We start from the raw sequence: 144,179 nt of genomic DNA, 5'->3' as shown, positions 1-144,179 counted from the left end.
GAGCTCTGTGTTGATTTTTTAAATCTATTCCTTCTCCTTCTGCTGCTGCTGCTGCAGCAATTTTGGATAAGTGACTTGCCCAGGGTCACACAGCTAGGAAGTATTAAGTATCTGAGGCCATATTTGAACTCAGGTCTTTCTGACTTCAGGGCTGGTGCTCTATCCACTGTGCCATCTAGCTGCCCCTCATTTTTCTTTTTTTAAAAAAATATTATTTGTTATATGGGATGACTAGGAAGCAGAGGGAAACTTGAAAATTTGTGATTTAAAAGAGCAAAAGACAGTGACCTTATTTAAAATATACATATATCCTTACAAGCAAGTCAATTACCAAATCCTGATGATGCTGCCCCTAGAGTGCCTCTTCCCCTCTCGACCACTTTCAGTCCTCATTACCACTTGCCCAGAATATTGCCATAACTGATTCTCTCATAGCTCTTCTACAGTCACATTCATGCTCCTCCAATTTGTACCTCATCCTTCCTGAGGGAAGGAGTAACATTAAAACTATAAAGAGAATCCCAAAGAAGGATATTCCAATATTGTTACTTGTAACCTATGGTCCAACCAGTATTCTTTATGTATAGATTTGGTCATTTCACTTTTTTCACTCAAAGCTCTTCAGGGTATTCTGATTGCCTTTCAAGTTAAATTCTAATTTCTTTGGCTGGCATTCAAAACTCTTTTCAGTTTGATGTTGTGATTTTTTTTAGCTTTATCTTACATTCTGTCCTGCCATGAATTCTACATTCTAGTCAAGTTCAAGTCACCTCTCAGTGAGATAAACCTTGGATTCTTTTGCTGCCTTTGTTCATGTTGATCCCTATGCCCCTTTTCACATGTGAAATTCTTGCCCATCCTTACTTTCTCCTTCATACCCCACAAAAGACTTTGTTTGTATGTCTTCATATGCACTTATTACATAATATTGGATGTCATTTACATAAGATTGTATTTTATCCTCACCTAGACTATAAGCTCAATGAATGAAATTATATCTAAATATGTTTTTCTACTAAACAAAGCTTTCTATGAACATTTAATAAACATCCGTTAAATTGAACTGATTGATACCCTCAACTTTTAAAAATTATGATTTGTCTAGAGCTGAGGAAGAAAAATGGGGAAGAGAAGGCCCAAAGAGACAGGTATTCTTGGAGCAGCAATGTTGGGTTTATAGTAGAGAGAGAGGTGATTCTCTGAGGTTGTAGTCTGGTCTTATCATTGCTGTTGTTGTTGTTCATCCTTCATTCTAAAAGAGGACCATCCTTGGGGTGATGTCTGGACTTGCTCATGAAATGGATTTAATTGAGGCAGAGTTGGGCAGATGGGCAAAGTCATCAGTGTCATTCTCTCTTCCAGAGTCATTAAAGTCCAGTAGTGAGTCAAAAACCAAGACAACTGGGGATAGACCTGGATGCAGTGAATGACCTTGGTCTTTCTGGAGTCAGGTCTTAGAAGTAGGAGCCCCCTGCTTTTCTGCTCTCAAAGTGGGAAATATTGATTACATATGTAAAGGGAAGCAGTGAGAAATAAGACTGGGGAAGGTAAGGTTTAATCCTTTGATCCTGTAGACAAAGGGGAGCCATGGAAGGTTTCTGAATAGAATGGTGTCATCAAAGGTAGGCTCCAGGAAGAAAGTTACCCTTTCAGTATGGATTGCAAGAAACCAGAAGTAGGTAGAATAATGGATCTGGACATAACTAAAGTCCAAGGGAGAAAAGATGAAAGCCTGAACTCGAGCAGATCTAGGAGTAGCATCTGGGAGAAATGTGGTGAAGTTACAAACAATAGAACTTGATGACTGACTATGGGGAAGAATGACAATTGGTGTTGTAGCTACGTGAAACACAGATGTCCTGCAAGAATATCAGATCTAGAAAGAATCTTAGAGATCTTCTTGTCCAAGGACTTCAATGAAACTTTAAATAATTTCAAAGCAGTAATGCAAAAGATATATATAATGCAGAAAACATTGAACTCCAAGTCAAGAGGGCTGAGTTCAAGTCTTGACTCTGGTTCTTTCTATGTGACCTTAACCAAATTCCTTAAACTTTCTGGGCCTTTCCTCTTCCTCTGAAAAATGGAAATAATTCTTCTACTACCTACTTACAGGATTTTTATGAGAAAAAAAAAAAACACATGCTTTGTACACATGGACATGGGAGCCATTGGCATTTTGTTGATGCTACAGAGCACTGAACATGGAGTCGGAAAGATCTGATTTCAAATCCAGCTTCAGAACCAGCTGGGTCGATATACACAAATCCTACAACTAAGATCAGGAGTTGTATTTATTAGAATTTTAAAAAGTAGACTGTAATCATTGATTTCAAAGTCAAACAGAGAAATATATTGTATATGTCACCCATAGTAATATTGTTTTAGATGCATGTTTATGCAAATATATATAAATACATCTGTATATATATATATGCATTTCCATGTATGTATGTATGTGTGTGTGTATATATATATTATATATATATATATATATATATATAGAGAGAGAGAGAGAGAGAGAGAGAGAGAGAGAGAGAGAGAGAGATGTATTGTGGGGGTGAAAAATACACACATATATATGTGTATGTGTGTGCTTAACTGTAGGCTTCTTGGAAGAGATGGGGGGGATGAAATGGGGGAAAAAAGAATTAAAGTAAAAAGTACACAGCAGAGGACAAAAGAATAACCTACAAGAAAGCAAAAATGGACAATTGTGAATAAAATGTCTTCTGTTTTATATTCATATATATTTTCTATTATTTTATATATATTTATATTATTTTGATATATATGTAAATATATAAATACACACACACATATATATATAATGGAAATTTATTGTTACATATTTTGAATCCTCTTGGATGTTCTGCTGGCACATGACAATGGTTTGGTTTTTTTTTTTCCTTTGTCTTTCTTTTTCTATTTTGTTTTTTCTTATTTCATATTTACTTTTAAATAAATAAATATTTTTAAAAATTAGCTGTATCATCCCAAGCAAGTCACCTAACCTGTCTTAGTCTCCCCATCTGTAAAACAGAAATAACTGTAAGAATTGTTGTGAGGTGATTTTCTTTTCTTTCTTTCTTTCTTTCTTTCTTTCTTTCTTTCTTTCTTTCTTTCTTTCTTTCTTCTTTCTTTCTTTCTTTCTTTCTTTCTTTCTTTCTTTCTTTCTTTCTTTTCTTTTTCTTTTCTTTTCTTTTCTTTTTTTTTTTTTGCTGAGGCAATTGGGATTAAGTGACTTTCCCAGGTTCACAAAACTGGGAAGTGTTAAGTGTCGGAGGATAGATTTGAATTTAGGTCTCCTTGATTTCAAGGCTGCTGCTCTATCTACTGTGCCACCTAGCTGCCCTGCCCCATGAGGTGATTTTCTAATGCACTCTGCAAACCTCAAAGAGCTATAGTTATTATATTATTTAATACTTATTTGTTTATTAACGAATATTATTAATAACTATTATTATAGGACATTATATAATTAAGTTTTAAAAGATGGAAATTTAGTTGGTAGGTATGCTTATCCCCTGTAGGCCAGAGTAAGTAAAGACTTCATGGAAGAGGCCGGTGATGGAAACAGATGGTGAAAAACTTGTGTGATTCTGGGTAAGATACTAATCTCTCAAGTTCTCCTGTTTTCACCTGTAAAATAATTTTGATCTGGGAGGGGTCTTAAAGGTCATGTAGTTCAACTCTTATTGGCCAAGAGAGGCTACACAAGACACACAGCAAGTTAGTAGAGCCCTATATGTGCAATTATATGACCCTAAGGCCTCTTCCACTTGTACATCTATGATCCTGGAAACTCTGTGAACTAGCTTTAACTTGTTTTTGTTATTATTAAAAAAAAAAAAATACAAAAGCACGCCCATTAGTCTCACTCAGGTTCCTCAAATCCTAAGCAGAAACAAATTCTTAGATTTCAGAGGGACCTCAGATTGACACGAGACCCGCAGAATTCACCTTGGGGGAAGGGATGGCAGAATGGGGGTGATGAGGAGGCGAGGCTCCCCTTGATCTTGAGCTACTCCGGACCTTTTTGACCTCTGTCCCCAGTCCCACCCGCCCTCACCCAGACTCCCTCTTGCTGCCGAATGATTCCCAAACGCGCTCTCTGCGCCAGCTGGACCTCGCTCCAGGACTGTGATAGAGCGCTGTTGCGCAAAGAGTTCCTGAGAAGCGGCCACCAACAACTAGTTAGTTTAAAATTAACTTCCTCTTTGCACAGGCCGCTCAGCCTGGAGTCCGCCCCGCCCCAAAAGGCTGGGCCCCAGTTCTTGGAATTGAGCCTCTTCGTGGGAAGAAACATGAGAGAAGGAGAACAATTTCCCTGGAAAACCAATCTCTGGGAGAAGGGAGATAGAGAGGTCTGATATTAAACGTCCGCTCTGTTCCCTGGAAAACCAATCTCTATGAAAAGGGAAATGGGGGCACCGGTAGTAAATATCCAGTTCCCTGGAAAACCAATCTCTGGGAGAAGGGAGATAGGGAGGTCGATATTAAACGAACGCTCTGTTCTCTGGAAAACCGATCTCTGGGAGAAGGGAAATGGGGGCACTGATATTAAACATCCAGTTCCCTGGAAAACCAATCTCCGGAAAAAGCGAGGTGGGGAGGGCCTATATTAAAGGTCCAATTCCCTGGAAAACAATCTCTGGGGGAAGGGAAGTGGGGAGGTCTGATATTAAACGTCTTCATTTATTTAGCTCTCAACTCCTGAGAATCCCCGTCCCAAAGAAGCTCTGGAGTTCGGTGTTTTCCTCGCCGCTCCGCCCCCGCCCAGGTCTCTTGGGAACTCGCCTTTATTTTCCTGGAGAAATTGGCTCATGGACCCAGGAAGTGCCTGCTTGGGCTGAGATCCGGCATTTCCAAGAGTTTAGCGCTTTAGTACACTCCCACCCTCCACCCCCTCAAATCAAATGAGAAAAACTTCCCATTTCTCTTTGTTTCCTGATACTTTCCTATTCAGAACCACTCATCCTTAAGATGAACCACACCATCAGCTAATGTGCTGGTGTTAGTAGGCTAGGGAAAACCACAGATAAGGTCATGATGAGGACTTAGAGCTCGTTCTGGGACTAAGGTTAGGGCACATTCTGGGACTGGGAGAACAGAGAGAATCTCAGCACACTGAACTGAAATCAAGCATGTGATTTAAGCATCATTTTAATGTGCTAACACTATCTCAGACATATGAAGATCCATTTCTCATAGACCTCATAGACCTTTATAGACCCCCAGAGATCCTTTAATCCTTCTCCAGCTTCCTTTAACAATTCCCTCTCCCAGGATGATTTTCCTATATCTAACTTTAAAACTTTGTTCAGCTCATGACTGAAGCTTTTGTTTTCTTCTCTAGTTTAGGAGACAACAAAGTAATCATTTTTCAAAGGTTCTTTTCAACTCAGGTTCTTTACCCTCATTAGTTCTTGTTAACTGGGGAAAAGACATGAACCAAACCAAGGAGACTCAAAACAGAAAATGAAAATTGTAGATCAATAGCCCTAATGAATATCAACATAAAACTTATAAATAAAATATTAACAGAGGTTGGACTTATCCAAAATGTAGGATTGATTAAATATTGGGGAAACTATAAATGTATTGTAAATGCAAGAGAATGCCAAAGAAATATACCATCCCACACAGATATAACTTTAAGAAGTTTTATTGTTATTCCAAAGGAAGAAGAAGGTCTCGAGTGTGCTACCTTGATGCTCATAGTTGGAATGAAGAATAAGGAAGTAGAAAACTTAACCCTAACAATACTATTCCAATAAGAGGCTGAAATGGACCAAATCATTTTTTTCTCCAGTTGATATGATCAGTGGATAGAGCATTTGTTCCTGGAGTCAGAAAGACCTTAGTTCAAATCGAGCCTCAGACACTTACTAGCTGTGTGATTTAGGACAAGTCATGTAACCTCCATTTATTTGTCTCTGTTTCCTGAAATGTAAAATCGAGATCATAATAGCCCCTACCTCTCAGGGTTATTGAGAGGATCAAAAACACTTAAAGGCACAGGGTCTGGCCTATAGTAGGTGAAAAATATGGTATTATTAGACCATATTAATAACAAGACCAAAATTATGCTTATATCAAATTATTTAGAAAAAAATCATTTAGGTGTATTTTCACACCTGTATTTGTTTTAAAAACATTTTAAAGCATAATAATAAATGTACTCCTTAAAATGGAAAGTATTTTCTATCTAAAACCAACAGTCAGTTTTAAATATAATAGAAATAAACTAGAACCCTTTCCAGTGATACAGTGCTGGAAATGCTCATAATAAGACAAAAGAAAATTGAGGGAATAAGCAAAAGACAAAGAGAAGATAGACTATTGGGAGGGGGGGTAAATAATTTGATTTATTTATAAAACACTAGAAAGATCTTAAGAGAAGGAAGGAATTTGTGACCAAAAAAGAATTAGACAACATTTTGAAAGGCAAAATCGACAACTTTGATTGTATTAAATTAAAAAGGGTTTGCATAAACAAAACCAACAGAAAGAAGATTAAAAGGGAAGTACAAAGCTGAGAAAAACTCTTTATAGCCAGTGTTTATAATAAAGGCCTCATTTCTAAAATATATAAAGCATTCTGTCAAAATTATAAGACTACAAGTCATTCCCCAATTGATAAATGGCCAAAGGATACCAACAGACAATTTTCAAATGATGAAATTAAAGCCATTTATAGTTTCGTGAAAAAATGTTCTAAATTACTATTGATTAGAGAAATGCAAATTAAAACAACTCTGAGGTACCACCTTACACTATCAGGTTGTTAAGATGACAGGAAAAGATAACGATAAATGTTGGAGGAGATGTGGAAAAACTGGGATACTAATGCATTGTTGGTGAAATTGTGAAATAATCCAACCATTCTGTAGAGCAGTTTGGAACTATGCCCAAAGAACTATAAAACTGTGCATACCCTTTGACCCAGGAGTACTATTACTGGGTTTGCCTTCTTAGGAAATTTTAAAGGAAGGAAAAGGATTCACAAGTGCAAAAGTGTTTGTGGCAGCTCTTTTTGTGGTAGCAAAGGTTTGGAAAATGAGTGGATGCCCATCAGTTGGGGAATAGCTGAACAAGTTGTGGTGTATGAAGGTAATGGAATGTTAATGTTCTATAAAAAATGATAAACAAGCTGATTTTAGAAAGCCTGGAAAGATTTACCTGAACTGTTGCTGAGCAAAACAAGCAAAACTAGGACAAGGTACACAACAAGCAAGAATGTGCCATGATCAACTATGAAAGACTTAATTCTTCTCAATGGTTCTGTGATCCAAAGCAATCCCAATAGACTTTGGACAGAAAATGCTACCTGCATCCAGAAAAAGAACAAAGGAGACTGAACACAAATCAATACATGCTATATTCACTTCTTTTTTTGTTTTTTTTTTTTAATCTCTCCCATGGTTTTTCCTTTTTACTCTGATTTTTCTCTCCCAACATGATTCATAAAGTAATGTGTATTAAAAATAAATAAATTTACTGGAAAAAAAGGAAACACTAGAAGTTCAACTCCAGCAAATTGCAGAGTATAAAATAAATCCACATAAATCTTTAGCATTCCTGTATATTGCCAACAAAACCCAGCAGGAAGAGATAGAAAAAAATTTCATTTCAGATAAGTACAGAATATATAAAGTACTTGAATGTTTACCTATGAAAATATACCCAGGAAATATATAACAATGAAAACTTTTATGAAAATAAGAAAGACCTAAATAATCAGAAAATATTAATTGTTCATAGGTGAACTAAGCCCAGCAAATAAAAATGACATTACTTAAGTTACTTTACTTATTCCAGAGAACTGATAATAAAGTTTATAAAGAAGTAATAGACTCAATGTGTAGAATGACAAATACACTTTTGGACAGGGCCAATGCAAGAATTTGGGGATGGGAATTGACTATGCATATTTGTTACAAGAATTTGGGGAGGTTTATTCTTTTTCTTGTGTATTTGTGCATATGTATGCATGTAGGGAATGGCAAGGAGGTAAAATAAGGACTTATGTGGAAAAATAAATAAATTTTTAAAAAAGAGTTTAATTTAAATGAATCTCTCCAAAAAGGAAAGAAAGGCAGGCCCCAATATCCTCAGCAGATACCAGGAACCAGTGTGGGTTTCCATTTACCCACAGCTAGCTTTATTCCTGGGAAGGAGGGGAAACAAAAGGATGTGAAATCTTAGGAAATGGAAAGAGGAGGAAGGAAGAGAAGAAAAGGCAGAGATCATGTTACTCCTTAGAATACTCTTTAAGGAGAATAATTGCATTACATAAAACTTCAGAGCTGGAAAGGCCACAGCAGCAACTTCTAAGAAAAATGGTTGTCAACCCAGGATAGGAAGTAAAATTCAGGAAGTAGTGGTGGTGCCCCAGTCCAGGCTAAGAATTATTACAATATTGGAGGCTGTTAGCTCTTTTATTATAAAGTCTAGCAAGACCTCTTCGGGGCATCCTTTCAGGCATCTGGATTGGACTGATCCCATCCCTCAGTACCATCAAGAGTACCATGCAGAATAAGCCGGCCATCTCCCACTTAAAATGGGCCCTTTGGCAAGATGCTGGGATTGGGAAGAGAAATACTTTCAGAGGCAAATTGTCTCTGGTTTGGGACGGGTGTGTGCTAAAGAATAAGGCCTTGACTGACTGTATAATCTATATTTAGAATAGGATCTATCATATTACCATAGCAGTCACTCTGGACAAATTTCTTCCTCTTTCTGGGCCTCATTTTCTCATCTGTTTAAAAAAAAAAAAGTGGCTGGATTAGATTATCTCTAATATCCCCTCCAGCTCTGACATTCTATGATTCTGAGTAGAGCAGTCAGATCATTAAATTTGATAGAGATAGTACAGATGACTGACGCCAGTCTGAGATTTAGGAAATGGAGTCTTAGATCAGTCTCTGCACTAACACACTATTATGACTTTGGATCTCAAGTCACTGAGACCCATTCTGGATCTCAAGTCACTGAGACCCATTCTGGATCTCACTTTCCCAATAACTAAAAGAAAAATGAGTCACTGGCATCCCTAAAATGTCCTCTGGCTCTAAAATTCTATGAACAGAGACCTCCTAGGAATTTGGAGTCCTCTCTGCCCTGAGCCAATTTTCAAACTATCATGAGAAGTGGTAGTATGACCACAGATGAGTTATTTTTTCTCTCTAAGCCTCAGTATCTTTTTTCATGCATCAGAATGAGACTAATTATCTCCCTGCTTATGGCACAGACTAAAGAGTAAAGGAGAAAAAGCATCTAAAAGATCTTTCAAAATGCTACAGATTCAAGATGGGGAAAACAATCTGAGGAGATAGCTTGGGCCAACTTAATTCATAGGCTTCTCACCTTTGCTCTTGTACTCCAGAGTATTTGAAGAGGTTGTCTTGCCAACAATCCTAATCTTGGAGTCAAGAATCATAAGCGTGAAATTGGCTAGCTGTGTGACCTTGAATAGGTCATTTTACTTTTACAGATCTCAGTTCCTTCCTTTAATAATTTGGGAACAGGTATCATTACCTGCTTCACAGGATTGTTGAGAAGTTAGACAACTTAAAAAAGCATCTTAAGAAAGGTGAAGACCTCAAAGATAAAAGGAGATTATTAAAGTGATACTCCCAGATACAGAAATGGATTTAAAAAAAAAATCTTTTAGGAGAGAAAGCCTGTATATATTTTGCTTCTCTCCACACCCTGATAGAGAAGAATTGAGCCACACCCATCATCATGGGGTTAACATCCTGTGCCAATGAATGATTTCAGACAAAACTTGAAGCTATTAAAACTTGTAAAACAGGTTGATCTGAATGCCACTCTAGAGGTTTCTGGGTCCCTGGATGGGGAAGGGAATTATCATTTGTTAAATGCCTACTATCTAGAGCTAAGTATTTTTTTTAAAACAAATATCTCATTTGATCCTCACAAAACTCGGGGGAGGTAGATGCTAATCTTATCCCTATTATATTGTTGAGGAAACTGAGGAAAACAAAGTTTAAAGGGCTTGTCTAAGCTATCACAACTAGTAAGTGTTTGAAACTGGATTTAAATGTCAAGTTCAGTGTATTCTCCACTGTTCCACCTGCCTCTTAGATATCAATAGTCAAAGACCATCAGAATTAGAAAAGCCCATACATAGAACATTGAATGGTAGAGTTGGTCCGAGAGATCATAATACTCAATCTCATCATTTTACAGAGGAGAGTACAGTGATTTAAGACTTCTAAATTTCATTAGAGATCCCTCTGTAGTTCTCATCTCTAAAATGAAAGGTTTGAATGGGTGATATTTAAGATCCCTTCCAGTTCCAGGTTACTTCTAGCTCTGAATTCTAGGAATTCAATGATAGCCTTGGGGAAAGATATTGAAGAGACTGGAAGATTTCAGGGAGATGGTAATTTGGTATGAAAAGAAGCATTCACTACTATGAAAATGAAGAACATTATGTGGGCCAGTAGGTGCCTTCCTGACTAAACAAGAATGTGATGGAATGCTATTGTGCTATAAGAGAATAATGAAGGCGATAGTTTCAGAGAGATTTGGGGACACTAGTATGAACTAGTATGAAGTAGTGAACAGAGTGAAATTGGTAGACTCAGAACAATGAATGCAATAATTATTATAAAGAGAAATATATTTGAAAGACTTAAGAATTCTAATCAAGATAAAGACCATTTATAATTCCAAGGAACTTGTAATGAAACATAATATCAATCTTCTTAAGGAGAGGTGATAGAATCAGGGTACAGATTGAAATAGATTTTTTTTTACGTGGCCAATGTTTTGCTTGACTATACATTATATTGCAAGATGGGTCTTGTTTTTTCTTTCCTTAATGAGTATGAAGGGGAAGTAGAAGGGAGTGAATGTAGATCGTTATGAAAATAAAATAAAGGATTTTTTTTATTATAAAACAAAACAACAACAACAACAACAACAACCAGGGAGCAGCTTGACATTGCCATTGCGTACTAAGTGCCTCGGTACTGGTGAAGATGAAGAGGAGCAGTTTCCTCTATTGAATAGAGGGGTTACCCAAAAATACCTGCCAACCATTATATATGAAGGATCACAAAACCACAAGACCTCTCAGTAGTCACACTGTGACTAGGGGAAGGATGGTGAACAATGGCTGGAAGCAGGACCATGGGTTGATAACAGAATGGGGTCTGCAGCATTTGTAGGATGGAGTGGAATAATTTTTTGATTTAAATGTTTTCTCTCACCATTGTTCTCGCATTTATTACTTTATGAATTTACTTCCTTCATCTGTGCCCTCATCTCACCCTATCTAAATTGCAACAGCCCAATGCTCTTTAATTGCCCAATCTAATAGGTTTTTCTCAAACGTCATCCTCTTTGAGTTCTCTGCAGCATTTGGCACTGGACGTTCTCTCCTCTCTAGGTTTTCATGACTCCACTCTCTTAGTTCTCTCAAACCTATTGAACCACTCCTCTCAGTCTCCTTTGCTGGGACTCCATCCATGCCATATCTACTAACTGTGGACACACCCCACAACTCTATCCTAGATCCTCTTCTATTTCCAGTCTAATTTATATACTTGGTGATCCCATCAGCTCCCACAGATTCAATATTCTTATCTATACAGATTATTTTCAGTCTATACATCTAGCCCTATTCTTCCTTGAAAAGTCCAGTGTCATATCAGCTATCTACGGGACATTTTGAACTGAGTATCCCTAAGTTTTAAACTATAACATTTCAAAACTATGTATAAACTCCTTTTCCATTTAAAGCTCTTTAGAACCTAGGATCTCTCCCAACTTCTTACATATTATTCCCCTCCATGCACTCTGTGGTCCAGCCATCCTAGCTGTTGCTGGTCCTCACAAATGCCTTTGTGTTAGCTATGATCCTCCTGCGTGGAATGTTCTCCCTCTTCATCTCTGCCTCTTAGAATCCCTGGCTCCCCTCAAGATAGGTCAGTCTCCACCTTTTGCAGAAGATCTGTCTCCCTTGGCTTCAGGCCTTCTCTATGTTACCTTTTATTTATCTACTATATATGTTTATATACTACCCTGGTCCATAGAAAGTCTATAGGAAAAATGACTTATGGGGGACTTCTTTTCATCTCTCCCCTTCTAATTTATGCTAAGCCTCTCTACCAGTTATCTTCCTAATGAATAGGTCACTTCTCAAAACCCTTCATAGCTATTACCTATAGAAAAAAAAATCCATATTCCTCATTATGACTTTTTAGGATCCTCTCTGCCAGAAAATTTTAACAATCACTAGTTCTTTTTACTTCCCCTATATTATTGCTAAATTGGATGACTCCCTATTCTGGAAACATTTCCTGCTTCACACCTTTCTTCATGTTGTCTATTCTTTGAGTTCTCTTCCATCTCTGTGGGTTGAAATCATATTCACCCTTTAAGCTCAGATCAGATGCCACTCCCTCAAGCAAGATTAAATGGCCTCAAGCAGAACATTTAGTTTTTATTTCTTTTGGCCCTCTTCCTACCCACTTCTCCTTGTAATTTCATGTGAAATTTATTCCCTTTACCAAATCATGATGTGTCTAAAGATTTTATATCTGAAAAATATCTTTTCTCTACAGCTCAGGACTCTACACAGAATTCTAAAGCTAGACAAAGCCTCAGATTAGCTGATATGAGAATAACCCCTAGACATCTAGACTTGGCAAGTATATAGTTTATGCTTGAATAACTCCCACAGTGGGGAACTCATTACCTTACAAAAGCAGCCCACTCCATTACTGGATAGCTTTATTAGAAATGGATCCTTATATTCAGTGGAAATCTGCCTCCCTAAAACTCTTACCCTTTGATCCATGTCTTGCCCTTCACAGAGGAAAAGTTTGTTGTCAGTTCCACATGAAACTCTTCAGACATTTGAAGATAGAGACCATGCCTTCTTTCATCAAGTTAAATATTTCCAGGTCTTCTAAATGATCCTGATGTGGCTTGGTTTTTAGTCCCCAGCCCCCCTTCCCCAATTTGGGTTGGAGTAGAAAAAGAGACCACTACAATAATGATTTTATTATAATAATTATTATTTTAAAAAGTTTCTTTGTAAATCAGATTTACAATTCTCTCTGTGTGACTAAGTTAAATCATCTTCCCAGGGTCCCTAAGGAAAGGGAAATGAGGTTACAGTCACAGATGAACTATTCAAATATATGCACCCCCTGTTGCATACCTGCCCCCCACCCCATCCCACCCCCTAAAAGCCCCTGCCCCTTGAGCGACCTGTTTATTAATGTGCAAGAAGACAGCTTGCCATTGCAACCTCAGGGGCCTTGGGAAAGGACCAGAGCACTCATGGGAATGTGCACAATTTCTTCTGAGATTCAGGTGGGAGGGCCGGAATGGAAGGGGGGTCCTCAGCCTTAACTGAATTCAGATCTGTGGAGGTAAGGGCCTTCTAACCCTGTGAAGATAAGGGTTTCCTTTCCCTGTGGGGAAGACACCTTCCAGAGGGCTAGGGAGGCAGGGAGCTGGTGCTCAAGGTCAGGGAGGAGCTTCATCTACTGGCACTGATTTGGTTAGACAGACTTCATTTAAGAAAAAGACTTTGCCACATCAGAGAAAACAGGTAAAAATTAGATCTCTGGGACACTTTAGAGACCTCTAAGATCCGTGAATCAGGTACCTAAAACAGGCTGAGACCAGCTTGCTGAATCTAGGCCCTGCTCTGGTATTATTGAACCACAAACAAACAGAAAGAATAAATAAATAAATACTCAAAACCAGTTGGGTCCCTTTTGGCCTCAGGCCAAGAGACCTCTCCATCTCTTTCCTGTGGCCTCCCCTTCTTCCCTCTCTCCCAGACTTTACTGACGAGTGTTGAGAGCCCCGGGATGCCAGGATTTGGCAATTCCCATGGACGGAGAAGGGTGGATGGCAAGGGAGGAAGGAATTTCCGCTGCCTCTTTTCCGATGAGAAATGTTCATTGGCAAGCTCGACCAGTCAGGTAGTGTTCGCTGGGGGTGGGGCTGGCGACGGGGTGAGTGGCAAGCAGGCTTGACTGCCTGCCTCCGGAGAAGGCCGGGCCTAGGTGGTAAGGCTCTCCATTCTGGCCTGTTGCCCAGCGCAGAGAAGCAGCCAAGGCCCCATGGTTCAGGTAGTTGGCACGTAGATGACGGAGTCAGAGGGGTACCCCAGTCCGGCTTTGGGATGGTCCCACATCCTGGCACAGCAGGAGAGGGTGATGATACCCTCGAGATCTCCCCATTATGGTCAGGAAACCAGAAGCAGGAGCCCAGTCCCATGGCCCTGGTCTGGCCCCCAGGAACTTCAGGCTTTCTTCCTGCTCTCGGGTCCCCAGGTCTGTAGACACAGACCAAGCACCTTGCTCCCCACAAGGATGGGTAGGAAGTAGGGGAGGAGGAAAGGGAAGGGGCACTCCCAATCCCCAAAAGGTAGTTACCATAATCCACACCTGTTGGATTTGTGAGGTCTGTGTCTTGTGAGATAGTTTCTGTAGAAGGACAAATGAGGAGGTCGCTTCCTGTTCTTCCCGGGTCTGCCAAGAGAACTGGGCCGCAGGCTCTGTCTCAGAGCTGGAAAGGATACTGCCTGAGATAGTCCCCTATCCGCTTAGGCAGAGGCAGCTGGTCAACCTCAGCAGTGAGCTTGTTGATGGTGAGCCGACACAGGTGCTGCAGGCTCGGGGCACTGTTCTTTCGCACAAAGGGCTGAATGAGTTTCAGGTGGACAGCTGCCATGGCGGCTGTGCTGGGAACCATGTCCTTGTGGCTGGGCAGGAGGGAGGCAGGGGATGGGTACGGGGTATCGTTCTTGCCATCAGCCGTGCAGGAGGTGACATAATGCTGGATGAGGCTGACCACATCCGGGAAGGCCAAAATCCGCGGCTTGGACAGACAGTTCGAGTCCAGCCGGAATTTGCTGTCGGCATACTCTATGCGAACGTTGGTGGGACCCCGGTTGGTCTTGACGGAGAGTGTGAACAGATAGCTGGGGTGGGTGCTGTCCCGTACCAGGAAGGTGCCCTCGGGCATCTTCTGAAGGTGCTGTTTGGCTTCCCCGGCTGTGAGAGATCCCCAGTACCAACCTGATGGCCGAGAACAGAGGGAGCCCGTGTTACTGTTAATTTTAAGTGCTGCTGGTTTCATCACCCACCCACCCAAGGAAGCAGCAGATTCCAGTCTCACTTCACAAGGAAGGGAAAAAGGGGGCATTGTGGTCATTGTTAAGAGCTCACATGTCCTTTTAAATTTACAAAGTGTTTTTACTACAACAGCCTGTGATCATTCCCAGAGCAGAGACATTTGGAATATTTTGGATATTTCTAGTGCAATATATGGAAAGACAAAGGACTCCTCCCTGGATATTCTCTTTCCCCAAAGACCACTGGAGCCTGGGAACACATCACCTGCTGGTGCCTTGGAGATCCCTGAGGGGAGGAAAGTTTCAATACCTCACAGGAGTCTCCCTAGACAGGAACTATTTCATTCTCCTCCTCTCTGTCTACATCTCTAGTTCCAGGAAAACCTCTTCCCTGACTGAGCTCTCAGTAAATGAGTGCCTGACATTCATATCTCTACGAAGGGGACACTCACCGGATTCCCGCAGGTAAGTGAATGTCTTGGCAATACATAATAAGTCTTCCTCAGGGTCACGAACTTGATGCAACTCATTCTCCATCAGGGGAGGGGCTTCTTCCTCCTCTTGGAAGGAGTTCACAGACAGGGGCTGCATGACTGGCTCTGGTAATTCAGTTAGCCCGGTTACTGTCAACCTGCCGATCTTCTCTTCTTCCAATAAAGGATGGGGTCTGCAAGGAAGGATGCCCTATTTGTGAATGGAAGGCCCCAAGGACTGCCCCTCTGGCCCCTTCCCATTTATTCCCTAATTTCCCTCCACACCTTTTATTCTCCTCTCATCACTAACCACATGCCCAACCTCTATCATATATATGCTCATCTATACTTTTGTCATCCATCACATCATCTTCATATGATCCCTTGTTCCTCTCATGCCCGTAAGGCTAAGAATCCAAGCATACCATATAGGGTTTATGGTATCCATGACTCCCTGTCGCCCCCATCCCTGAACACACACACATATATTTCCCTTCAGAGAAACCCATAGCCTTTGGCAGCTAACAACTATGTTAATACAAAACCCTTAGCATGTATTATTTCATTTGAGCCTCAAAACCTTGTGAGATAGGTACTACAAGTATTATTTTATCCATTGAACTGATGAGTAAACTGAGATTCAGACAGATTAAGTGCCTTGCACGGTGTTACAAAGTTAGTAAATGTCAGAAACAGAACCCAACACTATCTGCCATATCAGGGTATTTTTTTTTTTAATATATAAAACTATACCTGTCCTGACTTCCTCACAGGGGTATTGGGAAAATGGACTAAGACAATGTTATGAATATGCTTTTCAAAAGAAATGCTTTCCAAATGTTCAAAATCAACTTCAGAACAGTTCTAGGTCTCAAGGAAGAAGCCCTGGCAACCAAAAAGAGAAATGTGAGTAGCCCTTGCTGTAAGACTGAGCTCAGATGACCAAGTCCTATTAGAAATCACCTCAATGCCTCTTCTATGCTGGGTCTAGGGCCTGTACCTTCTCCACAGGACAGTCCTGAGCTAATTGGCTCAGTGGGAAACTGGATACGTGGCTAGCCTGCTTGCCTCAGTCTCAGTTCTCATTGTGGAAATGAGAACAAAAATGAAATTCAATACAATTGGATGGGAAAGGAGGGAGGAAGATGAAGGAGGCATTTCAATGTCCCAGAAAGAACACTGATTTGGCAGCTTTAAATAATCAATGCAATGACCCAATCATATTTTCAGAGAACCAGTGAGGAAACATGCTACCCTTGATGATGGACTCAAGATGCAGAATGAGGTATACAGTTTGGACATGACCCATGTGGAAATTTGTTCTGCTTGACTATGCATATGACAAGGGTTTTCTTTTTCCTTTTTTTTCTTCTCTTCAGTTTAAGGAGATGGGATGGATGAGGGGGAAACAATGCTTATTTAAGATAGAAGGAATAAGTGTTTAAATAGCACTTACTATGTGCCGGCACTTTTACAAATGTCATCTTATTGGATCTTCACAACAGCCCTGGGAGGAACATGCTACATTATCCTATTTTAGAGTTAAGGAAACTGAGGAATAGGAAAGTTGATCTGCACAACTAGTAGGTATCTAAGGTCAGAGTTGATTTCCTAACTCCAAGACCAGTGCTCTATCCACTGTGCCATCAGCTGTCTCTGACTACAAAATTAATTAAGTTTTGAAAAGATCATTAGTTTGGGAGTCAAGAAGCCTGGGTTCTATTCTTGGCATTGTCACTGTTTTTCTGTGACATTAGACAAATCCCTCTGTGGGCTTCAATATCTCTATCTGCTAAATAAGAGTTCTGGAATAGACTTCTAAAAATCCTTCAGTTCTGACTATGCAGGATCCTTTGAGGAAGGGGAAAGAGTAAATTCACAGCTCACATTTCTATAGCTTTTTAAGCTTTGTAATGTGCTCTCTTTCTCTCTCCCTCCTTCCTTCCTTTCTTCCTCTCTTCTTCCTCCCTCCTTTCATCTCTATCTCTCTCTCTCTCTCTCTCTCTCTCTCTCTCCCCCTCTCTCTTTTCTATCTTTCCCTCCCTTCCTCCTCTCCTCCTTCCATTACTCCCCCCCTTTTCTCTCTCCCCCTCTCCTCCTTCCTTCCTTCTTTCCCTCCCTCCCTCTCTCTCTCTGTCAATTTTACATAAACAACTTTGGCCCAAAAAGTTCAAGCCATTTGCTTGTAATTACACAGCATGTATCTGAAATAGGATTTGAATCCAGGTCTTTCCTGATTCCAACTGTTTCTCATATTCCATATTGGCTATCCAGCAAAGATGAAGCATTTGGAAAGAGAATGAAAGAACAGAAGAACAGAAAGGATAAGTATGAGAAGAAACCCTGGAATTCTGAGGGATAGCTTTACATGGGCCTATGGATTAAGCCCCAAAAGACGGGCTTTCTGGAAATTATCTTAAAGAAGGCCCTTAGAGAAGGGCTTAACTACCCTTTTCCTCACTAATCCCCCTCCCTATAATGCTGTGGGGACACAGAGAGAGTGCACACAGATATAGAGAAATATATATTGGTGTGTCTAAATTTTCTCCTGTTATTCCTATTATTTGGGCTTTGGGGTAGGGGCTGCCTCTCCCCTATCCCTCTGGCCTGCTGCTTACCACATATTCTCCAAGAAGCTGACATTCTAACAGGGGAAGGTCTTAGAGAGAAACACCTACCTATAGGAATATCCATGCGAATGTCCAGACATTTCACTCCATCATGGGACCTACTGGGCATTTCTATAGGCTCCCATTATATATAGTCATGTATTTGCCCTGGAGTGTTAGGGATCTGCACATGTGAATATCTGTAAGTATGCTTGTACATGCACATATGTGCAACCAAGTGCCTACATGATACATTTAGCAATGTTGTCTTGCTGACTGAGATAGGCCCTGGCTGGTGATATAGCCTTGTATAATGGGGAAAATATTAGTTTGGAAGTGGAAGGTTTCCTACCTTGGGCACTTAGTACTGATGACACCTTGGGCAAACGCCTCCTTCCCTCTGAGTTTTGGTTCTTTCCCTCTTCTATATAAAATGTCGGGGTTAGACTAGAAGATCTCTAAGGGACTAGCTCTAGCTTTAAGTCCTGTGATCTTTGCAAAGCTGCAAATTGATGCTTTTGAGCTTAATGATGGGATGTCCGGCCATGTGCTTGGCTCCTGCCAAGAAATGGGACTGGGCTTGGGAAAGTTGGGGGCGGGGGAAGGAAGGACTAGAAGAATTTGTCATTGCTACAGTTCAAAGGTGGGCAGATATAGTTGAGAATGCGTAGGGGAGAGGGAAAAAGCAGGAAAATGAACAACTGGTTCCTCTCCAATGCAGCTCAGGAAGCTAGAGAGCAGGACAAGGAGCTCAAAGAAGATCTCAAAGCTCGAAGGGAGCCAGTCTACCAGCCTAGCCTAGAGTCAATCAATGCCTCCTGCCAAGCATGAAACATGGAACAAAGTACAAGAAGTCTGAGGCCCAGCATGCCAAGCAAACTACCTAGAGGCCAAGGAAGTCTAGGGGAGAAGAAAAGAGGCCTAGATTATACACTGGGGCTGGGCTAGGTTTAGGGATGGGTCTTTCTCAGAAGAATGGGAAGAAGGGTCAGGGGGTCTAATAAGTAAAGAAAAGCAGGGGACATTAAGATCTGAGAAAATGGTCTAAAATCTCTGCTGTCTACCATCAGAGTCACCTGGCTATCTCTGATGTTCAGAAGTGGTAAGGACAAAGGGAGAGGGAAAAAGAGAAAAAGAGGGGAAGGGAAAGCAAGAGGGGAAAAGAAAGGAAAGAAGAAAAGAAAAATAATAGGTGAAAGGAAAAGGAAGGAGAAAGAAGAGAGAGAACAAAAGAAGATAGGAAGGAGGGGGAAAGTGAGGGAAGAAAATGAAAATGAAAAGAAGGGAGAGAGGAAAGTATGGAAACAGAAGGAAAATCCCTTCCTCTATCTTTCCATTTTTTTCTTTTCCTACTTTTTAAGGGACTTAGAAAAGTTTTGAAGAGATAGCATGCAATAATCCCCCAAACTCAAGCCATCACTGCTTTCCTTGGACTTCTGTTGAACTCTTTCCCTGGCCCATAGCCCCAAGAAGGAGAGGGCAGTACAATAGGAAGGATAGTCTTTAAGATGATGGGATGAAGAAAGAGACCTGAGCATCAGAAACCAGGTAACAAGCAAACCAATAATTAAGTCTGGAGGGTTTGGTTTTACAGTCTCCAAAATTACTCTTCTTTCAGTTAGTCCAGAATTTAAAAATAATAATTTTAAAAAATTCCTGGAGGGGGCAGAGCAAGTGAGCAAAGGAGGGGAAACAGAGTTTAGGAAAAGTCTAAGAAAGTCTTTGCTTTGGGTAATAGGAAATATGAAATGATTTTTTTTTCCTTTCTAGAGAAGAGACTTTCTTTTCCTTTTTCTGGGATCATTTTGACTAATTACCCCCCAAAAAGAAAAGAGTTAAGATGTGTGTTTCTCAAGGACGACCTGAGAATGCCCAGATGGTCAACAGCTGGAAAGGATCTTTAAAAGCATCTAGCTCTATTCCCTTCTCTAGGACAGAATCTAGGACAGATGGGGAAACCAAGGCTCAAACTCTTGCCTGTTCAGTCAGTGAGAACTATGGGGTCTTGACGGCTCGATTAGACCGGGCATCTTTCACTATCTTCCCCCCACCCCCACCCCTGCACTAAGGACAAGAGCTTTCCAATCAGACTAGGTACATCCCAGCTATTAAGAAATGAGGGAAGAGAGTTCTGAAGGGCCCAAGAAACAGGAGAGACTTATGCATGTCCCATCTCTTCTGAGGTAGGACTTTCCTAAGCGTCCTTCAAAAATACCTGGCATAGTTTTTTTTTTGTTTGTTTTTTGTTTTTTTTTTTGTTTTTTACTGTTTTCCCTCTTCCTTTCCCTCTTCGTCTCGGCCTTTCTCTGAAATCTGCCTCCCTTAAGTCCTAGAAAAGTCTGTACCACTGCATGCCTTGGGAGCTGACAGCTTTTATTTGTTATCCATGCCTTCCCCACCTCTGCTCTCCGCAATCATCCCGGCTGGGCGCAAGATCCTTGGGGGCAAACAGCCCCTCAGACCAGTCTGAATTTGCTGGATGACCCTAGAAGGAGCCTGCAAACCTACCTACACAGTCCCGAGTGCTGACAAACGTGGGGGGCCGGGGCTGGTAGGGAGATGGATAAAGGCAGACGAGAATGGCGGGTGCACACACAAACTGGACTGGGAGGGCTTTGGGGTGCGAGTGTCTCTTACCCGTGGATGCAGAAGATCATGTCCCGTCGGACTTCAGGGAGGCCAGTCGCGGTCTCCCCCTTGTCCTTTCTCTCGCTCCTTCTTCTGTCCTGATCCGGAGCGAGGGATGTATGGAAAGAGGCTGTTCCTTCCGCGCTCGGGGAACGACCCGGTTAACTGTTAGCTCAGTCCGCGGGCTCAGTCAGTCTAACTTCAGCCAAGCGTTCGCAAGGGGTTCGGGGAGGAGCTCGGGGCTCGCCCGGGCTTCTGGTTCTGTGGTCTCCTCCCTAAAGCCGGCTCTAGGAAAAGGTCCAGGGCGCTAAGAATTCCCGCAGCCAGCCGCGAGAAGCTGAGAAAAATCGTCAGGTTTCCCTTCTCGGTCCAAGAGAACTCAGGCGTCCGATCCAGGCCAGAGGCTCAACACCGCCAGCCAGGCAGACAGTCCAGGACAGAGAAGGCGAGAGGGTTCCCGAGCCCAGGAGACACGACCAGTGTCTAGGCGGCCACTCGCTGTAATGAGCTGGAGGGGAAGGAAAGAGAATGAGTGGGGGCGGGGGGAGAGGCGAAGAAGGGGGAGGAAGGGGGAGGGGGAAACGCACCACTGACTAATCTTTTGTTTGCCTCTTTTAATCTATTCCAGGAAGCGGTGGATTCCGGGAATTATATTGTATTCACATCACTGTTCCGACCGATAGAAAAAAAAAGAGAGAGAAAGACAGACACGGAGAGAGAGAGATACTTTGTTGTATAAATAGAGTCCCTGTGGACAGGGAGGCCCAAGAGCGCAGGCTGTCGAGCGATGTCCCTGGGGACTAGGGCCCCATAGTGAGGAGCGTGCTCCGCAGTGTACCTGGCTGAGCGAGCTCGGGTCCGAGAGGAGACGAGAGAAGGAATGAGGCAAGGAGAATGGCAAGGAGAGAAACAACGGGGCAGATCTATTCCTCAGGACCCAGGGGCTAAAGCAAAGGGAGCACTTCAGGCTGAGCTCAGGGATGGGCTGCCAGTCCTTGGCCCGCAGTTAACCAGCGTCGGTGAAAGGAAATACCTTTGATAGATTTCCAAGAACTTTCCAGGAAAACAGGGCTGGGCTAAGGAGGCCACCCAATGGGAGCGCAGAGAGGCTGGCCCAGCCGAGGAAGCCCAGCCAATGGCAGCACCCTGAGGCTGGCTGTGCGCCCGGGAGTTGGGTTCCCCCCACCCTTCGGGCCCCGGAGAGATGGGGCGGGAGGGAAAGACGAAGAGAAAGTGAAGGAGGGAGAAGAGCCAAAGGGGAAAAAGGATAGAAAGTAAGAGGAGAGGAGAGGAGAGAAAGGGACAAAGAAAACAGAGGGAGGGGTAGTAGAGAGGGAGAGGAAAAGAGTGAAAAAGGTAGAGCTGAGGACTGAGGGGTAGGTCTAGGATTGGCTCAAACTTGCCTAATGGTACTGATTTGTTCTGACAACCCTCGTTTGTCGGTGGGTAGATCATCTCTCCGCTACATGTTTCCTTCTTTCCACTTCTCATATCATCCCTGTGCTGGGGTACCCAGTTAAGCACCATCAATCCTTGTTGAGTTCGGAGAAAGCAAATTCACTGCTATAAACGCGGCGGAATGAAATGGGAGAGACCACTTTGGTAAACTCGACAGGAAGAGTCCTATCACTGAAGCCAAAACCAAGTAGAAAAGAGTTTTCCATAGCTTGCGACTCAACTCCTCAGTACGGAAAACTGAGATTGTTTAACTGGGAACACAACGGGAGCAATGAGGAATACATAGACTTGTCTAGTCTTTCCCAGAGCTAAAAGGGAGAGGGAGATCCCCAATGTGTTGAGGTTGTTCCTCGGTGATCCAGCTTTCTGGAGTAATGAGTGCACAGTCAGACCAGGATTCCTTTGCTGAAGACTGGGTCCAAAGTAAAGGATTCCTCCTTTTCCTTCTCCTCAACTCTTTTCTCCCCACTGAACTCAGTTCATTTTAAAGCACAAATTGATTTAAGGTCTTTGTCCAATAGATTCCAGCTATTTTGCCAGCGACAGACAAACACCATTGCACTTGCAGAAAGAATTGTATACAACGTCATATTTATATACAATGTGCCTTGACTATCCCTATTGTTTTCATTCAGTATCTCATAGGGTAGGAATCCCCAGGAGACTGCCTGATGGAGAAGTTAAAGCACACTGTATTGGGAGTAAAAATTTAATACCACATTTCCCTTCCCATGGACCTTAATATCCTCGTCTGTAAATAAAAAGGGTTGGATGAACCATTTCCTAAAATCTCTTCTAACTCTAAATGCTGTTACCCTATTTGATGGGTGAAGAAAATAAAACTGAGAGCATGTGCAACTTACCCAAATTCACATTACAGCGCAACCATCCAGTAAGCAGCTGGTGGCACAGCAGAGACAGGGCGGCCCTGGAGGGAGAATTGAATTCAAATTTGACCTCAGACACATACTAGCTGGGTGATCTACGGCAAGTGTGCATCAGTTTCTTCATTTATAAAATGGAGGTAATAGCACCTTCCTCCCAGGAGTGTTGTGAAGATTAAAGGTGATTAAAGGTCCTAAAGCACAATGATTGGTACATAATAGGAGCTGTATAAATGCTTATTCCTGTCTCCCCTCCCCTAGTACCTCAAGTCAGTTCAAGGGAAGATCCTCCAGAAGTCATATATTCCATTGGCTAATAGGAAAGGATGAGTTCAGGAAAGACTGTCTTGCTCAAAGTCACAAACAGAATAAGTAACTCAATTGAATTAGAACCACAGCCAGTGCCTGAAAAGCCAACATTTTTCCATTGCATCATGCATACTATCTAGGTGGTATAGTGGATAGAGCCCCAGATCTTGAATCAGTAAAACCTGAATTCAAATCTGGCCTTGGACACTTACTAAACTGTGTGACTCTGGGAAGGTCATTTAACCCTGTTTGCCTCAGTTTTCTCATCTGTAAAATGAACCAAAGGAAAAGGCAAACCACTGTGGTATTTTTACTAAGAAAACCTCAAATAGTGTCATAAAGAGCTGGACAACTGAAATGACCAACATCTACAATGTGTTATGTATTGTATATGTATATGTATAAAGAAACAAGTGAAATAGTCTCCACTTTTCAAGGAGCTTTCCTTATGAAGTGGAGGCAACATATCAAGGGAACATATATATAGATAAATACCAAATATATGCAAACCAAATACAAGATTGTTTCCCCTCTCTTCCCTTTGGCTCCAATCTCCATTGGTTCCTTCTATGCAGCTTATTTTTTAAGTCCACATTTCCCTTTCCTTTAAAAAAACCCCAAAAACAAAAAAAATCTTGCTCTATCTTAACCATAACTGGCTAATCATCTTATGCAGAGTATTCCAAAAGTTTTCATGCAACTTCAAGCTATTAAAGTTTTTTCATGACTAAACTCATTGAGAAAAACCATTTATAATTTACACTGTCCCTATTTTTTTTCACTTTTTTCTAAAATCTTTGCAGTTTGTCTTCCAGCTTTATTATTCAATGGAAACTGTCCATTCCAAAGTTACTGATTTCTTCATTTCTAGTTCAAAGTCCCTTGTCTCAGCCTTCATCCTTCTTGACTTCTATTCTCTCTTCTTGGGTACACCATCTTCTCCAGGCTTTCCTTTGCTGGTTTTTAATCCATGGTATATTTACTGGTTGCATCAATCAAGGTTTTAATCTGACCTCCCTTTCATTTTTGATCGTTACTATTTCATTTGATGATTTCATCACCTATGGGTTCAATGATAATCTTTAAGAAGATGATTCCCAGATCTGCTTATACAGCCTGTATATCTTCCCCTATTTACATCATTGTTTGCCTATTGGACATCTCCAGTTGTATGTATCTCAACCTCAACATGTCCAAAACATAATTCATTACTTTTCTCTATCTGTCCTCCCACCCAACTTAATGTCAATGGCAATTCCTCTATCACCATCCTCTAAGTTGAACCCTTTGCCAAATCTTGTTTTCACCTTCACATCTCTTATACATATGTCATCATCTCTTGCCTTATCACATCAAAAACATCTTTCCCCACTCTAAATCATCCTCCACTCAACTGCTAAGATGTTTTTTTCTAAAGTATAAAGACAATTTTCCCCAAGTATAGATATGACCATATGTCACTTCCCATTCACTGAGCTTCAATGGCTACTTATTACCTCAAGCATAAATAAAGTGAATAAAATGTTCTGTTTGGAATTTGAAACCCTTTATAACCTCACCACTTCCTAACTTTCCAGTCTTCTTAACACTTTATTCTTTTCTACAAACTTTATACTCCAATGACACTGCCCTTCTTGAAACTCCTCACATACTCCAGCTACTCTTTCCACGCTTTTGCAATTGTTGTTTTCCAGACCTAGAAAGCTCTCCTCATTTTCCACTCTTGATTTTCCTGGCTTCCTCCAAAACTCAGTTCAAATTCTGTCTTCTGCAGAAGACTTTTTCTTGTTCCTCCCAGGATTTAGTGTCTTTCTTTCGAAGAGGGAAACTTTTTATATTTTGTAGATACTAAAATTTTCCCATATTTTCTTCCTCATTAGAATGTAAGCTCTTTATTTTGTTTTATTTTACTTTTTTTTGGTATCCTTAGCACTTATATAATACCTGGCATGTGGTAAATACTTAATGTATGCTTATTGACTGATTAAAGTAATTAAGGGGCAAATGAGAAAAATGAGGGTCATAGGAAATAGGAAAGGCCACTTGAACCTGGGTTTCTTAACTCTACTATAATGCTTTTTAATGCCTCTTATCTCCTACCTCTGTCCCTCCCTCCCCCCCCCAATTCCCATTCAAGTCATTTCTCCTTTGAATGGGCTCTATGGATAGGGGCAATTTTCTGTGGCCTATGCTAGTCCAAAAAGAAGAGAACCAATCCTTGTCTTCTGAAGTTTTGAGTCTAAGTCGGGATATGATGGAGAAACAGTCACAATGTTTTGGGGACAGCCCTTGACTGGAAATCAAGAGACTTGGACTTAGGCTCTATGGTTCCTTAATCCTCTATATTCTATTTTTTATTTGGGCTCCAGGGCTCTTTGTGGGCTACTTTCTCTTTTTTCCCATCCCCCAGGATTTGAGGAAAATTAATTCCTAAATGAGAAATGGACCCTGCCCTTGGCCTCCTTGGTGGAGGAGAGGGGAAAAAACAGTTGTTTCAAAAAGCACTTATTAAGCACTCACCATATTCCTAAATACAGAACTAAATGCTGAATATACAAAGAAAGACAAAAGAGCTCAAGGAGTTGATATTTTAATTGGGGAGACAATATACAATTATATATACACATGATCTTTTGTTTTCAGTCATGTCTGAGTCTTTGGGACCCTCTTTTGGGGTTTTCTTGGCAAAGATATTTGCCATTTCCTTCTCCAGCTCATTTTACAAATGAAGCCAACAGGTTGAAGTGACTTGCCCAGGGTCACACAATTAGTAAGTTTTAAGGAGAGATTAAAACTTATGAAGATGAGTCTTCCTGATTCCAAGTGCAGAGCTTTATCCTTTACCTAGTGGCCCCCGTGCATGATATATCCGGTATAAATTTAAGATCTTAAGTCTTGGGGAGAATAGGGAAAGGTCTCCAAGGTAATATTTGACTTGAATCTTGAAGCTAAGAGACAGATGTAAAAAGAAAATGTATGTCTTTGGGGTATAGAAGACAGCCATTGCAAAGGCATTGGAGATAGGAATGGCAAATAGTCCAGTAATTGTTGAATTAAAGTTTGTAGAATGGGATAAAATATAAAAAGGGGGCGGGGGTAAGAACGACTTTAAATGCCCCCAAAAGCATTTATTTAATCTTGGAGGTAATAGGTAGCCAGTGGAAATTATTAAGGAGGGAGGGTGGTTTAGTATAAGATCCATACTGAAAGGATTTCAGTTTAGCAGGTGAATGGTGGCTGGGCTGGAGTGGAGAGATCCTTGAGGAGGGGAGCTAGTTAGAAGGCTATTACAATATCAAGGCAAGAAGTAATGAGAGCTTGTACTAAGGTGGGAATAGTATAAGTGAGGAGAAGAGGATGTATATAAGAGATGTGGACATAGAAATGAGATTTGACAGTGACTTCAACATGTGGGATGGGTAAAATTGAGGAGTCTAGGATGACACTGAAATTTTGGCCCTGAGTGAAGGGGAGGATGGTTGTGTCCTACACAGAAAAAAAAAAGTTGGACAGAGGGTAGTGTTTGATGAGAAGGATAAAGAGTTCTGTAATGAATATGTCGAGTTGAAGATGTCTATATGACATCTAATTTGAAATCTCTGAGAGACAGCTAGATGATACAGAGTCCAAGACAGAGCCTTAGTGGGATGAGTGAATGTAATCTGGGTGAAGATCCAGTAAAGAAGGCTGAGAAAGTATGTCTTGATCTTAGACTGGCTAAGAAACATTGAACTAGGGTGCAATATTGGAGTTACCCCAGAGAGTTCTCCACATCACATAGAATGATTGGGCTGAGAGGCTGATGGCAGGGATGAAAAGAAGAAACCCAAGAACTAACAAAATTTAAGGATCGTTGTTCATACCCTTTCTGAGAAGAATTTGAAAGCTTTTGTCATCTACACCCCCACATTCACCAAAAAATAACAGATTTAGATCTAGTACAGACCTTCAGGGCTATATAGTTTAACCCATTCATTTTGTATATGAGACCAGAAAAGTAAATGATTTGCTGAAGATTAAATTATACATAAAGAGCAAAGTTGAAATTCTGGCTCAGTTTTTCTAACTTCACAACCAGTAATTTTCTACTACCCCATAATACTCAGATAGACAGTGGAAGGCTGGCTCCACTTTCCAATACTCAAAAAAGGAAAGTTCTTGCCTAAATGGAAAAGAAAAATTTAAGCATCAGGAAAAGGTTGAGTGTGTTGATTTGTTTCTCTTGACTATTTGTTCTACTGGGACCATAGAGGCAACTAGGAAGCGAATGATTTATTTGTTGTTTTGGCATAGTTACTTTAAAGAGAACGTCAATAAAACATTTTTAAAAAAAGTATTGACATCCAAATTCACATGTTTTTTCCCTGTTTTACTTGGTTTCTGACTTTTCTAAAGCTCTATTGTGCCATCTACTGGGAAAAATCTACTTGAAAAAAGACTATACTACCTTATCTGATTCTTATTACAAACTTTTTAGATGGTTACTACTATCCTGTTTTATAGATGAAGAGATAATGATCAAAAACGCTCTATGACTTACACAGAGTCATAGAGTATTTGAGAATAAAATCAAACTCAGGTCTTCCAAATTGCTTCCAAGACCATTACTTCAACCATTCATGTTTCATTACTGACAGGGACATTAGAAGAGATCACTTTGTCCAGTCTCCTTGTTTTAAAGAGGGCACCACCCAGCTTCTGTTATATTTACAGATCTATTAGAACTTGGTATAAGAAGAGGGAGGAAGCTGAGTGGCCCAGAAGATAAAGTGTCAGCCCTGAAGTCAGAAAGACTCATTTTCTGAGTTCAAATGTAGCTTCTGACACTTAGCTGAGAGAGCCTGGATAAGTCAGTTAATCCTGTTTGCCCCAGTTTCCTCATCTGTAAAATGAACTGAAGAAGGAAATGGCAAACTACTCCAATATCTTTGCCAAGAAAATACCAAATGCAATCACCAAGAGTCAGATAGGACTGAAATGTCTAAACAACCACAAAGTGGGAAAGACCATACAGTTCCCAAACAATGCATTTCACCTGAATTAAGAGACCAACTCATATTTACTGAGTTTTCAGGATTCTTGGTACTGTTTTGCTCTGTAGTAGAAAAAGAATAAGACAAAGTCCTTGTCTTCAAATACCTAGGTGGACCTGTGATCTCTTCTGCTCAGGAGTGTCTGTCAATCAGAACACAACTCGTGCCTGCCCACCCTGTTTAATCAACTCTTGTCTCCTAAAAGTTCATCCCAAGGATTCTTCCTAGAAGGGAGATATTGTAAAGAGAACAATTAGTGTGCTGACAGGATTAAAATCATCTCATATGAGAACCATTTGAAGGAACTGGAGATGATTTGCTATCAAAAACCAAAAGCTTAAATGGGGGATCTATTCAGTGTCTTAAAAAAAAAACCCTGAAAGATTGTTCAAATTTGTTTTCTTTGGTCTCAGCAAACAGAAATGATGTATGGGGGGAAAGAAAAGGGAAAAGATAATGTCAGATGGCAGATTTTGTCTCTGTAGAGAACTTTCTAATAATGAGACATATTCAAAAATTGGATTAGGTGAACACAGGAAATAATAAGTTCCTTCTCTCTAGAAGTCTTCAAGTGCAGACTGAATCTTTTTATTAAAGATGAGATAGAAGGATATCCTGCTCAGGTTTATTTCGAACTGGATAACCTCTCAGGTCTCTGCCAACTTTGTGATTCTGTCATATGCCAACTTTTCACAGGATATCTGATGGGTAGATGAGATGTAGAAAAGCAGGGGAAGGACAGCTATGTGGAACAGTGGATAGAGTGGGAGTCCTGAAGTCCAGAAGTGTCAGCCTCTGACACTAACTGTATGGTTTTCTTCTCTGTACAATAAGCTGGAGAAGCAAATGGAAAACCACTCCAGTATTTTTTGCTAAGAAAACAGTTGTACAAGACTGAAATGACTGAGCAGCAATAACAAAGAGAAGGAAGGGACCATATAATGAGGTTGTCCTTTGCCTAGGTCCAAACTACACAAAGTGTTATATAAAAAGTTTATGAAGGGATAGATAATAGAGAAAGAACTAGCTTGACATCTGAAAGGGTTCAAATTCTGATTCATTTGTTTACTAGCTATATGACCTGGGTAAATTATTTAACCTCTTCCAGCCTGTTTCCTTATCTAAGGGATAAGATAGGGAGGGGAGGATTAAAGCTCAAATGAAATAACATATATAAAACATTTTACTCATTTCAAAATATTATGTAAATGCTATTAAAAAATTTGTGAAATGTGTGTGATACAGATCCCTATCTGTTTGACATGAATCAACTCCAGTCCATTATAGAGTCCTGGAGGCTGGGTGGGAGCTAAGGCACATTCCTGTGTCATCTGGGTGGGTGGGTGAATGGGAATCTTAAATTATACGGGGAAGAGCCTTTGCTATAACTAAGGCCCAAAAATTCAGTACTTTGATAAAAAAAAATCTTTACTGAGTGCCAACTATGTATATGGCAATCCTGTTTTAGACTCTGATGCAGGAGACTATAGTAAGGCAGTATGAGCTATGCTCATGATACATTTAATTAACAATCTGAAATGTAAATAAATAGTAGAGATGATTCTGACTTGAGAGTTTAAAATTTAGTATGGATACACATTTGTATACAACTGCATTACACACACATGCAGACAATGTGATTCTCTTCAATGATTATGTTAACCATCATTCCGCTGTCTCTTTTATTATCCTAAGAATCATTGCTCTGCTCATCTGGATCCTCTGCTCTCTTCTCTCATTACCCACTTCTCCTTAGTAACCTCATCCACTTCTATAATATCAACTACCATCTCTATGAAGATGACATTCAGCTCTACAAATATGGCTTCAATATTTTTCCTGCCCTATAGTTCTGCATCTTTGACTATCTGTGTCATGGATTCTATCCAGATATCTCCCACTTTCCCTTCCTCCCACTCTAGATACTCTTTAAACTCAACATCTCTAAACCTGAACTGATCATCTTACCTTAAAATGCATGGTTGGAGTTATCCTTGATTCTTCTTTCTCCCCACCCCCTCCCATATCTAATTAGTTGACAAGACGTGTCATTTCCCAGATCCCTTCTCAATCACTCTCCAATCATGGACTTCACCATAGTTCAGGTCCTTACCACCTCTTCATTGGATTCTTGCAGCCTCCTAACTAGTCACCCTCTTCTCAGTTTCTCCAATTCATTCTCCCTACAGCTGCCAAAAGAATCTCCCTAAAATGCAAGTCTAACTATTCCTTGCTTCTTAGAATGGCTCCCTTTGGCTTCTGGAATGACATCAAAGCAACTTGAGATAAAGAACAAGACATATACTTTTTGGACATTGCCATATGTGGAAATTTATTTTGCTTGACTCTGACATACGTGTGTACGTGTGTGTGTGTGTGTTTTAAAAACTTTTTAAAAAAATTCCCAATAGAGATGGGAATGAAAGAAAATAAATGCTTGCTAAATGAAAAATAAAATAAATTAGAAAACATGCTTTAAAGATGACAAAAATACTCTTCATCCTGGTAATGTCACAATCTAGCCCCGGCTACCTTCTAATTTTGCTTATTTTACAGAAGTCTACAGGATGTTCTAATGAAAGAAGCCCATTTACTGGGTTCAGCATTCTATCCCCTACATCTGTGACTTTGCATAAGCTTTCCCTCATCCCTGAAATAAACTTGCTCATTCCTCTACCCCTTAGAATCTTTAGCTTTCCAGATCTTTTTGTGGTAGCTAAGAATTGGAAATCAAAGGGATATCCATCAATTAGGGAATAACTAAAAAAAGCTGTGGTATATGATCATAATGAAATATTATTGTGCTATAAGAAATGACAAGCAGCTTGATTTCAGAAAAACCTGGAAAGACCTACATGAACTGATGCACGATGCAGTGAGAATCAGGAGAATGCTGCACGCAGTAATTGCAATATTATTTGATGAAGAACTATGAATGACTTAGCTATTCTCAGTAATACAATGATCTAAGACAATCCCAAAAGACTAATGATGAAGTATATTATCCACCTCTAGAGAAAGAACTGATATTTTCTGAATACAGACTAAAGCATGCTATTTTTCACTTTATTTTATTTTTTCTTTTATTCGAGTCTTATTGTACAAATGACAGTTTGGAAATATTTTCTCTAATTGCAAAGGTATAACCTTTATCTGCTTACTCTCATGGAAGAGAGAGAAAGGGATAGAATTTGGAACCCAAAACTTTACATTAAAATGCTTTAAAAAAAAAAGAGTCTCTAGCTTCCTTCAAGGCTCATCCTAGGTGTCAACTCCTATGGGAAATCTTTCTTCTTACCACTATCCCCCTCCACCTCTCCTGCTAGTTGTTAATGAGTTTTTCTTCCTCAGATTACTTTGTTTTTAATTATCTGTATAAAAGTTGTATTCGTCCAGGAAAATGTAAGGTTCTTGAAGGTTAGCTTTTTATTTTGTTTTTGCATTCCTTCTCCCTCTCTTACCCCCTACCATCCCTAATACTTAATAAATGCTTCTCGTTGTAAGCCTTGAAAGTAGAGGAATATATTTACTAGGTTGTCAATGCTCAGAGATCTCACTAGTAGAGATCACTGTCCATAAGTACAAGAAGATTAAAAGCAGAAAAATATGTTTTATATATACCAAAATTTAATTGCGACGTTATTTGTGTGTGTGGAGGGAGCTAGGTGCCACAGTGCATAGAACACTGGACTTGGGATCAGTAAGACCCTAGTCAAATCTAGACTCAAACACTTACTAGCTGTATGATTCTGAGCAAGTCATTTTTATCTTTCAGTTTTTGTTTGTCTCAGTTTTCTCATTTGTAATGGGGATCATAATAATAACTACCTCCCAGGTTTGTTATGAAGATCAAATTAGATAATACTTGTAAAGTGCTTAAGACTTAAGCGTTCAATTTTTATAATTGAATCCTTCCTTCTTCCTTGTGGTAGCAAAGAACTGAAAAGTAAATAGATGAATAATAATAAAAATAAAAAGTTAGTGAATGCTTGTAATATAATATTATCATACTCTTAGAAATGATAAGTGAATCATTCAGAGAAGCCTGAGTAGACATATGAACTGGTGGAGAGTGATATAAGTAGAATGAAAATTACAATATACAAAATGACTAAACAATCAAAAAAGAAAAAAGAACAAAATGAAGATGCATAAATATGCATTCTGATACAGTCTGAAATGAATATTATGTTAAACAAAATGTCAATTTAAAAAAGGATATCCTGCTTTGTAATAATCTCATAAATTAAAGAATCAATAAACAACTTAAGTCCTTTCATAAAGCAAATGAATGTTACTTATCTTATAAATTTTGGGTTTTGCATCTGTGAGTTCTTGATTTTGTATAATAGATGTGCTGCTGGTAAATAAGTAGAATTTTTGCAAATCAATTAAAAAATTAATACTACTTTAAATGCACTAGGGGGTGCTGCTGACCAAAAGAAACCTGAATAAACCAATTTTTTAAAAATGAATAATCCTTCTGAAAAATCTATATTAATACACTGTTATATAAGAGAAAACCTAGATATGTCTCTATCGGTTTTGCAGAAATTGAAATACACCATAATCCAGTTTGTCTAATTGGGAAGAGAGGGAGGATCCATCTGAATATTAGTATTAGATAAGGAAATATCTCGAGAATATCCAACATTACTAGAAGTATTCCTCCATATGATACCAATGACATTTTGGGGGAGACTATCACTGTCCCACTTTTAATCACTAGATATTCTGAAAATTATTCAACTCAAATATTACCTTATTAATAAACATGAACCCTATTCCTAGAATAGATAATGGAATCTTTTGACCATTCCAGTTTCTCTGCCCATCTCAAAGCCATTGGCCAGATTCAAATATGAAACAGTTAGAAAAGTAATAAGTCTGGGGTCAAAGGGCCTGGATTCAAATCTTAGCTTTTTTATTTGCGTACTGTGTACCTTGGACAATTTCCTTCTCCTCTCAGTGATTTAGTTTCCACATCTAAAAATGGAATTAGATTAGAGCTCCAAAGCAAGGAACATCGTAAGAGGCCATTTAGTCCAAATTTTTCATTTTACAAATGAAGAAACTGAGACCTGAGAGGAAGCGTAAGTGATTTGTCCATACATATAGTAAACTGATATTTACTGGAATTTCAATCCAGGAAATTTTTCAGCAATAAATCTATGACCCTATTCTATTGGTTTCTTTCTCTTCTTGTGACCCTGACTTGTTGTTCTTCCTTTGTTTTTGAAGAGGACCACTGCCATCATGGGATAAAGTCTTGACTTGCTAGTGAATTAGATTTATTTAAGCTAAGCAGAGCTGAACAAAGTTGTCAGCCTTACTCTCTCTTCCAGAGTCAGAGAAGTCAGTGGCAGGGTCAAAGTCAGGACAACTGGCTAAGAACTGGATGACCTTAGCATCTTTGATGTCTGACCAAGCTCTAAGCTTTCCATAGTGCCTGCTTCAGCTACTTTCATGGCCCTTGGAACAAATTGTTCATTCACTCAAACCACCAGGAGAAATCTTCATATGCTTGGGGTAGACACCTATCCTAATTTACCAACAGGTTTGAAGTGCATGGATAATCCTCACCCTGATTAAGCTTCTTTGCTGAGATGATATTTAACTGGCTGGAATTGGCTGCTACTTCTTGGAGCCCCAAGTAAAAGTTGGGAAACAGGTAGACACCAAAAGTGGGTGAGAAGCTTTGCCCTCACACCAGAGGTCCTAGTACTTCCTGAACATCCCACACACCCTACCCTGACCAGAAGTCCTTGGAGGAAAGAAACCTGTCTCTGAATTTTGTATGCAAATATAGGACCTTCCTGAGCATAAAGTGTCCTGAAAATGTTTGCTGTGTTGACTGAGAATCAAAACCTACAAAGCAGATACTCAATCTTTCCCAACCCCCTCCAGAGGAAAAAAAACTACCCTTCAGAAGAAAGAAGGAGAAAGCTCTGAGTGCAGGGATTCATTCATTCCACCCACAATCCTTCAGTGCCTCCTACCTATCCCTTCAGGGGAAGAAAGGGAGAGGGGCACACTAAGAACTTTTCTACTCTTAAGGACTTCATAGCTTGCCCAGAGGTGGACAGATGATACAGTGGGTAGAACTCTGAGAATAGAGATGGATGTGTGACCCTACGGAAGCAAGTCACTTAACCACTAATCTGCCTGTTTCCTTGACTGGGGAAACATAGATAATTAAAGCATCTATCTCACAGAGTAGTCATGAGGATAAAATGAGAAAATAATTTTAAAGCATTCAGCACAATGCCTGACACTCTGTGGATACTTAATAATAATTGTCTTTCTCTTTCTGAGACTGGACCTTAATTCTATGTCCTCCAGGACATGAGTACTGCGGAAAGACTCAGGGTTTGCAGGAAAACACCAGGGCTTCTTAAATATTCATGTGGTTTAGCATATTTTAGGTGAGAATACTCCTTTACTATTTACTGGCTGTGTGATTTGGGGCATGTCAGCGCCCCTCTTTACATCCGTTTCCTTCATTGCGAAGATGGTCGAACCGGATGACCTCTAAGATCCCTTTAAAACATAGGACCTATGACTAATTTCTACCTCTTGCCCAAGGCAAAAAGAGGTTAAATGGAGAGGCAACCAAGAGCATCTCAGTCTTTGAGAAAATACCTTCAAGTTCAGTCCCTCAGGTGGCCGAGAGAAGGCAGCAAAGGCACATCTGGCTTAGGGACTGAACCAGTGCCTCCCCGGGCGGGAAAAAGCCCCTGTCCCAGCATCGGGATCCTTTCCCTTCTTGCTGCCGGTCCGATTTAGATGGGACTGGTTCTTTCTTTCTGTCTGTCTTCCCTCTTTTCCCAAATCCGAATTCTCTTCTACGCGACCCAGGAGGGTCTTAATCTCAAGGTGGGACTGTGTTTCTCCCCGAACCCTCCCTCGTTCCCGATCTGCCCTTTTCCCAACAGGAGGTGAAGGAAGACAAGCCAGCCAAGTTGGGGTAGAAAAAAGACCTGTTTATTGAACGATGGATTGATTGAGGTCTTGGCTACTGGAACATTGCGTCCCAGCTCTGCTACTAATGTTGCCTTGATCGTGTCACTTACTCCCTCTCCAGGCCCCAAGTTTCCTTCTTTGTAAGGCAAGGGAAGTCGTTTCTAAGGTTTCCTTCGTTTTCCCCTCCTGCCCAGGTCTACAGCTTTTGGTTTTCGCTAGCGCTTCCCCTTCGTGACTTCGGGTGCCCCCCGTCTTCTTTCCCGCAGAACCCCCTTCCATTTCTGGCACAGTGTGTGTGAGTGTATGTGAGTGTGTGAGTGTGTGTGTGTGTGTGTGTGTGTGTGTGTGTGTGTCGGGGGGGGGGGGCGGGGGAGGAGAGGAGAGGGGATTCTTTTTCTGTTCTCCTGTTCTACTTCTGCCCGCTCTTTTCTGCCCTCCCCTAATTTCTGGGAGCCAAACTTCGCAGGGCCGGGTCAGAGTTCGGGGAGGCCTGGAGCTCGGGCGCGGCGGAGTGAGGAAGGGGCGGGGGGCTGGAGCTGGGGCCTGGATTTCGTTTCCTTTTTTGTCTTTCCTTCCCTCGGAGTAAGAGGCCCCGGGCCCCGCCTGCCCCGCCTCTCCCACTCTCCAGCCGGTCCCCGACCCCGGGTCGCGGCCTTCCCCTTTAAGGGCTGACCGCGCGGGGCCCAAAGTTGGGATGACGCGTGGGGCGGGTCACGTGGGGGCCCCAGGCCAGTGCCTGTCAGCCGCCGTGGCCCGAGCTCCAAGTCCAGCTCCGGGCTCAGCCCCCCCCTAAGTCCGGGCCACCGCCGTCGCCGCCGCAGCCAGGTAGCCAGCCCCTCCCTGTCCCCTCCTCTCTGCTCCTACTTCAAGAGCTTCCAGCTCCCCGTCCCTGCACCTCACCTGATCGGGACACACCTGGCGCAGTCCCGCGCACCTGCGCCCAGCCTCTCCTTTGCCCTCTGCACCCCCTCCGAGCGTGTACCCTTAGCCTCTTCCTGCTTGGCGTCTCCCCTGACCCCGGTCATCTCGGTTCAGCCTCTACTCGTTTCTTCACCTGGCCTCTGCAGATCTGGATCTCAACTCCGGTCGAGTCTTCCCCCTTCCTGCACGTGGATACCGCCCCCCACCCCCTCCTCCCCGCCCGGTTCAGGCACATCTGTCTTCCACTCCACCTGGGTTCTCACTTTTATTTCTGTTTTTCCACCTGCCCCCCTCCCACCTGCCCACAGCCTTCTTGTCCTAATCCACTTGGCTCCTGCGTTTGGCCCTAGTCCACCTGTCTGCAGTCTCATCTGTATTTAGCATCCACTTTGTCCCTTTCTGTGCTCTCTCCTACCAACTTAGCCAAAGCCATTACCTCTCCAATCCCCCAATTATTCCATCTGAGCCCTCATTTTATTCCTGCTTCTCACACACTCCTCACTTTCACCTCTTCTATTTTTTTTCTTCTATGCACTTTTTGGTCCTTATGTCACTTGTCAGGGACAAATTCTTTCTCACTGCTCTGACACCTTCTCCCTCTCTTCCTCAGGTGATGGGCCCAGCCACATACCTCTCTCTCTTCATTACCTTGCCTGAGGCTCTTTCTGAATGAGGGACCTTCCCTGAAAAGCCCTATTTGTGGTCATCACTTCCCACGGTCCCTGCTCCTGCCATGGACCCCGATGGTGAAGGGGGGGAGCAGATACCTGAAGAAGAGACCTCAGGGCCTGGGCCTGGGGGAGCCATTGGAATGGGAATCCAAGAGAATGCCAGGGGTGGGCCTCGGAGTCTGGCCCATGGCAAGGTTGAGCCCAAGAAATATGCAGTCACTGATGATTACAAGCTGTCCAAGCAAGTGCTGGGCCTGGGTGTGAATGGAAAGGTCTTGGAATGCTTCCACAAGGTAACAGGCCAGAAGTGTGCACTGAAGGTGAGTGTGGTCACATTCCCCCTACCCATCCGCCCTGCCTAATCTATCTGCCAGCAGATGATATAGCTGCTGTATGAGGATTACTTTAAAGAACTAGGGCTGTTTAGCCTAGAGATGAGGGGATTTGAGGAGATATGATTGTCTTGTGCTAAAGCCTCGATTGGCCCTAAAGAGAACAACTAGAAACATGAGTGAAAATTGCAGAGGCAGCTCTCAGTTCTATATAAGGAGAAACTTTCTAACAATGATGTCCAAGAGCAGAATGGGCTACCATAGTGAGGCTCCTGTCATTGAACGTCTTCAAACAGACTGGATAGCCATTTGTCAGGAATATTATAGCTGGGATTTCTGTTGAGTAGACTACATGTTCTCAGAGACTTTTTCCAAATCTGACATTTTTCTGATATTTTTTTCTTTCCGTAATACCTGCCATCAGGTTCTCTCTTACTAGAATATGGAAGGAGATGGTAGAGAGAATGGATCCTAGTGTGTCTGACAGAAAAGTAAAAACCAATTACAGTGTTTTTTCAACTTTAGTTCTTTACATCTATTATTTGATTTGATTGCCATAACTATGAGGCAGGTAGTAGAATTACTATTTTCTGTTTTACAGATGAGAAAAGTGAGGTCCAAACAATCTTTCTAAAGTCACGAGTAATTCAGGGATGGAACTTGGGTTTGAATCTGTGTCTCCTAGAATCCCTTTTCAATGTCCTTTGTATCAAAATAGATGGCTGTGTGACCCTAGGCAACTCATTTACTCTGTCTGCCTCAGTTGTTGTCTCTGTAAAATGGGGAAAATAATAGCTCCTTTCTCCAAAGGTTGTCATGAGGATAAAATGAGATAATATTTGTAAAATGCTTTGCAAACACATATAAATGCCATTTATTGTTGTAATGATAAGAATCACTACTCTTTTATACAAGCCACACTATTTTTCCCAAGCATCTTTATAGGACTTCTGCCAGTGTCTAATAGAGATTATCCATTTTTTTTTCTTACTATATTGCCCATTCCTGGCCTTGGATGATGGCTGGTTCTGATTTGGCTCATTTGTATAATCAGCAGGCCTCTGCTATGTCATAGAATCACAGAGTATCCAAGCTACATGGGACTTTAGAGGTCATATTAGTCCAGTCTTCTTTTCTAGAGAAGGAAATGGCTCCAGAGGAAGGCAATGACTTCTGCAAAGTCACCTGACAAGTTCATGATAGAATCAGGACTAGAACCCAGGTCTTCTGACTGCTAGTTAAGTGTTCTTTATACAACATCAGGCTGGTTCCTTTTTTAAATACTTCAATCTCTCTGTTGCCTGGGTTACCCATGTCTCCTGCTACTGCATTGTAAGCTCCCAGAGGGCGGGGACCACATCTTCTCTGCCTCCTCCACATCCTGTCTGCCCACAGCATACTGTATAGAGACTACTTATATATAGATACTTTCTTTATATGGAGGTAGCAGAATTAATTCCATCCCCCTTGGGGACATGCATTCCTTTAGGGCTACAGGCATAGAGGCTGAGCTCTCTGGAGGTCCCAAGGACTGAAATGGAAGTCAATGCAGAGCCATCTTGGTCCAGGGAGCTACAAGTGAGGGATGAGCAGGTCAGTGGTGGACAGACCTTCAAGGCTAGCTTTGTTTTGCATCTTTCTACTACACATTTTATGTCATGTGTATTACAGTTATCTGAGTCTGCCATCCTCATGCTAGAAGATGGTGAGCTCTTTGAGGACAAAGACTTCTATAAATTTTATAAGTTTCCCAGTACTGGTACAGAATTCTGCTTACAATAGGTGCTTAATAATTGCTTATTGGCTTGAACAATGAGAACCTGGCACAAGGGAACTGATTCCGCGTGGTTCGTGAGTGCCCAGATACTGAGGCTGTGGAGCCACTTATGTGGAAGGGAGAAAAGATGTGTTCTTCCCCATATGTAAAGGGAAAAGGGCAGGCTTATAGCCTGTGTAGCTGGTACATTCACTGATAATCCTTCCTGATAAAAATGGAGCTAAACATTGGAGCTAAAGAGCTCTATTGACTTCATTTATCACTGAGGAAACTGACTTAGCTGGGACTGGCCAGCACTCTTTTCCTGCCTTCCACATAAAGGTTGTATAGATAATACCATCCTGTCTCCATAAATGATGCCATTTCCTTCTGGCATCTCTCAACTTTCTAAAACTCTTTTACCTCCTATTAACTCATTTGATTGTCACTGTTAACCATTACCTTGGGAAGTAGAGAGTAGTTGTAGAGCTTCCCAATTTATGATTGAGGAAACTCAGGTCGTGGGAGATTGCTTCAGCCTTCTTGTTTCTGGATGAGAACATAGGACTTTTGATGTATAAACCCTATGGCTCCTGGCACCCTCTTGCAAGGTATAAAGGATAGAGCCCTGAATTTGGAGTCAGGAGACCTGGCTTTGAAATTTAGCTCTCATTTTTAATCAGCTGTGTAACCCTGAACCCACTTATTTAGATCTCTGTTTCCTATCTGTATAATGAAAGGATTAGATTAAATTATCTTCTCTAGTCTCTTCCAACTCTTATGTTTTGTGATTCTTTTCATTGGCAGGGCTCAATCTGTGATTGTTGTTGGGGATCCTGGAAAGAGAGTGTGGAGGCCCTGTGTTATCTTGTTCTTGCTGTACTCTTGACATATCATTCTCCTGTCTCTAAGCTGATGGTGCCGTAGTTTGGTGGATGTGGTTCAGAAGTGTGTTAGAGCCAGTTCCTGCAGGGGACAGAGCCAATTGTTAAATTTTCACATACACCTTTGCAATGAGCAAACACTATAAATCAGGGCTTGGTGGATTGTTTCGTTTATGGCCTAATCTTAAGAATGTGATGGAGAAAATGTTAATGCCAATAGCACTTAAAATGTGTCATACATAATTTTTTTAAAATTAAAGAAAGCCAGTTTTTAACCACTTATAAAAACACTATTTTGTGATGGGACCAGAGTCACAGGGCTAGTTCTAAGAGGCTCACTGCTACAAAGACATATGCAGTCTTTACAAAAGTTGTGTAGGGGGCCCTCCCTGTAGGGGAACTTCTTTTTCTCTTTGGTAGCAATTTCTGAAGAGTGTATCTTTCTGCCCTTGAAACTAGAGATGATATGATTCTCTCTTAAGTGCTTTTTTTTTTCTTTTGGATCTAAGAAAAAAAAGGGTAAAGTACCATGGGAGAACTTTAAATATCAGTGAGTACATCTTCTTCTTCAATCTTTCCCTCCCCCCACCTTCCCTTTTTTATATCCCCTATCCTAGCAGGAGGAGCTAACAAAATTGGCAGGGATAGGGCAGACCCAGCCTTCTTATTTGCTTGTCAATATCAGAATTCTTGATGGGTGTGAGGTCCTATACTAGGTCCTGTTAGCACCTAGATTGAAAAAGCAGAGTGGCTACTGAGGGGCCAATCTATTGGAAAGACCATAGGGGTGAGAGCCAGAAGATCTGAGTTTGAATTCTCACTCTTGCCTTTGACCTAGTTGTATGCCTTTAGTCAAGTTTGACATTTAATTTTTCTGTACTTCTAAAGATGATGGGAACAATAATATATACTCTTCTTGTCTCATAGGATCTAATGAGATGTTGTATAGAGAAGCTTTAAAAACCTTAAATATGCTGACATGTAGACCATTCTTACCAGCCTCCATCAAAATCTTCCTCTGTTATCTTTTCCTGTCTTCTTACAATTATATTGTTTGAATATAACTGTTGATAAAACCTGCCATGGTTCAGTGTGGAAATCCTGGGTTCAAATCCCACCTCAGACACTTACTAGCTGTGTGATTCTAAATTGTCTTTTGACCTCCCTCAGCCTCAGTTCCCGTCTTCTAAGTGTGGGAATTATATTCAGTGGCCTCTAAGGTCTCTTTTTACTTCAAAAATCTATAATTCTGTGACTGCTTGCCCCAAAATGGGTTGTTGTCTGAGAGCCAGTCTAGCTAGCTTAGAAAATTCAGACCCTTAGAGATGAAAATTTTTTCTAACCACAACTCATAAAAGAATTTTTTTTTGAAGCAGACAGGCCTGTAGTCTGCACCAATGGAGAAAGGATCCAAATGGATGAGATCATGAATCTTTTCAGGATTCTGAAGGGCAGGTATAGAATGATGTCACAGAAAAAGGGCTGGACAGTTCAAGACCTGCCTCTGACCTATAATGCTCTTTATAAGTCTTTCATCCTTGTAGTGTCCTGAGCAGCATCCCTGCCTCTTCTCTCTCTCACTCTCTTTTTTAAACCCAGCCATAACTTTTGCTGCTTTGCAAGCAGTCCTTACTTCCTATCCTTTTTTTTTTAATTAAAGCTTTTTATTTTCAAAACATATGCATGGACAATTTTTCATTTCATTTAGTGGTAGTAATGCTACTACTAATAGCAGGAGTAGCAACAGCAGTAGTAATAGTAGTAGCAGAAGTAGTAGTAATAGAAATAGTAATGGTGGTGTTGATGGTGTTGGTGGTGGTAGTAGTAGTAGTAATAGTAGTAAGTAGTAATAGCAGCAGCAGCAGCAGCAGCAGGGCAGCTGGGTGCTAGAAAGCACTGGTCCTGAGATCAGGACCTTGCAAAACTCTGTGTTCCAATTCCCCCCTTTTCCTATGCCCTCCCCTATATGGCAAGTAGTACAATATACGTTAAACACGGTAGAAATTTATGTTAAATCCAATATATGTATACATGTACAATTATCGTGCCACACAAGAAAAAAAGAGAAGCAAAATAAAATGCAAGCAAACAACAACAAGAAGAGTGAAAATGCTATCCTGTGAACCATACTCAGTTCTTTCAGTGCTCTCTCTGGGTGTAGATGGCTCTCTTCATCACTGAAAATTGGACCTGGTTTGAATCATCTTGTTGTTGAAGAGAGTCATGTGCATCAGAATTGATCATAATATAATCTTGCCATTGCCGTGTACAATGATCTCTTGGTTCTGCTCATTTCACGTAACATCAGTTCATGCAGGTCTCTCCAGGCCTCTCTGAAATCATCCTGCTCCTCATTTTTTACAGAACAATAATATTCCATAGCATTCATTTACCATAACTTATTCAGCCGTTCTCCAACTGATGGGCATCCACTCAGTTTCCAGTTTTTTGTCATTACAAAAAGGGCTGCCACAAACATTTTTACACATGTGGGTCTGGGCGGCTCTCTTAAGCAAAAGAGTTGTCTATCTGTATTAATGGAGGGAGATTTCCTGAATAGATGAAATCACCTCTGTTCTCCTATTCCTCCCAAAAGTGATTACCTATTTAACAAGAATGTTGTGCGAAAACTCTTTGTAAACTCTAAGAGGCTGTTTTAGTGTAAATACTTTTTGCTGTTAATTGTTTTGTAGTAGCAGGGCATACTTTTTGACCCAGAAAGTTCTTCCTTTTTGCTATAAGAAGTGCATGGGTAGTATCAACTGGCAGTGCCAGTGTTCTGAGAAATCCATTCTGGAAGCTGACCCTCCGAAAGGCCTTTTCTACTGGTAGGGCCTGCCCCAGAAAGTACCCTGGAGAGCTTCAAGTTTTGATAAAATGTAGGAGGGGGAGAAGAAATGGGGAGGGAACTGTCAAGTTAGGCATCTGTTTTCCAGAAGGACACTTCCTAATGACTGGTAGGCGCTGGTCCCAAAAACAGCACTCTTTATCTTCTGTGCCCAGCCTTGAGATTGCAATGGCCGGAAGTGTTTATCTGGCCATAGCTTCTTCTCAGACAGAATTATTATTTCCTTTTGCCATCAGTCTACTGTCTGTAGCTATCACCAGAAACCAGAAGGGAAGAGGTATCAGTTGCTTCCCTTTCTCTCTCCCTCCATTCTTTCCTCTTCTCTTGCCCAGTCACTCAGTCATTATTTATTAAACCCCAAGCATGTGCTGACCTTGTTCTAAGTCCTCTGAGGGAAGAGATTGGAGAACATGCAGAATCATTCCCCATGTGGTTGTAGTATTTAGGGAGTTCAGAGTATATAGGGAATACAAGACTTGAACATAGAAAAAATGTACTAAATAGTACCAGGCTGTGGATGACCACTGCTGGCTGAGCAGGGCAGACAGTAGAAAAGTTTAGAGGAAGGAAGGATTTCTATGAGGTGATGTGGACAGAGAAGGCTTCCTGAAGGAGGGGAGAGGCAATTTAGCTGGATTGTGAAGGAGACTTAGAAATAAACTTCTCCATAAGGAAATGCTTGGGGTATGAATTTTGTTATTTTTTTTGATCAGTCATTTTCCATTTGTGTCCAACTCATCATAAGTCCATTTGGGGTTTTCTTGACAAAGATACAGGAGTGGTTTGCCATTTCCTTCTCCAACTCATTTTAGAGATGAGGAAACTAAAACAAAGAGGGTCAAGTGACTTAACCAAGATCACATAGCTAGTAAGTATCCAGAGGCTAGATTAGGACTAAGATCTTTCTGACTCCAGTCTGGATGCCGTGCCATTTAGCTGCCCTGAAAGGATGCGAATACAAAGATGAAATATGTCCCTGTTCTTAAATTATAAGGCCTGAATTCTAGTTCTGACTCTTCCACTTACAACAGTGTTGTGTTAGACAAGTCACTTAACTTCAGTGATCCTCAGTTTTCTCCTCTGTAAAATGGGGGAGGTATCGACTACATTTCTTTCCAGCTTTAAAATAATCAATTATTAGGGAGAAGAGGCTGAGAAGGAAGAAGCCTGGAATCATATCCTTGAGTAGATCAACCCAATGGAAACCTGCCTTAAAGCCAAGTCCCAAGAGCTCTTTTGGTTTAAAAACATCTGATATTTAGTTGCCTGGCTGAGGTAGGAGGAAGGGAGAAGGTGGGTGGGTGAATCATAAAATATCAGAGCTAAAAGGAATCCTAGAGATCAGCTTGTCCAACCCCCACATTTTAGAGATGAGGAAACCGAGAGTAGGTGAGGTCAAGTGGTTTGCCTGAGGCAAGTAAGTAGAACTGGTACCTGAGACCTGCCTTTCCCATTCCTGTCTCAGCCTCTTTCCATTAATTCAGACAAGAGGGGATTCAGATGACTCATCAGAGACCTCGGATGCTCTCAGCAACCCTCTGACCAGAGCTGCTCCCAAGGAGAAGACCTATCCAGTCTGGCCGTGCCTTACTTTTTGCCAGCCTGCTGGTGAGCTACAGGCTGGATAACTCATTACATGAATAATCAACCTTGATATTGAGACTCATCTGGAAAAGACTGGAGATCAAAGCCCACTCAAATGAACAGTGAATAATCCCATGAAGTGATCTTAAGTATTTGAATTCTCACTTGAGTATTTGAATTCAAAGTTATAATGATGTCAAATATGACTCTTGGTTCTAACCCAATGGAAATAAGCAGTGCAAATTTGAATAATGTGAATTGTATAATTTCATACTAAGACACTCAAGACACAGATTACAAAACTGAGGCCCAAAGGAATTATGACTTGTCCAAAATTATATACATAGGAAATGTTGGGGCTAGATTTTGAATCAGGGCTCTCTGCTTCCAAATCCATCTATCTATGGCTGCCTCTAAAAGTCGCCTAGAAGCTCCAGTGTGTAGGAACCCCAAGTTTTCTCAGAAAAGAAATTCCTTCCTTATTTACTTTCTTTTTCCTAATCTGACAGACTTCAGTTTTGGTTTGAGATGGTTTAGAACAATGGTATCAATCTCAAATAGAAATGGATTCTTGCAGGACATTTGCTGACTTAAAAATGACAAATTGTCATTATGTTGTATTGTATTTTTGTCCATTTTATTAAATATTTTTCAATTTTAATCTGGTTTGGGCCACACTGTGGTATTTTGCAGAAGATTTTTTTTCCATAAGAGCTATCTTCTTCCTTTTTTTGTTTGCTATTTAAAAACATTTTTTAGTTTTTTTTATTTTCAAAATATATGCTCAGATAGTTTTCAACATCCATCCTTGCAAAGCTTTGTGTTCCAAATTTTTTCTCTCTCCTTTCCCCCTGCCTCCTTCTTTGGACAGCAAGTAATCCAATATATGTTAAATACGTTGCAGAAGATTCTTAAGAAAATCACTGGATCTCTTATGATTCCTGTAGCTTCCCTGTCTTCCTAAGTTAACCCTACAAATCTACAGGATCAGGCAAGGAAAAACCATGTCTTCTCTCTCATTATATATGTACCGTAAGAAGTTTTGTTTGTTCAGATACACAGAAAATCTACTAGACTATAAAGTCTACAGTAGTAAGGACCTTTTCTTACCTAATCTTTCTCTCTCTCATAAATACCTAGCTGCCCAAAGTAGATGCTTGCAAAATGTATGTTTAGTTAAATAGCATTGTTTCTCAGAGGTACTTCTCAGCCCTCAAGAGTCAATGCCCTGCCTTACCTTAAAACTAGAAGAAAGGAATTCACAGCCAATATTTATTGAATGTACTTATTTCTCTCTCAGCTCCCTATGTCAAAGCTGGACTCACTGTGCTCTTGATGAGCATGTGGCTTATTGGGGAATAGAAGGACCCTTTAATACTTAAAAAAAGGCTTAAAATAAAGGGCAGGTAAAGTCATGAGAACAACCAGTGTGCTAGTGGCTCAGAGAAAGGAGGGAGGCTAGGAGTTTGGTGGTCAGAGAAGGCTTCCTGTATCTTGAGTTGCATATTAAACAATGGATAAAATTGTATTAGCATGACCATTGTGAAATAGATGTCTGAATACATAGTTTTTCACCCTTGCCAGTGAAATCTAAATGGCATTAATGTTCCTGGAGTCAGAGAGAATTTCAGAGTGTTTCAACTGGGGTGAGGGAAGGAGCTTTAAAAATCACAGAAGTCAACTGCCCCATTTTAAATGGAAGAAATTGGAGAAAAAAAAGAATTATCAAGGACACTCAGTGAATTAGTGGTAGACATGGGCTTAGAATTCCCCAATTCCAAACTCTTTACTTTTCCCCCTGTACCTCTCCTGAGGACAGTTAGAAGAGTTTGGTTGAACTCAAGCATTCAGTCATACAGGAAGTAGAAAGACTGGGCTGATGAGGATTGCCCATGATGGGCACTTACTAATTGTTTGCTTGAGTGGAATTAACAGATCCTGAGTCTTGCTGAGATATAATCCCTATTCCTAATTGCAGTCTGGGGGCCTGGTCTTCATTTTGTGATGGCAGACTTGCTGCAGACACAGGGTCTCTTGGCTACACAACTTCAAATGGTTCTTGCAAATGAAAGCTAATTAAAAGAACTTTATTGTTCTTCATGCTGCAGCTTAATGAGATTTTTTTTAAAAACTTGGACAAAATCCACAGAATCACCTGCCACAGGATTGGGTGTTATGGGGAGGAAAATGACCAAAATGAGTTCTCTTGGCTCCTATTTTCAGCCTGGCAAATTCCAAAGTATTAGTCCAAAATAATAATAATAACAGTAACAACAAAAACAGCAACATCTCAGATGTATCTCCTGTTTTTAAGTTTACAAAATATTTCTTTCACATCAGCTCTGTAAGGTAGGTAGTGGACAAGTATTAGCATTCCTGTTTTTAAAGAGGGAAACTGAGATTTGGAGATGGCCTTTTTTCAATATTCCATAGCCTCGCCTCAGGCCCAGTTTATTTCCACTATACCATCCTTTTTCTTTTTCCTTGATCAGACCTTGTTGGTCTTTTGGCAGGGATTAGAATACCAGGATACAGCTTGCCTCTTGTTCTCTTTCGTGAACCAGAGTCTGAGGTTCCCTCATCCCGTCTGTTTCCATTCTTCTGCTCTCATGTCTATCACTTCCAGGTAGAGAAGAATGCCCCTCTCTCCCAGAAAGATACTGGAAGCCAGATAGCTGGAGAGGAGACTGAGTAACCTTTCATTAGGAATGTGTAATAAAGAGGATGGCCTGCTGCTCAGTGGCTATTTAAAACTCCAAGTCCTAAATAGAACCTTGCAAGGTTCCTGTCCCCAGAGTTATCCATCACCACCATCTCCTCTCTGTGCCATGTACTGTGGAGATACCAGGAGGAGATGTGACCTGGCTCTCTCCTTCCTTCCCACATGGCTCTCTCTCCACCTGAGCCCCCAGCATGGTAGGGATTATCTGGTCTTTAGCCCAGCCTCTAACTTTTCAGCTCCTCCCTATACTTCTCTCTTTCTTCTTCTTTCTCTTCTACCCCTCCTCTTAGCTTAAGGAAAGCCTCTATTCTCAGCCTGAGAGTCAGATAGAGTGTACCAGGGGGTCCCTCCTCTGCCGTATCTCCCCAGCAGAAGTCAGGGTCTTGGGAATGCTACAAGAGTTTATAAAAGCCCACAGCATCAGAGATAGAAGTGGTCATGCAGTCCAAGCCTGTCACTATCCAATGAACAGCTATCAATTGCTTTTAAATGCTTGAGAGGAACTCTTGTAAATAAATTATTTTCTTTGACTTTTTAACTACAAGGACAGAAAAGAGAGGACATGGTACAGTATTAGCAACAGGGCTGAATTCTGAGTCAGAGGAACTAGATTCAAATTCTGCATGTGCTATTTGGACAAGTTATTTCTGGGATCCAGATGAACCAGCTGTCCTTTAGCCTCTAAATCTGTGTTTTCATGAAATAGGAAAGTAATGGAAATTTCACTTGTGGCAGACTTGGGATTAGACAGATTCTGATTCCTAATACTTTGTTCTTTTTAAGTCACAGCTTTGCTACTTATCAGCAATGTGACCTTGAATAGATCACCTAATAATAGCTCACATTTCTATAGCAACTTTAGAGTTTATTAAGGACTTTCTTCAAAAACAACCCTATGGACTGGGGAGTGCATGGTAATATCCCTGTTTTTCAGATGAAATCTCAGAGAGGGTAATTTGTTTACTCTTACTTGCTTCTTTCTTGCTTTTTTTACTTGCTTTTCTCTGTTTTCTTAAGAGCCTCTCTGGATTCTCCTCCCATACTCCTCTTCTCAACCCCAACATACAGAGAAGGAGACTGAGACTATCTGATGGAAATTTCAGTTCCTTTCCTCAATTTCTAAGAATTGTTCAAGGGCTGAGAAAAGCGTCCCTATTCTTCACTGAGGTTGAATGAAATGACTTGCTTACAGAGTCCCACCATTTTCTACCTGTACTCTTGGTCCTGTCTCCCTCCCTCCTTCTGGACCTCCTTCTTGTGAGGTCCAGAACATTCTTGAACTCTTACTTTATTCTTGTCCACTGTTTCCTCTTCATTTGTCTATAAGAATTTTTTAAGACTTTACCTATTTTAAAAAACGTTTTCTTTTGATCCTTCTACCCCATCCAGCTGTGAACCCATCTCTTTCTGTCTATTCAGGGTCCAATTTCTCTAGAGATTCTGTACAGGATGTCTTTATTTTTTTCTCCACCCTCTCCTTAACTACTTATATGGTTTTGTCCTGGCTCTATAAAAGCTGCTATCTTAGAGGTCACTAACAGACTTAATCATATCACCAAATTCAGTGGTCCTTGTCCTTCTTGACTCCTTGGTGAAGCTGTCCATCCTTCTGAATATATCCCACTCACTCAACTTCAGGGACATTTCACTCTTCTGCCTCTTTTATCTCCAAATAGATTTCACTGTTTCTTTCCCCAGTGTTCTGTCCTTGGTCCTCATCTCATTTTTTACTCTTTCTTTTGGTAAATGAACTGATTGCACAGTTTCAGCAATCACCTCTCTGCAGATGACTCTTAAATCTGAATCTCCACTCCTGTCATGCTTTCTTAGCTATGTAGGGAGCCAGCATTTTACAGTAGATAAGGCTCTGACTCCAGAATCAGAGGATCTTTGTCCAAATCCCACCTTTCACTCTTACTATGTGTGACTTCATCTCTCTGGGCCTCCATTTCCCCTTCAGTCAAATGAGGAAGTTGGACCAGATCCTTTGGAGGTCTTGACCTGTGAGCCTATGATCTCTAAGATCTCCATTACAAGGCATCTCTACCTTATGTCCCACCACTGCCTTAAAGTCAGCATGAACCAAATGTGGCTTTTTATCTCTCTTCTACCTTTTCCAGCTTTGACTTCATTATTTATGTTAATGATATCACTGTGCTAGAAAACCAAGAGCTTTCTGGTTCCCTTTTGTTAACCATGTTCCTTCTTTCTGAAATACTCTTCTCACTTTTTTCCCTCTTAAATCTCATCTTATTTTTCTAACAAACCACTCAAATGCTATCTCCTCCAGGAAGCCTTCCCAAACTCTGCCCTTATTGCTAGTCAATAATGATCATTTCCCTTCTTAGCTATCTCCTAACACTCTGTACCCCTCTTCTATACTTATGTACTACATTGTGAACAAACACCATGTCTTTTTTGTGTGTGCTAAGCACAGAGCTCCCTGTACAATGTGCTTAACACGTGCTTTATTATTGTTGTTGTCACTGTAGTTAAATATTCTGAACAAGTTGTTCTTTCTATTAAGACAAAAATCTGCCTTTTACAAACTTCTGCCCATTTTATTTATTTATTTTAGTTCTCTCCTCTTGGGCCAAGGAGGACAAATCGAATCCCCTTTTCCCATGATGGCCTTGCTGATATTTGAAAGCAAACAGTCTACTAATAATAACTGACATTTATATTGGGCTCTAAGGTTCTACAAAGTACTTTACATACATTCTCATTTTGTCCTTGCAATAATCCTGTGAGAGAAGTAACATATCAGTTTTATTACTCTCATTTTGCCCATGAGGAACCTGAGGGTCAGGGAGGTCATTATTGTTCCTGGTCACTGTGGTAATAAGTATCAGAGGTAGGCTTTGAAAAAAAAATAACCCTCTCCTGGAGTTCTCTTTCTACTGCACTATCTTCTCTATGTTTTTAGTCCTTGAAGTTAGTCTCATTGAAGGATCGAGAAGGTAAGTGGGTGTGATAGCAGAAAGGCAGCTAACACAAGACTTGGAAGACCTGATTTTGAATCTTGCCAGCTGTGTGACCTCAGGCTAGTCACTTACTCTCTTTGCTATACTTGCTTTCTCTGAGAAATGAAAGTAATTATACTTTCCCACCTCTCAGGGCATTGTGAAGAAAATCCTTCAGTAAACCTTAAAGAAAACTGAAATGGGAGTATTAGACCTGGTCCTTGCTTTGGTGTCAGGATGGGCTGTGTCCCCTTGGAACCCTGATAGAACAATTAGCTCTTCGTCTAGAGCTAGAATAGTCTGGGAGGGTTTCTTGGAAAAGAGATGGGAGCTGCAATGTGAATCATGGGTATATTTTGAATGAGGGGAAGAGAGGATATTCCAGATGAGAGGCAGCCTCCAACATTTAGAGCTGTCCAAGGCCATTTGAAGAGGCGATAGGTGGAGATCTTCAAGAAGGGGGCTGGATGGACTCTTGTTGGGACATGACAGTGGAGATGGTTTTCAGATATGAGTTGGACTAGATGGCAGCTGAGGAATTCCCTTGAAACTCTCAAATTCTGTGTTTAGATGCAACTTTGAACAAAAGCTTGGAGATGGGAATGGGTAGCGTGTGGGGGACAGTGAGGAAATTAGCTAGAGGAAGAATGGAATTTTAGCAAGCTTCGTTTTGGAGGAGTGGGCACATGAAGATAAAAGATCTGACTGCCTGAAGACTTACGGCACAGATACAACTGGCAAGAACCAGCAGCATCTGGGGCAGCAGAAGGAGTAACATCCTCTCCTCATTTCTCTGTGCTCCATTGGCAGGGCAGAGATAAGGTCAAATAGGACAGTGAGGATGGAGCTCAAGCACTGTTACCTCCCTCCATGTCTATCCTCTGTCATCAGTTCCCTGGGACCCTCCAGGTCTCATTCAGGCAGCTCCTGATGAATAATGGTGACATGCTTTACAGGCCTAAAGTGATTGTGCTTGGGGTAGGTACTTAAAAGCTAAGTTTACATTCTGCAGACAGTTTGAATCTTCCTGGGTCTAGACCTTAAGGGCCCTATTGGGCTCCATTAGTTAGGGAAAGTGGATTCATTTGGAGGCAAATGGCCCTGGACCCACTTAGCTTTGTAAGGAGCTTTCTTCCCCTCTTGATTTCTCTCTCCATAAGGAAGAATGTCTCTGACATTAGTAGTGGCTGCTAAGACGCTGGCACAGATGGGGACTGTTCAGTTGTTTGTTTTTACAGGGCTTTACTGCTTCTAAAATGCTTTCAAATGCAATCCCATATCTAATCCTCTTGGCAGCAACCTAGTGAGGCCTGTAAAACAAGGAACAACCCAATTTACAGATGGACAAATAGAGATAAGGGGATTGCCACTTAATTAGTAAGTGGTAGAGCTAGCCCTGGGGCCCATGCCATGTGACTTCAAGTCTTTGCCCCCTTTTACTAGATACTCTTTCTTTTCAAAGACCAAAATCTGACTTCATTCAAAAGCTATGCTGGTGGAATCAGTAGCAGCAAAAAAGACTAGTATTCCTGCGCCTACCCTTTCTGACAGCATTCTTTGTCATTGGACTCAGTTTTCACATCTGAGAAATAGGGAGAATGTGGATAATATTAAGAAATATCAAGAAGCTCTATCAGCATGCAATATATATATAAGTGAGACACAGGGGAGGCAACATGGATAGAAAACTTGGCGTTGGATATAATGGAAACTTTTGTCATGGTATAATAATACAGATTTAGAGATAAAAGAGATCTTGGTTGTGCAGTTGTACCTGACTCTTTGTGACCTCATTTGAGGTTTTCTTAGCAAAGATACTTGGGAGTGGTTTACCATTTCCTTTTTTAGCTCATTTTACATATAAGGGACTGAGGCAGACAGAGTGAAGTGACTTGTCCACAGTCTTACAGCTGGTATGTGTCTGTGGTGAGATTTGAATTCAGCTTCCTGACTCTAGGTCCTGTGGTCTAGCTGCTACGTCAACTAACTGCCTTTAGAAGTAACCTTAAAGATCATCTAGCCCAGTCCCTTCCTGGTGGAATAGGAAACTGAGAGCAGAAGGGACATAGCCGAAGTTTCTTGGCTAATGAATGACAGAGTCTACTTTTGAAACCCAAGTCCCTCAATGGCAAAGCCAGCTTTCTTGCCAACACCCCATAATCAAATTTGACATCCCTTTGAAGTGAGTCATTAAAGGCCATTAAAGAAACAGGGATTTTTTTTTGTGCTAGTAGAAGTCATGAGCTGGTCCACGCAGGGAGTCAGACAAACATTTAATTTCCCATGCTGTGGGAACCAGTGAGCCTTCCTCAGTGCCTCAAGGACTGGGTGTTGTGGCTAATGGCAGGTTGTGACTTGTCTACACCGCAGGCTAGATGAGAATATCTGAGGACTTGAGGGTGGGGTGTTATTTCTGGGACTTTCTGGTTTTACAGTATCCTCTTTTTCCTCCTTCCCCACTTTCCTCTTCCCACCCCAACCTCTTTTCACAGACCTGTTGATTCTAGCCTGTTACAAAAGCAAGCTGATTATTAAATCAACAAAAGCATATGGGCTCCGAGATGGTGGTATCTTTGACAGCAACCAGATAGATGATAGGATTTCTCTGCAGTTTCCACACCCAGTGGCTGTGGTTCCCCACCCTTAGATCTATTGTTAGACTCATTAATGCAAGATAGATCACTACAAGATTTAAATGTTTAATTTTTAAAAGAGGAGCTTTGATTGGCTGATACTAATAGACCTCTGATGGGGAACTTTGGACTGTAGGTGAACATGGTTCTTTTAGAGCAAGGTAGGCTTCCCTAGTCCCAAGTCCCTTGAGATAAGCAGCATGGCCATGACTGACCCGGACTCCCATTATGGAGGAGGAGGCTTCACAAGGGATGGTTTCTCCCTATTTGGAGACATTTCGGAGTCTGCTGCCTGGTGCTTCCACATTCTCCCTACCCTTTGGCTGAGAAGCATGGCTCCTCCCCTAGTGCTCAGCACTGGGTGAAGGGAGTTTGGGACTGTTCAAACTTAACCTTCTGCAAGCTACCCACTCAATTGCCTTGGCAGCATTGGAAAAAACTTATTTGCAAACAGGTTCCTATCAAGTTCTTATCTCTCTTTCTAACTTTCTGTAAGGCTTCTGCTTGTTCACACTTTCCCTTTCTGAGCTCCCACTTCCTCCTTGGCAAATTGGGGATAATAATATGTTTTATTCTATTGGTCAGGGAGTCAATACATAGATTAAAGTTCAGGAGAATGTTAGCGCTAGAAGGGGGCTGAGAGTTCATCTGGATATACTCCTTCCATTTTACAGGTAGGCAAACTGAGACCCAAGATTTCATTGACCTGTTGGTCAAATTGGGACTGGAATTGAGGCTTTTTGACTCCCTGGACAGTTCTCTTTTCATTACATTCTTCTACCTCCCAGAAGGCATAAGAGATGTGAGGATATTTTAAACTTTAAGATGCTATGTAGATGTAAGAAATTATCTTTAAGGTGATTTAAAGCCTTATCAAATTATGTTAGCTATACCAAAGGATCTGAAAATCTCAGAGTTCTGTGGAAGCTGGATCCAAAACTCTGATAAAACTCCCTCTTGTATATGTGTGCACATATTTACATCACATGTATTGATACAAGTATATGTATGTTTATATGTATACACAGATACTGATGTATGTATATGTATGCATACAACAATACGTGTGTATCTTTTTGAAAAAGCAAATCATTCAAAAGCTTGGTCATTATTAAATATATTAAATGAGGAATATAGACAAGACTTCTTTGAATTGATAGTACAGAGATAATCCTGTGGTCTAGAATGGTTAATGATGTCACTTCCCTCTGGGAATTATTGACTTTCTCTGAAAAAATTTTCTCTGAGACCCCTCACTCCTGGACTCCATAGGCTTCTGTTTTTGGTGAAGGTTTTTTTTTTTGGGGGGGGGGAGAAGGTATGAAGTAGGATGGGGAAACTTCTTTTTCTAGACATTCATAGAATATAGAATGCTAGAGCTTAGAAGGGCCAACAAATATAGCCAGAGCTAAAAGATACATCATAGTATGAAATATAGAATAGGAACGTTCTTAGAGGAGTTCTTTTAGAGGAGAACAAAACAGTGCTTAAAACAAAGAATGTTCTATGTGAGAGCTAGAGGAGACTTTGGAGCTGATATGGTCCAGTCCCCTTATTCAAGGAACACTCAACTATGACACAACCGTTAATGTGACTGGTAAGGTCACAGGCTCTGTCCAACCACCTGGCCATGACCATTTGGCCATTATTTATAAATTATGTCATTCTCCAGGGTTTTATGACCCTGAAGAACTCAGGAGAATTGACCAAAAAAGAAAAAAGAGAGAGAATTCTAGAAATAAAAAGAGGGAAAACTGTGTTATAAAGCATTAATGTTTGAGATTATTATATTGATGAGTTTTATTCCATCAGACTGATGAATATCTCATGAACAACATGGAGGTACCAAGACTGTACCAACAGATGGAGAGATTATGTAACTTCATTCCTATACATTTTTTTCCTTCTCTGTGCTGCCTTATTCCACCTTAGTTTCCTCATCTATAAAATAAATGCCTAATTTCTGATATTACTTCCAGATGAAATATTTTGACTCAGTACTTTCTTTCCAATCAAGTTAGAGAGTCACCTCAACACCAGTTTTATGCTTCCTTCAATACTCAATCTCGAGCCTTATCTGTTTCTCCCCACTCCATAGCTAAAGATGATGTCTGCTTCTTTTGAAACTTATTTTCTCTTTTTTTTATTAACTCACAAAGAATTACAGACTCTCAGACTTTGAAGGAATCTTAGAATCCATCTAGTCAGTAATTATTCATTAAGTACTTACTATGTGCCAGGCAGTCCTTGTTCTCAAGGAACCTTATCGTAAGAGGCAAACAACTCTGTTCAAATAAGATCTAGCTACCACCTCACACCTCTCAGATTGGCTAAGATGACAGGAAAAGATAATGATAGATATTGGAGGGGATGTGGGAAAATTGGGACACTGATGCATTGTTGATGGAGTTGTAAAATGAACCAACCATTCTGTAGAATAATTTGGAACTATGTCCAAAGGGCTTTCAAACTGTGTGTAACCTTTGATCCAACAGTGCCATTACTGGGTCTGTATCCCAAGGAAATCATAAAGGAGGGAAAAGGACCCACATGTGCAAAAAAGTTTGTAGCAGCTCTTTTTGTCATAGCAAAGAACTGAAAAATGAGTAGATACTCATCAATTGGGGAATGCCTGAACAAGCTGTAATACATGAAAGTAATGGGATATTATTGTTCTTTAAAAAAATAATGAACAAGCTGATTTTAGAAAGGCCTGGAAAGATTTATATGAACTGATGCTGAGTGAAATAAGCAGAACCAGGAATACACTGTACAGAATAATACAGGAATAATACAGGAATACAATGTACAGAAAAACAGCAAGAATATGCAATGAAAGACTTGATTCTTCTTAGTGGTTCAGTGATTCAAAGCAATACCAACAGACTTTGGACAGAAATTGCCATCTGCATACAGAAAAAGAACTAAGAAGACAGTGTAAATCAACCCATGCCAAGTTCACTTCTTTTTTCTGTTTTTTTCCTCTGTCCCATGGTTTTTCCCTTTTCCTCTGACTTGTGTCTCCCAACATGTTTCATAAAGCAATGTGTGTTAAAAAAAATAAAAATAAAAATAAAAAAAAAAAAAGATCTAGGCAGAATGAAGTAGGGATGGCCAGAGAAAGGGTGTTAGGATCAGGAAAAGCTTCTTGCAGAAGGTGGAAGTTGATCAGATTTATGAAGGAAGCCAGGAGTCAGAGATAGAGGAGACAATAACAGTCCCAGGAAACAATCAGTGAAATAGTCAGGAGATGGAGGGCCATATGTAAGGAACATTCAGGAGGCCAGTGTCTTTAGAGCTCAAGAGGAGAGAGAGTAAGAAAAACAGGAAAAGTAGGAAAGAGTCTGGTTAAAATGAACTTTAAAGACAAACAGAGGCAAATTCATCTAGGTCAATATGTACTGAATTGGAATCCTTTCTACAATATACCAGCATAGCCAACATGGTATCATCCAGCCTTTTCTAGGAGACCTCCACTATGGGGAGACCCACTGATATTAGAAGATCATGAAAGACAGAGAGAGATAGAGACAGACAGACACACATATACACACAGAGTGTGAAAGTGTAAAGAAGGACAAATGCCCCGGCTTTCAAAGAAGGAAAGAGCATATCTGCAAACTATAGGCCAGCATAAGCTTAACTTTTTCTCTTTCACTAGATTTTCCTTTATATCATACATATTGACTGTGAGTGTCCCTCAAGGTTTTGTTCTGGCCCTTCTTTTCTTTTCTCTCTCAGCAGTGGGTCTTATTGTGTATGTGTGTCATGAGAAAGTTTTTGGCAGTCTGAGAAAACCTATAGACCCCTTTCTCAGAAAAAAAATTTAATAGTTAAAAAAGTTTCAGTTAGTACTTAGTGAAAATAAAGATATCTTTTTTTTCTCCATCCAAATTCATTGGGCCCCAGAAATCTTACCTATTAATACCAGGTTAAATGAGGTAAAAGAGTTACTTCTTTGAAGATGATTCCTAAATCAGTACCACATCATCACCTATTTGTTGGACATTTCAAACTGGATATGCTTATAACTCTTTCAAACACAACTCATTTTCTTTCCCCTCCCTGTCCTTCCTCTCCCTTCTAAACTTACCCATTATTGTCAAGGACATTACTATCTTTCCAGTTACCTAGAGTTTGTAGATTTCAATGTCATTCTTCTTTCTAACTATTGAATTGATTAACAAATCTTGAAATTTCTTTTTTAATAACTTGTCTCACTTGTATTTCTCCCTCTCTACTCAAAGCCGCCATGTTCATTCATATCCTCATCACTTCTTCCCTGGACTATTGCAATAATTTTTTAAAAAGAATAATAACTTTTTATTTTTCAAAATACATGCTAAGATATATTGCAATGCTTTTCTAATTGATCTCTCTGCTTCAAGTCTCTCCTCCACAGAGCTGTCAGCAGCCATGTCACCCAATAAACTCCAGTGGTTCCCTGTTATCCTCAGGACCAAATATACAATCTTTTGGCATTTAAAACTCTTCACAATCTAATCTCTTTTATCTCTCCAGTTTTATACTGCTACTCTCCACACACTCTACAATGTAGCCACACTACATATTTGCTATTCCTCATACAGGATGTTCCATCTCCTGTCACCTTTGAACTGGGTGTTTCCCATGCCTGGGATGCTTTCCTTTCTAAACACTAATTCTAGAATCCCTGTCTTCCTTTGAGACCCAGCTGAAGACCCTCCTCCTCCAGGAAGCTTTTCCCTATTTCCTTTTATCCAAGCTGCCACTGCCATCATTTCTCAGATTATTTTCTATCTACTCTGTATTTATCTTGTATGTTCTGATTCATATATTTTGTTTTATCCATTAAAATACAAATTCCTTAAGATCTGAAGGTCAGGAAATTAAACATTTTTTAAGAAAATGTTTTCTTTGTGCTTTTCATAATGTCTGATACATACAGCTTAATAAATGCTTGTTGATTGATTGATTCTTGGGAAAATTTAGAATGGTTCATTACAAGAAGGTTGGTAAGCATCTCAAAAAGGAAAGGTAGTTACTAGGAGTCAACAAAGCTTCGTCAAGAGTGAGTCATACCGGATTAACTTCATTTCAGTTTCATTAGAGTCAATAAGCTGGCAGATCAGGGGACTACTATACCTATAGTTCTTTTAGATTTTAGTATATCTTTTAATAGCGCATCTCATATTATTCTTGTAGAAAAGATGGAGAGGGATTTAGAATAGGTGGTTATACAATCAGATAGATTCAGAACTTGTTGCATGGCAGAACTTGAAGAATAAATGTAAATGGTTCACCATCAGGAGGTCACCAGTCGAGTATCCCTGGGATCTGGATTTGGCCCTGTGACTTCGGAAAAGGCATGCTAAATTGCATGCTAATTGAGTTTGCAGAGGACATAAAGTTTGGAGGTCTCTGGATGACAGAACTCCTAGAGATCTTTAAAGACTGAATCTAAATGATAAAATGAAATTCGGTGGGAATAAATGTAATATCTTACATAGTTATAAAAATCAAATTTACAAGTACAAGTTGGGAGTAGGCTTTTTAGATATTAGTGTTTTGAAAAAGATCTGGAGGCTTAAATAGATTGCATACTAAAGAGTAGTCATCAGTGATTTGACAGCCAAAAAAGCTGTTGCATTTTTGGACACATTAAAAGGGGCATAGTTTCAGGGAATAAGGAAGAGAAATATCATCCAGAATATTGTGTTCAATTTTAGGTACAACAATTTCAGCATAATAATAAGCTGTAGAGTGTCCAGAGTAGGTCAGCTAGGATTGTGGTAATAGCTAGTATTTACATAGAGTTTTAAGATTTGCAAAGTATTTCACAAATATTATCTCATTTTATCCTCACAATAATCCTGAAAAGCATATGTTCTTATTATCCCATTTCCCCATTTTACAGATAAAGAAACTGAAGTTGATAGAGATTATGACTCATCCTGGATCACACAACTAATAAGTGTCAGAGGTCAGATTTGAACTCATTTCTTCCAAACTCCAGGTTCAGTGCTTTGTATACTATGGCACCATTTAACTGCCACTAGGCTAGTGAAGGGTCTTGAGTCCAGACCATATGAGTATTGTATGAATGAACCAAAGAAGTTTAGCCTGAAGAAGAGAAGACTCTGAGGGTCACAATCATTGTGCTCAGTGATTTCAGGTGCTATCTTGTCTGTAGAATGGTGACATATCTCAGCAGCTCCTTCCTAGCCTCAGGGTCCAGCAGGGTTAATTCAACTGGGTTCATTCTTTTGTCTTTGAAAGAAAGAGTTCCATTATGAACACCCAAATAAACCATTCCCTATAGAGTAAAGATTTGGGTTTTTTTTTTTGTTGTTGTTGTTGTTGTTGTTGTTTTTATTCCCTGGAAGAAGCAATAGCTTAAGGAAAAGATCTGATGATTCCTAATGATTCTTCAACTTTGAGGGCTCCAGAATTGTTATTCTCCAGTCTGTCAAGTCCTAATTTACCCATGAGATTATTGGCCACGTGGCAAGATGTGTATATGCTGATCATATTTTCCAAACAAAAAATTGAAATGCCCTACCTGATAAAAAAATATCAATTTCTAAAATGCATTTTATTTTTGTGAAATCAAGGCTATTCCAGTAAATGAAGGCTAGAAGGTCACCATACATATCTTTGTAGGATGAAACTTAACAGGAATGTAGGCAGCAGCAGAATAGAGATAACAGTTGGCTTTCATATGTCCTTGCTTTATCACCTTGGACAAGGTTCATCATCTTTTTTCAGTATCATCTGTGTTATCTTTGTCACAAGATAATTGGGAGGAAAGTGCTATAAAAATAGGGGTTGCCATTGGCATAAAATAGGTAATCTTAACCTGAAGTCTTGAGTTGTTTTTTTTTTTTTTGGGGGGGGGGAGGAATAACTATTTTAAGATAATTGGTTTCCTTTATAATCCTGTGTATTTAATTTTATGTTTTTAAACACATCATTCTGAAAAGGGGTCCATTGGTTTCTCCAGAGTGCCAGAAGGAATTGTGGCACAGAAATCCCTGTTATCTCACAGTGGAGCTGGAAGGGAACCTGAGAAGTTATTTAGGGTAACCTCCCTCCTTTTCATAGGTGGGGAAATTGAGGCCCAAAGAAGGTAGATTGGTGCAAGTTAACAATTTAGCTGCTGTTGTTGTGAACTAGTTAATAACCAAGAGATCCCAGGCCAGACTGATAAGTTCTCACTTACCTGCTTTCCTTCTTCTAGGAGATATATGTATCTATTAGGTTTGTTGGAGTGGGGGCAGTGAATGAGGGAAGTATGTTTTCTTCTTTTCCCCTTCCTCATATGAATCCTACTTCAGAAGCCTTCCCATGAGGCTGTCTGAGCTTCTGATGGCCTCCTGTGCCTGCCTAATTACATCTCTGAAGTAATTTATATTAACACTTAGAATGTGCTATATGATATATGATAGTTTCTCAGCACATTGCCCCTTCATAATTGCATTTTGCTCAGGACAGAATTTAAATGAGTTTGTGTTCCCCAAACACCTGTCAGGGAAGAGCATGATCAGGAGTGTAGGAGGTAGAGATGGCAGGCTTGGGGTAGAGAGGTCTAGAAGCCCAACAGGGAACAGATTGACAGTATTGAAGATTTTCATAGCATGGGGTGTCTGTCTTCAGTTGGGACTAAATCCTTTGGAAAGTCCCATTTCTTCCCTGTTTCTTGGGGCTATTTCTAAGAAGGCTCCAAGGAGTTTTTCATCCAAGCCCTAGTCACTGCTGTGATTGTTTCGATATGGGAAAGACAGTTCCCTTGCTGGAAAGAGAGTGAATGGTGTGAAAGGAGCTGGTTGTTACAATGGACTCATTTACTCCTTCCGACCTCCCAGATCAGATGCCCCTGGTGCCTGGAGGTTCAGTAGTGTTTTCTAACTCTAAGTAGATTAAATTTTGTCTAATTGTAGCAAAGTCCAGGCTGTAGGGAAAGTTGCTTTTTTTTTTCTTTTTAGCTTATAGCTAAAATATAACAATGCCCTCTAGTCAGGCAAAGCTTCTCTTCTGAGAAGCCAGATTTTTATCTCCTTAAGCCCCTAGCAGATAATAGAAGACAGGCAAGCAGCAGAAAAGATTTAGGAATAGCCCTACCTCCATTTTCTTATTTACTCATTTCAACTTGTCACTGCTAACTGTTTTATCTTGGGGTTTACCTTTTTGCTCTTTTTCTCTATACTTTGTCTGTTGGGAGTTGGGAGACTTAGTGGGATTGTTGTTGTTGTTTGACCTTTATTCTCAAAGAAGACCAATGATATCTGGAAGGTGATGTCTTGACTTACAAGTGAATTGGATTTAAGTAAGAAAGAGCTCTGGAAAGTCATCGGTCTCACTCTTTTCCAGAATTATCTGAGTCCAGTGCCAAGAAATAGGTTAGGACAACTGAAGATGATCCCAGATGCAGCTAAGATCTTTCCAAGGTCTCAGTTTATATGAGGATATATCCATTTAGTGATTTAAGGCTAGGTAAGAAATGAGGCAAAAGTTGGATTAGTTTGCCTCGTTTAAAAAAAATCAAACTAGAAGGGAAGACCTTCAGAGTTTCTGATCAGACCAGAAAAATCACTATTTACAACTCACTCTGAGCCATCAAAATTCAAACTATCAGCCAGTGAGGCTTGGCCTGGGACCTCTTGTTGTTCAATTAGTGAGAGCCAAAGTGATTTGGATTTAAGTCTTGGTCAAGTAGCTCCATTGGAATCCCAATGAGTTTTTATAAAATCTGTTTTTTCCAAGTTCTATTTCAAGAAGTATCAAAAATAAAACTACATGGGACAAAAAGATAGTTGTTCCAGTTGTTATTGTTGGTTTTTAAGAGGAAAAAAAATGTAGCTCTCAAACTCCAAGTTTGTTTGTTTTTTTGTTTGTTTGTTTGTTTGTTTTTTTTGCAAGGTCTCAGCAAAAGTTTCCTTTGGGCAGAGCACCCACATGTAAGGATATGATTCTGTATGTGGACAGAAAAAGAAGAGGAAGGAAGGAAAGAAAGGAAGAAGGAAGAAAGGAGGGAAGGAAAGAAAGAAGGAAGGGAAAAAGGAAGATCAACAAAAGAAGGAAGAAAGGAAAGAGAGAAGGAGAGAGAGAGGAAAGGGAAAGAGAAAAGAAGAAGGAAGAGAGAAAAGGAGTATTGTCCAACTAGAACTGGCCAGTTAGATCCCTAGTGGAGGTGTCAGAAAGGGAGAGCTTGAAATCTGCCTTTTCCTTCTCCACTGTTCACCTGAAGTTGCCCTTTCTGAGACTGCCTTTGAATTTTTTTGGTGCCCGTCTTTCTTCCTTTCTCTGTACTATTTAGCATTGTTGTTTACCTCTACTTTCCGGATAATTTCCCCTCCCTGGGTTTTCTCATTCCTGCCCAACCTGGGGTTCCTTTCCTATCTGACTGATTCTTCTTAGATTCCTTTGTAGAATCATCATTTTTATCCCTTCCCTGATGAGCCAGTATACCCCTAAAACTTATTCTGAGTCCTCCTTCTTTGCTTTCCTTACAGTTCTTTCAGTGATCTCATCAGCTCCTTTGAGCTTTCCTGTTCTCAGTACAAATGACTTCAGAATCTATATATCTAGCTCATATTTCTCTGTTGAACATCAGTATCCTCATCACCAAGTTCCTGTTAGACAGTTCAACTTCAATGTTATTTTTCCCTTAAATTCACTACATCCTTCTAACCTCCATTTCTATTAAGGGCACCATGATTTTTCTAGTCAGCCCATTTTAAAACTTTGAAGTCAACCATGACTCTTCATTCTCACATCTACATCAACTCTACTTCAAAATCTCCTGCATCTCTCTTCTTCTTGACCTTACCACATCTCTCCTGGTAAAGTCTTATCTCCTTCTTGGACTATTGTAACATTGTCTGTTTGGTTATCTTACTTCCCATCTCCCCTCTCCAGCTCTGACCTCCACAGGTCTGACCATGTCAGTTCCCCTGCTCAGTGAATTCCACTGGCCCTCAGTTACTACTTCTAGGATCAAATATAAACTCTTGTTGGCATTTAAATCCCTTTACAATCTGGCTTTAATCTAACTTTCCAGGCTGATTACACATTAATCTTCTCTCCCTCCTTCTCAATGAACTCTGCTCTTAAATTGAGCAGATCTATTTGCCATTCCTCCTATCTACTGTCCTCGTGTTTTTGTGCAGACTGTCTTCTTTACCAGGAATGCTCTTCTTCCATACCGGGAATACTTGGAACCTCTAGCTCTACACATAGATTTCTAGAACACCAATTTTATCATCCTCAGATGAGAAATCTGAGTCTGAGAGAGGGTCAGTGACTTATCCAGCATCAGATTTGAACTTGAGTTTTCCTAACCTAACACTGGTACAATTTAGGTCCCACTCCCTTATAGAGATCTATCTTGCTTTTTCCACTTGATGTCCTCCCTCACCTTCTATATCACTTTGTATTATTTTTGTATACATCTTGAATTTATTTATCTGGGAACATGAATTCCTTCTAGTAGAGTAAAGACTCTTTTACTGAGGGCAGGGACTGTCTCAGCATCTAGTACAATTCTGGGCAAAAAGTAGGAATTTAGTTAATATTTTTAGATTGAAAACTAAGATTCTTGTTCAGACTTATACTCTATGTATGACCTTGAAGCATGGCTGCCTTTCGGGGCTTCAGGTATTCCATTTGTTTGTACGATAAGCTGAGATGATATAGTATCATAAATTTAAACCTAGAAGAGTACTTGGAGGTCATGTAGTCTAAATTCCTGATGTGACTAGGGTGACATAGATACTAAGCAGAAGAGCCTGATTTATGACATGAGCCATAGAATAGCTTTCTGCTTTCACTACTTCTCTGTCTCCTCAATAGGGAGAAGTTTTACCTCTGAAAAGACAATGTATATACATATATATATGACTAATATAGAATTGTTTTCATAACATATTGGGTAATCATATGACTTGTTTTCTCAGTGGATGAGGGAGAAGCTAGAGGAATGGAGAGAATTTAAAACTTTAAAAAAGTGACTACTGCAGGGGGAGGAGGGAAAGCCTATGTAAGTCTACATAGTTTCCCTATCTATCTACAGTTTCCCTTATCATCATTGAGAAATCCCTGCATACCCAGGACACAAAAATGGATTCTAGACTTCTTTTTGATTCTTGAAAGCAAATATTCTTCCTTCTTTTTAACAGTCTAGGAGAGTGGGAAATCAGAATTAAAGTCTGTCTCTGACTTGCTGTGTAACCTTGAGCAGCAAGTTCCTTCTCTATTCTGGCCTTCAGTTTTCTCATCTATAAAATGAGATAGACAATCTCCAAGGTCCTTCCTATCTTTGTTTACCCCTGAGTGTTAGACTTCTAAGCTGCTTTTAAGGTCAACTTTGTTAATACAGATTGGGTGTGTGTGTGGTTAGTGTTGCAGAATTAAATAGGTGAGGCTCAAACCTCTAGGGTTTTAGCTTTGTTCTGAAGCAAGATGCTGCCTTTCTAGGCAAACCTGTTATGGAAGAATTAGATAGAATGGGTTCACTATATTTGGAAACTGATCAAACAGCATGCTACTAGAGTCCTCACACCAGAGTGCAAGGATCATGTGAGAATGTTCTTTAGGGGGAAAAGACCATGATTCATAGTAATGAAATGGAATTCTTTGGTGGTTGCCTGTTGTTGTTGTTGTTTGTCCTTTGTTCTTGATGAGGACCATGACTTCAAGGAGGTGATGCCATGATATACAAGTAAATTGAATTTAAATGAGGGAAGACTGTACAAAGTCACCTTCCCCTCCAGATGGATACCAAATGTTAACAAAACTGTGGAGTCATAGATTTTCTTTTCTTTTTTTTTTTTAAGGTTTTTATCCCGAATTTAAATACCCAAGGAAAAATATCATTTCTGTACATGCAACAAAACATGAAAAAAGAGGAATATATTTGAAGCTATGAATCTGCATTTGATACCACTTGGTTTAAAAAACATATAATAAATATCATGTTATTTTCAAAATTGCACAACTTGCTAACTCTGTCTTCCCCCCTTTCCCATGCCTCCACTGAAAAACTGAAAAAGAAAATTTTTCTGTAACAAATAAGCATAAACCAGCAAAACAGATCTAAACAGTGGCTATATCCAAAAATGTATATCTTTTTATACCTTGAGTTTCACCATCTCTTTGACAGAAGGTGAGTAACATGTTTCATACTAAGTTCTTTGGAGGCGTAATAGATTGTTATATAGATCAGAATTCATAACTCTTTCAAAATTGTTTTTCTTTTTAATGTTGCTGTTTTTGTATAAATTGTTCTTCTGGTTCTGCCCACTTCACTCTATATCACTTCGTTCTACCCAGGACTCTAAGATCTCTTTTGGCATTTCTTACAATGTTACGTTATATTTATCACAATTTGTTTAACTATTCCCCAATTGAAAGTTACCTCCTTAGATTCTAGTTCCTTGCTTTGAATTCTTGAATCTTGAAGATCAGGGAGTTTATTTCCTTTAGGATTATTCCCTTCTTCTTAGGCCTTCCCCATCCCTACTCATTAGTATTTCCACAGCAAACTCTATGTGGATTCAACTTTCCTTTGACTGTACCAGATAAGAATGATGCCCACTCCCTCTACCCCTTTCTTCATGCTAATTCTTCTCCTGTATCCCATTTGTGAGAAATAGCCAGTTCTACCTTATTCTTCCTTCTTTTTTAAAATAGTATATTCCTCTTTCTCTTCCTTTTCTTTCACTTCTTAAAACCTTACAACAGAACCAATACACTCCTATGTCCTTTGCTTTTCTTATTTAACTCTCTCAATACTCTTTAAAAACATTAAGACTCTAAAAGAACATGTTCTTTTCCCTTTTTCAGAATATTGGCACTATGAGACTATACAGCCCCTTCCAGTTATACAAAATAATCTTTCTAGGTTTCTCTAGAACTGTTTTGTTTGCATTTCAGAGGTCCTCTTCAGCTCTGATCATTTTTATCATAAGTATTTGAAAGAGCTATATTCCTATAAAGTTGTGCTCAACTTTGCTTATATTTTTGCCTTTTGTAATATTGTATTCCAAGATCTCCTCTTGTTCATTGAAGGCTACAAAATTTTATATAATTCTGACTTTGATTCCCTGGTACTGGAACTCTTTCTTTCTCCATGCTTGCATTATTTTTTCTTTGCCCAGCAGCTCTAGATTTTGGTTATAGTATTCTGACACTGTTTCTTTTGGAATTTTTTTTCAGGATGTGGTCAATAGACTATTTCCACTTTACTTGATGCCTGATAATAGATCTGGGCAGTTTGTGTGTGTGTGTATGATTTCTTGAAATATGGTGTGCTTTTTTAAAAGAATGGTTTTCAGGGTATTCAATTGATTCATGAATTATCACTCCTCTTTTTTCCCCCAATTGATTGGCTTTATTTAAGATATTTCACATTTTGTTCTATTTTTCAATCTTTTAATGTTATTCTAATATTTCTTGCTGCCTCATGGAATCATTGATTTTTTATTTTTATTTTTTTTTTAGTTTACACAGTTTTCAGGAAGTTTTCTTCTTGGTCAAGGTTTATTACTTTGTTTTATGAGTTATTTATTAATCTTCTAACTCTTTCTTCCAGAGTTCTTATTTAATTTTTTAAAATTTCTTGCTTCATTTCTTTTAGGTATTCATGAAGTTCTTGTGGAAAATCTATTTTTAACTTTGTATCTCTGCTTGAATTCTTCACAGAGTTATTCTCTTCTTCTAGACTGGATTTTGGAGCATCTTTAGCTCTACAGTAATTATTGGTCAAAGTCCTCTTTGATTTACCTACCTTTCCTGCTTTAGTTCCTAAATTGTGGCATTATGTCACAACCAAGCATTGCCTCTTGATGTACTTTTACAAAAATTTTTTACTTCATGTTTTACCCTCCTCCTTCCTCCCATCCCATCCTCATTAGGAAAGCAATCAAGTTGATACCTAATGTACTTTTCAGGGAGGTAATCAGCCCTGGGACATTTGGGTTGCTCTACAATCTCTCTTTCTTGGGGTCAAGCTTCTCTGGATCTTTGAGGTTCAGAGCAATGGTCTTTTTAAGGCCTGCTATTACATCTCAGAAGAGAGTGTCAGAAACCTGGGTATTTGGGCTGCCCCATTTTTTGAGCGCTGCTGCACAACAATCTGTATTAGCTAGTGCCAGTCCTTGTGGATTCCTGGCTACTCTGGGGTCTTTTGAGCAATTTGAGCCCTCTACTCTTGTTGCCTTTATATAGAGACGCATGCTCACACTGGGAAGCAATGGACTTGTTCATCTGTATTGACACTGACTTTTTTGGTAGCTCCCTTCATTATTGCTTGTAGGCTTCTGGCTGACTTTCTGGGGTTAAACTAGTCACTTAATTGTAGTTTTTCATTGCATTTTTTGATCATCAGGTATGAATTTCAAATATTTGCCACAATAGGTGTATAGGAGCTGGATAGTCTATCTCTATTCATTCAACAACCATATCTTGAAGTCTCTGATCATAGAATTTAGAACTAGCAGAGAAGGTAGTCATGCAGCATTTAATAAACAATTATTATGAACAAGCTCTGTCTTTCTTGCTTTATTTTAAAGAAGAAAACAACTGAAGCTCAGAAAGGTCAAATTACTTGCCTGTGGGTTATTGTAAAGAAAGTTCCCTAAAATACTATACAAATATGAGTGGTTCTTATTGTTGTGCAAAGTTATATGGCTGTTAAGTGGGATGTCTAAGACTGCAATTCAGATCTTATTACTTCATTTTTCACCATACCACACCTCTCTCTGATGAAATGAAGATCATGAATGTGATCCCCATTTGCGTCAGTTAGGTTTGACTCTTTTCAGGCTCACCCAAAACCTTGATCATCCCTCTCACAGATACAGGCTATTGGCTTCAAGAGGATTAGGATGAAAGAGAGCCGGCTTCTCAGCCTTATTGCAGGGAATCATATTCCTCTGAGAAGCCCATTTCCATATCTTTCATATCTATCTCCTTATGTCCCCACAGCTACAACCCTGTTGTAGGACTGCATTACCATCTGTCTGGGCTTTTACCACAATCTCCTAACTGATGTTCTTCACCCTTTTCTCTCCTTGCCATTCTTCTATCACATCCTCATATATTAGCGGAATGGACCTTCTTATGCAAAGTTCTATAAGCTTGGTAAATAAAGGTCTATCATCCCATCCCACCTCCAAGATTGCATTTTATTGATATTTCTTGAATACACTTATTATGTACTATAGCTGTCTGTGTCAGTGACCTTCTCTCCTTTTGTTCCCTTTCCCCCACCAGACTATAAGCAATATAAATATATGTGTGTGTGTGTTTTAAAGTCTTTTAAAGCCTTACCTTTCCAAAGTGGTTTGCACACAGTTGGAGTGCAGCAGGAATAGAGTGGAAAGAACACTGGGTTGGACAACTTGGTTCCGGGTTTGAATCCTTGTTCTTCTGCTTATCAGTTAAAATAGCTTTCTTTGGTCCTCAGTTTGATTGAATCTATATTTAAAGCTGTAAAGGACCTTAGAGATCATCGAGTCTCACCATCTTATTTTCTAGGCAAGGAACCAGGCCCAGAGATGAAATGACTTGCTCAGAATCAACAGGCAAAAGTCATTAGAACCGCTTATTTATAAAATAAGGAGGTTGAACAGATTTCTAGGGATTTTGAGTTCTAAATCTCTTTTCCTAGGAGTTGAGTACCTTCTGGTGGTGAGTCTGGTGGTAAGGAACCTGAGACTGGAAGATGAAGGATGGCATATTGGGGTCATATATCCCTTAAGACTTCCCATCTGTGCTAGTCAGACTCTCTTTGGTCACCACATTGTGAATTAAAAGCCTAAGGAGAGAAACTGGAAGCTCTGGGTGGAGGAGTGGGGGAGATTAGTAGTTTTAGCCCAGGGCTTCTTAAACTTTTTCCACTCATGACTCCTTTTTGTCTGAGAAATTTTTTATACAATTCCAGGTATAGAGATATATCAAAGAGGTATACAGATCAAATATTTACTTATAATAAATCATAATTTCATGATCCCTACATTTAATTGTGCAGCACAACCCAGTTTAAGAACCTTGGTTTAGACACTGGTTGTAAGACCTCCTGATCCCTTTCATCATCTTTGGCCAGGGGAGCTCTGAACTTGCTGTGAGTGTGTCACAAGTTAGCTCTGACAGAGCTTGTGGGGTCTAGCTGGCCTTTCTTTCTGAAAATAAGGATGATAAATCTGGCCTGGAACATAATTCTTTCCCCTGACTCCTCTGAGGTGCTGCCCACCTATATGTCATTAAAAGTATTGTTGAATAGTGGTTCTGGCCATATGCAGGCTCTTTCTGGGATGGAAGGGTATGGAGAGATGGATACTGAAGCCTGTTGGGGTGATACAGAGTAGCAGCTGCCCCGGGGAAGAGTCTACAAATTATACAGGGAGAACTTCCTCATCACCAGCTGTTGTGAAATGGAAACACTGTATCTCGTTTAATCCAACAGCTGGAAGTTTGGCTTCTACCCTCACACATATTCAGAGAAAGATGTTTGCCCACTGGAGTATTAGAATAGAAGCTTGACTTAAGGAAATGAAGAAGAGGGAGGGGAGAGAGAATGAGATGGGGTAAGAAGATTGCCCTGTGGGGCAACACTCAGCTCTCACTAATAATCCAACCAGCCCCACCCTGCCTGTCTTTTATAGGAAACCTCTGGCAAGGAGGGTGAAGGGACTGGCTTAAGATTCCCCTCACCCCCCTTTTTTTTTCTTTTTCTTTTTTTAAATATACTTTTGAGTAAATAGTACTTTATTTTTCTAATTACATGTAAAGATAGTTTTCAACATTCATTTTTTTGTAAGATTTTGAGTTTCAAATTTTTTTTCTCTCTCCCTTCCTCTCCTCACCTCTCTTCAAGACAACAAGCAATCTAATAGAGGTTATACAAGTGCAGTCATGTAAACATATTTCCACATTAGTCATGTGAAAGAAGAAACAGAACAAAAGGGAAAAGCCCACAAAAAAAGAAAGAAATTAGTATGCTTCGATCTGCATTCAGGCTTCATGGTTCTTTCTCTGGATGTGGAGAGCATTTTCCACTATGAGCCCCTTGGAATTATCTTGGATCATTGTATTGCTGAGAAGAGCAAAGTATCTTAGTTGATTGTTGCACAGTGTTGCTGTTATTGTGTACTGTGTTCTCCTGATTCTGCTTACTTCACTAGGCATCAGTTCATGAAAATCATTCCAAGTTTTTCTGAAATCAGCCTGGTCATCATTTCTTATAGTACAGTAATATTCCATTACATTTATATACCACAATTTGTTCAGCCATTCTCCAATTGATGGACATCTCCTTAATTTCCAATTTTTTGTCACCACAAAAAGAACTGTTATAAATAATTTGGTACACATGGGTTCTTTTCCTTTTTAAAAAATCTTTTCTTTTTAGTCCACTAATAGGATGAGTTTTATTGTGAGAAGGGGTTGTTAGGTTTTAGAGCTAGTAGGTAGTAACTTAGAGGTGGTCTAATTTGTTTTTAAAGATGAGTAAACTGAAGCCCAGAAAGCCCAGAAATTATTTGCACAAAATTATTATTGCAGGTATGAATTCCTCAGGCAGAGAGTCTTCCTTTTACATCAAAGTCTGCCTCCCCTCTCAAGGCTTCTCCCCTTTCTCCTCCTTAATAATTATAATGGCTATTATTTATGTAGTGCCTACTATGTACCAGCCACTGCGATAAGCACTTTTACAATTATTATCTCATGTGATCTTCACAAAAACTGTCGGACTTAAGTGCTTTCATTATTGCCATTTTACAAATGAGGAAACTGAGACAAAATAGAAGTGAAGTTGACTTACCTGGGGTCATGCATAGCTAAGTATCAGAGGCTAGATTTGAATTCAGGTCCTCTTTACTCAATGCCTGGTACTTTAGCCACAAATAATCTTAATAATAATATGGGTTTTGCCTCAGTCAAATTGAGACTTGTTTGTGGAACTGGGCTTAAAAAGCCCAAGGTCTCCCATTTCATCCAGGACTATCTCCATGCATCCTAATCTATATCTTGCCACTGAATCCAGATGGTTCTTGAAGGGAAAGCAAGGCAGGTAACTTTTCACTGCCCTCCCTCACTTAAATCCAATTCACTTGCTTATCATGGATAACTTTCCTCATGTCAAGATACACTTCAAGAAGGACAAAGAAAAAGGAGGAGAAGAAAGAGAAGGAGGAGGAGGAGAAAAGAGGAAGAGAAGGAGAAAAAGAAAAAGAAGAAGGAAAAGGAGGAGGAGAATGAGGAGAGGAGAAGGAGAAGAAAAAAAGGAGAAGGAGGAGGAGGAAAAGAAGAAGAAAAAGAAGGAAAAGAAAAGGAGAAGAAAAACTAACATTTATATAACACTATAGGGTAGGCACTTTGCTAAATGCAAGATGACTTGGCTAGGGTCACACATCTAGTAAGTATCGGAGGCTGGATTTGAATTCAGGTCTTTCTGATTCCAAACCTAGTGCCCTATCCACAAATAATCTTAATAATAATAGTAATAATAAAACTAGCTAACATTTATATTATATGATACTGTATGTTAGGTACTATACTAGATGCTTTATTAATACTATCTGATGGGATCCTCACAACACACTGGAAGTTAGGTGCTAGTATTATTCCTACTTTACAGGTAAAGAAATTGAGGCAAAACAGAGGTTAAATGATTCTTCCAGAGATGGATTTAGACTCCAGATCCTGAGCTCTGCCCCTCTTACTTTAGGGACTAAATGTCCCTAAGACATTTGAGAACTGGCCCTCACAATGAGTCAGGGGCTGGCATTTCTGGACATTCCCACTCAAACAGGCCCAAGCTGAGGAGGAGCATACCTGGCTATGGCCTGCTATGTCCAGCCGTTTCTGGGTTGAGTTTTATATCATGCTGGGCAAGAAGGGCTCCATCAAGCAGACTGGTGATTCTATTTGGGGTGCTGTTCCCCCCTCTTTCACTTTCCCTCTTAAGTGTCTGACAGCCTGGGGGCTGGAGTCAAGCATCAGAAGATCTGGGCTGTTGCTCCACTTCCTTGTCTCCCTTTTCCTTCCCAGACAAAGACAAAGAGAATTTGGTGTGTGATATTGCAAGGGTCTCTTTTCCCCTCTGAAGCTCAGTTCCTCATAAGTTAAAATTTCTTTTGATTCCTTCCTAGTTTCTTTATCTATGAAATAATAAACTCATTTCTCTGAAAAGTTCTTTTTAGCTCTAAAATTCTGTCTTTCCACTTTGCCTAGTGTGTACTTAATCAGTTTTATTGAATTGAATGTTACAATTTGATATAATTATTAGATTATTAGAATCAGAAGCATCTTTCGTCCTTTCTCTTACTCTTTACTGCCCTGAAGAGGAGTGAGACAGAGTAGATATGGGATCAGATGATAGGACCCTCGTTCTCATCCTCAGGACTTCACCTGCCTGTCCTTCCCCCGTGTGTGAAGAGCAGCTCGGTCTGAAGCATTTCTGAAGCATCTCTTTACTGGCCCAGCTCCAGCACAAGAGAGGTAGAGGACACTGCTTGAAGCCTTTTCTAAGGAAATCTGCCTGGGGATTCCCCCAGCTGCTAATGAGCTGCTGAAGTGGCCTTGCCAGAAAGCTAGCCTTCCTGGGAGAGCTGCCGACTGTCTGCTCAAACAGGAGGCTTGAACTATGCCAGAAAGCTGTCCACACAGTAGACTCCATCAGACCATCAGTAAGGCCTTCGTGAGTTGTTCCAGGGGCCCTTCCAGGTCTGATTCTTCAATCCGATGCCTTTGTTGGAGATCTTGCTCCCTCTTCTTGCCACAGGGGAGTAGGAACTGATTCCAAAGAACCCCAGGTTCCCAGTAACTAATTAGGGAAATTATCTTCCATTTTTCCCCCTTAATCCTTTTGAAAGAGCCTAAAACCCATTTCTGTTTCTAAACTCTGCCATCTCTTTGGGGATGAGTTCTTTTCAGCTCAACCACCACTTGTTAAGCACTTATAATATGCAGGCTATCTGAATCAATACAGCTCTTGAGTCTGAGGAATTCCCAGCCTAGGAGGGAACATACACATGTAAGTATATACAATTATTTGTACATGTATGTATGTGTGTGTATATATATACATATATATATACACACACACACACACACACACATACATATATATGTATATCTTCCCCATTAGACTGTGAATTTCTTGAGGTGAGAAACTGTATTTACACATACACACACACACAGAGTACACGCATACACATATGTACAAACACACATGAAGGCATGCATGCACTTGTATGCAAACTCATACACCTACAATTGTGATGCCGAGGAGACGTTAGGCATGAGAGATTTATAAAGAGGAGAAATCAGAACAAAAGCAGAAAATAGCATGTTTTAACTGCAATCTTGGGCATTCTATTTATATTTTAGTTCTCAAACTGGTTCCCCCTTCTCTGTTTCCATTGACACCACCCTCATAACCAACCACCTCTAATATTTCAATAGGTTTTTCAAATTCTACTTTCTCCCCTGCCCGTACCATCATCATTCACACCACTGCCAGATTAATCATCCTTATGACGATATTTGGACATCTCATTTCTCTGCAAAAATTTACCAATAGCTCCCTATTTCCTTCAATGTTAAATTTAGACTTCTTTCTTGGGATTTGAAGCCTTTCATAATTAAGTGTCATTTCTCCTTCTTTCTATTGCACTAATCCTTACATATACTCTATACTCTGACAAATTTGAACCACTTTCTGTCTCTTGAAAATGTACTATATTTTCCCATTTGCGTGCTTTGAGTGTTCTCATTCCCTGCTTCACCTGCTGAATTGGCTTCAACTCAACTTCAATGCCATCTCCTCCAGAAAGCCTTAATAGAGCAATATATAGTTAATCTGGATGGAAATAGGGAGCCACTGTGTTTATTGAATGGGGAAATGACATAGATTTGTACTTAAAGAAAATCACTTTGACTTTTACTTTGTGAATGATAGTTTAGAGGGGGGAGATATGGGAGGCAGGGAGACTAGTTAGAAGTTTTTAAGATAACTTAGGCAAGAAGTGATGAGTGCTCACACTGGTAGGGTAGCTGTGGGAATAGTAAGAAGTCAATAAATATAAACTATTGTAGAGATAGAAACTAACATTTGACAACCCATTGGATCTAAAAGAAGAGGGAGGAATTCAGGATAATGGGGAAGTTACAAATTTGGGTGGATGGTGATGCAGAGAAATCCATGGAAGTTTGGAAGAGCTAGATTGTAAGGAAAATATGAGCATGTTGATTTTGAGATATCTATGGGATATCCAGTTTGAAACATCTAATAAACAGTTGATACTATGAGACTATATATAGCTCAGGATGAAGTAGGAATGAATTTATAGATTTAGGAGTCATCAGCAAAGAGATGATAAACCTATGGAAGTTGATAAGGTCTTCAGTGAGAAAGTGTACATAAAAGAGAAAATCAGAGGATGGAAGATATAATAGAGTATTTTGTTCTGTCATTTCAGTTATGTCCAATTCTTTGTGACCCCATTTGAATTCAACCAAACTCCTAGAAAAAGCTCATTATTTGCTTATTGCCTCCAATTATTCTCCATTCACTCACAACTCAATCCTTTGCAAGGCTTACAACCTAATCATTCAGCTGAAATTGTCCTGTCTCCAAAATTAATAAGTTTAATGATTTTTCCCAATGGTCATTCCTCAGTGCTCCTCCTCCTTGACCTCTCTGCACCATCTGCTAGTTCACCATATTTATCACACTCTACTACTCTATAAGGAGCAAAAGAGAATGAGTATTCAGAAAGATAGAGGGAAAACTAAGAGAGAGTAGTATAACAAAAATTCATAGGAAAAATATTTAGGAAATAGCAAATTCCTATGAATTTATCAGATGGTCAGAGAAGTCTTTTTTCTAGGAGTTTGGTTGTATAAAGAAGGAAATAAAAAGACAACTTTGGGGGTTAGTAAAGCTTAGTGAACAGTTTTTGTTTTGTTTTGTTTTGTTTTGTAGGATAGAGAGACCCAGGCACATTTGAAGATAACAAGGAAGGATACAGTAGACAGAGATAGATGGAACATTACAAAGAAAAGATAAGATTGAGGGACTCTGCTGGAGAAAACAAGAGGAGATGGGATCGAGGCTGAGAGATTAGCCTTAGTAAGAAGAGCCAGAGTCTGGAGACTCAGAGAATGTCTGCTATTGGAGGGGTTTGTTAGATAAAGAAGGGAAGAAGAGGGAGCTCATGGTAAATGACCACTTTTTTATAGGCTAATTTTGAGGTGGGATCCTCAATTGAGAAGATGATGCTTATTGAGGTAAGGAGAAGAGAAGAGGTTAACAGTAGCCTCTCTCCACAAAGTGGGAAAGAAAATCAATTAAGAGAAGAATAAAAACATGCTTTACTGAGGGTGCATTTGAAGTCCGATGACAAAATTGTAGTGGATCAGGTCAATTATCTGATTGCCTCCAGTAGGAATGGATGAGGCAAGCAAAGGGAGCAATCAAAGGTTTGTCTTGTCTCAGTCTATTCCTTCTTCCTCCTAGTTCCATGAGGGCAGGTTCCATATTTTAACTAAACTTTGTATCTTTTTACAAAAATCAAAGGGCTCTGTACACAGTATGTATTTAACAAATGTTTGTTGAATGAATGAATGAGTAAACATGGAAATATAAGAAGGGGAAAGTTCCCTAGGAAACAGGGGGTTTGTACATTTAAACATATCCCAGATCTCTCAGATTTCTCTGCGTGAAGTCTTCTCTGATTTCAATTGCCAACTCCTAATCTCATTTCAGTGGAAATTCCCCAGAGAACAGAGTTCTTAACTTAGGATCTATGAATTTTTTTTGGTTTTGTTTTTTAATATTTTGATTACAACATTTCTGTATAATTGGTTTCCTTTGTGATCTTATTTATTTTTATTGTATACATTTAAAAACATGATTTGGAGGAATCTATGGGCTTCAGGACACACAAAAGTCTTAAGAACCTTTGATTTTTAGAGGAAGGAAAGAGGACAAGGAAGGAAGGCAGAGAAGAATCAAAAAGGGAGAAAAAATGGAAAGAAGGAAAAGAGGGAAGAAACTCTGGGGAATCATTTCCAGGCCCAGCCTTTCCAACCACAAACAACTGACCTCATGCCAAAGTCAGAGCAGTTCCTTCATTGCCATGAGTTAACAACCTGAGGTGAAGTTCTCTGTGGAAGACTAAAGAAGCCTTCACTAGAACATGGAGAAACAGTATCTCTGCAGTATACTTTATCCCTACTATTTCCCTCCATCTTTTGTTTCCCTCCTTCCCTTCACCTTTATTTCTTCCTTTTTTTCCCCTCTTCCTATTGTTCTCCCTTTCCCATTTTATCTTCCTTTCTTTTCCTTCCTCCCTTCCTGATACCTTTATTTCTTCCTTTTTTTCCCCTCTTCCTATTGTTCTCCCTTTCCCATTTTATCTTCCTTTCTTTTCCTTCCTCCCTTCCTGATACCTCTTTTCTCATTTCCCTCCTTACCTTGCTCCTTCCCCCTTCTCTTCTCACTCTTTCCTTTTCTTTATTTTAATCTGTTCAGATATGCTCAAGACCTTTCCTGTCCTTTCCAAGGAGGGACATTACCAGGAGAAGCATATGGGGTCTTGTCTTTGTTTTCAGCAGAATGAGTAGTGGAGATTTATCCAGATTGTGGGGATCACAATTTAAGCAAACTTTGAATATTTTTAGCAAAACTTGAAAATTCACGAGTATATGTGTGTGTTGCTTTTTTCTGCAAATAGAGTTTTATATAAAGATCTTTTTTGGAGCCTCACTCCCCCCACCCTTTTCAGAGTGACACAGAGAAGTTTTAGAAAGTCTATTGCAGACAGATAACATTTCATGCCTATAGGCTGACTTCAGGCTTTCTCTGACACTCCCTCCTGCTTGTGTGTGAGCCATCTGCAGAGCTGGTAATACCAGCAGAGAATATCTCCCTGCAGAGCTTCCTGGCAAGCAGGCAAAAGCAATGATCTCATCCTGTGATTGGGGAGGAGAGGGTAGTCAAGGAGAGGCAGAAATTGCTCCTATTGTGTTTATTGGGTTCCTATTCTTAAGTCACTTTGCCCCTCTTTACTGCTTTTGAGTCTTAGACCTTCAGTTCTGAGCAAGAATGGGATTCTTTAGAGTATGAGCCTTGGAATCGATCACCATGTGAAGAATAAAGCACAATGGCTGCATTAAAATGTGCCAGATCTCTTTCCTTTTAACTGGCTTGTGGTGTAGGAATGCCCCCTTTTCTCTCTGGGTCTCAGTTTCTCATTTTGTAAAATGAAATGGTTGAATTAGACAATCTCTAAGCCCCTTTCTGATTCTGACATTTTGTTTTTCCCATCTTGAGCTGGGCTATTGACTTTACAGTTTGGCCTGTTTACTAGACCAAGACAAAAGAGAGAAACAGCTTCTGAAGAGCAGGGGGTCAAATATAATCGAACAGCAAGAGAAAGTTATTGGCCAAAGGGAAAAGTAGTAGATTAGTCACTTTGTGATATCTTGTCTGACTTCCTCTTTTAAGGTTGATTTGTTTTCTTATTTCCCTTTTTTTTAAACATTTATATAATTATCCTACATTCCTAGGCTTACTACTAATTAGTAATGAGAGAAGGAGCCTAGAATTTCTGTAGTAGACTATAGAAAAGCACTAGATTTGAAGTAAGAAGAGCTATTTATGACTTATGTGACTTCTGAAAAGCAATTTTCTCTGGCCTATATGTTTCCTTATGTGTAAAATAATATGGAGGTAGATATGTAGCACAGAATCTGGGTATAGGAATATTTAAGTTCAAAATCAGCCTCTGTCATTTACTAGTTGTATGATCCTGGGCGAGTCACTTAACCTTATTTTGCCTCTGTTTCCTCATCTATAGAAGGAGCATAATATTAGCACCTTCTAAGGTTGTTGTGAGGATAGAATGATTTAATATTTGCCAAGGGATTTATAAAACTTACAGCAATGTATATATAGGCTAGCAATTATTAAAAATGCAGGTTTTGAACTAGGATAATTTCCAATGAGCCTTCCCAGCTTTGAAACCTGTGACAAGCAAGGGAAGAGACTTAACCTTAGAATCTCTCTTGTGTCAGGGAAATCTAATCTGGACTTCTAAACTTGCCACTTTTAAATAATATATAACATATATAAGCCAATGTTGGAAAATTGGGAATTGATTGACACTTGGCATTTGCAAATCCAAGGCTGATGTTACTAAAGAGGAGAGACAAATAGATTCAGAGAGACTGGGGACATGGTCAAAACTTAATGAAATGAGATTTGCCCTGGAATGAGCCCAGCTAATCCATATTTGCAAAATTGCTTCAATTATCTCCCTCTGAACGAGGGTGGAAACTAAGAAAAATGAATGTAGGAGTGGATAACAGGGCAGGTTTGAGCCTATAATTTGAGCATGTGGCTGAAAAGCTAGATTTGATACCATCATAATGTTTAACATACTCATTAGAGTTCTGACTGACTCTGGGAGAAAGATCAGCAGTGTCTGATTTAATGGGTAGGGATGATTCAAAAGAAAACAGTAGCTTCAAGGCCTTGGAATGCTGGTCAATATTAGTATTCCTGGACCATTAGCATTAGGATCATTCCTGGTCGCTAAATGAGTGTCCATACTCCCTCTTGCTCCTACTGTTTGTTGGACAAAAAGTAGAGGAAAAATCTGACCCCAAATTAGTTCAGGGCCTAGCATGTCCAGAAAACTGTTTAATGTGTGGGATGTAGGAGTGGGAAGGGTTATAAAATTTAGAAAAAGCATGATTCTTGTTTTCTTGGAGCTTACAATATAGTCTAAAACATAGAAATAGTAGGTGACAAAGACATCAGAGAAGAGAAAACAAGATGTTGAGAACTAAAGGGGAAGATGTTAGGTGTGGGATGGGAAGAGAGATTGGGAAAGAGCTTCTTTGGGGAATTGGTATTTGAGTTGGATTTTTAAAGTATGGGCAAGAATACCATATGTAGAAAAGGTAAAAGCTTATCTCAGACATAGGGAACATCATAGCACAGGTGTACCTTTAGGAGATGGACAAAGAGGGCGGACCAAGAAGTACATTCACTGGGGAGGCTCTTGAACGTTATTCAGAAGATAGTTGGGATTCACTGAAGTGTTTTGAACACAGGAGTGATGGGCCTTGATCTCTGTATAAGGAAGTTTGTCTGGCAGTAAATGGTTTGGTAATGGTAGTGAGACCTGAAAGGAAGGGAATAGAATTTTGTTTCTTGTGGAAATCAGATCAATAGCACTTGGCAACCAATTAGTTGCATGAGATGGGCAGGAGAAATGAAGCAGATGGAAGAATCAAAGATTATACTAAGATTTTCAGCCTGTCTCAGAGACCAGGATAAATGGTTGATGGAAATCATGAAGATAGAAAAAGAATGAATAAGCTTGAATCTGGATGTGTTCAGTTGAAGATCTTGGGAAGTTCAGAAGTGGGGATGGAGATGAGAGAATACCCTGTGGGCAATTAGTAATAACCCTGTGAGCAAAATAGTAATAGTGTGCTTTGGATAGTCAAGGATTGGGCTATAAAATGAACAAATTTAGTTTGCCATTGACTCACCATGTAAAACTAGAGATGGGTTCCCTGATAAAACAAGTCCCTCAATAACATAGTTTGGAAAACTTTTCTCAAGGAAGAAGGTGAAGTGGTTACAAGCTCATGGCTTTTGGATGTTGCATACTGAGATCGCTTTTTCCACGCACTTTCAGAATCTTGTAACCCTTTCTAGCACAGTGGGATCTTTCTTTTTCAGTAACCACCCACCTCTCTTCTTTCATAAATCATTAGACTTCAGTGCCTGTTTGGGGATTCTATTTGGGAATCCTTTGATTCCACACATTGGTTAGGACATAGCTGCCCTTCTTTTCATGTTGTTAGGGTTTTTGATTTAGCTCAGTTCCATTAATATCCTTATCCTGAAGTGATTTTTAAGTCATTTCTTAGAAGCCGTTTCCAGAAACCTACATGCATTTAAGCCAGCCATGTCTCATTCTACTTCAGACCAAACTTCAGACTTTTTCTATGATCAGAAACCTTTTCACTTCAGCCCTGGAATTCATACATTGCAAGTCCCTCTGCCTGTGACCTCTCCTTCTGATTGGATGACTATTCCCAGAAATCTCCATTTAAGGAGGGTGCCAAGGTCAGACATATCTCAATCTTCTCTAGGGTAAAATCTGGACTTTTTCTACCAGTTCCTTCAGCTCTGCCCTGCCCACTTCTCAGCCTCCTTTTATGTATTTCTTCTCCTGTTAGAGTATAAACTCTTTGGGGACAGAGACAGTATTTCTTTCTGCTTGTATTTGTATCTCCAGCATTAGTTCAATGCCTGGCACACAGTAAGTGCCTTAGCAAATGCTTGTTGATTGACATTTCCTTATCCTGAGAATCACCTAGAATTAAGGCAAGGTTCTATATTGTTCTGTTGTTAAATTTGTAGCATTAGATTATTCTTTTTTATCTCCAGGGTTTAGCCCAGTACCTGGCACATAGGTACTTAATAAATACTTATTAACTCACTGACTGAAAGCATAGAGTTGTCTCCTGGACACAACTTTGGATTTTTTACATTGACATTTTGTTTTCTATAATCAGAAAGTCTGGGCAGTTTTTTTTAAAACATTATTTCTTTTAAGGTTTTTTGGTTTGTCTTATTCTGGGAGATGCATTATCCTTAAATTGTCTTTATATATCCTGTGTGTAAAATCAATATCTTTCGCTTGCATGGTAATCATGTTTTTGTTTAACATTGCTTTTTATTCTTCTACTTCCAGGTTGTCTTTCACTTCAGTGTATCTGAATTATCAATCATTTGTTTTCTCTTTTGATTTTTTGATGATGCTTGCCATCGAGAATTCAAGTTTTTCTGTTCTCCCAATTATTTCTGTGTGAAAGCCATAAATTCTTATTTTTCCAATTCTTGTTTCTCTTTTTAAAACATTCACTAACTTCCTGCTACAATCCCATGCTTGTGGATCCACAAGTTCCTCTGCCTCATCAGATGCTAATTCATTTTTCTTTATCTTGCAATATTTGTTTGTGGATATTTGGGTTCATTTAGCTGATCTGCAGGCCATATTCCCTTCTGTTACTAATGTCTTCCTATTGGGAAACATTTTATGCCTATGTTCCAAGGTCTTTAACTGAGTTTTCTTCTTCCTGAGATCTTTGGTAATTTTGGTCTTTTTTCTTTATATTCCCCTAGTGCTGACTTCCTAACTTCATTGATGGTGGCTTCTTTACTTGGTGACTGGACCCCAAAGCTGTCCCAGCGTCCTCCCTTGCTGGGGCCTTGGTTACTGCTCCAGGGGATTGAGAGGGGACACCCTGGTGCTGGACCCTTCTTAGCAGGTTTAGTGGAGTCAACGCATGTTGACATCCTTCCTAGTTCCCTCTGTGCCTCAGTTTTCTGGTTGAGACTGTTGCAGCTCAGAGCACTTCTACATTTCCATCCTAACCAGAGGAACTTCTGCCCTTTGGTTTTCCAGCACACAGCGTGGAAGGGGAAGAGGTTGGGGCAGAGTTAAATTTTGTGGCAAGCTCATGAACCAATTTGTAAGACCCTTTTGGCTGGTGGAGGAGGGGTACAGAGTGAGCATGTTAATCCCTCACAAGGAGAAGGATTAGCCTTCTCTCTTCTTAGGTGTTTGGGTTTTTACTTTGTTGGTGTTCTTGGCATCTCAGACTATGTGGATAGGTAAAATTGCTTTACCTCTTATGCATAATTCTTATTTTGGAGAAGTTCTGAGGATCAGAAAAAAGTCTCCTCCTCTATCTCATTTATCATGGGTCCTAGTTGTTCAGTGCTGCTGTGCTTTGCAGACCTTAAAGTACTATATTGCGAGTATTGCTAAAATAAATTAACTTCAAATGAAAGGTTCTTCCTGATGGATCTAATCCAAGTCCTTTACTTTATGGAGAAGGATCACCCACTAAACAAAGAAGATAGCCTGCCCAAATCTCATAGTTAATGAGCAAAAACAGACCCCAAGTCTTCTGGTTCTGGATCTCTGGGGCATTATGTATCACATACCTTTCCCTCTCAGGAAGTTTACATTACTGTCTTCAATCCCCATGTATTTTCAAAACACCCAAGGAGAAAAAAACGCAAGATAGAATGAGGGAAAAGGAGTTTGCAGATGTCCTGAGTGGGTTTGGCATAGGATTCAGGCCTTTACCAGATTTATGCCTTTCAGGAAGCTAGATGATATAGTGAATAGAACTCTGAGTCTGAAGTCAGGAAGATCTGAATTCAAATCCAGCCTCAAACACTAGCAGTGTGGCTTTGGGCAAGCCACTTAAAAAAATTTGTCTGCCTCAGTTTCCCCATCTGTAAAATGGGAATAATAGTAGCACCTATTCCAAGGATTGTTTCGAGGATCAAATGATGAAATATTTGTAAACGCCCTAGTACATACTAGATGCTTAATAAATGTTTATTCCTTTTCTTTCCTTATTTCCCTCCTTCTCTTTCTACAACAACAGACAGTAAGTTAATTCCTTTTAGGTGATCCTTAGCCCTCAGATTTGAAGTATAACCAAGGTTAAAGGGGAGCCCATCCTTGGTTACTTTACCAAGAAAATCCTCTAATGGGAAGGAAGCCAGGACAAATGCAATTAGCAAATGCTTGTGTAGAAAATCAATAATGGCAGCCAAGTAGGGTGAAGGGAGAGAGCTGTGAGTCTGGGGGAAGTGACGAGGGTTGATCTCTTTATGAGAAAAAGCATATTTTGCCTATGAGAAAAGCAAACCCCCCTATTACCCAGGCCTTGTTCCAGAACCTCCTCTGTTGGTTCAGCTGGTCTTCACTGAGCAGTGCTTGTGTACCCAGGTGGGTGCTGGTTGCCATGGTTGGGAAAGAGACCAGGAGGAAGATCCAGACCCAGCCCAACAGACATTCAGCAGCTGCTTCTTTTCCAGGTTTTTGCACAAACCAGAGTCTCCAGATCTTTAACGTGACATCACCTCTCCATTTGGAGAGGGGATTTCAGAACAGCCCACTTTCCCCGGAAGAAGTAGGTGTTCTATCTAAAGCCCGAATGAAACTTGGCCAGAGGCTCTGATTTAATTGAGGGAGAGGTGAGCTTAGCTGAGAAGATATGAAAGGATAGAAGGGATGGGGGTGGAGGAAGAAGTCTGTCAGGCTGGCCAGCAGATGAGGATCTTGTGGACACTCTTAATTAAAAGGCAACCAAGCAGCCTTGGGGAGAAGGAGGCAGAGGGGAAGTCCTTGAAAAACTGGGTGCCATGGGTTGGAAGGTAATGGCCCTAAGCTCTCTTTGAGAGCATGAAGGTGCCTTGGGGAGTCTCAGAGGTGAGTTGTTTTTAAACATAGAATCATAAGGTGTTTAGAGCTAGGAGTAACCTTAGAGATCAAATTCCAGCCCACAGAGCTTAGGCTAGGACAGAGATCTGGTTCTGTTTATTCATTCAGCAGACATGAATTAAGGATCTCCCATCTTAAGACTGTTATGTAAGGTGCTGGAGAGGGATAGGAAGTTTAGCTAAAACACAATTAGTACCCTTGGAGCATATAATCTTAAAGGCAATAAAACCCCATGGGACAAGTGTACACGTATAACGCACTAGAAGGGAACAAATAAATGTGAAATCTGAAGGTAATCTTTTTTTACATGCCAGAAAGATCAAGGAGTGCTTAATGGAAGGAGTGGGATTTGAGTTGGACCTTAAAGGATGAGTAAGAATTGGAAGAGGAAGGAGGTTCCTAACCTAGGAAACAGTGTGAGTGAGGTCAGGGAGGTAGGAGAGCTCCTTCAGAGCAGGGAGAATGGTCCAGTTTGGTCGAAGCCTGGAGGGGAATGATATGAGATAAAGACTAGAGAGGTGGATTCCCTCAGGCGCGGAAGGGCCTTGAATGCTGGGAAGGACTAATTTGCATGATTCCTGTTTCACCACCCTGCCTTCTCCCTCAAGGTGTCATGGAGTTCTAGAACAAGAAAAAATCCCAGAGACTATCCAGTCTAACCTTCTCCACTGAGAAGGGAATTGAGGTCTTCTGAAGGGCAGTGCTGGCCCGAGATCCCAAAAGGAGGGAAAGGCAGAATTGAGATTGGATCTTGACCATAATCCTTTCTACTATTCTCATTTTACTTTTTATTCAATTTTTGGAATAGATTGTCAATAATGCTGATTATAAACTGGTTTCCAAAGAAAGTAAAAGTGACTTACATATGCATCATTCTTGGCAGGACCAAGAGTCAGAGATTACAGAGCCCTAGAACTAGAAGACTTTTCAGACCATTTAGTCAAGTGCCCCCAAGTCCAATGACAAGATCCAGAAAAAGGAAGGTATTTACCCCCACTGATTCCTTTTCTGATTGGACTTAGCGTTGATGTAAGTTTAATTTTTAATTTCCTGTTTCTTAGCTGGGATGGCATCCCCCAGGACCAAGGGCAGTATTACATGAAGCCTCATGAGGTAGAAAGGTCTTTGTTCTATAATTCACACATAGGCAGCTAGATGGCTAAGTGGACAGAGCCTGGGACTGGAGTCAAGGAGATCTGAATCTGGCCTTAGGCCCTTACTAGCTGTGTGATCTTGGGAAAGTCACTTAACTACACTTAATCCACTGGAGAAGGAAATGGCAAACCATTCTGGTATTTTTGCCAAGAAGACCCCGTGATCAGTATTGACATCTTGTGGTCCTCAGGGTTACAAAGAGTCAGACATAACCGAACAACAACATATATATACAGATATATGTACACTTATAGATATTATTAATTTTAGACTAGAGAAACCAGTCTCTGTAAGAAAAATTCTCCCTCTCAATGCAGATTGATATTTATGTTGGGGACAGGATTAGAAATAAGGCTTCTGAACTCCGAAGCCTGTCCCATTCTGCTTCTTCATATACAATTACATATTAATTGACTGTACAGTTGTATAATTGTATTTGTGAATTCATAGAAATTCCAGGAAGATCTAAGTTTATTTTAAACACTTACTAACTCTGTAACTTGGGGCAAGTCCTAACTTTTTCTGATCTTATTATTCTTTTCATTTTATAAATGAAGAAACTAACCTATCTCATAGTATTGTATTAGAGAACAAAAGAAATAACATATATAAATCACTTTATAGTCTGTAAATATTGTATAAATGAGAGTTATACTATCATTATTATTAATTGTAATCTGTGCTTATTATTTTATTATGATAACGTTTTATTTTACTATGATTACTCAGTAACAATTTTACTATGGTTTTTCCACTGTCCCTTACTATGACTAGACATAGTTGATGGATATGAGGGGGTAAAGGGCAGCTTCACAAACGAAGGTGGAAGAAGGTTCATAAAGAATAAAGCTGTCTGCTTGAGAGCCCTAGGAGGCAACAAGAGAGAACTGAGGGGGGCAGGTAGGGAAGGGAGTGTGGAATGGGGAGGGACTGCTCAGAAGTGTCCTCTTAAAATAACTCCTTTTGCCAAAGCTTAGAAATGAATGTACAGAAATGCCATCCCAAATTAGACTTCTTGCTCTTCTGCTGATGCACGAACGCAGCTTTGCCTGGAGTCCCTTACCCCTTCTCTCTGGGGGACTGCCATTTAACCTCGATGTGATGGGAATTTGTCTGTCTCCAGGAGGCTAAAGTCACCCTCCTCTGGGAGTCCATTGACCTTCTCAGGAATACCCAGGCTGGGCCAGGGCTTTTTGTTCAGTCGTTTCTCAATCACGCCCGACTCTTTGTAACCCCATTTGGAGTTTCCTTGGCAAAGATGTTGCAGTGGTTTGCCCCTTTCTTGAACAGTGCATCTTATAACTAAGGCAAGCAGGTTTAAGTGACTCAGTTAAGTAGATGGGACTGGATTTGAACTCAGGACCTCCTGCTGCCAGGGCCAGCACTCTAACTTTTGTGCCCCTAGCTGCCTCTCACTGAAGCCTAGGGCTAGCCTTTTTCTGCCAAACTAACAGGTTGTTAAGTTTCCCTCCCTTCTTCCACTCCCTATAATTTGATCAGAATGACAGTGGCAACTTCCCTATTTCCAGTTTCTGATTAAAAGGAACAATTGAAGATACCTGATATTTATAGCTTTAAATTACAAAGTACTTTATAGACATTATCTCATATCCCATGAAGTAAAAGTGCAAGTGAGCTCTTCTTCCTTTTTAGCAGAGAAGGAGACCATGGCCCAGAGAGATGCAAAGCACTGGCCACGGTAAGTGGAGGAGCCGGGCACTAGCTTGGAGTGGGGGGAGACTCCGGACCTTTACTAGCTGTGATATCCTGGGCAAGTCACTTCATGTCTTAGTTTCCTCACCTATAACACGGGCTGGGGAAGAAAATGAGAAGCCACTCTGGTATCTTTACCAAGAAAACTCTCAGAAGGGGTCCCGAAGCTCCAGATAGGATTAAAAACAACTGAGCACCTGAACAAGTGGGGGAAGCCCACTTCAGAGCATAACGTTCTTTCCATGATATCAGACTGTTTCATTAACTTGCTGGCTATCAAAATTCCCTGCATATAGTTTTCTACCAGAAATGTAATTTCAATATCCAAAGTAAAACGTGATATAAAAAGCGTCCCTCTCTTCCGGCTTGTTTCACTTCCCTTCTGTTTTTCCTGGACTTCCTCATACTCAAGATTAAGTATGGGGTGTTGATGGGCATCCGGGACCTTTGATTAGCCTCCTGTCCGGTTGACAAGTCTGGCTGACTTATGGAGGCCACAAGCTAGTTGGGCATTCAAGATTCCCACAGACAAACCAGGCAGAGAATAATTCAAGATCAGAGAGACAGTATAGTGATGGTAGGGCAAAGAGAGTAGGAGCTTAGATAAAGGGGCTCCCCAGTGATGTGCTGGGGTAGTCCTATAAGATGTCTGGGAGGCAAGGAGCACTTGAAGAAGAGATAGAATTGGCAACACATTCCTGGCATGGATCCTAGAATGGAGCATGTTTTAGGGGGGATAGGTGGTAGAAAGGGGAGATATGGATAGATAGATTGGGATGGGATCAGATTTTAGAGACTTTGAGAAGTTAGAATTTGATGTGATTGTTATTATGGAGTAATTATATTTTCTTTTTTAAAAAATTATTAAAGCTTTTTATTTTTCAAAACATATGTATGGATAATTCTTCAACATTAACCCTTGCAAAACCTTGTGTTCGTGATTATATTTTCTTGAGCTGAAGAGTAGCTTCATAAAAAATGAAGATTTTTGGTTTTGAGGAAATTGGCTTGCTCAAGGTAATTCAGCCATTAAGGATCTAGGGTCAGATTTGAACTGGGTTCCTCTTAACCTCAGGCCCAGGGCTCTTAATTGCTGCACCACCTTGCTGTCCCCAAAATGATGTTTTGAAAACATGAGTTTCCTGTAGTGGATTGGAGAAGGAAGAGTTTAACTCCATGCCATCGACAAGGGACCTCCTGCTTTTGGAGCTACTGAAAGAGAGCTGCCAGCCATAATCGGAGGGCTTGATGGGAGAGAGAACCAGTTCTGCTCAGTTTGGCAATCAGGTCCTTTAAATGACTCCCCTTGCAATGGGTTTGAACATGCAGAGGTGTGTGTCTGGGCTACAGCTCTGTAAGCATTTGTGCTCTCTAGTTTTCCAAGCAAAGAATTTCATAATAATCACTATTATTTAATTTGTTTTTTTTTTTTTTAAGGAGGGGGAACCAGTGACATTGCGAACTAAAAGCCCTCTCTCTCCTCTCCTTCTCTTATCCAGGCACTGGTAGCAATGAGAAATGCCTATTTTAATCTGTGTGGGGAAATAGCTTTTCCTAAATATAGCCCTCTCTAGATGAGTGGCAGTGGAAAGGTAGCCTGGGAAGGAGATTCAGGAATTGGAATGATTCCTTCCTCTCTGGTGCAGCCCCAGGACTTGGGCAAGATCCTTCCTTCATCAGGCAGGTGTGTGGTCATCAGCAGCATTTGTCTGTCTGTCCTCCTGCCTAGCCTCCTCTTGTTCTCACCGATGTCTCTCTCTTCCTTACTTCCCCCCACCCCAATCATGTTTCACCTTCCCACTGAAACTCCCAGAGCTCAGTCTTTTGGCTGTGCAATTCTGACAAGTGCCCACCTCCAACAGTTTCCCTTTCTCTCTACCATAACACAGTCAGTCCCAAGAAAAGAGAAAGCTCTTTATTTCTGGGTTACTGATTTTTCCCATAAAACCATTTGCTGAAGCTTTCAACAATTCCTTTAAAATTAAGCTTGATCTGAAAAAATAGCAGTGTAACTTTAGTGAGAGGTGGGTGGGAAGTACTGACCTTAGCCACTTTCTTACCTATACCATTCTTGTGGGCTCTCCTTGGTCAACTGGCAGAATCTGTCTGACACTGATGGAGGAAGTGGGTGGTGGGTGGAAGATTTTGTGTGTGGGGGGGAGGGAGAGGGAGAGAAAGAAGGAGGGAGAGGGAGAAGGGGGAGGGAGAAAGAAGGAAGGGGGGAGAAACAGAGAGGGAGGAGAGAGACAGAGGGAGGGAGAGGAGGGAAGGAAGGAAGAAGGAAGAAGGGGGGAGGGGGAGAGAAAAAGAGAGAGAGAGAGAGAGAGAGAATGAATTTTAAAGTGCTTACTATTTGCCTGTGAATAAGAGGGGTTAGTTAGCTTTTCATGGTTGACACTGAAGGTCATGCTGTCCCAATTCTTTCTTTCACACTTTAGGATTCTGTCGGTGTAGGCTTGGGTACTTTCCTTTCTCATCTCGGGTGTGGAAGGATTAGTGCCAGGATGAGCTCTGGGGCTGTTGAGTGCCCCAGGAATAGCTCATGGGAGCCTGGGGGTTTGTGGTGTGTAAGAGAATCTCTCTCCAAGAAGCCTTTTTCTCTGACTGCCTGCCCCCCATCCTGCTTCACCTCATCCTGTCTCTCAACGCAACCACATCCCTCTTATCTTATAGAGAGCAAGCCTGAAGCCAATGGATCAAGTCATTAATGTCTCAATAATTGGATCAGGGACCTCAGTAAATGGCAGAAAACAACTTTCTCCTTGCCTCCCTCCTCTGCATTTCCTGGCCACAGCTGAGAAGCAGCTTAGAGCAGCTATTTCTGGAGTGGGTTACCCAACCTGGAGCTGGGAGTCACTGGAGGGGCAGCAACACTGGCTTCCTTCCCTGTTTGAATGAAGATCTTGGAGGTGTGAGCAAGGGTGTGGGGAGGGAGAGGGCCACTTTCTAATTGACTGATGAATTTCCCCCTATGGTCCTTAAGGGTGCAGCACTGATGTCCTACTAAGTTAAATGTGGGTGACTCTATTTAGGAAAGACTGCAGTAAACATTTATTAAGAGTCTACATATGCTAGACACGTAACTCACAACAAACCTGAGAGGTCGGTGCTCTTATTAACCCCATTTTAAAGTTGAGGAAACTGAGGCAAACAAGTGAAATGACAGGGGGACACAGGTGGTCCAAACCCAGTTACATCTAGACTGGAGCTTCCTTGAATTTCAGGAGCCAGCACCAGAGACAATAATTTAATGTCTAGTCCTTTATCCACTTCACTGCTCTACCTCTACCATCATCCTGAATCAGGGGTTGTTTAGCTTGAAGGACACAAAAGCCAGGGTCCCCCCGTGGCAGCATGCCTCTTTTAGCTAAAATAAGTAAGTTCAGGTTATTTCATAATTTAAAAAATCTCTCATAATGGAACAAAACATTCCTTTCTTTCTACTACCCAAAGCAGTGAATACCTGGATTAGGGGAAAAGGAAGGGGAGGGAGACAAGGGCTGGGCTATTTAATTGCATCCTCTCCATTATAGAATTCATTCAGAACTTGCCTGCCACTCTCCTTCTCCTAACCCTTCTTATCCCAATCCAATCCAGCATTTACTAAGTTCCTACTAAGATGAGGAGCTTCATCTTACCTACCAGTCTGCATTTCTGTTTGTACTGTTTGTCCTACAATAATGGAACGCAAGGTACTAACTATTCCTTCTTTGGTTCTCAATCTCTTCTTCACCCATTTTGAGACATTATGCTCAATTGGGGGGACAAAGACAAAGAGGGCAATTCTGTTCTCAAGTATTTTCTACCATGTCACATCATCCTTCTACCATGTTCTACCTGACTTTCTGGGAGATAGTGTGCTCATTTAATTAATTCAGTGTACTAATGGAAGTCTCAGGGTCCTCCCTCCAGTTAGAAGGCTACATAGGGACATTATAACAAGTGCTTTTTAAAAACCCATAAATATTTATTATTTGATCTTTCTATTGTATGCTATTAATTTGCATAAAATAATAAAAATGTACAAACAACTACACATAACAGTATAGACTAATATAAAGGAAATTATATATGTCTGGATGAAATACAATGCTATTATTTCTTTGTATATTCTACCAATTATAACCTCAAAAAGCTCTTTCCCTTTTCATCTATGTGAGCCAGCATGTGATCTTATGGGCAGGTGCAAAAGCAATTTAGATCCTAACTCCCCTCCCAAATTCCACACATGTCCTGGGAGGAGAAAGCTGCCACTCTCAGCTGTGGGAGGTGGGAAGTAGAAAGGTGTTGCAGAGAAGTCAGTTCTGCCCCCAGACTCTCTGGGGTCTTCCTTGTGTATTCCTTAGAGCAAGAGAGGAATGGCTCCATTGGTTCTTCTCTTTAGATGAATGAGATTAAAAGTCCCCAGTCTCCCTGGTGCATTTGTATTAATTCCTGTGGGGAGACTCAGTTCAACAAACATTTACTTGGGCCCTTTTACATTCTTGGTACTGAGAATCTAAGACCAAACTGACAGCTGACTCCCATCGGAAGTCCTTCATTGGGTCAATTTCTTGCCTCTGACTTTCAGTGTCCATCCCTAGGTAGAGCAGAATTGGGAAGAATTGCACTAAATGAACATAAAAGCTGCTTCTGACTCATGGTTCAATGATGCTAGATAATACAATTCATATTTTTCACTTCTTCTTCTAGGGAACATATCCAACTATGGGCATGGTGAGCTAGAAGAAAGAAAATAAGTCTGCTTGTGTGATTTTGGTTTAGCTATTTAGGTGTTCACTTAACCCAGCCATGAATTATGGTCAAGACCCAGAGATATCATAGGATCATAGAAACAGAAATACAGAACTGAAAGAGGCTTCAGAAACCACTTCATTATTAAGATTAATGGCCTAGAACGCGGAGAAATTTCAGAATCTATTTAGTCCAATATCCTCATTTAGTGCTCAAGATCATACAGATAGTGAGTATCAGAAGTGGAATTTTAATTCAGATCCTCTAACTCTATACCATTTTATTTAATAGTCTTTTATTTAACTCAACTGTTTTTTGACATATAAAGAAATTGAGTCAAAATGGGAAAAGAGCTCTTTTTTATATCGTGATCTCTGTCTCTCTATGTCTTTCTATCTGTGTGTGTGTATCTCTGTCTCTGTGTGGATCTCCTCTTTTTTTTCTTCTCTTCTTCCCCTCCCCCACTTCCTATTCCCCCCTCTCTGTCTCTCCCTCTATCTCTCTGTCTCTCCCTTTCCCTCTCTTTCTTTCTCTCTCTTTCTGTCTCTCTCTTTCCCCCTCTCTTCCTTCTCCTTCTCCCTCTCTTCCTCTCCCTCTCCCTCTCTCTCTCCCTCTTCCTCTCTTTCTCTTTCTCCTCCTTCCTCTCCTCCTTCTCCCTCTCCCTCTCCTTCTCCTCTTCTCGCTGTCTCCTTCTCCTTCTCCCTCCCTCTCCCTCTCCCTCTCCCTTTTCCTCTCCCTCTCCTTCTCCCCTTCTCGCTGTCTCCTTCTCCCTCTCCCTCTCCTTCTCCCTCTCTCTTTCTCTCTCCCTCTCCCTCTCTTTTTCTCTCTCCCTTTCTGTCTCTCTCCCCCCTCTTTCTCCTTCTCCCTCTCCTCCTTCTCCTCCCTCTCCCTCTCCTTCTCCTCCTTCTCCCTCTCCTTCTCCCTCTCCTTCCCCCTCTCCCTCTCCTTCCCCCTCTCCCTCTCCTTCCTCTGCCTCTCTCTCTCCCTCTCCCTCTCTCTCTTCTTCTCCCTCTCCCTCTCTCTCTTTCTCTCTTTCTCTGTCTCTCCCTGTGTGTCTCTCTCCCCCTCATATACACTTGGCACAATGGTGTGTCTGAAGCATCTCTGGAAGCAAGGAGACTACATCCTATTAGCAATCATGACTAAGCAATTAATTTCAAAACTACGTTTCCCAGCAAAGACAGTTTCATTTATAGCCTCTCCTCTCTGAGAGTTGGAAGGCTTCCTCTTAAACACCACACCCCCCCAGGCTTCCTTTCATTTGAGAAACCTGGCTGTCCACTCCTGCCAATAGTTCTTGCTGGCAGGATTGGAAAGTGATGACTAAAGCTGTGTACCCACCATGCCAAGATGAGAGGGGGAGGATAAAGAACCCAGCAGACAAATGGGGGGGGGGCGACAAAACAAGGAGTCCATCCTGGCAGCCAGATTGTTGTCAGCAAGTTTGTGGGACAGATTTCTGTGATCGTGTCTCTCTGGCCGGAAGGCATTCAAGAGCACAATGATCTCCTGCACACACGCTGTAAGGATTCATTCCCTGGATATGGGACGGGGACAGCTCTTTCACAGAATCATAAAATCAAGACTCTTTGTAGAGTTAGAAGGCAGCCCCATTCCCACTCAGATTGCCCTGTTGTCATTCAACAAGCATTAATTAGGTGCCTACTATATCCCAGGCATTATGTCAACAGCTGAGAGGCAATAAAACCAGTCCCTGACCTCAAGAAGCTTCTGTTCTAACTATTGAGAGAACATGTGCTCGACTAGGTACATAATATATACAAAGCAGACACAAATCAGCCCGAAAGGAGAAGATTGGGGAAAGTAAGAGGAGGGAATGGGAGCCAGAACATTCCAGGACTTGAAGGGGCTGGGGCGGGGGAAGGAAGGGGAGAGTCAGGACAAAGACATGGAGTATCATGTGCAGAGAACAAGTGATCCAGTGTAGCTGGAGTGTAGTATTATTGTTCCGACACTTTGTGACGTCATTTGAAGTTTTCTTGGGAGAGATACTGGAGTGATTTGCCAGTTCATTTTACAGATGAGAAAACTGAGGCAAACAGAGTTAAGTGACTTGCCTAAAATCACACAGCTAATAAGTGTCTGAGGCTGGATTTGAACTCAGGAAGATTCGTCTTTCTCACTCTAAGCTCGGCACTCTATCCACTGCACCACCTACCTAGTTGCTCTTATTGGGTATAGGGGGCATAGTAAATTTATTAAGAATGAAAAAATAAGAAGGGGCCAGGATGTAAGGAGAACTTTATTTATCTGAAGTTCAGAGAGCTTTGCATTTGATCTTAAAGATAATATGGAGCCACTGAAGTGAACCACTAAAGCTTATTGAGTACAAGGGATAGGAATAGTGGGGGTGACATGATCAGACCTAATAATTATTGATAAATAAATCCTGATCTCTAAAGTCCTTTCCATTTCTGAATCATTTGATTCTGTGAACCAGAATGAATTAATGATGGAATTTCAGGCAGTAGGAGAAGTGGGAAGGCATGGGGGCAGGAATGGGAAGGCTTTTTTTTTTTCTGAGGATGGGAGGAATTCCTGAGGCCCTTCAAATGATTCCACATAAACCAGTATATAAAGTAGTACTCCTACCTCTCAAAATGAATGAATGAATAAAATATACCCCTGAGTCTTCAGAATAACCCTCTTAAAACAGGCTAGTAGCAAAAGGAGGCACAGGAAGAGGTTTCTGATATTGGACATCTAACTACCACCCATACAGCTCTTAATCCATGTAATTTGTCAGTACTAACTGAAGCTCACCAGCAGCTCCTCATGGGCTGGGGAGCAGGGAGAGAGGGGGAGGCGCCATGGTTCTAAACAACCCTTTACTAAACAAACCTTCTGTGCTCCTTTCTTATTCTGTGTCTGTCTCCTGTTTCTTTGACCCTCACTTGTAGTTTGGTTGATGAATCTTATTTACTCTTCTTGGTACCATATTGCCCCCAGGTTACTTCTCTCAGCTTGCCAGGATAGGCTAAGTTTCAAGAGGATTTCAGATGAACTTACGAATGCTCTGACTTTGAGACCTTTTACTTCATCCTGTAATGTACTTCAGGTGTAGAGAGAGAGTTCAAAGATTGGTGATCTTACGATAAGTCCAACCACATGTTTTGTTGTGTGGGGAGGGGGCTTCCTATTTCTCAGACCTGGACTGTACCCTCATAGTAATAGCAGGATACCACAGGGCAACACAGGTCAGCGAGAGTCCGGGTGTGAGGGCTGGAAGGTGACAATCACTCCTGGAAATGTTTTGGGTTTTTTTAGAATTGGCTAAGGAGCAGTGGGGAAGGCCTGCCCCTCCTGTGTCATCTGCCTGACAAAGCTCTGATCTGCTGTGCTAGTCATAGACCTAACCCACAATTTTAAGGAGTCTTCAGGCATGATATGGGTTGACTGGTCTTTTGTTGTGATCCTCATAGGGACTAAGAACTGTAACTCATTCTGTCTTCTCCCTTCTTTCTTATCCCATCTAACTCTTATCCTACACTGAATTTAGGGCTTTTATTTGTTATTTTATTATTTTTATATTTATTTTTTTCCAAACTGATTGCTTTATTGTTCTGTGAGGGTAATAGTAACTTATTTAAAATGTAACTCTCCTCAGAGTCCTACTACAAAGATCTGGGCCCATTTAATAATTCAGTATTCAAATAAGGCATTTAATAAGTATTTTTTGAAAGGGTTTAACTGTGTGCCACACAATTACATACTGTTTACATGATTCTATAACTGTATTCACTGCCTAGTTAGCATTTGACTCTAGCAAATACCAGAAGTCACCCTTCTCCATGGAATATGTGTGCCATGAATGAATGAGCATGGTGGCTACTGAATTATTTTTCCCCTAAGGCAGTAATGACTGCCTCTCTCATTTTCCTCTTTAAGCCTTCCCTCTTCTCTACGTCTCCCAACTTGAGGGAGGGGACATGACCTGTCTGTCAGCTAAATGAGTCCAGACATCCATGAACCAATATTGCAAGACAAAGGAAAACAAACCACCACCTGATGAGGCAGAAGAACCATTCACAAGAAAGCATGAAACTGTCGGTGAAAGTTCCTGCATAGTTTAAAAGAGAAATAAGAATTGTGAGAGCAGAATTTATGATCTTCACTGCAGAAATAATTGGCAGAATAGGAAAACTTGAACCTACAGTGACAAGCCTCGCCAAAGAATCAAAAGAGAAAACAAATGATTGAAAATTCAAATATGCTGAAGTGAAAAACAATCTGAAAGAAGAGGAGTAAAAAGCAACATGAAACAAAAACATGATCACCATGCACGTAAAAAATATTGATTTCAAAAACAGGATATATAAAGGAAATTTAAGGATTATACATATAACTTGAGGGATCGAATAGAGGAAGACTTGGCAAGCCTCTATGGAAGAACTGGACTCGGAATCTCTTTGGTGTAGGAGCTGCCAATGAAGAATCCTTTCTGTCAGTACAGCTTGAGTTGCCTGGAACTCTGAGAGTTTACTTGCTCAGGATCATACGGTCAATGTATGTCAAGATTTGAACTTGGCTAGTTCTGGTTCGGAGTCTACCTCACCATCCACATTTCAACACATTGCCTCACAGCATTCATTGTCCTTTTCTGATATTTTGTGTGGGATTCTCCTCTTCCTAACTTATCTATGACTTCCTCAAGAATAGAGTATTTAAAAAAAAAGACTATATAAAAAGATAATAAAATAAAAAATAAAATAAATAAAATAAAATTTAAGGCATTATATATAACTATCAAAAAAAAAAAAAGAATAGAGCTTATTTTTCCTGCTACCTCTTTGTCCTCTACAATACCTGGCACAAAACTGGGCATATTGTAAAGACTCAGGAAAAATTGATCAATTGATTAATTTTTATTTCCAGTGTTATTGTTGGGGATAGATTGAGGCTTAGGTCATTGCAAGTAGTGAGTAGAGATAAGAATAGAAATATATATGTTATATATAATAGAGGCAAGTAGAGATAAGAATAGAAAGGTCTTTTATTCCAGTATGATAACTTCAGCTTTTAAAGCCATTTGATAAGGCAATGTTCTTCTGGTTATCTGGAGTCGTGTGATCATGATGCTTAAGTCGCTAACCAGAGACTATATTTTCTGGTGTCCACATCCCACATATTCCTTCCATGTCCCTACTTTCTGCATTTCACTGTCACATTCCTCCTCTTCGGCCATAACTTCTAGATGGCTCTTACCAACTCCTCCTCCTTCTCTACACTCTCTTTATTCTCATGTATCCCAAGAGGCTGCTGTTCAGACTCTTTCCCTTTTTCAGTGTACTTCATTGGATCCGTGATCTCGGCTGTGTGAATGTTCTATCAGTTACCATTGAAACTTCTCTATGTCTTCTTAGATTTTGTGGCTATCAGTGCAGCACTCACACAGCCTAGTTGGTTGCTTTTCACTCTTCCTACATGAGTTGAGGACCTACTTTTCCATTCATAAATTACCCTGATGGTATCTTTTATGTTGCTTTTCCACGTAAGACATTGTCATAGCCTACTTACTCTTCATTGTGTGTCTTTACACTGTTATTGGATCACTTGCAAGGTTGTCCTCAGAAATCATAGTGTCTTATGATTTATAGCCAAATAAAATCTCCAGGGGAATATTGTCATTTAAAAAGATGTACTTTTGTGTCAGCAAGTGGCTTAGGGTGACTGAACGTGTTGGACAGTTTCTTAAATGCAGTCTAGTTCTCTTGCCTCTTTCTATGCTATTCTGGATTGAGCTCATGATTTACCTGTGCTATCTATGATGTTATATGTAAGTATGTATAGATATATGTATATTTATGCATAAAGTATCCATATATGTGTGTGATATAACATATATCACGAGAAGCATGGACAAAAGGCTAGCTCCAAAGTTAGGAAGACATGAATTCTAGTATAGCTTCTGACACATACTGGCTATATAATTCTGGGCAAGGCATTCTCAGTATTCCCAAGGCAATTCTTCAAGAGTCTAAGATTCAGAACAGTAACTGATCTGTACTGACAGAAGGAATTTTCTCCTTGGGAGTTCCCTATGCTGAAGAATTACATATATGTGTGTGTGTGAGTGGGTATCTTTATTTTTTATGTATGCATACATGCACACATATCTACATATATGTGTCTAGTATATACTCTACATATCTACTCTGTGAGTTAATAAAATATACTTCATCTACTTTGTTTTTCCAATGTGGATTATTAGACCACTTCTTTCAACAACCATGGCTCTCACTGAAAAAGCCCTATAGTGTTCTGGAAGCTTAATATAATCAGGACAATATGGTCTACAAACAAGTGCTTCCATAAATATCTTTTCATCACCAGAAAATTCAATTATTTGGATTTGGTATAAGATCTCTTCTATGATCTGAAGACTTTGGTGAAGCTTATATCTCCTTTTTATGCCTTACTTGATACTCAGCCGATCACTGGACAGAGCTATTTCCAACAGAGCTAATCTCATGGCATCATATAACTTTTATGTATACATGGGAGAGATATTTTGTTTAAGAAAAGCCTTTAAGGCCTGGAGAGCCTTACACGAACTGATGCTGAGTGAAACGAGCAGGACCAGGAGATCATTATATACTTCAACAACAATATTATATGATGATCAATTCTGATGACGTGGTCCTCTTCAGCAATGAGATGAGCCAAATCAGGTCCAGTAAAGCAGTAATGAACTGAACCAACTACACCTAGCTAAAGAACTTTGGGAGATGACTAAGAACCATTACATTGAATTCCCAATCTCTATATTTTCACCTGCTTGCATTTTGGATTTCCTTCATAGGCTAATTGTACAATATTTCAGAGTCCAATTCTTTTTGTATAGCAAAATAATGGTTTGGACATGTATACTTATTTTGTATTTAATTTATACTTTAATATATTTAACATCTATTGGTCATCCTGCCATCTAGGGGAGGGGGTGAGGGAAGGAGGGGAAAAATTGGAACAAAAGGTTTGGCAATTCTCAGTGCTGTAAAATTACCCATGCATATAACTTGTAAATAAAAAGGTATTTAAAAATAAGAAAAGGCTTTAAAAGTGCATATTTTTCATAACTAACAGATGTGAGATAGATGTTAGATTCTCCAGTACAATTTAGTGTTTTCCATACATTTCAATCAGCTATGTTACTCTGAAGAGGGAATCTACTATTAAAAAATCATCTTCATGAGCTTTCCTGTTTCCTTCGCATGTTTTCATCAAGGAAATCCTTGTACATGTGTAGACTATTCTTATAAAGATTTTCTAGAGATGAAAAAATGGACATCTGCTTTTGAATTTTGTCTTAAAGATCTTTTTTGGGGGGAGATAAATAATACCATAATTCATTTGGAATTGTCCCTTTCCCCCTCTTTTTCATTCTCTTAGAATCTTTCTCTTTTGAGATTTAAAAAAAAAAAAAGCAATCCCCAAGTGCCTTTAAATTGTGCTGCCTCCAGCATTGGAAACCAGTAGGTTTCTCCCACATTTGGCCAATGTAACCATACTTCCTGATTTCATTTCTTTAAGTGCCATTGCCTCAGTAAATCCAGGGCTAGGTGAGGCAGTGCAACTGTGGCGGTTCCACTCTTGTCAGTGCTGAGAACAGAGCACCATAATTATTTAGAAGCTGAAGTGGGAGATTTTTGGAAAAGAACTCAGCCACTTTCAGGAGGCTATAAATAATGAACGAATGAATCATTGCCCACATATTTAACTATCTGAGCAGGCATTTACTGGTGCTTTCCTGGAATTGCTTCCTTATCATCATAAAAACCACAGTCACTGATACCAGGAGAGTGTTCTTGAAATTCCATCACACAAAAAAATGGCAGTCACCTACGGACCATTTTCCAGAACTCTGAAATGGTAGAGCTATAGCCTAAATTCTTTGTTTAAAAAAGGGAGTTGATAAAAAGGAAGCACTTTGTGATGAGAGAATTGGTTATTGATTGATTATAAATCTGGAAAGCTCTATAGAACTTTCTAAAAATACATCCCTTTGCCTCTCAGCATTCTGACTTATGGTAGAGCTTTGATCCTCTATAGTTGTCTACATACCCCCTCCTCTCTTATGGGTCTGTATTCAAATCTTTAAATAAACTGAAAGTTTAACCCAAAACCAGCCATCAGACTCAGTGCTCAATTCAGCTACAGAATGATAGACTTCTCTAAAAATACTATTGACAGCTTTAACTTTCCCATAGGGAAACTGTAGTCACTTCTTAAAAGCAGTCATTGATTAAAAGGCTAATGATGGGACTTTTAGTTAAAATGTTTTATCTAAAAGGCACTTATCTAGGATACAATGTTTTCTAGGGACAAAGGATAATTAAAAGTGATCTTTTTGTTCTCTCTTTGCAACCAGGTATTCCTATGTTCCTCAATCTCAGATTAGTAAATCATTATGGAAATCCATTTCAAAATCATGCCCATCACCATCAATGACCAGACATTTAACCAAGCACTATGCTAGACACTAGGCACACAAAATAAAAATGAAACAATCCTTGTCCCCAAAAGAGCTAACATTCTATTGAGGGATACATATGCATAAAAAAATATACAAAATATGATAGATAACACTCTTCTTCAGTCTAGTTAACCTGAGCCTGAGGACTTTTCATATTGCCTTTTATTCTTCCCTATTTATCTAGAATCACACCAGAATTTTCATAGGTAATTTTAATCAGCATTTATCCTACAAAGTCTCTCCAAGGTTAAAGTGTTCTTTAGATACCTCATCATGGCATGGAGGTGAACTAGCAGGATCTGCTAGTATGGAGCAGCTAGGTAGTGCAGTGGATAGAGCACCAGCCCTGAAGTCAGGAGGACCTGAGTTCAAATCCAGCCTCAGACACTTAACACTTCCTAGCTGTGTGACTCTGGGCAAGTCACTTAACCCCAAATGCCTCAGGAAAAAAAAAAGCGCTAAGCAAAGGATCTGCTGATAGAATGAAAAATTCAGGCAGGTGCCACATGCTAGAAAGACTCTGAGGATGAGCTTGCAGTGGCTCGAGGGAATGATGTAGCCCATTGCTCTAGTTAGCCATCAGGTGACAAATTTATTTGATCTCAGTGATTCATGGAGGCCACTCGGATAATCGGGCTACAATATGCATTGGTGAAGGGAACTTCACACTAATAAAAATAAGGTTCCTCACAATAATGAAATACTAATATTCTGGAATATTAGGCAAGGTGAAGTTATGTTAATGATTTACTAACTTCCAACATGAAGATTTATGTATCTTTTAGAACCTCTCTTTTGCATGGACCATTTTTCCATTTAGAGAGGGAATTATTAATGTGTGGAAATATCTCAGTTTGATTAGTCTTTGTCTGGAATTAATTCTAAAATGTTACTGATTGTCATATTTTATTTTGTTCTTTACAACTTATTTCCCAGATTATGTTATGCCTTTTCCCCTCTTTCTGCAAGTATTGCTATGGACATTGACCAATGCAGTAAAATTGTAAGACGATCCGCTTCCTTGAGTATAGGAATGCCTCTTTGCAGAATGGCTTCATTACCTGGAGGATAGGGGTTGGCAGTGGGCAATGATTTCATTATCCAGAGGAGTATTTGTTGTTCTTGTTCAGTCATTTCAATCATATCTGATTCCATTTGGAGTTCTCTTGGCAAAGATATTGCAGTGATTTGCCATTTTCTTCTCCAAGTCATTTTACAGATGAGGAAACTGAGGCAAATAGAATTAAATGACATGCCTAGGGTCAAACAGCCAGTAAGTATATGAAGCAACATTTGGACTCAAGAAGATGAGTTTTCTTGACTTGAGGCCGAGCATCCTACCCCTTGTGCCACTTAGTTGATTGGACCAATTGTGATGTCATGTGCCTTATCTACCATAGGAAACAAATTTCAATGAAGCTAGTGGATCTCTCCCAGGATTCCTGATCCTATGATAAAGTGGGGGACAAAAGCCCAAATCCAGGGATGGCTCCAGTCAGGAAGGAGCTCTCATCATTTTAGGCTGGGATGAGGAAGATGTGCACTTTCAAGATGAAAGTAATCCAAATTCTATTTGTAATAGAAAAACATGTCATAGAATACTGATGGTATAAATAGAAAGAGCTGTATATTGAAATCAGAGGCACAGGCCATCATCATCATTTCCCAGTGGCTATCAATTGTGATTTATAAGCATAGCCAGTATACAGATCAAGTCACTGATGCAACAATTGGTGGTGAACAGTTCTAGCAAAGAAACTTTGGGAAACTTGACCTTTCTGACTTCTTCCTTGGAATCAGTCAGTCTAAGCAACATTTATAGAGAAATTATAATGTTTTCATTACCACTATCCAATGTAGTTCTGGGGGATACAGAGATATCTACCAGTAACAGTTTACATTTCTATAATATTTGAAAATTTATAAAGCACTTTCTTTTTTTTTTAATTTTTATTTAATAATTACTTTATATTGACACTTGTTTCTGTTCCGATTTTGTTTTCCCTCCCTCCCTCTACCCCCTCCCCTAGATGGCAAGCAGTCCTTTATATGTTGGATATGTTGCAGTATATCCTAGATACAATATATGTTTGCAGAACTGAACAGTTCTCTTGTTGCATAGGGAGAATTGGATTCAGAAGGTATAAATAATCCGGGAAGAAAAACAAAAATGCAGATAGTTCACATTCGTTTCCCAGTGTTCTTTCTTTGGGTGTAGCTGCTTTTGTCCGTCATTTATCAATTGAAACTCAGGTCTCTTTGTCAAAGAAATCCACTTCTATCAAAATATGTCCTCATACAATATCGTTGTCGAAGTGTATAATGATCTCCTGGTTCTGCTCATTTCACTTAGCATCAGTTCATTAAGTCTCGCCAGTCCTCTCTGTATTCATCCTGCTGGTCATTTCTTACAGAGCAATAATATTCCATAACATTCATATACCACAATTTACCCAACCATCCTCCAATTGATGGGCATCCATTCATTTTCCAGTTTCTAGCCACTACAAACAGGGCTGCTACAAACATTTTGGCACATACAGGTCCCTTTCCCTTCTTTAGTATTTCTTTGGGATATAAGCCCAGTAGAAACACTGCTGGATCAAAGGGTATGCACAATTTGATAATTTTGGGGCATAATTCCAGATTGCTCTCCAGAATGGTTGGATTCGTTCACAACTCCACCAACAATGCATTAGTGTCCCAGTTTTCCCGCATCCCCTCCAACATTCATCATTATTTTTTCCTGTCATCTTAGCCAATCTGACAGGTGTGTAGTGGTATCTCAGAGTTGTCTTAATTTGCATTTCTCTGATCAATAATGATTTGGAACACTCTTTCATGTGAGTGGTAATAGTTTCAATTTCATCCTCTGAAAATTGTTCATATCCTTTGACCATTTATCAATTGGAGAATGGCTTGATTTCTTATAAATTTGAGTCAGTTCTCTATATATTTTGGAAATGAGGCCTTTATCAGAATCTTTAACTGTGAAGATGTTTTCCCAGTTTGTTGCTTCCCTTCTAATCTTGTTTGCATTAGTTTTATTACAAAGCACTTTCCACATAATAACTCTTAAGATTTGAAGTGACTTACCAGTTGTCACATGGCTAGAAAATGTTTCAGGCAGCTCTCCAGGTCTTATGCCTGGGAATTTGGTGATTTTTCCATTATGCCATTCCTATCCCTTGCTCTTAAAGAAGACCTTTACAATGTAGTTAGAGAGACAGGACTCTTGTTAATCTAAGTTCCATGAAGGCAGAAACTATCTTTCTTTGTGCTTATATTTGCATTCCCACTCCTTGCCTAGTGCATGGCACATAATAAGTGATCAATAAATGCATGTTGACTTGACATAGGAAACAGAGAATAAGAAAACATGGTATTGGGAATTCATTACAGAGTCCCCAAAGTCAGGTGACTTAGGGTCCTACTTTTAACTTAATCACAATTTGGACAAATCCCTTCCCCTCTTTACTGTTTGTAAAACAAAAGCATTCAATCCAGATCTAGTTAAGTCAGTGATTCAGGGTTCTTCCTGATTCTAACAGGAAATAGCCTAAACTTGATGGTAGAATAAAAATGCTGGAACAATTAAGATAAGGAAGAGATTGCAAATTAGAAGAAGATTTCATGGAGGAAATGAAACTTCTTCAGGTTATGAGAAATTAATAAATGGACAGAAAGGAGCAAGGCAATAAATAAAGGGGAGGAGTCTGAGCAAGAGCTCAAAGATGGGGATTCCTCTGGCCTATCTGATGGAAGAAGAGCATCTGCATTATGGTGCCAAATGAGGAGATCTAGCTAGTCCTAGCTCTACCACTCCCACGCACATAATGTTTGGGTAAATAACCTCTTCTTTTGTGCCTCAGTTTCCCCATAGGTAAGGGAGATATTACCTTCTCTATCAAACTCATGGAAGTGTTGTGATGGAAACTCTTTGCAAACTATAAAGGCCATGGAAATACAAATTTTTCTTTTTTCACTAATTCTGTGGTGTGGAGATCCTCCCTCCTATAACCAGTCTGGGAGTGGAGGGATAACATCTGTCCCAGGTCTGTTTTCTGGCAATCAATAGTCAGCAACCAGTCAGAAGAGACTTCTTGGGGCTAGGAAGCCCCTCTCATATTCCGGGAGAAATGAGTCACCAGCGAAGAAAGGGCTAATAGAGTAGAGATAAACATCCCGTCTCTGTTAAGTGATTTCTCCGACCAGGGTCCCATGGCTGCCTCCTTGCTCTTCAATGCTTCCACAAACAAGAGTCCTACATGTCTCTGTCTCTTGTCTGGCACACTACAATGGGTACTAATACTCAGTGAACAAAATTTTCTCTGCAGTTCAGAAGATAAGCCAGTTCTGTGATTTTTTAAAGTCTATATTAAAGTGGTTGTCCTAATCCTAAACTCAGATTATAGGTGAGTGCTTTGGAGATGGCAGGTACCTCAGTTGATATTAATTATTTCTACTTTTACCTAGAATCACTTCCCCTATAAATCAGGTCTTTCTCCATACCTTCACTTTCCTCTGAGGTAAAGAGTTAGATTTGAACATGGCTTTGATGAGGAGGTCATTCTAGCTTGAGATCATAACCATTAGAAAACAGAATCCTATTTTCTTGAAAGAAATAATCTGAACTGAAAAGGACCGTCTAGTCTTTTCTAGTTTATCCACCAAGTCCATGTGACTTTAACTAAATCACACCCTTCAAAGGGTGTGAAAGTGAAGGGGTTAGACTAGGTGATCTCTCAGGTCCCTTCCCTTCTAGATATCTATGTCTCTAATAACCTACGATTAGCAGCCCTCTGCTAGGTTAAAAAAAAACAAACCTAAGAATTAAATAATATATATGGCTGTCATGGACCACTATTGATTTGGATTGAGCTTGCAATCGAAAAGCCTCAGATTTTCTTTTCAAATGAATAACTAATCATTCTTCCTCATTTTGCACTTGTTCGGCTGACTCTTTTTTCCTTTAAACACAAATGAGGACTTTTTATCCCCATTAAATTCATCTTATTAGATTCAACCTCTCAAGATGATCACACAGAGTAACATCTGGGGCCTAGGAGGGAATCACTGGCTGGGTGTCTCTGGGTCTGCTCGGCTCATTTGGTTGCAGCAGGAGGCCAGGCTTTTGGATGTGATCTCAGTATGATCCATTTAGCTCTGCTTTGTGTCCCCAAATCTCATAAAGACATTCCCTCGGTCACAGGCGAGCTAGATCAAAACATGCAATTGGCAGCAGCACAGTATGGTAGGAAGAGCTGGGCCCTTGATGTCAGGAGGCCTGGACAACTCACTGTATAATCTGTGGCAAGTGGGCTCATCTGCTGTAGCCTTGATTTCTCCATCTGTAAAATGGGGGGGGGGGATAGTGCCTGCTCTGCTTACTTTACAGAATAAAGTGACATGATAGATTTAAAGACACTTTAGAAAGTTAAAAGCATCCGGCAGAACTCTGCTTTTAGAACTAGTGCAAATTCTTGGCTCTCATACTTAGAATCTATATGCCTTTGGGCAAAATCACTTAACTTCTCTCTGCTCTGGCTCCTTTGTAAAATGGAGATAATAATACCCATACTAATTACTTCACAAGCTTGCTATAAGGCCCCAGAGTAATGGAAAACATGTAAGGCAGTATAATAATGTTTTATATATAATATTATAGTTATTTATTATATTATTTATATGTTATAAAGATTATATAGTATATTTTAATAGTTATATATTATATTAATGATTCTGTATTGCATATTAATGATTATATATTATAATTCATATATAATGAGTGTATATATATACATATATGTGTATGTATGATACCTATGTAAAACATTATAGACCACCAAAAGACCATCAAAACCCAGAACAGTTGATTTTCATAGTGGGTAACATGCCAAGCTTGATGTCAGAAAGATTCTTCTTCCAGAGTTCAAATCTGGCTTCAGATATTTACTAGCTCACACCATGACCCAGCCAGGTTCCTCTGAGGCAGAAGAAGGCAGGCAAGGAGTGAGAAGCCATCATGAAGGGAAGGGTGGGAAGTGTCCTGGGTATCAGCTCTGTCTTTATGCTTCTCTAGCCTTGAGAACCCAGTAATGTCAGACACAAAATAATGCATTTCTTGCTTTGGTTCCAGAATGATGATAATGATCACAGCTCACATGTATGTATGTATGTAGTATGTTTATGTCATTTCACACAAGCAGAAACAGATGAACTATCTTGGCCGAGATTATACTTCCAGTATGGGTCAGAACAAGGATTCACATCCATATATGTCTTCCCTCCCCAAGTCTGGTTCTTATAAATGCAGGGAGTTGGTTTTTTTTTTTTTTTCATCGGGAGTCCTCTCTTTTCATAGAAGAACAATCCAAAATAATTCAAATCAAACCTAGCATTTATTAAGTGCCAGATACCATGCCCCAGGTATTGTGCTCAGCACTGAGATTGGAGCAAAATTGGAGAAGAATGAAGTTGGGGTGTTGTCCTTAAAGAGGAGAGTGTCAGGGAAACCAGCCAATGAGAGAGAGAGACAGAGACATAGACAGACACACACACACACACACACACACACACAGAAAGAGTGAGAGAGAGAGAGACAGAAACAGAGACACAGACACACACACACACACACACACACACACACGGAAAAAGTGAGAGAGAGAGACAGAAACAGAGACACAGATACAGACACACACACACACACAAACACACACACACACACACACAGAGAGGCTTCAAAAATGGGGAGTACTTCCAGTGTGTAAAGTCCAGGGGTAAAATGAGCTTCTAGGACAAAAAAGTTTCTAAGACATAATAGAGAAAGTAGAGGGAAATCAGGAGTGAAACCTAGAAAGCAATGAAGAAATTCATTTCAATACATATTTATTGTATACAGAATATTGGGGGATATGTGGAGTTCAGTTAAGATATCAACACAGATAAATATAATATGCACTACTTACTGAGTATCTCAGAGAAATGCTATGTGAAATCCAAATATTAACTTATTGAATCAGTCTGGGAGGCTCAGGTTCAAACAGAATTTCTGGACAAAAGGCGGTTGCCCTGGGAAGTCCGTGGGTTTTAGAGCTGGGGGTAAAGTTGGCAGAGGCACGGGGGGAAGGGAAGCAGCAGGGACAGTGTGAATATTTGAGTGTAAACCTTTCTGTGCTCTTCTTCTTCTTTCTAGCTCCTGTATGACAGTCCCAAAGCTCGGCAAGAAGTAGAGCATCACTGGCAGGCCTCAGGTGGACCCCACATTGTGCGCATCGTGGACATCTATGAGAACATGCACCACAACAAGAGGTGCCTCCTGATTGTCATGGAATGGTGAGGTCCCCATGGTCTGACCCTGAAGCTTACACTCCCTCCTGCCAGCCAGGTTACTCTGGGGTGGAGGGAGAGCAAGCAAGGAGAGAGTAACCATTAGGAAGGGTAGGGAGGATAAGTGTCCTGGATATCAACTTTGTCTTTACCCTTCTCTAGCCATGGGAACTGAGGAATGTCAGACACTAAAATGGTAGAGCTGGAATAGCCTTGCAATAGAGGCTTCTCTGGATCTCCCCAATCATTAGCGTTTTCCCCAAACACCCCAACATCATTTTGCACTTATTCTGCATTTCTTTTATCTAATTGTAGCTATGAATATATTTTTCCTCATTAGAATGTAAGTTCCTTGAGGATAGAGTCAGTCTTCTTTTTGTATCCACAGTACCTGGCACATGGTAGGGATTTAATAAATGCTTATTTAATAAATGCAAATAAATTGAGTTAAGTAGAATATCATAGAATTTTGCAGTTGGAAAGTATCCCAGGGGCCATCTAATCAAATCCATGCCCAAAAGAAATACCAACTCTAACACAATTGAGAAATGCTCATCTCATCCAAATTTTGCTGCAGATCTCAAAGGAGGGGGAACTAACCCCTCACCTCCCAAGGCAGTCTGATCTGTTCATTTTTCCTGGTTCTGCTCTCTCAGATCAAAGAGAATAAATCTAATCTCTGTCTTCCATATGAAAGCCCTTAACTTCACTCCCTTACCTGTGTTTTCTCCAGGTTAAACATCCCCAATTCCTTCAATCAATCCTCATAGGACATGGATTCAGGGAACTTCACGACTTTGGTTACCCTTTTCTGAACATCTACTTACCAGTGTCCTTTCTAGGCTTAGGCACCCAGAACTGAATTTTAAATGTGATCCAACCAGGGCATAGTACTGAATTGACAGTCACCGGGAAGTTGAACCTGCCTTCATACAGCCCAAGATTTCATTAGTTTTACTGGCTGCTTTGTCACACTACTGAACCTGCACTCCTCTTAAAAACAAAACAAATTCCCAAATTGCCATCTTAATTATACTTTCCTCATTGCTGCTTTTTGGACCTACATATAAGACTTTATATATTTGTGCCTTTTGAATTTTTATGAAGAACAGATTTCCAAGGGTTCAGAGGCAGGATAAATAGCCTAATATTCTCTAGGAGAAGTTAGCCCAGGAGAAATGGGATAAATAAAATTCTGAAGATAATAACAAATTCCAATGAGGAAGAGAAAAGAGGAAATTGAAGAGCTCTAAAAAGACCAATTTGGATGTAATAGGAATTAATAAAACAAATTGAATCGTAAGCAGACACAGAGCAGATGAAAACATGAACAGGTAACAGAAACAGAATGAATACAAACATGTGGAGTTGCTCTGTAAAAATAGTGTCAAGGGTGCTTAAAATCAGAATGAGACAAGTCTGGCAAAGAATTAGAAAGAAAAAGAAAATTCCTAGGTAAAGTAGGGAGATGAGATCAGGAAGTTCTGTAAGCACTTAGATAATCTTAAGGAGTCTCCCATCATGGGCTCTGAGGAACAGTACCCTCCAATCTCCCTGAATCAGTACTCTAAGATCTCTGAATGGCTGTGTAAAATGAGAAAGACATTGCAGATTTGGAAGGGCAAATGTTATAATTTCCAAAAAAAGAGAAAGAATGAATATGAAAACTTTTAGGCTTGTCGGTTTAGCTTCAATTCTTTGACAGAATTCTAGAGCATATATTTTTATTTTCAAAATATCTGTAAAGATAGTTTTCAACATTCACCCTTGCAAAACTTTCTATTCCACATTTTTTCCCTCCCTTCTCCCCAACTCCTTTCCTAGACAGCAATCCAATATATGTTAAATATGTGTAATTCTTCTAAATATATTTCTACATTTATCATGCTGCATAAGAAAAATCAGATCAAAAAATGAGAAAAAAACATCAAGCAAACAGCAACAAATAAGTGAAAATACTATATTGTGATCCATATTCAGTCCCCATAGTCCTTTTTCTGGATGCACATGGCTCTTTCCATTACAAGTCTATTGGAATTGGACTGGATCATCTCATTGTTGAAAAGAGTCACATCCATCAGAGTTGATCACCACATAATCTTGTTGCTGTATACAATGTTTTCTTGCTTTACTCACTTTACTTAGCATCATGTAAGTCTCTCCAGGCCTTTCTGAAATCATCCTGCTGATTGTTTTTTATAAAGCAATAATATTCCCCATTCACTCAGTTTCCAGTCTCTTGCCACTATAAAAAGGCACACATACATTTTTGCACATGTAGGTCCTTTTCCCTTTTTTATGATCTCTTTGGGATACAGATCTAGTAGAGATACTGCTAGATCAAAGAGTATGCACAGCTTGATAGACTTTTGGACCTAGTTCCAGATTGCTGTCTAGAAAGGTTGGATCATTTCTCAACTCCATCAACAATGTATTAGCGTCCCAGTTCTCCCACATCCCCTCCAGCATTTATCATTATCTTTTCATGTCAGTTTAGCTAATCTGAGGGTATGTACTAGTACCCCAGAATTGTCTTCATTTGCTTTTCTCTAATCAATAGATATTTCGAGTATTTTTATATTGACTAGAAATGGCTTTAATTTCTTCATCTGAAAATTGTCTGTTCATATCCTTTGATCATTTATCAATTGGAGAATGACTTGGATTCTTATAAATTTGAATCAATTCTCTATATATTTTAGAAATGAGGCCTTTATCAGAACCCTTAGATGTAATTTTTTTCCTCTAGAACATATTATTAAAGGGATAATTAAGAGACACCCAGAAAAGAAAAATTATTATTAAGACTACCAGAGTGATTTTATCTCATTTTTCAGAAAGATTCACTAGATTGAGAGCCTAGAGGAAGGACATCAATGTAGCTTGCCTAGATTTTAGCAGAACATTTCTAAAGACATTGCATATTTTTATGGGGTAGAGGTGGAGAGATAGAGACATGTAAAATAGACAGATTGAAGAGTAGTCATTGGTTTTTCAAAGTCATATTGGAAGACCTTTGGTGAAATGTCACAGGACTCTTTTCTTGATCCTATGCTATCCAACTCTTTTCTCTGTAACTTGGATAAAGATATAATGAGATGCTTATCAGATTTGCACATGATTCAAAGCTGGGCCAGACACTTATCATATGATGTAGAATCCATAAACATTGCATTCAGTCAAAGAAGATTAAATTTAACAGGGATGGATGTAAACTATTAAGCTTGGGTTTGAAAATCAAGATGGGGAGGCTTGGTTAGATAACACTTTTCCTGGAAAGGTCTCCATATGATTCAACAGTGTGATATGGAAATTAAAAGAAATATCATGATCTTAGGCTACATTAAAAGAAACAGTGGTTCAGAATGAGCAAGCATGAACCCAGATTACTGACTGCCAGTCTAGCTGGCCCATCCCCACACTGTGTCATTGCTTTGAAGAAGGGTATGAAGAAGCTGGCTAGGCTCAGCTGCATGACAGTTTTTCCAATTGTTACAGATTTGAAATAACTTTGTCTATAGAATCTGTTACATAATGTCCTGTTAACTGGAAATCTTCAAGTATAAATCCTTTTAGACTTCCCAGTAGTCTTTTCATTGTGATAGTAAGATATTACTTAAGTTACTTCAGGAGATCTCCTAATCTGTTTTTTCTGTGTAGATCTGTGCAATACTGTGATGTGATGAGAGTTGTCACTATTCAAAAGAGAGAGCATTTCAAAGCCTTCACAAGAATTTAGCCTACCACAGTGTGGCAAGCCAATCATATACATTTCCCAAACATTAACTTCTTCCTTTCTAAATTTCCCATCAGTTTCTGTTTCGTACAAGAATACTAAAGTATTTGGTTTAAATGTAAAAAAGAAATGTTTTTTTTTCCACTAATAACATCTGTCTTCAAACACTTGGGGTGCACATTTCTTTTAGATTACAAAATCCTGTATCACAAACTGTCTTTTTGACATTTCAAGCCAGAGATTACAGAGACATCTCTGTTAAAAAAAGAGGCATAGTGTCCAGTCTTGCTGCATTCTGCCAATATCTAGAATATTATGTTGTATTCCAGGCACTCCAATGTAGAAAGGGCATTCCTTAAACTGAGATAAGCAAAGGTAACCAGCATAGCGAAGGGTCTCCAGTTCATGGTACATGATGATCAGTTGAAGTACTGAAAGTGTTTACCCAGGAGAAAAGAAGACTTTGTCTCCTGGAGAGATGAGAGTTGTCTTTAGGTGTTGAAAGGGCTGTTATATGGAGGAGGAATTGACTTGATTTGTTCTATTTTGTTTTAGAAATAGGAACTGAGTTATGGGTGAAAAATACAAAAGGACATATGATATAAGAAAAACTTTTTAATAATTAACCCCTATTCCAGAATGAAATGAAGCACCTCCATGGCTAGAGGGTCTCCTTTATCTGGAAGTCTTTAGACAGAAGTTGTTGAGTATATTGTAGAGAACTTTGTTTCAGTTATGGATTGAACTAGCTGGACTTGACACTTTGTCCTCAAGTCTATGATTCATTCATGATTTGTTGGAACAACTTCTTCCTAAGTTCTTACTTGACTTTCAACTGTCTCAGTCTTCCCCACTTCCCCCACTGATCTACCACCCCACCAGCCTCACTGTCGTTATCCTTCCTCATTTTTTTCTGCTTTTCCCATGTCCTTCATCCTCGTGTTTCCTATATATTGTGTGTCTTCTCTCCTCTCTCCTTTTTCACCCAGTTCTTTTTCTCTCACTCTCACTGAGTTCTTAATCCAATTTCAACCAGCTCTGCCCCTTCAGACCCTTTAGCAAGTGTTGGTGAGTTGTGTTTATATATTGAAAGCTTTTGAAAGGAAGAAAGATGAAAATTAATCTATCAACAAGCATTTATTAAGTGCTTATTATGTTCCAGGTACCATGCTATGGTCTAGCAAAGGAAAACTGAACACAGCCCTTGTCATCAGGGAGCTTACATCCAGTGATATTCATATATGGAAATATCCAAGATACTTACAAAGTAAATACAGGGTAACTCCAAGAGGGAAATGTCATATTGGAAGGGGGAGAAGGAGACTAAGAAAGGCTTTCTGCAGAAAATAACTTTGAAGGAGAAATTAGGGATTCTAAGAGGCTGAAGTGAGAAGAGAGAACATTCTATTCATGGAGGATGGACAGCTAGGAGATGGAACCTTATATATAAGGAACACCAAGTACACCAATATGGCTGGATTGTAGAAAGTAGAAAAGGTGGTAATGTATAAGGATGCTGGAAAGATAGGAAGAATTCATCTTATAAAGAGTTTTAAATTCCAAAAAGCCTTTATTTAGATCTTACCTGGAGATGATAGGGAGTCACTGGAGGTTTATTGGATAGTATAGTGATGTGTAATTGGACTTTAGGAAAATCACTTTGGTGGTTATGTGGGATATGGATTGGCATGGAGAAAGCAGAATAGGAACTTGTGAGTGGAAATAAGGAAACATGCACAAGAATTACTGTGAGGATAGGAATGTCAACATTTGGCAAGTAATTTAATATGTGAGATGAGTGAAAATGACAAGTCAAACATGTACTTTGACATTGTCACCTGACTGCCTGAAAAGATGATAATGCCCTCTATGGTTTCAGCCATTCTCAAATACATTGAGTTTGAGATGTCTCTGAAATCTCTGGTTTGAAATGTCAAAAAGACAGTTTATGATGCAGGATTTTGTAATCTAAAAGAAATGTGCACCCCAAGTGTTTGAGGACAGATGTTATTAATGGAAAAGAAAATGGACTGCTTGTCAGAGCAGGCTCAAGATGCTCTCAATCTTCTGTCCCTGAGCCTGAGGTCCTCAACTTCTCTCCAATGGCAGTGGACCATTGACCCTGGAGGCCACTGTTCACTGGGGCCTGTCTTTTCCTGAAAAGAACAGAGCAAAGAAAAGGGAGAGAGACAAAGAAGCACACAGCCAGAGAGACATACAGACAGAGACAGAGAGAACAGAACAAAGACACAAAACAAAAAGCATAGGGTATTCCTACTCTCAGCTTTCTTGGCCTTCAATGATGGATGTACCCTCTCTTGCAGCATGGAAGGTGGTGAGCTTTTTAGCAGGATCCAGGAGCGAGGCGACCAGGCTTTCACAGAGAGAGGTATGAGACATCTGACAGGCCTCCCAGGAAAGTCTATGGCAGGTGCCAGTTTTTGACTGCCCTTCAATGTTCTGACTTTCAGGCCAGAGTGAACCACTTTTCTCCCATCTTTTCTTTTCCTCTGAAGTGCAGAGGAGAGAAAAAATCAAAACAACATTTATCCAACATCCCTTCTGGGTCTTCTGGACCCAAATTCTCTTATCTTATTATTTCAGCCCATGCTATTCTTCAGACCCTTTTGATCTGAAAAGGTATGGGCTTGGGAGAAGTTTAGACAACTCAGGAGCAAACTTCTCCAGGGGAGTTTGGGGAAAGATTGGGTGTTTACTGCTCATTCCTTTATTATGAAAGCATCTTTGGCCTCCCCCAAAGTTCCATTTGGGAGTCCTCATCAGAATGAGGATCCTGGCTCAAAGGGATTATGGGATTAATACCCCACAAGGGCCATTCTTAGGACTTATGCAGGGGGGATTCCATTTCACTTCTACTTGATAGTAAATGTACATTGCTGTGAAATCCTTAAATATGTTCCAGCAGGCGTCTGAACCATGCCTTTGAAGAGTCTTATATGGCCTTTGTGCTCATAGACTTAGAAATAGGACCTGGAGCTAACTTTCATTTGACCAATTTGGACAGTTTCTCTGTTGATCTGGGTAGGTTGGGTTTCCCTATCATAGTACTGGGATTTTGAAGGATTGGGGGCCACAAGGAACTGAATTTAACCTGAACATTTCATAAATGGAATCAAACCGATTCATTTATATCTCCAGAGGCGTCGGAGATCATGAGGGACATTGGTACAGCCATCCAGTACCTGCATGCCATGAACATTGCTCACAGGGACGTCAAGGTGAGAGCTCCTAACTTCAGTGGTGTCAGACTCAGAGAACCCTGATGGTTGGTACATGTGCCAGCTGCTGGAGGAGTCCTGGAACTGGCTCAACCTTCTCAAGGTCTGAGATTGGTGAGGGCATCATATTTAGACTTAGCAACCACCAGAGAAGTTTAGCATATTCTCTATTGGCAGACATAGAAGCAAGAGATGATAGATTTTTGTCACCTTGAGGATAGCCCTGGGACCTCTCATTCACAGAACTTTTGTGGTTCTCTGTGACTCACAGGATAAAATCCAAACTTTTTCAATGAACAGTCAAAGTCCTCCATAATGTGACTCCTGTTCAATCCAATTCAGCAATCATTTATGTGCAGAGAACTATGCTATATCCTAGGGGAATTACAAAGTATAGTGTTTATAAAAATTCTCTAGGAGTTCATAGATAACTCTAATTCACAACATTACATTGTAAGTACAAGAATTCCATAGCAATATCCTACTTGTACCTCACAGAACAGTAACCAACCTTATCTCCTGCTACAGCTCAAGGTACCCTCTGTTCCAACCAAACTGATCTATTTACTGCTCCCCATTCCCATTCACATCATTTTCCCCACTTCTGTATTTTCACTTTCTCCATTTTACCTGCTTGTGCCCTTCTCTCTACTGCTCTAAATCTTATTTTTCTGTAATGCTTAGCTAACATCTCATGTCCAGGAATCCTTCCCTGATTGTCCCTGCCCTTCGATAATAGCTCCTTTCCCTAAACTTCTCTCTGAAGATCTTCTCTATGCTCTTCTTCATAATAGGGGCTGCCTCATATTGGTAGTCAAAGACTGGAGGTAGACTAGGTAGGAATAGAGCTGACTTTGTGAAGGGCTGGCCATTATTAATTGTGGCTTTAGGGGAATGGAGAGAAGTGAATATTGATGAATGCTATCCAGCAGGCGTTCAAGCTCACATTCATGAGTATAAGTGAATTTTCATCTATTTTCTTTCCATCCTGATGGGAGGGTCTATGATGGGACCCCCTTGCTCCCTTGAAATGTGTTACATCATTGTTTTTTTCTTTCCTGTCACAGCCAGAAAATCTACTCTATACTTCCAAAGGGAAAGACTCAGTGCTCAAGCTCACAGACTTTGGGTTTGCCAAGGAGACCACCCAGAATGCCCTCCAGACACCCTGCTACACTCCCTATTATGTGGGTAAGTTCTAAGCAGCCAACCCCCTACCAATCCCTACTGCCTAGGAGAAGAAAATTCATGGAATAGGTACAAGATCCTAGGTTTTAAAATTGGAAGAGAACTTGGAGCCCCTCTAATCTAACTTCCTAATTTTACAGATGAGATGACTAGGTGAGAGTCAGAGAATTCACATGCCTTGGTCATAGAAGTGGTAAACAGCTGAATCAGAATATGAAGCAGAGTCTTCTGACTCTAAATCCATTACTATTCTGTATCTAAGAATGTATCTTCGGTATATCTTCTCTTCCACCAAAACTAAGGCAAAGAGGACTAGCTCTTATCTGGACCTTCTCTGAGGAACAAAAGCTTCAGCTACTTAATCTGTCTCTTTGCCTTCTCCCCACTGCCGTCTTGGTGCTAAGCAAATGCCAAAGTAGCCACATGTATTGCAGTTACAACTTATCATGGGATGGTCAATTGGTTAAACATCCAAGTTCTGTCTTCAAGGAATTTTAGAAAAGTTTTCCCATATTTGACTCCTATGATTTAAAACACTTCAGTAAATTGGTATTCTGACTCGTTTAGGTTCTCCCTCTATCATAGCAGATCTAAAACCATTCACAACTTTTCATCCTAAGCAACCTTTGATCATATCTTCCCATAAACTCTTTTGGGAGCCTTCATGTCAATACCAATAGCACATACAAACTGTCTTATCTCTATCCTACAACATTTCTGTATGACTAGACTGCCTTTATTCCAGTCATACATTTCTTGGGTGAGATCTTTTATCCCACTTATTGGTAATATCCCGCATTCTGTCCAGGAATGACTTTTCATCTCTCTGTAGCTCTTTGGATAATCTGCAACTAATGTTTTGGAGATGGTGAGAGTCCATGATTTTAAGTCTTGTAGCATTACCTAAAGAATAATGCTGAAAATATGGACTTTAGTTTGAAGGGGAATCTTGGGGTCTGTGGAGCTTCCCCAAATTAACAGTACCTTTTATGTGATTGAGATTTGTATTCTCCTGAACCAGCTCTAAAACCTATCCATCTAAGATGCATGGGCCAGGTAGAATGGGCAGGCTTGATGCAAATGGCCTCAGTTTGGTCATCTGTCGGTATACTTGGTCTGAAGTACTTCTCTTCCTGCATTTTTTTTTTGTATTCTTTTTACTTCTTCATACTTTGTATTGGGGTGCTAAAGATGAGCTGAATGTCCCACGAAATGATGTTTCATGCTTTGTTGCCCCTGCACATGTGGTAAAATCAATTCCTCCCACATTTTTTATCTTTCATTCCAAGCAGAAGCCATCTTTTTATTTTTCAGCAACTTCTTTTTTATCTCCTTGTTATGTTGAGAGTGAGAATGTCAAGGTTGATATGATCACTTCAGTTTTTCTTCATTGGACAAATCTCACATTTAGCATGCCAGATGTCAAATTAGTGTTTAGACAGTCCAGAGCTGTAGCATTCTTAGTATTCTTTGCCCCATCCCCTTTTTTGCCACCATTACTTTCACATCAGCAGAGGGCTACCCCAGCCTAAAAGCTGTTGGTATCTTTCTTGGTTTCATGGATTACTGTAGCCAAAGAATTTATTACTAAATGGCCAGCTTTCTGGTGCTGAGCTTCTCCTCACTTAGCAGGGCTGGTCCTCAGAAAACAGACACAGTCTGTCACTAGGACTGTAATTGGAAAACAAATAATGAAAAATCCTGGCTCTGAGTCACGCTTTTGAAATGTGGTAAAAGAATCTCATCAGCCAAAAGGGTTAACACCAAACTTGGGATGTGTTTTTCATACTTTTAAATTCCTGTCTGAAATTTATATTATGGAAAAACACACAGGATTCTACCTAAAATAAGACCTGGACAGGAAACTCATTTTAGTGGTGAGAAGAGGTGGGGAAAACAAGAATGACAGATGGGGGAGGATGCTTAAGGTTACTTATCTATCTAGCAGTAGAATCACGACTGGACCCCCAGACTCCTGATTTCTTCTTCAGTATTCTTTTCACTACAAGAAGCAGACTCATCTTTTTCTTTCCTTTTAACCTGCTGGGCAGTTTTTGTGGGCTGTGGCAATGACTTAGTCCATAGTCATCCTGCAGAGAAAAGCCTGAGCAGGAAACCAGCCCTGCTTCTGCATTTGTGTCGAAAGCTTGGGCAACTGAGGTCTTTGTAACCCTGAAACCTTAATGGTTCTTTTTCATGAGGCACATTCTCAATAGGGTGGTTGGGAGGGGGAAAGGGAAGCACAGAGTCTCAGGGGCCTCAGCCTCAACTCTGACTTTTTGAACAGCAGGCTTTTCCCATTCCCTCAACACCCACTCATTCTTTTCAGATCCATTGATATTTGGAGAGATCATGATTCAATGTTCCCAGGGCATTTCTGTCTTTGCTTTTGAGTCTTAGGAAAAGATGTTACTTTTCTCAGATCCTAACTTTTCCTAGTGTTGATTTGGTTTATTAAATGTGGGGCATAAGTTAGAAGCCAGGAGTTTTGTTATTAGTCTTTGTGACCACCTTATTTGGGATTTTCTTGGCAAAGATACTGGAGTGGTTTGCCATTTCCTTCTCCAACTCATTTCCATATGAGGAAACTGAGGCAAACAAGGTTAAGTGACTTGCCCAGCAAATAAGTGTCTGAGGCCAGATTTGAACTTGGGAAGATGAATCTTGCTGACTTCAGGCCTGGCACTTTATCCATTGTGCCACTTAGCTTCTGGGTTCAAATCTCTACTCTGATGATTATTTGCTGTGTTACCAAGTAAATCTCTTACCCTTTTCTGAATCTGTTTTCTTAGCAGTTGAATGAATATAACATTCTCAACCTTCTCAACATTATTATGAAATTCTCTCTGAAACTAGCTCTGAAAATCCTATATGTAATAAGTATGGGGGCAGTGTGGGGGCAGGTGTGCTCGCTCTAAGTGGTCAGTGATAGGTTGTTTGATGAAGCAATGGATAGAGTGGCTTGAAGAAACTCAGCTAGAATCAGAAGACCCCACTTTATTGAACAGATAGAGGAGGGGTTTTGCTGTGTGTTATTGATTTCTTCTCCTTGCAAAAGAATTTCCTAAAGGTTCTTCAGGTTTTGTCTTTCATGGAACATGTTCTTCCAAAACATCTCCTCTAGGATTAGCTCAGACTCAAAGAGCCCTCCCAGAGTTACAAAGACTTGTTGGCTTCCTCAAAAAGCAACAAAGTGCAAAGAAGAGATGGGTGTCAGAAATCCTGATTGGAGATATCCCTTTGCTGGATGGACTTGGACATACTCCCCTGCAAACCTCCAAGCTTCAGCTTATTTTCCACCCTTAGGCCATACCTAAGATTTCATCCATGGAGAAGCTCATAGTATAAGAACCCCTTGAAGATACAGACTGACAACTCACTTATAATTTATAGTCTCAGTCTGTCTGGTAACACAGGTTATATATACTGAGAGGCTATCCCTCCCTCTGCCTCATCACCTTTTTATTAAATAGCTTATGTGATAAATAGGGATGATAATATTACTTATCACAGAAGAGTAAAAAATGTTTGTAAACCTTGAAAGTACCTTAGAAATGAGAGTTATTTATTTCATTTGGTTCTCAAAAATTTGTGTTAGTGACACAGTTAAGACTTACATTCCAAATTTACTAGATTAGATTAGGAGACTGGCTCTTAAAAATTAACATCACGTGAATTTAAATTCCTTTGCCCTTTCTCTACTGACCCCCACCACTCACCCATAGAATCTGTGGGCATGTGGGTCAGAGCCTTCCTGCCCAGTTAGCACTCCCACCTTCTTCTAGGTCACCTCTGCCTTCTACCTTCCCCCTCAACTGCTTGGCACATCAGCTGGAATCCCTCTTACACTGGAGGAAAGCTTGATTCTTGTCAGCCAGCCCCAACAGACGGTTCTTGGCAGCATCTTCCAACTGAGCCACTTATCTGAGCAGAGGAGACTGGGTCTATATTTAAACCTATTTTCCCCCTTCCCTATTTTTGCATAAATTTGGCAATAGTGAGAGACACTGCATGGGCCTAAAACAGGTTTCCCACTTGAATCTAGTTTAGCATCTTCATCAATTCCTCTGGATGCTCTTATTCATTAATTCAGCAAATTAATCAGCAGATATTAGGCATTTGAGATGCATAGTCACTGGATCCCTGTTGGGAAGCAGGAGAAAATTAAATTGGATTCATTTCTTGCCTTCAATGAGCTTATGGTCTGATAGAGAAGGAGATATATAATATATTATATAATATATTATATAAATATAATACAAATTAGAATAGAAGAACAACACTGATTCTTTTGACATTGTGTAGCACTTGATAGTTTGTAAACCAGGCTATGGATATTATTACTTCCTTTGGCTCTTTCTTTAAATCTTCTTTTTTATTTATTTTCAATATATATTGTTTTATGAATTATGTTGGGAGAAAAAAAATAAGAACAAACAGGAAAAACCATAGGAGAGAGATAAAAAAAACAGAAAAAAGAAGTGAACATAGTATGTGTTGCTTTACATTCTCCTCCAGGTTTCCTGGTTGCAGATTTTCTGTCCAAAGCCTATTGGGATTCCTTTGGACCTCCTTTGGAGCTTATAGCATCCCTGTAAGCTGGGAAGTATGGGTAATTCTAATGCTATTTTATAGGTGAAGAAATTGAGGCTTGGAAAGGAGAGCCACTTGTCCAAAACTATATAGCTAATAAAGAGGGTCTAGTTTTCTGAGGGGTAAGATGTAGATGGAGTGCTAGATGTAGAATCAGGAAGATCCGAATTTGAATTCTGCTTTAGACACTTAGTAGCTATGTGATTTTTGTCTAGTCATTTATTCTTTGCCTGCCTCAATTTCCTCATCCGGTAAAATGGAGATAATGATAGCATCAGCCTCCCTAGATTGTTGTAAGAATCATATGAGATAATACACAGAAAACTTTGCTATTTAACATACCATAGAGATCCCATTCTGATTCCAAATCCAGCGTTGTTTTCCCTAAACCATAACTGCTTCTAAATATAGAAGAAAAATATAAACAGTTAATAAAATGTATGTGGTATGTTATGTGATCAGCTGAAGGAGCCAACCCTGACCTCCCTCTATTTATTCATACTTTAGGACCCTCAGGTCAAAACAAGATGACCAAGGATCTGGCTGGCTGGCTGTAGTAGGGGTTTGTGTCCTCAAGGACAGCTTTTCCCATTGCAAGAGTACTTGTCCGGTATGAGTTGGGGTGGAAGCTCACAGCACATCCTTTTGGTTTTGTTTCCTTCTAGCCCCTGAAGTGCTGGGTCCTGAGAAGTATGACAAGTCATGTGACATGTGGTCACTTGGGGTTATCATGTACATCCTGTGAGTATGGGAAGCAGCTCTGGGGGTTTCCACTTGGTATGAGTTTCCCTTACCCAACAGTTTTCCTTTCCCTCTCTCTCCTCCTTTTTCTTAACTTTCCTTTCTTTCTTCTCCTCACCACTTCCCTTTTTTTCTTTTCCTTCATTGCTTCTTCCTCCCCTTTTTTCTTCTTTTTCCCCTCCTTTTTCTTTCTCTTTCTTCTCCCCCCTCTCTCCTCCTCCTTGCCTTTCTTTCTTCTCTTCTCTCTTCCCTTCCTTCCCTTCCTATCTCCCTCTGTTTTCTTCTCCCCATTTCTACCCCACCTCCCTTGTCTTTCTTCTTTTTCTTCCTAACATTGAACTAGGTAATGGTTTGCTATAGCCTCAGGAATCATGGACCTGGAGTCAGAAAGGTCTAGGTCCTATTTCTGTCTATATTCCAAATGAGCAGGGTGATCTCAGGATCTTTTCCTTCTGGACTTCATTTCTCCTATTTGTAAAATGAGAAAATAAGACTACATAATAGTTGACCTCAACTCTTTATTATTATTTTATTTATTATATAATGTCATAATAATATTATTATTATTTATTATATTAACCTTTTATGGTGGAAAACCTTTCTCAGTTTCCCAGTGCCTTAATGCCATACAAACCCTCCCCAAATAAATGAGTCTCATTTATGCTCCCCTGCTCCAAGAAATAGATTAGATATATCTTCACATCCTGGGATTCTATTCACCGTCTCTAAGAGTACTGAATTGGGAGTCACAGGACTTGGATTCAGATCCCAGTTGGCCACACTGTATGACCTCACTGGACTTAATTTCCTTGAGGGTCTTAGATTAAATGACCTCTCAGCTCCTGTCCAGCTGATAAACTGTTGTATGATTTGTGGAACTCTTAGCTTCTCAGTGACCAAAATCACAGGATGTAGAGCAGGAAGGAGCCTCCCATCCTTCAACAGAATTCCTTATGCAGCATTCCCAAAGAATGGACTTGGAGCCTCTGCTTACAGACCTCCAATGCTGGGGAACTTTCTACCTCCATTTTCAGACAACTTTCATTGGTTGGAAGTTTCTTCTTAGATATAAAGTCTTGCTACTTTGTAACTCTCACCCAGGTACTCGTTCAGCTCTCTGGAGCCAAAGAAAACAAGCTTAATCTCAAAATGTTCATATTACTCTTTAGGGAATCTTATTTCTGGTCCCATCCATCTACCCTTTTCCTGTAGCTATGTAAATACTCTTTCTTGGGTGGGCCACCCATGGAAGGGGGCATAGATCAGCTATGTGGGTATTATTCCTTCCCTCTCCTCACTAATATCCCAACCTTTTCCCCCACAAAGATAAAGCTTAACAATTGCATTCGCTTTTCCCATAGTCTTTGTGGCTTCCCTCCATTCTATTCCAATACTGGCCAAGCCATTTCCCCTGGAATGAAGAGAAGGATTCGAATGGGACAATATGGATTTCCCAATCCCGAGTGGTCTGATGTCTCAGAAGAAGGTATGACCCTCTGCTGTATCTCATCTCTATATAAAATACATTCACTCTCTCTCTTCTTGATACCTCCTACCAATTATTATAGTTATAAGAATCTTAACCGTACTAGCTAACATTCATATAGCACTTATTTTGTAGTAGGTAGTGTGCTAGATGCTTTACAATTGTTATATCATTTGATGCTCATAACAATCCTGCAAGATTGGTGCTGTCATATTTTATAGATGAGGAAATTGAGACTGAAATGACTTGTCCAGGATAATAGTAAGTATCTGTGGCTAGATTTGAATTCAGAACTTCCTGACTCCAGGCCTAAAACTTCATCCGCTGTACTCCTTTGCTCCCATAATGTGGGAATTATGAGATTATCCAACAAACTTATAGTAAGCATTTCTTATGTGCAGGCCACTGTGCTAGATTCTGAAAATATGATAAAAATGCAAAGTCCCTGCCTTCAAAAAGTTTATATTCTACTGGGAGGTAAAAAGGACCAAAAGGTACATAAATAAGTCAATATTAAATACAAAGATGTTGGGTGGGTGGGGAGTGATATTTAATAACAGATGAGGATCAGAAAAGACCTCATATAAGAGGTAGCTCCTGTTTTTAAGTCTGGAAGGAAGCTTTCTGACTTGCATCTCTTTGGGGGAAAATAGTTCTGGAAGCACAAATGGAACCCAATCGTGAAGGGTTTTAATGATGAACAATGGAGTTTCTAGAAATACTAGGAAATCCCTGAACCTTCTTGAGCAGGGAATGACACAGTTAGATCCATGCTCTAGGAATATCTCCTTGGCAGCCCTGTGGAGGATATATTGGAGAGGGGAAAGACTGTAATCAGAGGGGCAAGGAAAGAGCTGCTGCAGTAATCTAAGGCAGATGTGATGAGGACTGGCACTAACTGGTAGCCTTGTGAATAGAAAGAAGGCTGACAAATTTCCAAGGTGCTGCTGAGGCAGGATCTACAACAGATCGATCTGCTCTGGGGTTGGGGATGAAGCAGAAGGCAATCAGAGTCGCAGACCTTAATGCCTGGAAAGATGGCGGGAATCCCAGAATGGGATTACTGGAATGATGTAGAAACAACATGCCATGGTGGGATTCAGACACTGTGACCAGAGCAAATCACAAAGACTCGGTTTTCTCGGCTGTAAACTAGAGGTTAGGTTTGCCCTGCTTACCTCATAAGGAATTTGTTAACAGAGTTCTCTGCATACCCCAAAGCATCATCTAATTCAATCCCCTCATTTTTCACAGGAGAAAGCTGAGGCACAGAGAAAGGGATTTATCTGAGATCACACAGCAAGTTAGTGACAAAGCCATAATACAAGTGTTAAAAGTCCTAGCTCTTTAGGGGACTGGACTGCTGCTTTTTTTTGGGGGGGGAGGTTCTGATTTAATAAGCTTTCATAACTCTTAAATCCGTGTTTTTTCTTTGAGATAAGTTTCTCTCTTCTTTCTACTCTTGGGTTGGGGCAGAGGGGATGTTGAATGCCCTAGAGAAAAAGATGAGCTTTTTTACAGGCAAGATGTCTTATTCAGCCCTGGAAGAGCATAAGGTATGGTCTGGTTTAATGGGAGCACTCTGCTGAAATAACCCACAGGCCATATTCTTCTCTCCATTTGAACTGCCACTGAAGCTAAATAAAAAGCTGGGGCCAAAGGCTCAGCCTCTCCCTTCCCCCCAAACCCAGGCTGGTCACTGGGGGAAGAGCAGCAGCTGTAATATTCTGAACCTGGGAGCGGGGAATGTGGTCTGGTGGCCACTGCCCTTCCCCAAGGACCATAGGGACCAGTAATTTCCATTTAAAACCAGAACAGCCACCTACGATGCCAACTAAAAATAGAGAAAAGCAGCAGGGTGGGGTGGAAATGCCGCCAGGCAGGCAGAACACCTGTTTCTCAATTCCAGATCATTGGGTGGCTGGACATGTAGCTTCCTCTCTCTCTGGGTCTCATTTTCCTCATCTGATAAATGCAGTAATAGATTACAGAGAATTGGAGCTGTAAGGGACCACAAAAACCATCTAGTCCAACCCTCTCTTTTACAAAGACTATGCTTTTACCGTTGGCCAAGCTCACAGAGCTATTTTGTGGAAAGCTGGGGTTTGAATTTCAGTTTCAAAAAGCACCTGCTATGTACAAGGCACTGGGAATTCAAAGATAAAAACATCAGGGGATACAATGTGAAAGCAGATAAATTAAAACAAGGTGATTCTAGGAGGGAGAAAGCATTAACAATTGAGCAGTCTTGTGTTTTTTCTACTAAAATACCTGCCTCTGTCTGCCTGGCATGTAGGTAGGTGGTCCAGTGGGTAGACGCTGACCTGGACTCAGGAAGACCTGAGTTCAAATGTAGCCCCAGACAATTATGAGTTTCATGACCCTGAGCAAATCATTTAACCCTACTTGCCTCAGTTTCCTCATCTGTAGTGTGAGCTAGAGAAGGAAATGACTAACCACTCCAGTATCTTTGCCAAGAAAACCCAAATGAGGCCACAAAGATATGGATATAATTGAAATGACTGAACAACAACACTGTCCTACCTAACCTTATAGGGGTGTTGTAAGGATCAAAAGCGGTAATAGATGGGAAAGAACTTTGTTTGGAAAGTATAAAGCACTATAGAAATGCAGGGTAGTATTTATCTCTTGTTTGCTGGCAATAGAACTGGGGCACAGCTTAATCCTGTCCATGGTTCAGTGGGGCAGCAGGGCCCCTTCAATAATACAGCTGATTGGGAGCTGGGGGGTCAGATCTCAATTCATGCCAACTTTCTAGACTGACTGACTTTATAAAATTTATTTTCTAGGGAAATCACTCAACATGAGGCTAAACCAGAACTGTGTTATAACTAAGAGCATTTATTTGGCTATATAAAAAAGCATGCATAAGTGAATAGTTTTGGTGCCCATGTAGGAGTCATCAAAGGCTGAGACAATGGTATTTGGTAGAGTCATGGTGAGAAAAAGCCCTGGGTTCTAGTCCCATCTCAGCCACTAACTTGCTAATTTCCCATCCCTGGTCTCACTTTCATACTCTGTTAAATGAAAGAGTCAGAATAGTCTCCAAGGGCTTTCACAGATATGATATTCTTGGATAGACTTTGGCATTCTGTACTTGAGCCAAAGTCAGAGGCTTTTGTCTAATCTCTCTTCCCTCCCAGGGAGGTAAGGCATTGGAGTTGCTAGGGGAAACCCTGGCCACTGTTATCCTTAATCTAACACTGCCTCACCCTGTAGGGAGAGCAGAGAGGACAGCTGTCCCTTAAGTCAGCCCAGCTGGCTTCATGATCCTTAGCAAATCTAAGTCTCTCCAAATCCAGTCTCCTCCCTTATTGTGTATGTGCGTGCGTCCCATGTCTCTTTCTCGTGAGAAGCCCGGTGCACACCCTGAGTAGATAGTGGTTCTCAAATTACCTTGACTTTCAAGGGAAGTAGGGGTCAGGTAAGAAGATATAAAGGTGATCTAGAGCAGGGGAGTGGGGGTGGGGGTCATACTGAGATCATAGATTTTTCTTCTGAGACTGTATTATAGGATTATTGACTAAAAGAGGATTGGCTTTTTTGATCCAATAGAATTTGAAAGTATTCAGGCAAGGCAGATTTTTCCCACTAGACTGGGAAGAAGACAGACAGGCTAGAGGTTAAGGATTTTCTGCAAATAATTCATGTGTGAAAGTTGTTTATACTTGGTCTGATCACTAATATTTGAGTTTTCATTGTTCTCCCTCCTTCCAAGAAGTTTCCTGTAGCGGTCCAGCAAGGAGAGGTCTTTGGAGGAGGAAAAGGAGAACTTGGCTTGTACAATATTGAAATGTTAATGAACAAATCTTTCTTTTTCTTTCATTCTCTTTTTACTGTTTTCCTCTTTCTTTCTTCTTTTTCTCTCTGGTCTCTTCTTTCCTTCTCTCTTTCCTCTTTTCTTTGCTCTCTCATATATACTCTTCTGTCATCTCTTTTTTCCTCTCTTCCTTTGAATTCTCTCTCTCTCTCTCCCTCTCTCTCTCTCTCTCTCTCTCTCTCTCTCACACACACACACACACACACACACACACATCATCATCATCATCATCATCATCATTTTTTCTCTCTTTTCTTTTCTTCCAGCCAAGCAACTGATCCGACTCCTGCTAAAGACAGAACCTACTGAAAGAATGACCATTGCTCAGTTTATGAACCATCCTTGGATTAATGTGAGTTCATTCTTCTTTCATCAAAGGAGTGACTCAAAACACTCTTGAGTATTCATCCCTAGGCTGAGAGAGCCATGTTCACTTCATAGCAAAAAAGAGAAAGACTAGCAAGTAACATCCTCCTGTATCCTGGGGCCAGGAACATGGGCCCCACACTTTGTGCTCTTATCCTTGGCCAAGGGTGGAGAATATGAGGCTTGATCTCAAAGAGGGAGAAATGAATGCAGTCATGCTTAGTCTTTTGAGTATTGTTAATAAGCCCCAAGCACCCCTGTACATTGAAACCCATATGGGAGGGCCGAGTTAATGGGGAAGTTAAGAGGTTTAGTAATCCCAAAAGTTGAGCAGAAGCCCCTAGATTTTTCTTTCCACTGGGGTAAACACCAAAGACCCAAACTGAGCAATAGCAGGTATTGGTCTGACCTTCCCTAGTCAATGCTTAGAAGAGGAAGTGGGAATAGTGTGTGAGAGGGTTATAGTAGAAAGAATTCCATCCCAAGAAAATAGGAAGTCTGAGTGTCCAACCTAGTTTCTCCACCCACAAGCTATGGGATGTTGGGCAAATCACTTCCTGGCCTCCACAGTGTGAAATGAAGGGAGTGAACAGATTCTTCAGAGTTCTCTTCCAGCTTAGACAATCCATATGCTCTGATTTTTTCAGCAATCAATGGTGGTACCGCAAACCCCTCTTCACACTGCCCGAGTCCTGCAGGAAGACAAAGACCACTGGGATGAAGTGAAGGTCTGTTTCTCCTCACTACCCCCCAAGGAAATAGGGCTTTGAGGGGGAAAGGCTGGGCCTCCTGGATTCTAAGCTAATAACAAGGCTTTAGTCGGTGGATTTGTCTGAGGCTCTTAGGAGTCTGGGTGGGGGTTTTCTCTAACAGCAGACCCAGACTCTCAACTCTAGGTAATTGCTGAAGGCCTTGAGCCAGGCCGGGAGATTGTTGTAATAGCATAGACTGAGAACAAGAACATTAGTATCCAGCCCAGAACAGCCAATCAATCAGTCAATCAATAAACATTTATTTAGAGTTTACTATGTGTCAGGCACTAAGCTAAGTGCTAAACATACAAACACAAAAGGGAGATGCTCCCTGCCCTGAAGCAGCCAGCAGAGAGTAAGTGATGCTATTGCTGAAATCACAGACAATCATTGGCTGATGATTGGCCAGAAATCTACCATGTCATATGATATCCAGGTGAAAGACCTAGGAACATTTAACCCAGAGAAGAAGAGATTTCAGATTTCAGAGATTTCAATATATGTTATCACATATTTTCAAGTTTTCATATATTGAGCACAGATTTAAGCTGTGTATGTCCTCCAACCCTTACTATCTAAATTCATATGAATGCACAGTACCAGACCTTGGATTACCCGGTCTGTGCTACCTGCCTCCTAACAGAGAGGTGATGGGTTAAGGATGCAGATTGAGGCTTTTGGGGGACACAGTCAATTTAGGATTTTTGCTAGACTATGCATATTTGTTAAGAAAGGTTTTATTTTTTTTTGAACAAGAGGGAGAAAGATAGATTTTCATTTTTTTTAATTTTAAATTTTTTAAATTTCCTTACTAATTTGTTTAATACAGTATAAAGTATACCCATTTCCCCTTTTCCATCTTTGTCTCCTGATTGCAGGAAGAAATGACCAGTGCCCTGGCCACTATGCGGGTAGATTATGACCAGGTGAAAATCAAAGACTTGAAAACCTCTAACAACCGGCTCCTGAACAAGCGACGAAAGAAGCAGGCTGGTGGTTCCACATCATCTACGGGCTGCAACAACCAATAAGGAGAAAGAGGCCTGAGGACTTAGGGGCCGGGGGCACTGAGGGATGTCTAGCAGCCCAGCGACCAACTTTATCCTCCCCATCATTTGGGGCATGACTCAGGCTGGGCCTTGCAGTGTTGTGAGCCAGGCCTGGCAGGCGCAGAGCAAGGAGAGATTCAGATTTCTGCCAAGACTCAGGACAATTAGGTTTTAGGGCATTTGGCCTTTTAAGTGAAAATGTTTTTTTTTTATTGTTTGTTTAACAAAGTGTGGTATGGGACTTAAAAACTGTGGCAATAATGATGGTATTTGGGACTCCACAGCTTTAGCCATGCACCAAGGCAAGAGGGAGAGGGTGGGGTCAAAGTTTTTAGTTGGTTTTTTTTGTTTGTAGCAGCAAGAGTTGGTTATTTGGTGTTGAGTGGCTATTCTCCAGGGTCTTTAAAAGGGCTTAAACTTCTCATGTTAGTGCTTCCATTACTCCCTAGGTATTTTCTCAAGAAGAGAGGAGCCTGTCTAGTTTGAAATACCATTGCAAAGCAAAATACCTTGAGGAGCTGGAGCAAATCAAAACTGGGCTTTCTTCTTCTCCTTCTTCTCCTTCCCCTCCTTCTCCTCCTCTTTCTGTTCCCCCCCTCTCTCTCTTTCTTTCTCTCTCTTTCTCTTCTCCTTCCTTCTCTCTCTCTCCCTCCTTCTCTTCCCCTCCCTCCCTCTCTCTCCCTCTTTCTCTCCCTCTCCCTTTCCATCTCTCCTCTCTCTTTTCATTTTTATAGGTTTTCCTAACCACACTAAATCTATTTTGGAAGCTAAAATTCCAAATTTCACTGTTGTTCCGTCCATTTTCCTGTCCCTTCCCGGCCATGAAGATGAGGAAATTGTCAGATGGATAAGGGATCTAGGCTGCACAATAGCTCTAGAACAGAGCTGACACCTTCCCCAGTGCCTGAGAGGCAGCCTGAGTGCTGCCTGAGACCCATGATTTTTGAATGGGTGGTCACTTCATATCCCTCTCAGCTTCCTTTCTTTCTGTCCCTTCTTCCTCTTTTTTCTCTATTTTTGCTTTTTCTCTTAAACACTTTGCAGAATTTCTCTTCAGGCCATGCTCATTCTCTTCAAATTGTTTGGAACTTTGGGTGGAGAGAGAGGAGGAAACTGGTGGCTGTTGTGTGGGGAAGGGTGGCTGCTTGCTTTTCCTCTGTTATATCTCTAACACTTAGCCAGCCCACCTTACCCCAAAGGACACTTTCAGGTAGAAGAAAATCTAAGAAAACAGGCCTCCATTGTAGCTCTCTTGCCTTACCCTGAGCCCAAACGATCCCATATGATTCTTTGCTCATCTTGAAGTTGTGGGTTTACCAGGACTAAAGTAACCCTGTGTGCTAGGGTTTACCTGGTCTTTGTCTGTAACTGAATGGCGGGGCTGGGCTGAGGGGATTCTGAGGTGAGTTTGGAGAGAGTCCTGGGGGTGAAGGATGCTTTTAATTCATTCCAACTTTGCCAAATGTCACTGTGACAAAATACCAGCTAAATTCCTTTGTCTAAACCAAACCCAGGGAGAAAATGGACTGTTTTCTATGCATATTTATGCAAATTTGGTTTTTATCTTCTCCTTACTCAGGCCCTTGTTTGGACTAGAAGATGACATTATCTTCGTGTGTGTGTGTGTGTGTGTGTGTGTGTGTGTGTGTGTGTATGTGTTGGGGGAGGTGTGTGGGTTGGGCCATCCTGCTCTGTTTTAATCAGATGGTGCCTTTTCTGAATTAAAGGTTTGGCTTATGGCCAAAGGGCCTGCTAATTAAATTTTCAGGAGAGTTTGAAGGGGTCAGCCTGGACTTCCAGAGGACACAGGTATGATTTGGCTCCTTACACTAGAGGATCTCTTAGCAGCGACATACAAAGTCTGCCCTGCATTTGCTGCAAGGAAGCTTCAGGTGGATGGGGGTAACCTGGAGCCCTTTTCCTGGCCTGGGCCCCCTGACGTTACCAGTTCCTATTCAAAAAGCCATTAGGAGTTTCGCCTACTGATTTCTATTAAATTGTGTTTTATCATTTTCCACCCTGAGTCCTGTGTATTCCTTTGACCTTTCAGCCATGGGCTTAGCTGCTCTCCGTTTCCTAGAGTAGGTTGCAGCATGATGGGGAAATGGGGCTGGGACCCTTTCTGCACTATGACTCCCTACTAGACATCCCACCCGGGCATTTTGGGGAGTCACCGTCTCAGGGCATAAGCTGGGTGTCCCTGCTGAACCTAGCAGAAGCAGGAGTAGCCCCAGCAGCAGCTTGGCGTACCAAGGTCAGTGAAATTAAGAAGTGTGTATGTACCTCCCACCCACACTCCCCCCCACAAGGATATATAAATATCTCTCCCCCTCCCCTGCTGAATGCAGTACTGCTGACTTCAGGGGCTTCCTGCTGTAGCTCAGAGCTATTTTCAGCAGCTGCCAGATTGCATTTGGCAATAGGGATATTGGGGAGGCAGGGACAGGTTGGAATACACACACACATACACACACACACACGTGCATGGGCACACATGCATATTTTATTTTTAAAATCACAGAAGAGGCCAGACAATCAGCTAACAATTTGATATCAGTGCCTACAGTCATCCCCAGCTGCCTCCAGCCCTCATGAGAAAGATCTTCCAAGGAGAGGCCTGATACAGAATCCCAAGAAGGGAAGGCAGCTCTTTGTTGAATGGTTTGAAAGCAGATCTGTCTGGAGGCTTGATAATGCCATTGATAATGATAAAGATTAGATTAAGGTCATTCTAAGGAGCAGACTACGGGGATCCCGGATGTGGTGCTATCCAAGGTGCTGCCCCAGGTTTGAGGAATTGGCTCTGACATTCTTAGCTTTGTGATAATCTTGACTTCCCCCCTCTCTTGTTTTGTTGCCTCATCAAGACAATGATCCTTCTTCCCACTCACATTGTTATAAGGAAAGTACTTCATTAACCTTAAAAGTGATATAGAAGTAGGAATAGTTATTAAACCTGTCAGACCACTCCATTCAACTTCTATTAAGCTCTATGATATGCCCCAAGGATAAAGAGACAAATCAAGAGTCCTTCCCCCCCAAAGAACTTACTTCCAATTGAGGTGATACAAGTACCCAGAGAAAGAAATAAAAGATACTCCTACCAGGTGGCACCTGAACTAAAGACTATAAAGATGGAAGTGAAGACCAGTATTCAAGTATAGAGGACAAAGCCCTGGACCTTGAGAAGTTTATGATCTAGGAGTTTAAGCTGTTTGTTTGCTTTCTTTATAACAGTCCTGTGACATATAGGTAGTGTTATCCCTGTTTTACAGATGAGGAAACTAAGCCTGAGAAAAGAAAATGATGAACTCCTCCATCCCAAAGCATGCAAGTATTGGTGCCAGGTTTTTCTGGTCCTTTTTGGTCTCCCCATGTCACTATGCTGTGTGGTTGACCAAATTTTCACTACCACAGCTTCAGCCCCCTAGAACACCCCCTTCCCAAACTCAATAATAATTCTGTCTTAAACTGTTCTCATATAGTTACAACAGCTTCTTTGGGGGCTAATAGGGAATGTTACTACATATGTGTGTCCATCCTAGCAAATATGGCCTTCAACTGTTACACCTCCTGTCTGTCCTTCAATAATAGCCCCTTTCAACCTCAAACTCAAACTGTGCACTAACTTTTCCTAAACCCACTCAGAGTAGACCTGCCTTCCCCTCCTCTTCAGCTCCATTCCCATGCATTGTATTTGAGTTTAAACAAGAAAGTTTTAAAGCTATAGACTGAAGATCCTTAGAAGCCCAAACCCATTCCTTCTCTTCGATACTTGGTCCCAAACATATTGGTAAACCTTGAGCCTGGTTTTAGAGCAGTAAGTAAACACTGTGGACCAGTGCTTGGGAGGCAAAACAACTCCTAGTTCTGTTCCCTCTATATAAACAAAGTGGGCCCCACTCAAACTTCCCACTGGATTGACCTTTCAAATCCCCATCACCTTAGCAATTCACTCATAGGGGCTTGGGAATCTGAAAACCCGAGTTCCAAGCCTGACTGCCCCTCATTGCTAAAGGTAATTCACTTAATTTTTTTGATTTGTATTCTCTTTTTTTTCTTCCTTTTTACTTTTAAGATTCTTTTTGAAATAAAATTCTGATTTGCAAATCAATCAATTCCATTCATTCAAAAGGCAAGTAATATGATGTCAGTTATGCATGTGAACTCATGCAACCATTTCCATCTTAGCCATGTTACCAAAAAAAGCAAGAAAAATAAAGTGGAAAAGAGTATACTTCAATCTGCAGTCGATTCATTAAATTGATGTGATGATTTCGGAGGTCTCATTCAGTTCTAAAACTGACACTGAGTGGGATCCATCAGAATTTAACCCAGATTGTCTGTGGAAGCCCATATATGCTACGTCGGACATTGGAGTTATATAATTCAGAAAAGACTGTGTGCTTTGACTAATGGTCCCCAAACCTGCCCCACTATCTTTTCTTAGGGGATATAGAGAAGATAGCTAATGGCAGAAGCCCATAGGGTGATGGGACAGTAGTGACAGGAGAGAGAATACACTTAAAACTGGCATCAAAAGGCCTGCGATTGATTCCTGGCTCTGTCACTCGCCAGCCACACAGTGTTCCCCTCTGAACCTTAATTTTCTCATCTAAAACGAAAAGGTTAGTCTAGATGATCTCTCCAACTGTTATTCCTGTGAGTTATTAACTGAAGACATGGAGAGGGTGTTTCTTGTGAGTGTGGCACCACCTGCTGGCCATGTATCTTCAAATGGACACTTTCTACTTATAAATTCTACTTCTCTTACAATCCCAAATTTCAAGATTTTTCTGGACTTCTTTTCCCACTTTTCATTTCTTCTGGGGAGAGTCTAAGGAAGAACCAAGCACCGAAGAGTTTTGCTTTGGGAAGTCCCAGGGATGGAGATACCTCTGTTAGAACTGCCATCTGCAGTTGTGACTTCTTCCTGTGGATAAGGGTAGGAGTAGTATTAACACCTTTTTGGGGAGAGTGCCCCAAACCAACATGGCTCTGGGGCTAATCAGTATGTTTTCAGCTTTTTCTTTGACTCCACTCAAATGATTCAGACTGTTGTCAATACCTTGCCGCTAAGTTTCCTTTTCCTCCTTCTCTTTCTCCTCCTCCTCCTCCTTCTCTTCCACCACCTTCTCGTCCTCTTCTTCCTCCTCCTCCTCAAGAAGTTGCTAGCATTCACTCCATACTGGATTACAGTGAATAAATGCCTTTAGCATCTTCCCCATCTTGGAGTTCAGATTGTGTGTCTCTCCTCAAAGCCCATAGTTTCCATTGTCTTTCCAGGGCTAATAATAAATAACTAGCATGGGCTTTCCATTTGTCCTTTCAATTTTAATATCCCCATCAGCTAGCTCCAGAACTCTGTGAGTAGTCCTAAAGCTTTGGTAAAGTCTCAAGGAGGTATTTCATAACAAACAGTGGAGGAGGAGGGACACAGATGACAGCCTTTTATTCGATATGTGCCATAAAATAACTATCTCCACTCAATATTATAGTGGAATGTTCTGGGGAATCCATGGCTAAAAATCACATTTCTACAGGAAATCTGGGTTTGTGTCTCTGTTTTTAGCTAGCTATGACTCTAGGCAAGTCATTTTTATCTGTGGGACTCAGTTTCTCAATCTGTAAGATAAGAGAACTGCCAAGTTGATACATGAGAGAAACACTGCATGTATCCCAAAATATTCAAAATAGTATTTTGTGGTAGCAAAAAACTGAGAACAAAAATGGGTGCCCAATAATTAGGAATGATTCAGCATGGTGGCAGATGAATACAATATACTTCACTGTAGAAAATAATGAATTTGAAGAATTGAGAAGTGATGGGGAAATTTGTATAAACTGATGGGGTAAAGAAAGCAGAACCAAGCACAATTAGGTATGTGAAAACGACCCATAGACACCAAGATTCAGGAGAGTGACAGTGACCAATCTTAGGCCCAGGAGAATGAGATGGAATATATTTATTTGTCTCAGGAAAGAAAGTGGAGATGTCCATATACAAAATATCGCATACACTGTCAAATATGGGCAATGGGACCATTGTTGTTGATTTTTTTAAAAATTCACTTCTCCATTTTTACAAAGATAAGCTCTGGGGTGGGGGATAGGGAAAGCAGTGTTGGAAAAAATGGTGTTGATTTTTTTAAGCAACAGTAAAACATTTTTAAAAATAAAATGAGGGGGCTGAACTGGAGCTCCAAATTTTTTTCTATCTCTAAATACTGAGTAGCTTTGATTCTGTGACTTCTGGTGAGGAGTTGGAGAGCCCAGATCTTTATAGTGAATCAGCAAATAAAAAGGGATTTGGCCAAGGTCACACACTAGCCAAGCTCTGCCTAGAACCAGTTTCCCGATTCCTGCTCCTGTGTTATTTCTACTATGGCATGTTTTCTGAGAGTTTGGATAGTGCACCACTGAACACCCCCCACAAATTGCTCCAACTTCCTTTGAGAGACCCTATGCCCACCTTGCCTCCAGGCAACCAGCACTCCAGATAGATTTTATTTGCCATAGGCTGGTCTGTGATACCTCTAGATGTTGTATAATAGCTAATGGCATCAATTTAACCATCCCTTGGAGATGAGACTCCCACCATGTAGCTGGGTGTTCAGTTAATGATGCAGATGATTTAAAGCCAATAGGAGCTATTAATTTATACTACATGAATGGAAGATAATTAAACCCAGAGAGCTATATTCCTCAGCACTATTGTTGCTTTTTCTCAAGACCAGAAGACTTCCACAGATCCTGAGAGCTGGTAGAAACTTCTCTGCTCTTGACAGCTTTTCTTCCTCCTCTCCAGCATTGATCCTTGCCCACCCACAGGGCTTGCTTTCTCTAACCGGACCCTCTGGGAACCCAGTCAGAGTTCCTGTTGTTTTCCTATGAGTACTGCTTAGAAATTATTTAGCCCATCAAGGAGTTTGTTCTGTCCAGAAAGAGCAGAGCAGGACTTGCTCCTTTCTTGGAATTCTCCAAAGACTTCAGCATTCTAGAGATCTCATCTGTCACTGGCCAACCCCTCTCAATCTTGATCTTTTGTTTAAATGAATCTGGCAAGCTCTGCTTTAGAGAAGTAAGATTAGCAAACTTAGATCTGCTCCTGCTTTTGAAATTCTCTGAATTTTTCTCCAAAGCTTCTCAAAACTTTTCTGCCCTTCCCCATTTTGGATGGCTTCAGAAAAATCCGGAAAGAATTATGTGGATTGATGCAAAGTGAAGTGAACAAAAGCAAGAAAACAACATATACAATAACGGCAATATTATAAAGATGATCAACTGTACTTAGTAACTGATCAATAAAATCATCCAGGAGAATTCATGATAAAAAATGCTATCACCACATAGAGAGCTGATGGACTCGATGCAGATTGAAACATATTTTTTCTGTATTTTTCTTGCTTTTTTTGGAAATATGACTGATACAAAAATGTATGAAATTTTGCATGATTTTGTATATATAATAAATATCATATTTCTTGCTTTATCGATGAGTGCTGGGGAAATTTGTAACTGAAAATAAAAATTAACATGCCTCCAAAGTTCTCTCCTTTTTTAATTTAATCCAATCAATATATCAATTTATAGATGGGTCAGATGGCCAAGGTCCTTAATCTTTCATCTTGTCTCTTGGGTTTGTTTGGGAGTTTTTTGCAAGGAAATTGGGGTCACACAACTAGGAAGTATTAAGTGCGAAATGTCTGAGGCTGGATTTGAACTCCTGGGTCCTCCTGATTCGGTGCTCTCTTCACAACGCCATTCTAGCTGCTCTTTGGCCTTATCTCTTACCTCTCCCCATTCTCAAGCTGAATACTTGCTATTCCTCAAATACATTCAGCTTTTTTGTATTTTATTATGCATTACTAATTATCAACTATATTATCAATTAAGAATTTTATGCAAAAATTGGTCCAATTAAAGATATCAAAGAGACATGTGACTAAATTAGGAAGTATGTTAGACACATTATGAGCAAAGAGCACAAATGGATTCTCCTCTTGATCCATGTGAGGTCAAGAGACCCAGAGGAAAGTCCATACAACTCACAAAGATCATCTAGACCATCAACAAGGACATGATAAGGTTAATCTTATATTCGAGGCGGGAGACCCCATGCCCTTGAAATCCTGGGAAAGTATGTGATCTATTCTAATTTTGCTAAATAGTGACAAAACCATCTTTTTAACAAATCAGTTTAAAGCTTTTAAAAAAACCTGTGATAAAGGTAAGACAAATACTATTATTATGATTTTATAGATGAGGATATTGAAACACAATGAGGACACATAGAAGGACTCAAGTGCAAGCAGTTGAAAGCATTGTGACTAGGACTGATTTATGGAAGACCTGGGCTGACGACTTGAAAGAGGCAGCAAGATTTAGTGGATCGAGAGGTGGTCTGGGAACCAGGACTATCAGAGCTCTGCTCTCTCCTCTGACACATAACTGTGTGACTGGGCAAATTATTTAACCTCTCAGTGCTACTTTCTAAGATTATAAATGTTGGTACAATCGTGCTGACCTACATTGGTAGAAAAAGCTTTTCAGCAGGAACTCCCTATACCTATGAAATCATAGGTCCGGTACCTGTCTCTATCTCTACTAGCTACATCCTCAACCTCTGTTTACCCATCTGTAAAACAGGCATAAAATAGAAGCTAACTTTTTATAAGGTTATTGTGAGGATCAAATGAGACAATATATGTAAAGCTAGTACTTTCTTTATAAATGTTAATTTGAGACAACAACCCCGGATGGTGGGTGCTATTATTATTTCCATTTTCATTTACTTGAAGAAATTGAAGTACACAGGTTAACTGACTTATCCAGGGTCGTACACTAAGTAGCTGAGGTAGGATTTAAACTCAACTCTTTTTTTCACTCTAAGTCTAGCATTATATCCACTAGAATATTAAGCTGCATTCCACTACTCCTTGCTGTTCTAAATAGATGCCAGAGACTTTTTTTCCCCTTCAGAAGAGAATTAATCCTTTTTTTTGGGGGGGGGGGGAGAGGTAGGAGGAGCACCAAGAATCAGACCTCGTCAGGGTGACACAACAAGGTTAGGCATCCAGACCTTGGTTTTCATCTTTCCCATTTTATAATCTGGTGCCGAGAAATTTAGGATGCTAAAAAATGCTTCCGGGTTATTTCCAGCTCCCTGGTTCTTAGAATTGAGGAGGACCTGGAACTAGGGCCTGGATTTACACTTAGTTAATACCTGCTCTCCAGTACTTTCCCCCCTCAATCACAATAAGTGCCCTTCTTTCTATTCCTTAGGCAGTTTAAGGAGTTTCCAAAGGAGTTTGCCAAGAGGAATTTTCCTCTGAAGGCCAGTGTTTTAGTGAGGAATGGTTGGCTAATACCTAAACTGCCTATAAAACCTTGCCTGCATCACTTTCCCTCCTCTCCTCCAGGCAGAGTTCCTCCCCTGCTGGCTTTCTCATTGTCTCTCTCAGCCCCCAACTATTTTTTCTCACAGGCATTCCCCCCCCCCACCCCATCCTTAGCACTGACTGCTAATCTCCATGGGGACACACATTCAGCAGCAGGCAGCCTGGCGGGAATGTGTGGGTGGGCAGGATGGGGGATGGGGAGGGAAAGGGAGACCCTTCTTCCCTGGAGAGCAATTAACCAAAGGCCAGGGGCCTTTCTCACACTATTGCCTGAAGGAGCAGAATTTTAAAGTGACATTGCTAATCCATAGTCATCCCCTTCCAGACTTCAGTTACTGGCAGAACACCCATAATCTCTCTCTCTCTCTCTCTCTCTCTCTCTCTCTCTCTCTCTCTCTCTCTCTCTCTCTCTCTCTCTCTGTGTGTGTGTGTGTGTGTGTGTGTGTGTGTAACAGAGACAAAGAGACACACAGAGAGAAACAGTGAGAGAAAGGAGAGAGTGAGAGAAAAAAGGAAGGGAGAAGAGAGAGGAGGAAAGAAGGGGAGAGGGAAAGGGAAAGAGTAGGAGGGGAAGAAAAAGGAAGGGGAAAAACAAGGACAAAGAAAAGAAAAGAGATAATAGAGAAGTAGAAAGAGAAAGAAGAAAAGAGATAATAGAGAAGTAGAAAGAGAAAGAAGAGAGAAAGAAAAGGGAGAAGAGAAAGAGGAGAGAAGGGGAAGGCGACAGGAAAGAAGAGAGAAAAGGAGGGAGAGAAAGAAGGGAGGGAGAAAAGGTGAGGAAGGAGGGAAGAGAAAAGAGAGGGACAGGGAGAGAGAAAAGAAAAGAAAGAATAAGTATGAAAGAGACTGAGACAGAGACAAAAAGAGAGACAGATAAAGTATAGTGAAGTGAGGGGGGAAAAAGCTAGATTGGGACTCACACATATGCTTTTATAACTGGAAAGGACCACAGAGTTCCTCTAATTTATCCCCCTTGTTTTAAAGAAGAGGAAAACAAATCCGCAGATGAGAGAAGGTTTTTGCCTCAAGGTCCATTAGGTAATCTAGCTAGGATACCGTCTCAGGTATCTGAATAGAAATCCAGGTTCTTTTACCACACAATGCAAACAATCTCAGGGTTTTATCACTTGCTTAATACTGTGTGAGTGTGTTACTTAACTCTTATTCATTCCTTCTTTCAAACAGCCCATCACTACAGTGTTTATTTCCATTTTGCAAAATGTTTTTCCCACAACGACCCTGGGAGGTGGAGGGCAAGTATTCTCTCCATTATAAGCTTGAGGAATTTGAGGCTCAGAGTTGAATGACTTGCTTACACTTTTCTGATCAGAAAAAAAATATTATATACACACATATCTTTGTGTATATATATATGTACCCATATATAAATCCTTCATTATGTGTGTATGTGTGTGTGCGCATGTGTGTGTGTGTGTGTGTTTGTGTGCGTGTGTGTGTAGAAGCACTTATTATGAATCAGGCACTACCCTGAGCATTGGGGATTAAAAAAAAAAAAAAAAGGCAAAGGACAGTTCCTGCCCCAGAGGGGCCTATGGTCTGTTGGGGAAGATAATTTGCAAACAATTCTGTACAAACAAGTTACACAAGATAAATTAGATTTAATTAACAGAGGAAAAGAGTCAGAATTAACGGTCAGGCAAGGCTTCCTATAAAGGGCGAGATTTTAGCTGAATCTTATAGGAAATCAGGAAAGAACATCCTAAACCATGAAAATGCTCAGAACCAGAAGACGGAAGATTTAGTATGAATAACATCAAGGAGGACCAAGTCACTGAATTGCCTCGTAATTCCAGGAATGTACGGGGTGGTAGACCGTGTAGATGGGATTTGAACTCCAAACAGAGGATTTTCTCTTTGAACTAGTCCGACTCCAAATTTGCAAATCTTTCCTCTGAAGACCTTATAGTGAAATAAAAATAGTGTTGCATTTGAAGTTAAAGGACCTGGTTTCAAATCCTGACCGCCACTTGTTACTTCACTTTATTTCACTTCAGTTTCCTCAGTTGCAGAAAAGAGGGTTTGCTCACCGGAAATCAGAGGTCCTTTCCGGGATGATCTGCATCAGCTACTTTATTTATTTTGAGAACAGGTGTCCTTAATTTGCTCAGTCTGGAATTTACAGCAGCCACTCGTGGGCCTACTTTATCACTGATCAGTACAGAACCTTTAAGTTGTGCCATTTGTTTTTTTTTAATATGGAGAGAATCCCCTCTTCCCTCTTTAGGCAGCTTTAGGGCCTTCTGCTCCCAGGACTTCACCGTAGCTGTATCCATCTTAATGCAGACAATTGATGCTTTATAAAATTCCCAAACATACACAAGTGACATACCAGCCTCAGCCTATTCCATCAGGAGTGGTGCAGCAAAATAGCTGCTTTAAATAAAATTTTGTGCTAGGTTTTCTTGGACTCAAGTTTTCTCATTTTCAAATGGGGGATAATAACTCCATGCCTTCCTCTCTTATGGAACTGTTATGAAAATCAAATTAGCCAAGTGTGTGAAAACCCTTTGTAAACTGTAAAGTATGGTGCCTAATGAAAGCTGTTATTATAGAGAGAATGTATAATTTCAGTGTATCAGTATGTATCAGTATATAGAGATCCGTGCATTGAATGACTTGAGATCGGTGATTCCCACACTGGGAAGGGCTAACTCCTCCAAAGCTAGTTGAGTCAGCCAAGCAGAAAGACTAAAGATCTCTGGCTACATTCAGTATAATACAACTCCCTCTCAGGAAAGAACTCAATTAACAAAATTCAGTTTGCATTTATAACATGGGTTCCATATCACTCTGGAATCTTTCACAGATATAAGTTCAGAGTGTGATGTTTTAGCTAGTAATTCTTAATGGAAATATAAACAAAGCACCCAGCCAGAAGTATTCTCTATTAACAGAACAGATAGGAAACATACATGAAATAGTAAAGCATTTAAATAGGACAAAATAGTAAAGGAAATAGCGTGTGTTTTTCCATGGATCTGTGTTTCATCAGTGAGCTGGTGAGGAACTTTCTCTGCAATTTATAGTTTTAGACAGGTGCTATTATTGTGAGCCTGATTAAGACCATTATGGGGAAACTGGCTGCTGATAAGGACCTTGTAGAGAAGTAACCATATTATTGTAGAGTACAAAAGAAATGAGAAGAATAAAGATGGGTAGGGCATGATAACATACTTGAAAATCAAAGAATTTTAGAATATAATAGAAATAGTCATAATGAAGAAAAATGGAAACTGTATAGAAAGACTATATGGTGATACAGAAAAACCATCAACTAAAGCAGATTTTGAATTCTATATTTGAAATTTGAGTTATAGGAAGGCATATGTACTCATTAACTTTGTAGATAACCCAAAGCTCAATATGGTAATTAAAAGAATTGGATGGTGGAATAAATATGTCCAAAATTGTTGGCATGGTAGAATAGTAGACTAAAACTAACAAGAGTTTATGTGTGAAATTATGAAGGAAAGTTCCAAAAAAAGCAATGGGGTAGATGTGGAAGTTCATGTGAAAAAGACTCATGCTCCCTTTTATTTTCAGTTTGTTCCTAAACTAGGCAACAGGATGATAGTGTAGCCAAAAGAACAAATGTGAACAGAGGCTACATTTGTAGTCATAAAGTCCATAATTTCAAAAAATATATAGTCTTAGAGAATCATCTAGGGGCACTAATAAAGGAAATAATAAGAAAATACCAAATAGGAAATAAAAACCTTTTTGTTTTCTCCTCTACAGACTAAAGGATATTATCTTCTACAAGGCTTCTTCCCAATGGAGGAAGGGAGCCCTTCCTAGAAAACTCCTGACTTTTGATGAAGAAGGATTAGGTTGGGTCTATAATACCTCTCATGGCTCTGTCTCTTAGCAACTGGTTGTACCTCCCTGCTCCTTGTCTCCCTCTTTCTCAGGTCCCTTGGGATAGTCCCTGAGCTCCCTTTTCTGCTACACCTGGCACTCCACCTTATCTCCAGAGACAGGATGGTATACACAGAGGAGAGAGTAATGAATTAAATCAATGTACAAGAGTTTAAATCCTGGTTCTACCACATACTACCTGTGTGGCTTTCGGAAAGTCACTTCATTTCTCTGTTATTCACTTTCCTCATCTGTAGCATGAAGGACTTGGGCTCAGTGTTCTCTAGGGTCTCTTAGAGTTCTAACTCTATTACTCTATGATATGAAACTGCCATTTTATCTCCTTAGCTGCCATTCACTGAATTTGCCTACTTCCTCTGAATCTGCTAGTCACATTATTTCTCCATGGAGTTGCTGCTGCCATATGCTAGAGCTGTTATGTGCTACTTTGGCTTTGGGGACTTTGGGGGAAGAATCAGAATGTTACCTTTTGTGAGTCTGCCTCTGGGCCAACATACATATAAGAGCTGATAAACATTTTTAGCTCCTTTATTAGGAAATTCTACACCACATTCAGCTGACACATATAGAACAGATTACCCCCCAAAGCATCACTTTTCAGCTCAATCACTGCCTGGATAGTTTTGACCCTTTCGGGGCAATCCACTGCCAGGCCCATTGGCTTGCAGTTCCAATCCTGAGGCCAGGAATCGCTGCCTATTCAAATTAGAGCCCCTGGAGAGTGGGGATTTGTAGGTGGCTTCTATTTGCTTCGAGGAGTTCTCACTCCTCACACACACACACACACACACACAAATGCAGTCTCCTAATGGTTTCCAGGCCAGTAGGGAAGGAAACAACATCTCTCAAAAAAAAGGCAAAAAACACCCCTCACACTCAGATTGGTTGCCTTTTGGGTGATACGGATCTCAAGGTTTTTCCCAACAGCTTGGCTGTGTCTTATTCCTTCAGCTCCATATCCCTCAGCTCGCCCCCTTAACATTGGCCGGCGCTCTCCTTAGTGCTGCTGCTCTACTGGGCCTCCATGGCTGCTGTTCCTCTCTGACTACAAAGCTTCTATTTGCTGCTTCTTCCTTCATGTTGCTGCTGCCGTCTGCTAAAGCTTCACTCTACTTCTACAGCTGCTTTTTTGGAGGATAGGGGTGGGAAACAGTTTGCTCTTCTGTTGGTAGGGCCAACATGCCCCAGGAGAGATAATCAACAGACATCTTTTTTTTTTTTGAAAGATATCTTTCTCACACCTGGCAGACTTAAAAGGGTCTCACAGTTAAAACCTTGCATGTGTGTCCCTGCCCCATCCCCTCCTCCCTCCCAGGATCCCCACTCTTGTTCCTAGCTGGGCAAGGGTGAGTAATTTCCTTTCACCTTCCCCAACCTAGAATCCTGGCTGAGTGTCTCCGACATGTTTTTACAAATCTAACTGTCTTTTCAAGGCTGGGGATAAAAACATACACTTGCTCTTTCAACTCCTGGTATGTCCCTGGAAGCTTACATCTGGGCCATGCAAATTGCTTCGATGCTTGGATAAGCCTCAAGGAGGCACTTAGTGACACTGAAGGGGGAGGGGCAGAGCTAGCAACATTTCCCCTTCTTGCAATCATAGCCAAGAAAAAAAAAATTATGACAAACCACTCCCCAAACTCCCTCCCCTTACACAAAACATTTCAGCACCCTGGCTATTATTTAAAGCTATGTTGGACTGTTTCCTTGGAAAGTACCTGTTCTTTCTTATACTTTGTTAAAGACTCAGACTTCACTAGTACACAGAATAAAGCCTGGGGAAATAAAGCTTCTAATATGATCATCTTCCCAGGATATATTCTTTTCTTATACCTGTTTGGAGATCCATGTGACAATTACCCAATTCCAGGGTGAAAGATGCTGGTCAGAGACTTTGTGTGTGCTGCCTGCATGGGAGTGGGGAGCAGGGGGCCTGGATATCTTTTTATAACAAAGCCCTTTCCACTTTGATTTCTAGAGTGATCTCCCTTTGGTTAATTCTCTATTATTTGGGATCATGGCAGGGGGTGAGGAGAAAGATAAGAACATCAATAGTCTCGAAGGGCTTTCACAGCTTTAAATCCTGTGAACTATAAATTCTCAGTCTCCTTGACCTCATTGCCTCATTTGACATCGATAACCATCCTCTTGAACAGACGGCTGCTATGCTCAAATCAGAGCTCATAGGATTTCCAGCTAGAAGGAAGAAAGCTTACACACAGAGGAAGCTGCAGATCTAAAATTTGAACACAAGTCCTTTGTCCCCAGAGCAGAGCTTTTCCCATTACACTCTCAAGTTGACCGCAATTTCCTTACCTGTTAAATAAAAAGTCTGGACTAGATCAGAGTTTCTTAACCATTGGTAGATTGAGGATGGCCTGATCTGTGAGCCTGTATAGGAAAATAGTATTTTCTTCTACAGTTAGAACTCCTTTGGGTAGAGGTTCACTGATTTTTAACTCAAATGGATCATGTCCTTCCATTATTAGTACAGACAACAACCCATTATTCTGGGAAGAACTGGTATTCTGGGAATTCTGTGATTCTTATTATTTCACTATATATGGGTGAAACCCATAGGTTTCACCAGACTGACAAAGGGATCCATGACATAGAAAAAGATTAAGAACCCATGGACTAGATGGTTTTTGAGGTACTTTGCATCTTCCAAAACCCATTTTATTATGAAGAATGCCAACTTCCTCTCTAGCCAAATCTTTTTCTTGGAGTAGACATTTGGACTAAGTCCACACTCCCTCAGTGTCCACTCTGTCCTGGAGGGATGAGTAAGGAAAAATGAAGAAACAAGAAAGTCAGAGGTAGAAAATAGGAGGGAGAGAAGCCAAGCACCTGGATAATCCACTCCCAGACTCAGTAGCCCCTGGATGATTGAGAGTTGTCTGTAATTACCCATGGCTATCATTGGAGAGCATCACTGCTCCCTATAGCCCTTCTCTAATAAGGACCAAGCAGTATTTAATTAGGGAAGCATGATTATTTTAAAAAGAATTGTCTGGAATATAACTTCTCATTCTTCCGCTCATAGCTAGCTTGTACATGTGAAGGGAAACAAGAGGAGGTTCTCATGTCCTGAAAGTCATATAAAGTGAAATCCTTTCTGCAGATGCTTAAATATCTTCTAAATCAAATTGTTGCTAAAAGGTGTCTTACTTGCTAAGGAAACAGGCATATCCCATATTCTCAGTACTTCATTTTTCTCTTATAAAATGAGTGGATTGGGTTAGATGATTCTTTAGGTCCCTTTAAGTTCAAATATTTTGTAAATCTGTAGTTTAAGATTCTTGACTCCAGATTCCTTGAGGAGAACCCAAAGAGTT

General features: G+C 40.3%; 2 protein-coding genes across 4 annotated transcripts; one reads left to right on the top strand and one right to left on the bottom strand.

The window, feature by feature from the left end:
- Positions 1-13,040: 13,040 nt before the first annotated feature.
- On the bottom strand, positions 13,041-21,876 carry CISH (cytokine inducible SH2 containing protein). Of its 2 annotated transcripts, XM_051985773.1 has the most exons (4): positions 21,685-21,876; positions 20,856-21,354; positions 15,589-15,803; positions 13,041-15,080 (listed from the first exon to the last, which is right to left on the bottom strand). In XM_051985773.1, the coding sequence occupies exons 2-4, from the start codon at positions 20,873-20,875 to the stop codon at positions 14,563-14,565; spliced, it is 753 nt and encodes a 250-aa protein (XP_051841733.1). In that variant the 5' UTR covers positions 20,876-21,354; positions 21,685-21,876; the 3' UTR covers positions 13,041-14,562. The 2 variants fall into 2 exon arrangements, with proteins under 2 accessions (XP_051841733.1, XP_051841726.1); XM_051985766.1 differs by having other exon boundaries at positions 20,856-21,876.
- Positions 21,877-35,835: 13,959 nt separating this feature from the next.
- Positions 35,836-129,049, top strand: MAPKAPK3 (MAPK activated protein kinase 3). Of its 2 annotated transcripts, XM_051985747.1 has the most exons (11): positions 35,836-36,318; positions 37,025-37,405; positions 106,416-106,555; positions 112,610-112,674; positions 113,445-113,524; positions 114,592-114,715; positions 119,971-120,046; positions 121,408-121,532; positions 125,640-125,725; positions 126,387-126,467; positions 127,370-129,049. In XM_051985747.1, exons 2-11 carry the CDS (start codon positions 37,148-37,150, stop codon positions 127,520-127,522), a joined length of 1,188 nt encoding a protein of 395 aa, XP_051841707.1. In that variant the 5' UTR covers positions 35,836-36,318; positions 37,025-37,147; the 3' UTR covers positions 127,523-129,049. The 2 variants fall into 2 exon arrangements, with proteins under 2 accessions (XP_051841707.1, XP_051841715.1); XM_051985755.1 differs by lacking the exons at positions 35,836-36,318; positions 37,025-37,405 and adding an exon at positions 38,930-39,010.
- Positions 129,050-144,179: the final 15,130 nt, after the last annotated feature.

Source organism: Antechinus flavipes, chromosome 1, assembly GCF_016432865.1.
Source record: "Antechinus flavipes isolate AdamAnt ecotype Samford, QLD, Australia chromosome 1, AdamAnt_v2, whole genome shotgun sequence".
NCBI lineage: Eukaryota > Metazoa > Chordata > Mammalia > Dasyuromorphia > Dasyuridae > Antechinus > Antechinus flavipes.
The sequence above is the reverse complement of the archived record's forward strand: the minus strand, read 5'-3'. Positions and strand labels throughout refer to the sequence as shown.

What these genes read in the sequence shown, in the direction of transcription:
- CISH (XM_051985766.1), bottom strand. Translation starts at nt 20,875, where the DNA reads ATGATCTTCTGCATCCACGG. An exon ending in ATGATCTTCTGCATCCACGG is followed by an intron (nt 15,804 to 20,855) that starts GTAAGAGACACT and finishes CCTTCCTTGCAG; the next exon opens with ACCCCATCCTTTATTGGAAG. An exon ending in CACTTACCTGCGGGAATCCG is followed by an intron (nt 15,081 to 15,588) that starts GTGAGTGTCCCC and finishes CTCGGCCATCAG; the next exon opens with GTTGGTACTGGGGATCTCTC.
- MAPKAPK3 (XM_051985747.1), top strand. Translation starts at nt 37,148, where the DNA reads ATGGACCCCGATGGTGAAGGGGGGGAGCAGATACCTGAAGAAGAGACC. An exon ending in GGGGTTATCATGTACATCCT is followed by an intron (nt 120,047 to 121,407) that starts GTGAGTATGGGA and finishes CTTTTCCCATAG; the next exon opens with TCTTTGTGGCTTCCCTCCAT. An exon ending in GTCTGATGTCTCAGAAGAAG is followed by an intron (nt 121,533 to 125,639) that starts GTATGACCCTCT and finishes CTTTTCTTCCAG; the next exon opens with CCAAGCAACTGATCCGACTC.